This window comes from Ornithorhynchus anatinus, chromosome X5 (assembly GCF_004115215.2).
Source record: "Ornithorhynchus anatinus isolate Pmale09 chromosome X5, mOrnAna1.pri.v4, whole genome shotgun sequence".
NCBI lineage: Eukaryota > Metazoa > Chordata > Mammalia > Monotremata > Ornithorhynchidae > Ornithorhynchus > Ornithorhynchus anatinus.
The window spans coordinates 36,116,875-36,261,053 of record NC_041753.1 but is presented as its reverse complement, the minus strand read 5'-3'; positions in this window follow the sequence as shown (position 1 = coordinate 36,261,053).

The following is a 144,179-nucleotide window of genomic DNA, read 5'->3' as shown; positions in this document are numbered from 1 at the left end:
GGGGAAATTAGTGTTTTGTTTTCATTGCTCCTTATGTGTGTGTCTCCACTCCCCTCTCCCCCATTTTAGTTTTAGATCGTAAGCCCCTGAGGGATAGGGACTGTGTCTAGTTCTGGCATGTTATTCTTTCCCAGGGATTATTATGGTGTTCTGCACACAGTGTTTAATAAATACTATTACTACTACCATTACAACTACAGAGTAAACAAATTAGACAAGGTACCTGTCACACATGGAGTTCACCATCTACAAGGTGAGGGAAAAATGACAATGAAATGCAAAACAATGATACATTACAAAATCAATAATCTAACAATCAGATTTATTCATTCAGTAGTATTTATTGAGCACTTACTATGTGCAGAGCACTGTACTAAGTATAATTCGTATAAAGAATGTATGATTTGGCAACAAATAAAAATAATCCCTGCCCATTGACAGGCTTACAGTCTAATTGACGGGCTTCCGGTCTATTGAGTGCTTACTGTATGCAGAGCACCATGCTAAGCACTGGGTAGAGTACAATATATCGGAGATGGTAGACACATTCCCTGTCGACAAGGATCTTACAGTCTAGAGGGGGAAACAGACATTAGTATAAATAAATAAATAATGAATATGCACCTAAATGGTGTGGAGCTGAAGGTGGGGTGAATAAAGGAAAGAGCATGGGCTCTGGAGCCAGGGCTCATGGGTTCGAATCCCAGCTCGGCCACTTGTCGGCTGTGTGACTGTGGGCAAGTCACTTAACTTCTCTGTGCCTCAGTTCCCTCATCTGTAAAATGGGGATTAAGACTGTGAGCCCCACGTGGGACAACCTAATTCCCCTTTGTCTACCCCAGCGCTTAGAACAGTGCTCGGCACATAGTAAGCGCTTAACAAATACCAACATTAATTAAAAGTTGCAAATCCAAATGCAAAGGTGATGCAGAAGTGAGTGGGAGAAGAGGAAATGAGGGCTTAGTTGAGGAAGGCCTCTTGGAGGAGGTGTGCCATTAAAAAGACTTTGAAGGTGGGGGAGAGTGATCGTCTATCGGATATGAAGAGGGAGGGTGTCCCAGGCTAGAGGCAGGATGTGAGTGAGAGGTCGGTGGTGAGATAGACATGATCGAGGTACAGTGGCATTAGAGGAGTGAAGTGTGTGTGCTGGGTTGTAGTGGGAAATGTGGGACGTAAGGAAGGAGGGGACAAGGTAATTGAATACTTGGGGTGGTGGATGGGCTACCTCTGGAGGTTCTTGAGGAGTAAGGAAACATGGACTGAACAGTTTTTTTAGAAAAATGATACAGGCAGCACAGAAAAGTGTGGACTGAAGTGGGGCAAGACAGGAGGAAGGGAGGTCAGCAACGAGGCTGATACAGTAATCAAGGCAGGATAGAATCAGTGCTTGGATTAATTTGGTAACTCCTTGGATGGAGAGGAAAGGGTGGATTTTAGTCATGTTGTGAAGGTTGAACCAACAGGATTTGGTCACATATTGAGTATTTGTGTTGAATTAGGGAGATGAGTTGAGGGTAACACCAGGGTTACAGGCTTGGAGGACAGGGAGGATGGGGGTGCTCTCTATAGTGATAGGAGTCAGGTGGAGAACAGGGTTTGGTGGGAAGATGAGGAGTTCTATTTTAGGCAGGTTAAGTTTGTTGTGTCAGTGATGATGGTGATGGTATTTGTTAATGGTGATGGTGATGGCTATGTGTCAAGCACTGTTCTAAACACTGGGGTAGATACAAGGTAATCAGGTTGTCCCATGTGGGGCTCACAGTCTTAATCCCCATTTTACAGATGAGGTAACTGAGGCACCGAGAAGTGAACTGACTTGCCCAAGGTCCCAAAGCTGACAAGTGGTGGAGCTGGGATTTGAACCCACAATCTCTGACTCCCAAGCCCAGGCTCTTTCCACTAAGCCACGCTGATATCCTGACACCAGGAGGAAATAAGAGACTATGGAGAAGGAGAAAGATCAAGGATGGAGATACAGATTTGGAAATCATTCATAAAAGATGGTAGTTGAAGCCATGGGAGAGAATGAGTTCTCCAAGGGAGTAGGTGTAGATAGAGAATAGAAGGGGACCCAGAACTGAGCCTCAAGGGATTCCCATAAGTGGGGGGAGGGGTGACAGAGGAGGAGCCTGTGAAAGAGACTGAGAATGAGCAGAGAGATAATAGAACCAGGAGAGGACAGTGTCAGTGAATCCAAGGTTGGATAATGTTTCCAAGAAAAAGGGGTAGTTGACAGTGTCAAAAGCAGATGAGAGGTTGAGGAGGATGAGGATAGAGTAACAACCATTGGATTTGACAAGAAGGTGATCATTTGTGACCTTTGAATGAACAGTTTCGATGGAATGAAGGGAGTGGTGATCAGATTGGAGGGTTTTCAAGGAGAGAATTGGAGGAGAGGAAATGGATGCAGCGGGTGTAGACACCTCACTCAAGGAGTCTGGAGAGGAATGGATGGCAGAAGATGGGATGACCCAGGGTTAAACTAAATAGCTAAACACAGTTCTTACAGGGAGGAGACCTCAATCTGCTTAGGCTTCAGGCAATGTTCTTCCTTTCACAAACCGTTTTAACCTCCCCAGAATTCAAACAAGTCTGGAGGCAGGGGATGTGGCTACTGGCCTATGCTAGTCTGGCTGAAATAAGCAAGTTTGGTCAGGTATCAATCACAGTGCTCACCCCAAATCTGGTAAAACAGTGGGCTTTCATCCTGTGTGGGTCTGGTGGGAGAAAGCAAAGCTGGTCCTGCATCAGAGAGCTGTGAGACTCCAGAGCATGGAGTCAATTTGCTATTCCTGAGAGAACATTGTCCCCAATCTCATTAAATCCAATTTTAAATGAAAAAGACCTCGGAGTGGACTGTGCCAAACTTATTGAAAGAATTCAATATTTTGAGACCAATTGTCATTTGCCTTATTTGCATACTCTATTTAAACCAATCAATCTTATTTGTTGAGTGTTTACTGTGTGCAGAGCACTGTACTAAGGGCTTGGGAGAGTACAATACAAGAGAATTGGTAGATATGTTCTCAGCCCATAGATAGAAGATGGAGGCCTGAAGATTTTTTTTAATATTTGAAAATGACTAACCTTTATGTATTTAATGAGCTCATGTTTTAGTCATCACCTTGATTCATTGGTGTGATATTTAGAAGTGGATATTTTCTAAAAGCTTGACATGGAGCTTTTCCATTCAAATATCACTTCCATGGTCCAGCAAATGAACAAAATTATATGCTTCATATAAAATTGAGATTTTTTTCATAGCCTATGAAGGATGAAATCACATACTTTACACACACATACTTTAGTTGTGCACATACCTTTTCTAAAGGACCGTTCTAATATTTTCCTTCCATTTCCTCGTTGATCCATACTAGGGTGGAGAAGCTCTACAAATGATTTTCTTATCAAAATGGTGCTCTCTCCTTATACTGTAGAGACTGTATTTCAGAGAGAGTAGGGCATTTTGAATAAAAATTTAATCCAGTATGGTGTGCCTCAGTTTCCTTATAAAAAATAAGGATTGTATTACTAACCTGTCACAAATCATGCATGAGGAAAAACTACTATTAAAAAGTCATTTTAAATCACTTTGCAAATGAAGTGCTACATCAGTGCTTAATGATAACTGTAATAAAAATAATAATAATGAGAGAATTATTTTACTAGACAGGTTCATTCTTTTGTAAACTCATGATTCATCCTCTCCATGCTCTCAAATGAGTACATGATGGTAATGTTTTTGTTAATTGGCTATTGTGGTTCACATTTTAGGCCATTGACTTCATTAATTATAAGCCATTGTCGGTGTCAAATTGCTCATCTTGAATTATTTACGTAATTAAATGGCAAACTTTTTGTAAAGGTGTGCTTGCAATTTTCATGATAGTATATGTAGTTTGCTTGATAAATATGGCATTTACCTGTTCAGTGCAGATGATTCTTAATTATCCAGCAGAGGTTTCTAATAAGTGTTTGTGAGGGACTATAAGCAGAGAGCCATGCATTCAGTTAAAGTAACCAAGTTTGCTCTGACAGTTTTACAGAAACCCCATAAAAGTGAAATAAGGAAAAAGCCTCACTTAGATAGCAACAGTAGTCAACAGGATTCTAAGGTTCACTGGTATAAATTTATTTTCATTTTAAGGCTATCCCTGCTGATGACTGATGTCTATGGGATTTTTTTTTCCCCATTCTCATTCCACTACTACTACCACCCACTTCATCTACCCTAAACTGTAAGGCAAATGCTAGAGAGGCTTAAGAGAAGAATGGAGGAATTCTTTGAATAATTCCTGGCAAATGTGTCTGTATTCCTTTTCAATCTGTGTGAACCAGGGAGAAGTACTGGAGAAGGAAAAAGACTTACACTCTTGGAGATCCTGTGTGAGAGGTGTCACATAAATGCAAAGTACTAATTCTGATTAATTATTCACTATAATTATTGTTTATAATGTTAATAATAACATCTTTGCACTGCTGGGCAACATGAATTAAGGGCCAGGACAATGAGAGAATAAAGAAATACTAAATGTGATTAATCATCAGCATCAATACTGAAATACTTATAAAAGAACCTGTGTCATCGAAGAAAGGGAAACAATGAAAAAAGGGGTACAATTAACTCCTTTGATTCTATAAAGGGCATTTATTTCAACAGCAGTTTGCAATGAATCATCCATCCAGAAGAAACCTCATTATACAAGATAATCTGCTCTGCCAAACTGTGTTTTTCTTATGCATTACTTAGTCCAGAATTAAATGTAAAGACTGATGAACAGAAAGCTGAAAGGGAATTTATGAACAGAAGAGGTATTGTATGGCTGTTCTCCATTTCCTGTGAGGTCAGAAAAAGTGTCTCGGGCTTATTACCACTAAGAAGTGCCTGACATATTAAATTTTTTAACAATACTGTAACTAACTACTGTAGCTAAATAAGAAGATTTCCTGATATAATGATTTTGTGAGGCACTAGAATATACCTCTGCCACTTGTCTGCTGGGTGGCCTTGGGCAAATCACTTAACTTCTCTGTTACCTCATCTCTAAAATGGGGATTAAAAGTGTGAGCCCCATGTTGGACAATCTGATTACTCTGTATCTACCCCAGCGTTTAGAACAGTGCTTAGCACACAGTAAGCACTTAACAAATACCATAATTATATTACATTGAGAAGCTGTGAAGCTTCCTTTTCTAGAGATTTTCAAGACTGGGATAGACCATTGTCTTCAAATACATATTTGAAGTATATGTATTTGAGCATATTTCTGAAGCTAATAAATCAATTATATTTTTATTGATCACTTACTGAATGTCAAGCACTGTATTAAGCACTTGGCAGAGTACAATATAACAGATTCGGTAGTCATGTTCCCTGCTCACAATGAGCTCACACTCTAGAGGGGGATAAAGAAATTAGTATAAATAAATTATGGAAATGTACATAAATGCTGTGGGACTGAGGAAAGGGTGAAAAATGGTGCAAATCCAAGTAAAAGGGTGAGACAGAAGGGAGTGGGAGAAGAGGATATGTGGGCTTTGTTGGGGAAGGCCTCTTGGGGGACATGTGCTTTTAATAAGATTTGGAAGGTGGGGAAGGTGATCATCTGTTGGATAGGAAGAGGAAGGGTGTTCCAGGCTGGAAACAGGACGTGGGCGAGTGGTTAATGGCGAGATAGACAAGATCGAGGTACGGTTGGCATTAGAGGGGTGAAGTGTGCTGGTTGGGTTGAAGTAGGAAATCTGGGAGGTAAGGTAGGGAGGAAAAGGTGATTGAGTGCTTTAAAGCCAAAGGTAAGGAGCTTCTCTTTGATGCAGTGGTGGATGGACAACCTCTGGAGGTTCTTGAGGAATAGGGAAACATGGACGGAACAGTTTTGTAGAAATATGATCCAGGAAGCAGAGTGAAGTATAGACTGAAGTGTGGTGAGACACGAGACGGGGAGGTCAGCAAGGAAGCTGATGCAGTAATCAAAGCAGAATAGGATTTGTGCTTGGATTAATGTGGCAGCAGTTTGGATGGAGAGGAAAGGGTGGAGTTTATTGATGCTGTGCAGGTTGAACCTACAGGATGTAGTGATAAATTGAATATGTGAATTGAATGAGAGAGAAGGGTACGGGCTTGAGAGATAGGAAGGATGGTGGTGCTGTCTACAGTGATGGGAAAATCACGAGAAGGGCAAGGATTCATTGGGAAGATGATGATTTCTGTTTTGGACATGTGAAGTTTAAGGTGATAGCAGTACATCCAAGTAGAAATGTCTTGAAGGCAGGAGGAAATGTGAGACTGCAAAGAGGGAGAGAGAGAGATCAGGGCTTGGATCACATCTGACACAGCTATCCATATCCACTGGAAACAAATTTATTTCCCCCAGCACTTATGTACATATTCAACTTTATTTTAATGTCCATCTCCACCTCTAGTCAGTAAGCTCCTTGTGGGCAGGGATCATGTCTACCAACTCCATTGTACTGTACCAGTCAATGGTACTTATTGAGTGCTTATTGGGTGCTCAACCCTGTATTAAACATTTGGGAGAATACAATACAATAAAATCGGTAGACACTGACCTCAAGGAGCTTATTCTGTCATTTATGTGCTTGCTTCTCTGCCTTCTATTCCCCAGAATCATTTAATTCAAAGATCAGTGTCCCAAATCTATCATAGAATGTTTTGAACTTTTGGCAGGGAAGGGGAGAGGAAACCTAGAAGTGACTCAGTGTTTTCTAAATTCCTTGGCACTTACACCCAGCTTAAATGGCTCCCTTTGACTCTGCTGCTTCCTTGGGCCCATTCCAGTCTGGGTCAACCCAGCCTTGAGTTCATGGGTTTTGTCCAGAATCAGTCTGGTCTCAGACCCAGAAGGAAATGTCCAGCCTTTACAACTCGCTCATTTGACAAACTGACATTCCCATAGCATTCAGAGGACACCCAAGGAGGCGGTTCTCATGACACAGCCTCATCAATTATTCAGTAACAGATTAATCAATTATTCAGTGACCGGATCTATACTATAGTTCAGGAATTGGGTAGTTATAGGTGACCCATCTTGGGTCACAAATAAGAATTTGGGCTGGCCTTGATGCTTTTGGTCTTTGTTATCCCTTAGAGAGCTGCAATTGGCTGGGGTAGTGCACTGAAATTTCCTCTGCTACTGCAATAGAAATACGGCCTTTGTTTGAAGCATGTGATTAGAATTTCTGATAATTACTTTATGGTTTCTTGATAATTTCTCTGATTCAAGTAACTCTTCCTGAATAGTGTAAAAATCTCCTAAAAGCTTTAGCTGGTGCTTGGAGTTGGTGACCCAACAAAGTACAGTACACATCGTATACATACATCACAATTGAGGGATGCTAAAATGAACATCACAATTAGCAATGCTTCAGGTTCCAGGGACACCTTCCCCTGCCAAGATGGAAGGCTGTATTCTAAAAAAAAATATTCCAAGGAAAGAAAGGGTTATGTCTGCAGAGGCAGGAGAGATCATAAACAAAGTTTTCTGTGAGCCTTGCCTGAATGCTGGTCAGCTGACTGGGTTCTAGGATGTTGAAGATAACCTTGTCTTGTGATTTAATGTAAAGTATGATTTTTTTTTTAGGTAGAGGTAAGATAGCCTTCCACAGTCTCACTCCCTGTCTCCCTGGGACCAGCAGTACACAATGAGAAATGATTGGTCAGGTTTAAGGGTTCAGTCTGTAGCTGAAGACCAGAATACTTCAGATACGTTTATACAATTCTCTACATGCCTACTTTCTTTGTTTATTGAAGAAAGGAGTTTTTTCTTCACCTAGGAAAGAGACTGTGAAATGTGTCAGTACCATGGCCTTTTTCCCCATGAAAGCAAGTAGTCTGAGTTGAGGAGAGATCAGGAGTCTTCTCACTCTCTCCAACCCTTTCAGACCTCAAGCTCTTACTATTTATTTATTATGTTATTTGTTAAGCACTTACTATGTGTCAAGCACTGTTCTAAGCCCTGGAGTATATAGAAGTTAATCATGTTGAACACAGTCCCTTTAACACACGGGGCTTACAGTCTAAGTAGGAGGGAGAACAGGTATTGAATTCCCTCTTTACAGTTGAGGAAACTGAAGCACAGAGAAGTAAAGTAACTTGCCCAGGGTCACACAGCAGACAACTGGCAGAGCTGGGATTTGAACCCAGGTCCTCTGACACTCAGGCCTGTGCTCTTTCCACTAGATCATGCTGCTGCTTACTGTGTGCAGAACTGTATACTAAGCATGTGGGAGAATACAATGAAGTAGAGTTGGTAGACACAATCCTTGCTCTAAAGGAGCTTTCAGTCTAGTAGGATGAGACAGATGTTAATAATAATACTGATAATAATAATGATAGTATTTGTTAAGCACTTATTATGTGCCAAGCACTGTACTAAGTGCTGGAGTAGATACAAGATAACGATGTCCATCATGGATCTCCCAGTCTAAGTAGGAGGGAGAACAAATATTGAGTCCCGATTTTGCAGATGAAGGAACTGAAGCACCAAGAAGTTAAGTGACCTGCCCAAGGTCACCCATCAGACAAGTGGCAGAGCCAGGGTTAGAACACAGGTCCTCTGACTTCCAGGCCTGTGCTCTTTCCACTAGGCTAAGCTGTTTCTCTAATATAAATGACATTACTAAGAGGGGAAGCAACAGAAAAGGATGTGCACATTAGTGCTTTGGAGCGGGGTGGAGTGACTATCAAATTGCCTAGAGGGTGCAGACTTAAATGCAAAGGTGATGCAGAAGGGAGGGGAAAAGAGGGTGGAGGATGAGAGGTTATTCAGGGAAGGTTTCCTAGAAGAGATAAGATTTTAGGTAAGGCTTTGAAGATGGAGAGTGGTGGTCTAGTAAATATGAAAGAGGAGGCAATTCCAGGCAGGAGGGAGGACTTAAGCAAGGGGTCAATGGAGAGAGATATGAGATGGAATCACAGAAAGTAGTTTGGGATTATGGGAGCAAAGCTATATGCCCAAACCCCATATTTTAAGGCTAGTCTATCTTGAATATTCTTCAGAGCAAGTCATCAACTCCAAACTTGACCCTGAACCATGACACAATTTTGTAGGAAAGCTGGTGCTGGAGTTTTAGCTTTGAAAATTTCGGGAGAGATGAAGATGGGATTTCTTCTGGTGTATTTTTTTTGGAGTTCACAGTGTATAATTTTGTAAGGATTCTGAATATTGTCATCCATCAACAGGCATAAAGTTAAGAGAGATAGATGCTTAAAAACATTGGTAGCATGCTTCCTGCCTTAGGCATATTATAGCTTGTCAGCTGAGGTCACTTTCAGTATTTAGCATTTTAATAGTTCATTTATAGGAATTGCAAGAATGATTTTAAAAAATCCATAATCCAATAAACCATATTTCAGAGTTCAGGGTTGTTGCCAAAATGGCTTCTAAACTGATTTGCTAATTTCCCAACTCAAATGTGATTCATAATTGAGAAAGTGTTATGTATGTTCAACCAGTCAGTCAATTGTATTTATTGAGCACTTACTGTGTGCAGAGCACTGTACTAAGTGCTTGGGTGAGTACATTATAACAAAGTTGATAGACACATTCCCTGCCCACAACGAGCTCACAGTCTAGAGGATACAGATATTAATAATGAATAAATTATGAATATGTACATAAAAGTGCTGTGGGGCTGAAGGAGGGTTTAATTAATCCCCTGAGCAACCAGAAGGGAGTGGAAGAAGAGAAAATATGGGCTTAATCAGGGAAAGCCCAATGGAGAAGATATGCCTTTAATCAGGCTTTGAAGGTGGAGAGAGTAATTTTCTGTCAGATATGAAGAAGGAAGACAATTCAGGCCAGAGGCAGGATGTGCGTGAGACGAAGGCAGCTAGATAGACAAGATTGAAGTACAATGAGTAGGTTAGTATTAGAGGAGTGGATTGTATGTATTGTGTTGTATTAGGAGAACATCAAGGAAAGGTAGAAGGAGGCAAGGTGATTAAGTGCTTTAAAGCAGTTGGTAAGGAGTTTCTGTTTGATGTGGATGTGGATGGGCAACCACTGGAGGTTGTTGAGGAGTGGGGAAACCTGGACAAACATTTATGTAGTAAAATAATTCGGGCAGTAGAGTGAAGTATGGACTGGACTGGGGAGGGACAGGAGGAAGAGAGGTCAGCAAGGAGGCTGAAACAGTTATCTAGGTGCGATAAGCTAAACACTTGGGTTAATATGATTGTGGTTTAGTTGGAGAGGAAAGGGTGGATTTTAGTGATGTTGTGATGGTGGGACTGACAGGATTTAATGATAGATTGAATGTGTGGGTTGAATGAGAAAGAAGAGTCAAGGATCACACCAAGGTTATGAACTTGAGAGACAGGAAGGATGGTGGTGCGATCTAGAGCAATGGGAAAATCAAGGCAGGACAGGAGTTGGGTGGGAGGATAAGGGGTTCTGTTTTGGACATGTTTAGTTTCAGACGTTGGCAGGATAGCCAAGAAAAGATGTCTTGAAGGCAAGAGGAAATGCGAGGCTGCAGAGAGGGAGAGAGAGGAGGGCTGGATAAGTAGATTTGGGAATCATCTGCGTAGATGCCGTAGTTGAAGCCATGGGACCGAATGAGCTCTCCAAGGGAGTGGGTGTAGATGGAGAATAGAAGGGGACTCAGAACTGAGCCCTGAGGGACTCCCACAGTTAGAGTATAGGAGGCAGAGGAGGAGCCCATAAAAGATACAGAGAATGAGCAGCCAGGAAGATAGAAGGAGAATCTGGAGAGGACAGTGTCAGTGCAGTGAAGCTGAGGTAGAATAATGTTTCCAGGAGAAGGGGGTGGTTGACAGTGTCACAGGTAGCTGAGAGGATGAGGAGTTTTAGGATGGAGTAGAGACCTTTGAATTTGGTAAGAAGGAGATCATTTGTCACCTGTGAGGGGTTGGTTTCTGTGGAGTGAAGGGGATGGAAGCCAGATTAGAAGGGATCAAGGAGAGAATTGGAGGACAGGATTTGGAGACATCAGGTGTAAACAACTCAAGGAGTTTGGAGAAGAATGGCAGGAGGGAGATGAGAAGATAACTGGAGGGAGCCGCACAGCTCGCGGAGAGGGCGCAGGGTCGGGGGCTCTGGGGGCCTCAGAGGAGCACACCTCCTCCCAGAGGCCTCCAGGACTGACCACCCTCTGCCCCCACCTTCACCTCTCCTCAGCTAAGCCCTCTCTTCCCCCCTTTCCCTCTGCTCCTCCCCTCTGCTCCTCCCCCTCTCCCATCCCATCCCCTCAGCACTGTACTTGCCCGCTCAACTGTATATATCTGCATCATTCTATTTATTTTGTTAATGAGATGTATATCACCTTGATTCTATTTATTTGCTATTGTTTTAATGAGATGTTCTTCCCCTTGACTCTATTTATTGCAATTGTTCTTGTCTGTCCATCTCCCCCGATTAGACTGTAAGCCCGTCAAAGGGCAGGGACTGTCTCTATCTGTTACCAATCTGTACATTCCAAGCGCTTAGTACAGTGCTCTGCACATAGTAAGCACTCAATAAATACTATTGAATGAATGAATGAGGGAGCCTTAGGGTCCAGGGAAGGTGTTTTTAGGGTAGCGGAGACACAGGCATGTTTGAAAGCAATGGGAAAGAAGCCAATGGAGAGTGAACAGTTGAAGATGATGATCAGGGAGGAAAGAAGGGAGGGAGTAAGTCCTTTGATAGGTGCAAAGGGATAGGGTCAGCTGGGTAGGTGAAGGGGTCAGATTTTGTGAGAAGGGAGGAGATCTCCTCTTGAGATACTGCTGGGAAAGATGGGAGAGTTGAAGAAGGGACAGGAGGGGGCATGGACTGGAGAGGAGCAGGGGAGATTTGAGGGAGATCATGCCTGATAGTTTAAATTTTCTCAATAAAGTAGGTGTCTGTGTCATTAGGGGCAAGAGACTGGGGAGGCGGGAGGACAAGGGGTTTGAGGAGGGAGTTAAACATTTGGAACAGTTGGCAAGGGCAGTGAGCGTGGGTGTCAATAAGCTTGGAGAAATAATATTCAGTTGCTCTTACTTCCTCATTTTAAAAAGTTCATTCATGTAATGGACTAGAGTAAGATCGATTCCTGGATGTCAGATGCATCATGGAAAGAAAGTTAAGAACTGGTTTGAGTTGTGCCCTCATTGTATCTTTAAGAGATGGATGATCTTGGATTCAGAGTTTATTTTTCATATATTCCTATCACCAAGCTTAACGTTCACCTTGCAGTCCCAGTGTGTGTTTTATATAGGTGAAAAATAAACTGTCAAGTACAGTCATTACGACTGAGGTTTCCGAAGGTCTTTTTTCTTTTGCTTTTGTTCTCTGTCTCTCAAATAATGAAAACAAATTTTCCTGCTCTTCCAAATCACACTGTATTGTCACATTTAGCAGACAAGAAACTGTTTTCCCAAGTCTTAAGTGAAATTGAAATCTATGTGGCTATGTGCCTTTAAACAGCCAATCAATTCTCATGTCAAAATACCTTTCTGCATGGAAAATTTTTGCTTTGTTTTAACTTTACCTCTGAGGAACTAGTAATGAAATACACTGGGTAGTCCTCTCCATACAGAGAACTGTTCAATCAGTTAAAGGAGCAGTAGATTGCTGGCAGTTTCTGATACTATTTAGGGAATCAGGAGGATGGTGTCAGAATATGCTTCTAATTCACCTGAAAACTCTTCCAATTTAATAGACAATGAGCATCATCAAAAGTCTTGAAGACAGTAAACCAGGAACTGGCATAAAGCAATAACTGCCGAAACAAAAGGTGACATGCAGCTGATTATAAATTGCTTCATTCAATCAGGGCAGGACTATGGATTGACGAGAAGAATGAGGAAAATCAAAGTTATATACCAACCTGCAAAAGGGATTCCCTACATGCAAACAAATACTTTCAGTTGTTGCTGAAATCTGTTTCCCAGGCAGGACTCTATCCTGTGATACATGAGAGACAAATGAGTAGAAAATGGAATGTAGGTTTTACAGAGCTAAAGTAGTTGGGGAATTAGGACAGTTTGCCCAGTACAGGTATGCTGCTCCAGGGTCAGGGGAGGAAGGAGCAGAATTACTTGTTGTTGCAATAGTTTCACCCTTCTTACCCCACTCCAGCCATTGGTCCCAGGACTTAAGCTGAGTGACTCTGTCAATGGCAAGAAGATGCACCCCCTCCCATCTCCAACACACTCCAGGATGTGGGACCTGGGGCAATTTACCTGATTCATCCTACCCCAGGCTGGGTTCCATCCCAGCAAATCAAAATAATTCATATTTTTTTCAAAATTCTGAAATTATGCCCCAGAATGCTTGCTATTTTCAGAACTTGACAACTCTATTAAAGAATTTCATGCTTTTTATTGCTGTTTTCACTACTTGGTTTCAGACTCTAGTGTTCTTTCACATAGAGAAATTTTTCCTGATGCTTCACAGACTGGTCTCTTATTAGCATTAACGAGCCAATCAATCTTATTTATTGAGCACTTACTGTGTGCAGAGCGCTATACTAAGTCTTTGTGAAAGTACATCAGTCAATGAACTCTTGTTTTTGAATTCATTTTAATCTGCTGTATCTCAAATATCCCTTTGGAATCAATCTCTTTCCTGCCTTTTAGGGCCTGAAAAGCTCTATCTCTGCTTAATCCTCTCATTTTTAAAACCTGAAGGCCAAATCAAGATTAATCTTTTTTTCATAAATTCATATTCATAAATGCTCAAATCCTTTCCATGTTCTTCAGTATTCTTTCTTGGCCTTAGTAGCATCTTTTTATTTGTATGTTTTGTCTAACACAAAATAGGCTCAGTTTAGCCAACTGAATGGTATAAATATATGAGATTAAACTTCATGACATTTTTCATTGCTCTTTGCCCCTTCCAATGTTATATAAAATTGAGAGACTTTGGAAATTTGTTACAAAATTGGTTTGAAATTGAATCAAGAAATAGTAAGGTCCTCTGTAATGTTAGAGAGAAAATTCCTAATAGTTCTTTTATATTGCTCTCTTTCTTTGTGTGTTTGGAAGCTGGGGTAAAGCTATTCCCAAAACCTTTTCTGGAGGTATCCCAGTAGAAGTAGCTTGTTAGCTCTGAGGGTCAGAGAATTAGGGGACTGAAGTGTGAATTTTGCCATACATGGCTTCCTGGAGTTGCAGATCTATAACTAATTTTATTGCTCTTACCCATTTTCCCATTCTGATCCCTAACCAGATTTTCACAGTGGAAGCGTCACACTCAACAACAACATTAAAAAGTGGATGAAGACAAAGCAGTATTTTCTGTTGCAGAGGATACACAGAGATATTTTCTTCCCTAGGCCCAGGCTGCATCATTACCCCCTGAGCAGTCACCACCAAATCATGTTGCTGATTACAAAGAGAATAGAGGAGAAATTATGGATGGCTCAGCACAAACCATTATCACTACTGGAAAATCAAGTCCAGTGCATGGTGTGCTGATGGTAGCCTATCACTTCTTTGCTCTAAGCAAAAATTCTATGCAGGCAGGCAGCCTTGAATATTGACTTTTCAGTTGTTTATGAGACGGCAGTGATTAACTGTGATTATAATAATAATAATAATAATAATGGTTGTATTTGTTAAGTGCTTAATATATGCAAAGCACTGTTCTAAGCACTGGGGGGATACAAGGTGATCAGGTTGTCCCACGTGGGGCTCACAGTCTTAATTCCCATTTTACAGATGAGGTAACTGAGACACAGAGAAGTTAAGTGACTTGCCCAAAGTCACACAGCTGGTAAGTGGCAGAGTCAGGATTCAAACCCATGACCTCTGATTTCCAAGCCCAGGCTCTTTCCACTGAGCCACGCTGCTTCTCCATGAAGTTAATTCAACTTTATGGACAGAGTTCCTTCCAGTTTGTCTAATTCCTCGAAGATTGACCATTGTTGAATGGCTTTACTATCTATCTATGGTATTTATTTAGTGTTTGCTGTGTTCAGAGCACTGTAGTAAGTACTTCGGAGAATAAAATTCAATAGAGCTGGCAGACATGATCCTTGCTTACAAGGAGTTTATAGTCTAGGGGAGGAGGAGGCAGACATTAAAATAAATGAACAGAGAGGAGATATGGGAGAGTATAAGATGTATCTAAGTGCTGTGGGGTTGAGGGTGAAGTGAACATTAAGTGCTTAAGGAGTCCATAATCTGAGTGCATAGGCGTGCAGAAACAAAGGCGAATAGGGTGAGAGGATGAGAGGCTAATCAGGGAAAGCCCCTGGGAATTTTAAGAAGACTTTGAAGGTGTGTGATGTGGCGGCTTGTCGAATTTATGAAAGGGGAGGGAGTTCCAAGCCAGGGAGAGGATGTGGGAAAGGTGTCAGAATGAAATAGAAGAGTTTGAGGTACAGTGAGTACACTGGCATTAGAGACGTGAAATGTAAGGCCTGGCTTGTAGTATGAGATCAGTGAGGTGAGGTAGGTGGGAGAGAGCTGATTGAATGCCTTAAAGCCAATAGTAAGGAGTTCCTGTTTTATGTGGAGGTAGATGGGAAACCATTGGAGGTTCTTGAGGAGTGGGGAGATGAACACTAAATGCTCTTTTTTAGAAAAATTATCCAGGCAGCAGAGTGAAGTATGGACTGAAGAAGGGAGAGACTGGAGAAGGGAGTATAGCGAGGAAGCTAATGCAGTAGTCAAAGTGGAATATAAGTGCCTGTTCAGCATTGTAATAGTTTGCCTGAAGCGGAATGCCTGCATGGATTCTAGCGGAGTTGCAAAGGAAGAACCAACAGGTGTCAGATTGAATATGCGGGATGAATGAAGGAGATGCGTCAAAGATAATGCCATGGTGACTGGCCATGAGGTAAGTTTTCCTTATTCTGAGATTTCTCAAGACTGTAACCCCCCATAATCTAGGAGAACTAAATCAGTATTTCCTCATGAAAAAAAACCAACTAAAAAACCCATCAAATCAGTGGTTTCAAGAAGAAGAAGAGTAAAAGTACATGTATACCTCCTGATACAAAGACCCCTTTTAGTAATTCAGGAAGCATAGGCTTAAACTAACATAAAACATTTTTAACAAGTGAAAAAAATTTGCATATTGAACAAAATGTAGGAAGCATTATAATTTCATTATGAATCCAACACTTGAACATCAAAAGGGATAACAAAACAAATGGTGTTTCTATCTTGGGTCAACTTGTTTTATTCAAATGTAGCTGGAATGAAATTTTTTCTCAAAGCTAATTGGCTCCAAAATAAATATGTATACATGTGTGTGTGTGTGTGCGTGTCCTTCATAATCAAAGACAATGCTACTGATAATGAAGCTCACCTCTGGGTGAGCTAATGGCTGAAAAGGCTGTTGTGGAACCGACAGTTCTTGTCACACTGTGTGCACACAAAGTTCATCCTTTGTTGTGCTGTTGGGCTAATTTTTTGCAGCACTTTGTGCTGCTTTAGCTTTAGTCTTTTTCATTTTGAAACTTCTGCTCAAAAGGAGCTGCTCTTTTCTTGATTGCAGTGTTTTGAATATTCTATCTGTTGCAGCTGTCTGCCAGGTTTCATCTGTGACACCACATTGCCTAAAACTTCACTTTGCTATAGCCCCAAAATGTTCAGCAACAGCTCCCTATACAGAAGCTGTATGGAGTTCGTACCATGATTGATTCTCCTCACAGGTCCCACCTAAGTGACACTTCATTCATTCAATAGTATTTATTGAGCACTTACTATGTGCATTCATTCATTCATTCAATAGTATTTATTGAGCGCTTACTATGTGCAGAGCACTGTACTAAGCGCTTGGGATGAACAGGTCGGCAACAGATAGAGACAGTCCCTGCCGTTTGACGGGCTTACAGTCTAATCGGGGGAGACGGACAGACAAGAACAATGGCACTAAACAGCGTCAAGGGGAAGAACATCTCGTAAAAACAATGGCAACTAAATAGAATCAAGGCGATGTACAATTCATTAACAAAATAAATAGGGTAACGAAAATATATACAGTTGAGCGGACGAGTACAGTGCTGTGGGGATGGGAAGGGAGAGGTGGAGGAGCAGAGGGAAAAGGGGAAAATGAGGCTTTAGCTGCGGAGAGGTAAAGGGGGGATGGCAGAGGGAATAGAGGGGGAAGAGGAGCTCAGTCTGGGAAGGCCTCTTGGAGGAGGTGATTTTTAAGTAAGGTTTTGAAGAGGGAAAGAGAATCAGTTTGGCGGAGGTGAGGAGGGAGGGCGTTCCAGGACCGCGGGAGGACGTGACCCAGGGGTCGACGGCGGGATAGGCGAGACCGAGGGACGGTGAGGAGGTGGGCGGCAGAGGAGCGGAGCATGCGGGGTGGGCGGTAGAAAGAGAGAGGGGAGGAGAGGTAGGAAGGGGCAAGGTGATGGAGAGCCTTGAAGCCTAGAGTGAGGAGTTTTTGTTTGGAGCGGAGGTCGATAGGCAACCACTGGAGTTGTTTAAGAAGGGGAGTGACATGCCCAGATCGTTTCTGCAGGAAGATGAGCCGGGCAGCGGAGTGAAGAATAGACCGGAGCGGGGCGAGAGAGGAGGAAGGGAGGTCAGAGAGAAGGCTGACACAGTAGTCTAGCCGGGATATAACGAGAGCCCGTAATAGTAAGGTAGCCGCTTGGGTGGAGAGGAAAGGGCAGATCTTGGCGATATTGTAGAGGTGAAATCGGCAGGTCTTGGTAACGGATAGGATGTGTGGGGTGAACGAGAGGGACGAGTCAAGGATGACACCGAGATTGCGGGCCTGCGGGACGGGAAGGATGGTCGTGCCATCCACGGTGATGGAGAAGTCTGGGAGCGGACCGGGCTTGGGAGGGAAGATGAGGAGCTCAGTCTTGCTCATGTTGAGTTTTAGGTGGCGGGCCGACATCCAGGTGGAGACGTCCCGGAGGCAGGAGGAGATGCGAGCCTGAAGGGAGGGGGAGAGGACAGGGGCGGAGATGTAGATCTGCGTGTCATCTGCGTAGAGATGGTAGTCAGAGCACTGTACTAAGCGCTTGGAATGTACAAATCAGCAACAGGTAGAGACAGTCCATGCCCATTGACGGGCTTACAGTCCAAGTGGGGGAGACAGACAAAAACAATAGCAATAAAAGAATCAAGGGGATGTACATCTCATTAAAACAATAGCAATAAATAGAATCAAGGGGATGTACATCTCATTAACAAAATAAATAGGGTAATAAAAATAAATACAAATGAGGGGACCAACACAGTGCTAAGGGGAGGGGAAGGGAGAGGGGGAGGAGCAGAGGGAAAAGGGGGGAAAAGGGGGCTTAGCTGAGGGGAGGTGAGGGGTGGTAGAGAGGCAGCAGAGGGAGCAGAGGAAAAAAGGGAAGCTCAGTCTGGGAAGGCCTCTTGGAGGAGGTGAGCTCTCACTTCACTGAGGCAAGACTAGGTTCAGTATTAGAAGGGTGACTTTTTTTCAGATGATCATTGTCAGGGGAAGCAGCATGGCCTAGTGGATAGCAGCAGGGGCCTTGGAGTCCGAAGGACCTGGGTTCTAATCCCAGTTCCACCACTTTTCTACTATGTGACCTTGGGTAAGTCACTTAACTTCTTTGTGCCTCAGTTACCTCACCTGTAAAATAGGGATTAAGACAGTGCACCTCACATGGGACAGGGGGTCTGTCCAACCTGATTAGCTTGTATCTACCCTAGTGCTTAGAACAGTGCTTGACATGTAATAAGTGCTTAACAAATACCATTATCATTATTATTACTATTGTTCATGATCCTGTCTTGCCATGTGATACTGAATATGACCTGTAGGTGATGCTGATGGAACTATCAACCTTCAGCCTATCAACCTTCGTATGAAGGAAAAATTCCTCACTATTGCTTCAGAGCTTTCCATCACCTTGCCCCCTCCTACCTCACTTCCCTTCTGTCCTCCGTCCCAGCCCGCACACTCCACTCCTCTGCCACTAACCTCGTCACTGTGCCTCATTCTCGCCTGTCCTGCCGTTGACCCCTGGCCCATGTCCTACCTCTGGCCTGGAATGCCCTCCCTCCTCACATCTGCCAAATTGGCTCTCTTCCCCCTTCAAGCCCTACTGAGAGCTCACCTCCCCTCCAGGAGGCCTTCCCAGACTGAGCACCCCTTTTTCTCTGCTCCTCATCCCCTCACCATTGCCCCTACTCCCTCCCTCTGCTCTACCACCTTCCCCGCCCCACAGCACTTGTGTATATTTGTACATATTTATTATTCTATTAATTTTATTAATGATATGCATATTTTTAAATTCTATTTATTTTGATGCTATTGAAGCCTGTCTACTTGTTTTGTTGTTTGTCCCCCCCTTCTGGCCTGTGAGCCCACTGTTGGGTAGGGATTGTCTCTATCTGTTGCCAAATTGTACTTTCCAAGCACTTAGTTCTGTGCTTTGCATATGGTAAGTGCTCAATAAATACGATTGAATGAATGAATGAACTGCTCTCAGAGTTGGATGTGGCATCTGTTAGGGGCTCCAGACCTCATAAACCAAGAGAAGATTGGACAGTAATATAAAAGTATAGTATAGTAGGCTTTAGTTTGATGTGAAGCCTGATGCCGAACTATCACCACATTCTGTTCGACAGTCTCCTAAACAATATGCTGGATTTTTTATTCGATTTCCTGCTTCTTTTTCTTTCATTGCATAATCGACCAGTGTATTGCTTAGATAAAGGAATTGTGTGACAGCATGCCTTTTGTGTTGCTGATGAAGATCTTTGATTGTAATTTTGGTGATGACTAATAATTTACCTTGGTTTTCTTCATATTCATCATCATTTCATCATGCTGGGATGACTTTGAAAGGTAATCCACACATAGTAGATCTTGAATGACTGTCTCTAGGACTTTCAGAGATTCTTGCTCGTGGCCTGTTGAATTTAAAGAATTTCTTGGAGGATTGGAAGGATACTCTAATGTCAATTTCCAGGTCTCTCAGGCATCCTACAGTTTGGCTACATAAAATACTTTGAACCAGAACTATTTGCTTGCCACCATGTTTCAGTGCCTCTTCTTACTTTTTTGCAACATCAGGAGGCCTTACATCCTTCTTTTCTCAAAAATAACCTCTGTTTTTTTCAGAATTGGAACTTTTTCTTTACTTTTCACTTCCCTATTTTCCACAATTGCAGGATCTCACAAGAACTTCAACTTCAAGTGCTTAAGCAAGTTTTTTTTATTTTACATTGCCCCTTGGGATGTAACTCCATGGGAAGACTCTCACAGAGTTATCTGGAATGAGAATATAGTCTTTGTGTTTTAGAATGTGAAGGCATTTTGACTTTGGGCAGAATAGCTAAATACTCCCTCTGGGTAATACTAATACTACTACTAATAATAATAATCGTGATGTTTTAAAAGTGCTTGCTATGTGCCAAACACTGTACTAAGCACTGGAGTAGATTCAAGATAATTAGGTTAGGCACAGCCCCTGCTTGACATGGGCTTACAACCTAAGTAAGGAGAGCAGGAAATGAATCCACATTTAACAAATTAGGAACTAAGGCACAGGTAAGTTCAATGACTTGCTCAAAGTCCCAAGTAAACATCTGGCAAAATTGGGATAATAATTGTGGTATTTGTGAAGCGCTTAGTGTATGGCAACCACTGTACTAATCACTGGGGTAGATACAAGATAGACTGGAAGCCCCATGAGGGCCCTGATTAAGTAGTAGGGACAATAGGTATTGAATCCCTATTTTGCAGATGAGGGAACTGAGGTACAGAGAAGTTAGTGACTTGCTCAAGGTCACACAGTAGGTAAATGGTGGAGCTGGGTTAGAGACAAGATCCTCCAACTCCCAGACCTGTGTTCTTTCCATTAGGCCATGCTGCTTAATATTTGGTCAAAGAAGTAGTCTAATGAAGTAATTTCCCTAACTAGGGAATCAAAGTAGGCAAAATATCATATCACTAAAAAGTTCACATTAAACATCTTTGCCTTATAGTTTCTAAAGAAGCTATGTCTCTAGGATTTTCAGTGATGCTTGCCGAGAGCCTGTTGAATTAAAATAATTGCTTGGAGGATTGGAAGAATAATCTATCCACTTCCAGGTCTCTTATGCATCCTAATATTTGGCTACATAAAATACTTTGAACAAAAACTATTTGTCACCATGTTTAAATGCCTTTTCTTAACTTTTCACAACATCAGGAGGCCTTTGCATCCTTGTTTTCTCATGAATAGCCTCTGTCTTTTGCGGAATTGAAAATGATGATAAATATGAAGAAAACCAAAGTGGCATGGTATTAAATAACAAGAATGCTCTCTACCCAGCCTTCCGCTCCCTGCTCTCTAGAATCTTTCATGCCTTTATGCTGAATCAGTTATCATGTTAAACACTTGGAAGAGTAAAACATTAACCACCAGTTTACAATGGCATCCATCCATATAAAAATGCTATGTTTCCTCTCCCGTGGAGTTGAGCACAGCAGGAACTACGACTATTGCAGACAACTGCTGTGACTGGGTGATTTAAATAATAGCCGGCAGGTTAAATACAGTGGAATGGGCATTTCTGACATTTAAAATAGTATGGGCTGATGCCCAAATGGTACAATTAAACTGAATAGTGTTGCAGGGTATCCATGTCACCCTCTGGGGTTGCAACTTGTTACCCTCCTTGGTAACGGCAACCATAACTGTGAAGCTGAAGGTACAAAATTATCTGAGCACATAAAAGCCATGGCTTTGTTTCTTTCACTGAGATGTCACGGAATTGAAATGTCCTAATCAACTTGATTTGACCTTCAAAATCTAAGCAACATGATTCAGATTTAAGAACTTATTCTAGTCAGATGCTACACCCATGGAAGCAAAAATGATTTGCCACCAACACTGTGGAAGGTAGAGGAGATCATGGATCATGCAAAGTGGGCCTGGAGTATATGCCCACTATATATTATATATAATAAATATTATAGTTATTTCTGCTATAACATGGTCATGTTTTTAGGGTATTTGTTAAGTGTTTACTATGCATCAAAGTGTTCTTGAAGAACCTCGTGTTGTTGGAAATTTGTGTTATAGTAAGTATTGATTCAATGGGTATATGTGGGTTGGAGGTAAATGGCTGTAGGATCAACCAGTCAATCAATTAATTATACTTATTGAGCACTGACTGAGTGCAGAGCACTGTACTAATCTCTTGGGAGATTACAATACAACAGATATGGTAGACACATTCCCTGCCAACAAGGAGCTTACCATCCAGACAGGGAGGCAGACATTAAAATAAATAAATGTTGAATGTGTACATAAGTGCTGTGGGGATGAGGGTGGGGTGAATATCAAGGGCAAGGGTGATGCAGAAGGGAGAGGGAGTGGGGACAAATGGCTAAATCAGGGAAGGTCTCTTGGAGGAGATGTGATTTTTAAAATAATAATTATTATGGTATTTGTTAAGTACTTACTATGTGCCAAGCACTGTTCTAAGCACTGAGGTAGATACAAGGTAATCAGGTTGTCCCACGTGGGGCTCACAGTCTTAATTCCCATTTTACAGATGAGGTAACTGAGGCACAGAAAAGTTAAATGGCTTGCCCAAGGTCACACAGTGACAAGTAGCGGAGCTGGGATTAGAACCCATGTCCTCTGACTCCCAAGCCCGTGCTCTTTCCATTAAGCCATGCTGCTTCTCTCAAAAAGACTTTGAAGGTGAGGTGAATGGGGATCTGTTGTATATGAAGGGGAAGGAAGTTCCAGGCCAGAGGAGGATGTGGGAAAGGGGTCAGTGGTGAGATATATGAGATGGAGGCAGAGTAAATTGATGTTATAGGTGCAAAGTGTGTAGACTGGATTGTAGTAGGAAATCAGAGAGGTAAGTTATGAGAGGGCGATCTGATTGAATGCCTTAAAGCCAATGGAAAAGAGTTTTTATTTGATGCAGAGGTGGTTGGGCAACCATTGGAGGCTCTTGAGGAGTGAGGAGATGGGAGCCTAAGTTTTTTTAGAAAAAGAATCCAGGCAGTAGAGTGAGGTATGGACTAGAGTACTTCAGTAAGTGCTTGGGAGAGTACAATAGTTAGTAGACAAGATCCTTGCCATCAAGGAGCTTACAGTCTAATGGAGAAGTATATTAGATGTCTTTATTTGCTTTGAATGCTTTACTTTTTACCTGAATTTTCTGTAATGATAGCTGCTTTAGAAACTATAAGGCAAAAGATATTCAATTTATATGAACTTTCTACTGATATTATATTTTGCTTACTTTGGTTTTCTAGGTAGGGAGATTAGTTCATTAGACTACTTCTTTGTCCAGATACTAATTCTGTTTATTCTCTTGCCTTCTGCAGTACATGGCTAAGAAACTCAAGATTTTTGCTGATTTTTGTACAAAAAATGTTGTATAACAGAATTAGCAGAAATGTCCCCTGCCCATAATGAATTTATATGACAATAAGAATAATGGTGATGGTATTTATTAAGGATTTTCTACATGACAAGCTGTGAGGTAGATATAAATTAACCGGATTGGACACATGAACAGCATTACATACCTGTTCAAGTTTTCCTGTCAGTTGAGGACAAGATGAAATAAGTAGTTCAGCCTGAAAATGTGAAAGAACATTTTTATAAAATTTTGCATATTTAACTGACCAAATATCAGGGTCATTTTGTCCTCCTTGTTTAACATCCCATTGCAGTAGCAAATTGCAGTTGAAACAATTCACTTGACTTATTCCTTTGCAGGCACTCTGGCTTTAAGTCAGTCTAATAATGAATGTTGTATTTCTCACAAGGCAAGGACATTTTCATCCCTTAAAATTCCAGTTATGTAAAAACACTCAAAGCAGCTACCTCAAAAATCTAGAAGCTAAGGTCATTTCTTCTGTTCTGTCTCCTTCTTTCCTCCTATCTTCCTTCTCTTCATAACCAAGTTCCAGATGAGGCAGTGGAGGCTAAGGAAGTGCTGGAGAAAGATCAAGCTTTTCTCTTTGCTTTCCCCCCAAGTATCCAGGCTTCTATCTCAGTCATATCCTGTATGTCTCTCTCTCTTCTCCCTTCTTCTCCCTTTCCCTCCTTCTCTTTTCTCATCTTTAATGTTCTGATGCCTTTGCATATTGTTTTCTTTAGTGCAGATTAAAAAGAAGCAGTTACCATAAGTATTAAATACATTTCCTTTGCTATAAAAAAGTAATTATAATGAATTTTGACAAAGGATCTGCATTATAGAATTTGTGCTCTTTTTCTCAATCAATTTTTCTACACTGACATAATATCCTTACTATTCTAGTAGAATTTGGGGGAGATAGAATGATTATGGATGAATGGGATTTCTGGACAATGAGAATTTGCATTATTTGTAGTTCGCAAACTCCAAGAAAGAATACCAACTATGAGAAGGATGTGTGTGCAATAATCTGAATTTTATGAATAATCCTTTTTAAAAAATGTTTTAATTCCAAGCTCCAAAATTACCCATTTGCCCTGAGTTCTGGACAATATATCTTGCCCTGTGCTGTTCTTCATTAGCAAAACAAACCAACTCTTCCTGAATGATAAAGCAAGGCATTAGTTTCTGCAGTGTGAAGAGACATGAATACCATGTTTCAAAACCTTAGCAGGAGCAATGCCATATTTCCTAGGATCATTAATTCCTTATCTACTGTGTGCAAGCCTGCTAACTACCCCTTTTTGTTTACTTCAAATCCATTAGTTCTACTCTCTGCTATATGCATTTTTTACTGATTAAAAATGGACTATTAATTAAATTAAAGGAAAAATTAATCTTTTTCAAGGGGAGGGATGTATTTTATATTCAGAACTTTGAGCATCATACACTGAATGACAAAGGCAAACTTCAACCAACAGTTTTTCAGGTGAACTGTTGTTTACCCATCAAAAGAAGTGAGGTTTTCAAACACTGTACTTCAGTGCTAAAAAGGAGGAGAGTGGGTGGTATATTCATTAAAACCTTATAAGTACAAAAATTCACCAGCCCACATAAATACTTTACCAGCTTTCCTTCCCCCATGAAAATACACAAGTAGTATTTCTCTCAGCATGAATTGTTATTAGCATTGGAGGATCATGCAAATATATTCCCAAGGCCGATTTATTATGGAACATGTTGTTTTGACTAAAATATATATATATATATATATATATATATATATATATATATATGTATATGCACCAGCACACAGACTCACACAACTGTCCTTTGGGAACAAGATGACATCTGATCAGTGTGCATAAGTGTGGGTGACACGGTCAGTGAGGGACTGACAGTCCCTTCCACATGACATACATGTAAAGCCTAGCCCCTTTCTGCACCACTACATTTGTTTCCACAGTGGCTGGTGCTGTTTTTGTATCTCCCTCTTGGTGGCATGATTGTCCTGGTTGTCAAACGTGGCATCTGCAGTAAGTTCAGATCTCCCAGCCCTAAAGAATATTGAATACTACAGTTGTCCTATAGCCCTTCAGTTTAGGCTGAGTCTTGATACCATCCGATCTGGGAGCTTTGCTATTCTTCATGGTTCTCACTGCAGTGGTGTTTCTTGGCCTAGTAGGGCTGCTTCAGGGTTTTTATGATGTTTCTTGCCTGTGTCTTCTTCCTTCCAAAATTTGACATTCAGCCATCTGGATAGTTTGGAGGATTCCTTGTGATGCATTAGCATTTTCACTGGTGAAAATTGCAATGTTTCAGTCAGTGGTTAGTCTGCAATGTGGAGCCCTACATCCTTCAGATCTTATTTCCAGAAACTATTATAGTCCATAAGGTGCCACTGCTTAGATCATGGGTGCTTCCAAGTTGTCATTCTCTAATTTACAGGCAGAAGGAGTTATAATGGTATTTGACATAGATTAGTAGCCATTTTTACACAGGCCGGGTTTCCCTTCCCTGCTACTCCAGGCAACCTAGATATATGCCTGAATTATGGGAAGACCTATAAGGCATTAAGAAACCAACTCTGAGCAACATATATATGTAGACCTGGAAGAAGGAGAAGATCGACCAGCCTCCAGCTGAGTACATCATCCCCTGATGGGCATGGGGAGCAGGAAAGATTATCCACCCACTTGGGTGGTAGCCTGACCCACTCCACCCCAGGGCTTAGTACGGTGCTTGGCACATAGTAAACGCTTAACAAATGTTATCATCATCATCATCACTCCGATCAAGTTCTCTTTTCAGGCTGCTGAGTCCCCATTTTAAAAAATATTTGTTAAACACTTACTTACCATGGGCCAGGCACTGTACTAAGTGCTGGGGTAGATACAAGATAATCAGGTTGGACACAGCTTATGTCCCACATGGGGCTCACATATTTAATCCCAATTTTACAAATGAGGTAACTGAGGCAAGGAGATGTTAAGTGACTTGCCCAAGGTCACACAGCGGGCTAATGTCAGAGCCAGGATTAGAACCCAGGTCCTCTGATTCCTAGGCCCATGCTCTTTACACTAGGTCACGCTCCTTCTCAAGAGCCACACAGCATGTGAAGAAGAGGCATATGAGGTCCACAAGCCACACATTGGCCATCCTTGGCCAGTGTGAATCTTAAACTCTACTAGAGTTTAAATTATATATTATAAATGATTTATTTATTGATATTAATGTCTGTCTCCACCTCTAGACTGTAAGCTCATTATGGGCAGGGAACGTCTGCTAATTCTGTTGTATTCTCCAAAGTACTTAGTACAGTGCTTTGCTTGTAGTAAGAGCTCAATAAATATGATTGACTTGAAATAGACAAAGATATATCTGGAAAAAAAATCTCCCATTTTTTTCTGGATGAGGTTTTATAATAATAATAATAATGTTGGTATTTGTTAAGCGCTTACTATGTGCCGAGCACTGTTCTAAGCGTTGGGGTAGACATAGGGGAATCAGGTTGTCCCACATGGGGCTCACAGTCTTAATCCCCATTTTACAGATGAGGGAACTGAGGCACAGAGAAGTTAAGTGACTTGCCTACAGTCACACAGCTGACAAGTGGCAGAGCTGGGATTCGAACTCATGAGCCCTGACTCCAAAGCCCATGCTCTTTCCACTAAGCCACGCTGTTTTATATGATTGTTCATCATTCAGTGGCCTTTCTTTTAGCTATTGATGACTAATGCAAGACTAGGTTGATTCTGTCTGCATTAAATGTCAAAGATATAATACTTTACCTGGAGTGGTGACCTTATCATAGATTCTGTGCCTGGATAGAAATTTGAAGGTTTCCTTACTTTTTCTGCTGAATCTTTCTCATTGCAATATAATCTACAATGATCCATTACTCTCCCAAAGTCACAACCTGACACAAAGATATTTGATTTCTAGATGGCACTTCTGGAGTTATTAGTGTAGGCTATTCAGACTTGACTGCTTCTCATTGGCTCATGCAGCTCATTTTGAGTTGTGCTCAGCATCAAGTGACATGATGCTAGCTTGACAATATTGTTTGATTATAAACTTCTTGAGGACAGGGATCATGTCTACTTGCTCTATTGTACTTTCTCAGTGCTTAGTGAAGTACTGTTGACAGAGTAGGTGCTCAATCAATAATATCGATTGACCAGACTTCCATCAATGATGTTGTGGAATGCAGTCAGTCAATCGTATTTACTGAGCACTTACTGTGTGCAGAGCACTGTACTAAATGCTTAGGAGAGTACAATATGACAGTCACATTCCCTGCCCACAATGAGTTTGCAGTCTAGAGGGGAAGAAAAACATTAATATAAGTAAAATAAATTACAGATATGCACATGAGTGCTTCGGGGCTAGAAGCAGGGATGAATTAAGGGAGTGGAAGAAAAAGAAAAGAGGGCTTAGTCAATGAAGAAATCTTGGGGGAGTGGAAGAAAAAGAAAGGAGGGCTTAGTCAGTGAGGATCTCTTGGAGGAATTGTGCCTTCAAAAAGACTTTGAAGGTGGGATGAGTAATTGTCTGTTGGTTATGAAGAAGGAGGACATTCCAGGCCAGAGGCAGGATGTGGGTGAGAGGTCAGCAGTGAGATGACACAGTTAGGTCACCAGCAGTGAGGCAGTGTTTGTCACAACATAGCTTTCCTGGGTGAAAGATATGAGAAGAATAGACATAGCAAGATTCCCAAACAGCTACTTTATGTTGGACTGAAATGTGATAGATAAGCAAGTCGTGAGATAGAATAAATGATTTAAAGTGTTATAAAGACATAATGAAACATAGTCTCAAACAATGTGATAAAATAATGGACTGCTGGGAGACTACTGCAGTACACAGAAGAGGCTGGCATACAGAGAGCATAGCTTTCTAACGCTTTCTGAAAAATTAGAAAACCAAGAGATTGATTTTAAAATGGGATACAATTGGGAAACACAGCCAATTGTGTATTGGTCTTTTCAGCCTAGAGTACAAGTATGTATGAGATCTTATCTTCTGTGTATCATCTTCTAAACAAAGGACATTCACAGAGTATATATGTATGCACACATACTTTTATACATACAGCACACTTCCCCTTGATAACAATTTCAGCAGAATATGTCATTTACATATAATTGTTGTAATTTGAAGAAGATACCACTGATGATGAAATTCACCTGAGTGTGGCCGAAAAAGCAAACTCCTTCAGCCACATCAATTGCAATACGAGATCACAAACAATGAAGTTCTGGAACATAGTCTCATAGCATCAAAGCTATGCTCACCTCCACCCACAGCTTCACTGGCTGGGACCCTTGAGGAGAATGAACTCTAGCAGGATATACAGGGAAACGCTGTAGGGAGAATTAAAATTGGGAAACTGAAAGGAAGGGTAGAGGAAACATTTTAAGGACATAGTAAAACAAAATCTCAGACAATATCGCATGCCAGCAGAAAATTGGGAGTCAATGGCACCATGGTCTACTGTCATCAAGAAAGGAGTGACTCTTTTCAGAGCTATAGCTTTGAAAGGAACAAGAGACAAGGAGGCAAAAGAGGAAACAGCAGTAGGTGCTGCAAATATCAACCATGACAGCGCAACAAAGGACAGCCTTTTTGTAGGCAGAATGTGGCTAGGACTAGAAGTCCCACATTGGCACTTTTGGTCACACATGTACTCAAAGGTGAATTTCACCATCAGTGGTGTCTTCGAACATGAAGGACAACTTTGTGTGCGTGTGTGTGTTAGTGACACAATTCTCTCTTGGTTTTCCCTTTATTTCTCTGCCCAATCCATCTCAGTCTCATTTTCTGGCTCTTTGTGAGCAGTGATCATTTTTGCCAAATCTATTGTACTGTATTGCCCCAAGTGGTTGGTACAGTGCTCTGTACATGTTAAATGCCTAATGAATACCAGTGACTAATTTTACATTCACCCCCTTGGAGAAGTTTATCTACTCCCATGGCTTCAACTACCACCTCTATGTGGCTAACTTCCAAATATACTTGGTAGTCCTGACCTCTCTTTTTATGTGTAATCTCACACACCTCCTGCCTCCAGTTCATCCTGCCAGCACTTCAAACTCAACATGTCCAAAGCTGAACTCCTCCTCTTGCCTCCCAAATCCATTGCTTCACTTCATTTCACCATCACTCTTGACAAGAGATGCAGCTTATCTTATTGGATAGAGCATAGGGAGCTAGAAGGATATGTTCTAATCCTGTCTCTGCCACTTGTCTGCTGTGTGACATAAGGAAGTCACTTATCTTTTCAGTGCTTCAGAAGCCTTATCCTTAAAATGGAGATTAAAATTGTGAGCTCCACGTGGGACAGGGATTGTGTCTAACCTGATTAGCTTGTAGCTACCCCAGCACTTAGGACAGCACCTGACACAAGTAAGCACTTAACAAATACCATAAACACAAAAACACCAACACCATTCTCCCCATCTCTGAAGCCCACAATCTTGGCACTATCTTGTACTCTTTCTTCTCTTTCAACTCCTATATTCACTCTGTCATCAAATCCTGTCAGTTTTTCCTCCATAGAATTTTCAGGCTCGGTCTCTTCCTCTTCATTGATTTCCTGGCTGGTCCTGGATAGGTAGTTGTTGTATTCTGTCTTGAGTACTGCATCAGCCTCCTCAGCTCTTCCAACTCCAGTTCACACTTCCTATGCTGCCCAGGTCATTTTTCCAGAACATCATTCTGTGCCAATCTCCCAGCTCCTCAAAAATCTCTAAAGAAATTGCTGACCATTAACTTTAAGGTATTCCATCAGATCTTTCCTTCCAGTTTGTCCTCTCTTTACTCCCTCTGCACCCCAGCTTACACTCTTCATTCCTATCATTCTCATCTCTCCTTCTCCTAACCTCTTGCTCATACCCTCCCCCTTGCCAGAAGCCTCCTCCCCTTTCAAATTTGACTCACCAAGGCTCTCCCCATCTCCAGAGCCATTCTGAAATCATTTCTGCAGGAGGTTTTCTCACCTGTTTATATCCTCCCCACATCCACTTCTGTACCACCTAAACTGTTAAGTACTCAGAACCTCTCATAGCACATATGTTCATACCTTACATACTTTTTCTATGGCATTTGTTAATCACTTACTATGTCCCAGACACTGTATTAAGTGCTGGAGTAAATACAAGCTAATCATGTTGGACACAATTCCTTGTCTGTGGGCAGGGTTTGCGCCTACCAACTGTATTGTATTGTACTTTCCCAAGGGTTTAGTACGGTGCTCTGTACACAGTAAGTGCTCAATAAATACCATTGAATGATTGACATCAGATGACATGACTATAGTCACATAGCTCTTCAAGGAATGAGCAGAGGTAAAGCTGTTAGCACACAGTCTCTTGGGCCCATTCACATCTGCACCAAACTCTTCACCCTTGATTTTAAGTCAAACCCTCCTACCTTATCTCACTGATCTCCTACTTTCAACACAATCCACACACTTCACTCCTGTATTGCCAGTCTATTCACTGTACCTTGAACTTGTCTCTCTCTGTCACTCCCTTTCCTGCAGTCTTTTAAAATTACTGTGGCATTGGTTGGAGAGGGAAGGGTTTCTTCAGCACAGTGGTAAGCATGAGCTTCATTATCTCTAGGAGGTTAAGAGACTGCCTCTTCTGAGCTTTGTTATCCTGCTCATTCCAGATGTTCTAAATGAAAACTTAGAGCTTCGTTGTAATTTTACTGTCCTAAATGTATTGTTTTAGGGACAGGTTTGCAAGAAAGAAATAACACAAAAATCAGAGGGAACATTTATAGTTAGGAGAAATAACTTGAGTTTTCTCTAGGGACTATGTAGATAAATATCTCACTCCCTGCACTGAGTAACCAGGCATAATATATAAGCTACAGCAAAATTTATGTCAACTTTAGGATATGCAAATTTTCTTTATTACTACACTGTGATCAATGTGTAATTTCAGCTTGACCACTACAGACTTTTAATGTAACAAGAACACCACCAATCCCTTCTATTAAATGGTGGATATCAGATTACAAATTATAAATCGAACATATTGGGATGAATCAGGAAAATGGTAGATGTGAGAATTAACTATATTTATTAGAATATATCTGGCCTTTTAGATCTGATGGATTTCACCTGTACATCCAACAAAATAAAACTGCTTTGGATTATTTTGCTTTTAGTTGATTTATGCATCTATGGGATTAAGGAAATCAAACTGCAAAGAAAACCCATTCAGAATCTGTTTACATTGGATAGAGGCAGAGTACAAAAACTTTGAAATTTACAAAAAGGTTGCATGGAGGGGCTGCCCTGCTTATACACTTGAACATGCTCTTTCTCAAGATATGGAATGCTTAGGAGAGGTTATTTAAATTTGTCTCTCCTGTTATGGTGTAACATGTATAATGCTCCTTGTGGACAGAGAGCATTTCACTTCTTTATTCTCTATTTGCCAAAGGCCTATGCAGAGGGCTCCACCATTCATTCATTCAATCATATTTATTAAGTACTTACTGTGTGCAGAGCATTGTACTAAGCACTTGGAAAGTACAGTACAGCAATAGAGACAATCCCTGCCACAGTGGAATCACAGTTTAGAGAGCCTCCCACTGGTCTCTCAATAAACACTATTCTTCCTACTACTCTTCCTCCTCCTCTTCTTCCTTCTCCTCCTCCTTCACGTCCTCCTCCTCATCTCCATTTCTCTCATATTTGTTCTTCATATTTGAGATGATGCTACTGATGGTAAAGGCCTAGGAAAGCAAACCCATCCTGATGCCTGTCCACCAAGCTTGTCTGTTTGCTGCAGTGATTTGTCTCAACAGCAGTGTGCAAACCAGATGGACTAGAGTGGGCCTGTTGTTATTCCAGTCCTGTAGGCTGCAACCTCTACCCACACCAACCGATTCACAAAATGTATATGCCGGGCAGTATACTAAGCACTGGAGAATATACAAGCTAATCAGGTTGGACACAGTCCATGTCCCACATGGGGCTCACAGTTGTAATTCCTATTTTATAGATGAGGTAACTGAGGCACAGAGCAGTGAAGTGAGTTGCCCAAGGTCATACTACAGACAAGTGGCAGAACCACTACTAGAACCCAGGTCCATCTGGCTCCCGGGACCATGCTATATCCACTAAGCCACACTGTTCCTCTAAGTTCTTGGTTAATTAGAAACGGAGAACTAAATGCAGCCACAGATTCTGTTAGCTAGGCAATGATGTGTCAAAAAACAAGAAAGAACAAAATAGAATTAAGAAGTCCAGCCCCACCTTTAGGAAACTATCAGAAGGTGACGGCAATTTAGCATAAGGCCTCACACCAAACTGTCCTACTGTCACTCACCAGGTGAGGCTGTGCTGTGGTGAGTGTAGCTTCATGGGGCAGTCATCTACATATAGCAACTCTGTGTGAGTGTCTTTAGGACATTCAGTGCTGCTCATAGCCTGATCATCTTGAAGAGTTTCCCAGTGAATCAGAAGCATATTTTAATGTCACTATCTTGTTGCATCTTCCAGCATGGCTGCAAAGAATAAATTGGACAGGATGGATCTCCTACATAGCCCTATTTGACTTCACCATAAGTGATGAGGAATGGATCAAACAGAGGACTCTCAACTCTGGCATGACCAGCCAGCCATGCCATCATAAATTAGGCTCAGAATACTGAAAAACAGTCAACTGCTGAACACTTTTCAGGATCAGTAACATAATCAGTGACTAATTTCACTTTCAAAATGAAAAGGCCTTTTAAGGGTCCACCACCAATGGGAAAATATTTCCTTGAGTCGTTCAGATGCCTTCGATTCTTTCACAGATCGCTATGATCTTTGCACTTTCTGCAATGGAAATCAGTGCCATAAGTAGTAGATTCAACCTTATTAAGAGATAAATAAAAGTTGTTGTCAAATGTTTGCTATATTCAATGATACCTGCTTTCTTATAAAACATGTGTAGTCTACCACATAATGATAATTGTGGCATTTGTTAAGTGACAGGCACTGTATTAAATCCTGGAATATATACAAGATAATCAGGATGGACAAAGTCCCTTTCCCACATAGCGCTTACAGTCTTAATTTCCATTTTACAGATGAGGTAACTGAGGCACAGAAAAGTTAAGTGACTTACCCAAGGTCACACAGCAAGCAAGTAGTGGAGCCAGGATTAAAACCCAGGTCCTCTGACTCCCAGGCCCATGCTCTTTTCATTAGGCCATGCTGCTTACCTTCATTAACATAGATCAGTTGTGCATAAATACTCCTGTTTACGTTACTGATTACTACTATTAATAAATTAATATCTTGAGGAAAGATTTGTTCGAATTTTTCAGAGACCTTGACTTGTATGTTTTATTGTGTAAATCCACAATGAGCTAGAATTTCCCTTGAGAAAGTTCTTCCTGTGTCTACAAGAGAAATGCAGAGCTGTTGGAAAACTATATAAAGATCAGAACACATACTGCTTGCTGTATAATTGCTTATGACATTGTCAGTGTGGGATAACGAACATTGGGAAAGTCTGCCTTAATCTTCAGTTTTAAGGAAATGCTGTGAATATGATGTGCAAAATATGGAATGGGGGAGAGTAAGATTACACAAACTTTTGATTTTAATTTCAGTGCATCTACTATACCTTTCTAGACAGGGCATATGAGGAAAATGGATGAAAACTGGGGTACCCAAACAACTACTCCGAAGTAGTCTGAAATGGGATAACTGTAGGAAAGGTGGACAGAAGGGTAGACGTGATGAGGAAATACCTCAAGTACTCTTACAGAGCAGAGGCTGGGAGAAGAGCATGACACTAAAAGTGAAAAGTGAAAAAAAATCCCCAGCAGACTGAGCAAAAAATGCAACAATGAAGTGAGGAACAATGCAAATATGCACATGATGCAGAAGGGATTGTCAGTTGCTCATTGATTTTATTTGCCACATCCACCCACATTGATCAGATTTCACCAATAGTAGCATCATCTTTGAACCCAAAGAGTAGATAAATATTCCCACAATTTGAGGTAGGGATGTGTCATTCAAAAGATTTTTCAATGAGAAAGAAATTATTTTAGAATTTCTTGATTGGTCACAAATCTGTGTTACTTCAGTGACTGGAGTGCTTTGTTCATTTGGTAATAAAAGAAAAGTGAAGAACACCAATGAAGACATTACCCAGATATTAGTAGTAATGTGTATTTATTGAGTAGAAATGGCATTTATTGATCTCCTGCTTTGTGCCTGAAACACTAATAAGTATTTTCTATGCACTAAGCAATGTGCTAATCCATGGGATAATTACAAGGAAAACAGGTTAGACACAGTCTTGACTCATAATTTCAGTAGACAAAACAGACAAAAATGGTGAAATACAAAGCAACAATAAATTACAAAATAAACAATCCAAGAGAACAATGTTAAAATAGCTAAATATAGTTCTTGGAGCCTTCTCATGCTCCAGTTAACAGTCTTTGTTTACAAACCATTTCAGCTCCCTGGATTTGGACAATTTTGAAGGATCCTACAGGGCCACTGGTAGGTAGGTAACTACCCAACCTCTAGAAACCCTAAAATAAGCTTTTGCCCCCAAAAGAGGCTTGTATACAAACACTCTCCCTGACCTAACCTCGGTAGAAGTCACAGCAAAGTGGTGGGTTGGGTCAGGTAATTACTGATGGAACACAGTAATGAGAAGCAACGTGGCCTAGTGAATAGAGCATGGGTTTGGGAGTCAGTAAGATCTGGGTTCTAATCACGGTTCTGCTGCCTGCCTGGTGTGTGACCTTGGGCAAGTCACTTAACTTCTCTGTGTCTCAGTTACCTCATCTGTAAAATGGGGATTAAGAATGTGAGCCCCACGTGGGACATGGACTGTGTCCAACCTGATTAGCTTGTATCTTCTCCAGTGCTTAGTACAGTGCCTGGCATATAGTAAGTGCTTAACAAAAGCCATTAAAAAAATGTGATCTGAGCTGGCAGTGTAACTGGTTCTTCATTGATTCAATCGTATTTATTGAGCTCTTACTGTGTGCAGAGCACCGTACTAAGCGCTTAGCACTGTACTAAGTGCTTAGTCCTGCATGGAGTGGCTGCAGGAACCCTTGATCTTCCAGTCTCTGCTTATGCTGCACCTCTTGCTCCTGCAGGGAAATTCTGGGCTCAACCCTGAATAAGTATAGTGCCTGGCAGTAATAAGCCCTGAACAAATACCATAAAAGACAAAAATAAAACCAAACAAACCTGCCTCTAAGTAAACATAGGTTGTTTTTCTAAATTGTTTAAGCTCACTGAATAATGCCCAACTATTCATTTGCCTACCTAGACCTACATTAAGTTTTCTTTGCAAAGATAAGACATCTCAAACCAGAAAAAACCCAACTTAAGTAAGTGTGTCAAATAAAATGCTGAATTCTGCTTTGTGCAACTGGATTTGAGAGAGAGACTAATAGAAAGCTGTTCAGAAAAGTACAACAAAAATAATTAGAGTACTGCAGGGACTGACTTAAAGGAAAGATTAAAGGAGTTTAAAGTATAGCTTGAATAAGCAATGAGAAACTGGTTACTTAGTCATCAAGGGGACCATATAATGGTCTACAAATACTTGCAATGTGTAAACAGCCAGGATGAAAAGTAATCATTTAGGGTGACACAAGGGAGGTGTAATTAGAAGCGAAGAAACCAAACTAAAGAAAGGAACATTTAGACTCAATACTAGGAAACCCTTCAGTGAGATCCTTTTAACTGAATAATAACTTGTGGGTAAAAAGGAAAGCCCTATTACTGAAGATGTTTATCTGAAGTGGGGAGAAGCACTGAAACAAGAGCTACAAGGAACTGGTAGTGGACAAATGCCTAATAGTTTCTTTCTCTCTTCAATTCCTCTTTAATCCTGCTAATGGTTGCTCAGTTACTCTATTGATGGGGTTTTCTTAAGGTGTTTCTCTAAATGAGAGAGAGACAGACAGAAAGAAAGAGTGAGCATTGTTTGACCCTTGAGCTTATATTTGAGGGGAAACTTTGGAACCTTTCCTGAGCATATGTAAGTCCAAAATGTTGAAAATAGCATTAATAAATGTTAGAGATAAATGATATACTTCCAATAGAAAAAAATAGTCTTTTTTACAAGAGGGTGACAGAGATGAGATGAATTTTAGGATTTAAGGTCCTCTGCTTCCCCAAACCAAAAAATGCAATGAACATTTCAAGGGCAATGGTAATTTGGTATTTTGTAATTCATGGATTGGAAGAATGGATAATTTGGTTGCTAACTAGGCTCTTTCAGCAAAGCACTTGGTAATAGTTGTAGCCCGCAGTTAGTATTAAGTCTGACTCATCTTCTTTTCATGGCCATCATGAAGTAGAATAGTTCTACGAAAAGGATAACTTTCATCTAAAGTTCTAATAGTCTACCACAACTATATACTACATTTAGTTCTTCATTAGGTGATTTATAATTGTTGGAATAGAGAAATCTAGATTTCTTATTCTACTTATTTTGAAAAAATGTTTTTATAGAGAGCACTTATGGTCTGGAAAGTATTAAATGAACTCTGGAAAAATTAACTCTAAACATTGGGTGATTTTTACCTCATTTGGACAGGGCACTAATGAATTCTCCACAGAGGAATGAAAGAAAAAGTTAGTATTTTAAGAAGCAAGGGGTGTAAAAGTATTATTTCAAGTGAATCTTTGGTTTAATTTGAATTTGTTCCAAAGCAACATAATTAAGTAAAAGAGGATGAAATTAGCCAAAGAAAAAATTAAACAGCACATCAAGAAAAAGTTATCTTGCAAAGTGAAAGCCCCCAAAAAAGAGATTTAGTGGAAGTGGTGCAAAAATAACAGTGGACAATAATGGTTAAATGTTTTTCTTTATTCCTGTATACTGCTATATCATGACAATATACTTAACTCAATACCCACAGACTTCCATCTATTTTCAGTAATCTATTTTGATGTAGGAAATAGTGCTCACAGGGGAATGGTAAAAATTCCATTATTTGACATTTTCTGATTTGCAATGGGAAGGGTAAACCTGAGAAAATGACAATTCACTCTTGATGGACTAAACTAATTGCTTATGGAGCTTTAGGATTCCCTCAAGTATCTTTTAGAGTTCAAATTTTTATGACTCCCTGTTATTATAAACTTCTGACCACCAACCGGGTAACTCTTCCAGCTCAACAAATCTCTGAAACAGCCATCTGGGAGCTTCTATATGATGAAAAATATTGCTCAGAAGAAGAGAAGCAAAAAATTAGAGTCCACTTCACCGAGTTAGCACGTACGTGTATACTAAAATAACCCTAAAAGGTACCTTGGTTGTGTAACATCCAGCACCTGTGAAAACCTGAACAGAATCAAATATTTCCATCATAAACCTAGACTATTGTCCATCAATGCTCAGATAAAAACAGTAATGCAACTTAAATCAAGAAGGTCAGGTTGGCCTTTGGGAAAATGGTAGAGTTTGGTCCATCGGATGTCATAGCTAACTAGAGTTCTACAAACTATAATACTACCTATCCCTTTCCTTCTATCTCTGCCCACCAGCACTGGTGAAAATAGTGGTCCCCACTAGAGTTGCAATTATGCATCCCCTCCTCTCTCCCTACCCATCACCAGAAGTGAGAAGGCCCATTCCTGCTGGAGTATGGGGCTGAGCAAAAACCTTCCTTCTCAATATTTAGAACATTAGGAAATTTATGGTGAAGAGAGATGAGGAACCTGAGGATTAGTTTCTTCCAGCAGTAATGAACTGCTGTTCTTACTGTTGTTGTTGAATTATTAGTTTTTCTGAATTCACCACTATTTCTTTCCAGTGGCCTCTCCATTCCCTCCTGCCTCCTTTGAGATTTTGATTCTTATTGTAGAACAATTTTGCTGCGTGTGATGTTTGGAGAAAATGGATGAAAACATACTAACCAAGCACCAATTAAAGACTAAGTGAAATCAGCCATGCAGAAACAGGAAACGATCAATAAGGTAATCAATGGTATATACTGAGCATTTACTGAATGCTGAACACTGCACTAAGAGTTTGAGATAGAACAATAAAACCTGGGCAGGACTGTGTTCATTTCCCAGTAGAAGCATAAGAGAAGGGTGAGCACATATCTGTTCCAGTTGTTCTGTGTTCCAGCTCATCCCAAATTCCAAAACGGTGCTGAGCACCACAGGGGGAATGCATCCCTGCACTAAAGGGAGGAGAGAAGTATTATCCTCCTCTCCTTCCCTACCTAACCAAGATCGACCTCCATGGAGTCATGTACCTGATTATCACATCAGTGAAGAAGGGGGAATAAGGCTCAGTATGACTAACAGGGTGTGGAAAACCATATATATCTCTGTGTACATTTCTAGAAATTTTTTTAGCCTACATATTAATTTTTTGAGGCATTAAGATGTTAGCTTCTCATGGACTGGGATTGCACCTACCAACTCAATTATATTTTACTTTCCTAAACATTTTGTACAGTGCTCTGCATATAGCACACAATAAATGTATTGATTGATTGATTAGGACATGCCAAAGCCCTAGAGAGCTTATACTTAAGTTCTAAGACTTGTTGGATGATGACTCTTCCTGTTCCCAAAGCAGCACATTTTCAAGACTATAAGGTAACACTTTCTGCAAAGTTTTATTAATCTGGAGACTGAATATCATAGGGAGAGAATGTAAGAGAATGTTGGAAGTTGGACATAAATGCTTAGGTAAAACTTGGATTTAATGGAAACAGGAAAAAAAATGATTTTCCCTCAAAAAGTAGGATTATATCATCCTAAAATTTTGTTGTTTGAAAGGACTTGAAGAAGCTACCTAATCTTAGCTTTTTTACTTTTGACTTAATGAAGGCTATATCTAAACTATATCTAGCCAAGACTTTTATATGTCTATCCTAGTTTTAAAGAGACAAGGGATGGATATTCCATAATTTCCCTGGGTAGCTAGTCCCTGGGGATAATCACCATTAATGCCTGTAAATTCTTGATTGTGGTACACCTAAATGCTGCAACCTCACTAAATTCCTACTGGTTCTTGCCTCTTGGAAAATAACTATTGTCATTTTTACTATCATTTATGAAGTACTTGCATATGCAAAGCAAAAGGCTTCAAAGAAGTATGAGTCAAGCAATTTGGCATAGGTCCTAACCCGCAAGGGATTCGCAGTCTAAGTGCCCAGCAGCAGACATGTAAAATACTGAAACACAGTGAAAGCAAGCTGAATCTCAACAACAAAATTATCTGCAGTAAAAAATGATAGCTAAATAGTACTTGGAGGATTCAGTCCTCAAACTCCTCACCATGTCAGATAAGGAATCAATCAGTAAATCAGTGGGATTTATTGACCACTTTCTATGTGCAGATCTCTGTACTCAGAGCTTGGGAGAGTCCAAAGCAACAGAATTAGCAGACGTGTTCCCTGCCCATAACAAGCTTATGAGCAGTCCTTGACTACAAATATTCTAAGGCTGGGAAGGCAGGCTGCACCACTCTGTGAGGTCAGTGTGGTGCAGGGAGAATGGTTTGGTTACCATGAGACCCCTGTGCGGCTCCTGGAGCCCAGCTGGCATGAGGTCTCTGGAATGAATGGCTCTGGGTTTCTGCCCAACCTCCATCCCTGTGGGGTATGGAGCTTGGCTCACCACCTGCTCTTGATTGGTTTATGTTGTATGATTTGCTTATAGTGTGTCAATCCCAATGGTTAGTACAGTGTTTGGCACTTGATTCATTCATTAAATAGTGTTTATTGAGCGCTTACTATGTGCAGAACACTAAACTAAGCACTTGGAATATACAATTTGGCAACAGATAGAGATAATCCCTGTCCAATGATGGGCTCACAGTCTAAATGGGGGAGACAGACAGCAAAGCAAAACAGAACAAAACAAAAACAAGACAACATCATCAAGATAAATGGAATCAAAGGGATGTACACCTCATTAATAAAATAAATAGGGTAATAAATAATATATACAAATGAGCACAGTGCTGAGGGGAAGGGGGAGAAGCAGAGGGTGGGGGGGCAGAGGGAAAAGGGGGCATTTAACAAATACCGCCCTTATTATTGTTATTATTAATAATTGTGGCATTTGTTAAGCACTATGTGCCAAACACTATACTAAGTCCTGGAGTAGATGATGCAGTATGTGCAGATTGGATAGAATCCCTGCCCCACAGAGGGCTCACAGTCCAAGTAGGAGGGAGAACAGGTATTGAAACCCATTGTGCAAATGTGGAAACTGAGACATCTAGAAGTTAAGTGACTTGCCCAAAGTCACACAGACAGTGGGGGACCTGGGATTAGAAGCAAGTTCCTCTGACTCCCAGGCTCATGCTCTTTCCACTAGACAACACTGCCTCTCCTTATTATCATGATTATTATTATTATACAGTGTCAGATAAGAGAGGGAAGACCGGTCTGGTCTGCATGTCAGACCGGTGGCTCTCAGAGTACAGGCATTCATTCAATATTCATTCAATAGTATTTATTGAGCGCTTACTATACGCAGAGCACTGTACTGCAGAGGCATTCTGTGCCTTTTCAATAATACTATTTCTCCGGGGCTCTACTGAACCATTTACATTTCTGGGCCTCTTCATTTTCTCCTTGCCCCTCTGAAAATGGGGAGATTAAAACTGGATCCAATACTGGGTAAAGACTGATTTAAGCCAAGCATGGCAGAATTGTAAACATGGGAATATGGAGATTTTTCCTTTTGGTTGAACTGGCATATAGCATTGTTACTGGATAGAAGAGCTTTTGGAGTTCTCTCTAGTGGCTCTGCCCTCATTGGGCAGTTCTTCCAAGTCCTGGTTTCAGAACTCCCACTAGCCAAAGCTAAGCACAGGTTCTGGTGATTGTATCATCACAAACCTTTTTCTTCCTATTTCTTCTTCCTCCACTCAGCATGGCAATATGCCTCTTCCAGTCTCATTTTTGAAACAGAGCCAGAGATACTGAGGAAGGGAGACATACATAAAACTGGGGACACATCATTAGAGAAGGACATGAACTTTGGAACCCATCTTCTGCCCCAGGACTCTCTACGTTGCAAAGGCAGTTTGGGCGGGAACTCATTTTAGTCAAAATGAAAATTTTCTTCTCACTCTTCAGTTTATTTGGAGGGCTGGGAAGTGGGGTGTGGAGTGGATTCACAGCTAGGAAGGGAAAGGCTGATTAAATCTGTTTCTTCTCTCAACCAGACTGGACAAAGCTGGATAAATCAAAAAATTCCATTTACAAATGAAATGTATTACAGATGGGAGTCTACTAAGTCCTTTATGTGAACAAAGTTTACTAGCTACATATTGTGTTAATCTAGTCAAGAGAATGGTTTCTAGAAGATGTACACATCACCTTCAATGATATTCTTGGAATATTTGGGAATTCAAAGTTTTCTGAGGTCATCAAGCAATGTGGCTTAGTGGATAGAGCACGGGCCTGGGAGTCAGAAGGACCTGGATTCTAATCCCAGCTCCACCACATGCCTGCTGTGTGACCTTGTGTGACATAAATCTCCCCCTCCCTTCAGGCTCGTATCTCCTCCTGCCTCCAAGACGCCTCTACCTGGATGTGTGCCCGCCACCTAAAACTCAACATGACCAAAACTGAGCTCCTCGTCTTCCCTCCCAAACCCTGTCCTCTCCCTGACTTCCCTATCACTGTGGATGGTACGACCATCCTTCCTGTCTCTCAGGCCCGCAACCTCGGTGTCATCTTTGACTCGGCTCTCTCGTTCCCCCCACCTACATCCAATCCATCACCAAAACCTGCTGGTCTCACCTTTATAATATCACCAAGATCCACCCTTTCCTCTCCACTCAAAAGGCTATCTTACTGTTATAGGGTCTCATAATATCCCAGCTAGATTACTGTGTCAGCCTGCTCTCTGACCTCCCTTCCTCCTCTCTCTCCCCGCTCCAGTCTATTCTCCACTCCGCTGCCCGGCTCATCTTCCTGCAGAAACGCTCTGGCCATGTCACTCCCCTTCTTAAAAACCTCCAGTGGCTGCCTATCAACCTCCGCTCCAAACAAAAACTTCTCACTCTAGGCTTCAAGGCTCTCCATCACCTTGCCCCCTCCTACCTCTCCTCCCTTATCGCTTTCTACTGTCCACCCCGCACACTCCGCTCCTCTTCCACCCACCTCCTCACCATCCTCCGTTCTCGCCTATCCCGCCGTCGACCCCTGGGCCACGTCCTCCCGCGGTCCTGGAATGCTCTCCCTCCTCTCCTCCGCCAAACTAATTCTCTTCCCCTCTTCAAAACCCTACTTAAAGCTCACCTCCTCCAAGAGGCCTTCCCAGACTGAGTTCCCCTTTTCTCTCTGCTCCCTCTACCCACCCTTCACCTCTTGGCAGCTAAACCCTCCTTTCCCCCCTTTCCCTCTGCTCCTCCCCCTCTCCCTTCCCATCCCCTCAGCACTGTACTCATCTGCTCAATTGTATATATTTTCATTACCCTATTTATTTTGTTAATGAGATGTACATCACCTTGATTCTATTTGTTTGCCATTGTTTTAATGAGATGTTCATCCCCTTGATTCTATTTATTGCTATTGTTCTTGTCTGTCTGTCTCCCCCGATAAGACTGTAAGCCCATCAAAGGGCAGGGACTGTCTCTATCTGTTACTGATTTGTACATTCCAAGCGCTTAGTACAGTGCTCTGCACATAGTAAGCGCTCAATAAATACTATTGAATGAATGAATGAACTTCTCTGGGCCTCAGTTACTTCATCTGTAAAATGGGGATTCAGAGTGTGAGCCCCTTGTGGGACAGGGACTGTTGTCCAACCTGATTCTCTTGTATCTACCCCAGCTCTTAGAACATTGCTTGGCACATACTAAGTATTTAACAAGTACAATAATAATAATAATAACAATTGGATGCTTGGGAGATTCTCCAAATGAAATAGAGTAAAAGATGTCTCTTCTGCTTCTGAGAATAAAATGTTTAGATTTTATTCCTAGGGATTTAAATTCTATTCTTAAATGAAAAGATTGTAAAACACTTTGGCTTTTGCTTCTGTTGAAGTTTATCTGAACAATTCAAGATTTCATGAGATGAGACCACTGCAGCTGCATTAGTAATATAGCCATAAAATAAATAAGTGAGCCCAAAAAACACCATCCAAACAAACCTTGTCGCTAGTGTCCCATCTGTCTTATTTTGCCATTTTCATTCTGTCAGCATTCTTTTCTCCACTCACTGGCTTGCATCTACAGTGATTTTTCACACATCTTTCACAGATGTCTTGTTACCTCCCAGTTTAATGTACAGAGATATGAAGAATCCCTTGTACCCCATTTATACACCTTTAGTTTTCAGGCTCTCATTCTGTCACCTAAAAGTCTTGGCTATTCCTTGCCAGTGCTGCTCATCATATAAGGTGCTAATGCATGAAAATAAATGTTCCTTACTGTGATTTTTTTCGTGATTAGTCTTTAATTTCTTAGGACCTTTTCAAAGTGGGTATAGTTCTCTGTTAGTGAATCTGTTAGATAATAAAAGACATAAGTACCTTTACTATGAACTTGAAATAAAAGAAACAATTGTTGAGGATCCCTTTTATAAATTCATATTAGAAGTACATAAATTGGTTCAAGGTTATTTGAAGTCCTTGAATGGATTATAATTTTGCCCACCTTTAATCCAGAAAGGATTTGCCATCATCTACAATAGTAGGTTAAAAAATATATTTGACTGTCAGCTAACCTAATTTTGACTGATATTGAGCTCATCAAGTTAACGCTCACTAAAACTAGATCCATAGATCATTACTATGGTCAATGTGTGTGTACTATGATATGCATTTTATTAAAATAAAGATTAAATTCAAAAGCAGTCACAGTATTCACTGATATTCCTTATTATTGCTTGGATAAGAAATTCTATTTCATGATCAGATTTCATCTTAGTCAATAATAGGAATCGATATGCTGTGAGAAAAAATATGTATTTTGTTTCATACCAAATTTCTAAATACTTTCCCCTTTAAATTTCTTTATTCTTCTTGCAAGTGAGAGGGGGAACTTTGGACAATGTAAGTGAGTTCTAGTTCTAGTTGTTGGACTCATACCAAATGAGGTAAGAATTGGGAAATATTAATGAAAGCACTGTTAGATTCAGTATACATTTTTACATTCAAAATTTCAGTTTGAAATGCGTGTCCTGCATTTGCTGCATGTCCTTTATGACAAAGATCTTATGCTATGACTCCTGCCAAAGTTCAAAAACGTCCATCCTGATAGTGAGATTTTTAGAACTATTCTTGGATGTGATTGTGGCCATGGCTAAGATTAACTGAGCTTTGCTTTCATTCTGGTGTCTGAATATATTCTAGGAATTCATTATTTGTGATCTGTCCTGTTCTTAATACAGAGTACTACTGCCCGCATGTGGTATTAGTGCAGAAGCTCCAGGTGCCATGTGTGACATCAGTGATAAGTCTCAGCAGTAAAGAAAGTTGGAGTGTAGAGCTGTCTTTCAGTTTGGTCTGAATTCGGATGCCATGTTGGTGGCATACTCTCTTTGAGCTTCCCCAAGGATACAATGGCCTCTTTGTTTATCCTTACATTGTTGGACAATGTACTATCATGCTTAGTACAGTGCATGGCACATAGTAAGTGCTTAATAATACCAGAATTATAACAGTTATTACCCAAGTAACAGAGCTCAGTGACAGCATTCAGTGCTGTGCTTCTGACAAAGATCCTTGTATTTTGTGTAAGGTTTGGCAGGCAAATAGTGTCTAAAGTTGATATGGAAAGTGGATCTAAGTTTCTCATAGACCTAATGTTGTAAATATTGTATTGGTTTCTGAACCAAGGTTGACTAGCCTATTTACCAAGACTACCCAGAATTATCAATAAATCCTATTTATTGAGCACTTACTGTGCAGAGTGCTGTACTAAGTGCTTGGGAGAGTACAATACAATAGAATTAGCAGACACGTTCCCTGGTCATAACAAGCTTACACTCTAGAGGGGGAGACAGATATTAATATGAAGATGTTATGTACTTAATCACTTGTAGATGTGAAATATAGTTAGATTAGTATATTTATATTATATCAGATTTTTTCCACAATAGAATTTCCCATTTCTACTTCATCAGAAATTAAATGAGCATATTGAACGTCTCTTGTTGTTTTATGGCTCGTGATCAGGTAGTCCTTTCACCGAGCCCACCCCCTAGCCTTGCCTCCTCTTTCCAAACACTTTAAACTTTCCTTCACCTTCCTTGCAATAGTGGCTTTGAAAATTTGCTCCCCATTTTCCCAAGGCTCCCATACATACCAACATACTTCCTGTTCTTCCAGAGGCTGGGAAACTAATAGGTTGAAAAGTCAAAATGGAGTGCAAGTTTAGGAAGGTTGTAAATGCCATTTGTCTTAAAATGTTATGAACTGATAACTGCTTATACTGGGGAATCTCCCCACTTTCCCTTGCTGGCAAGATTCTAGTCAAAATCCTCTGAGTAGGTTACTGAAGGAACACAACTGAATTGCAATGTTTGCTTCAGTCCCAAATGCAGCACAGACAATTTTATGTTAGAGCATAACTGCTACACAGAAAAATGCAAAGAGACGAGCCAAGACCTCTACACTCTGCTCATTGACTTCAACCAATGGTACTGACTGAGTGATTACTTGTGCAGGACACTGTACTAAGCCTTTAGGAGAGTACAGAATTGGTAAACACAACCCTGCCCAAAGGAGTTCACAGACTACAGGGATTGAAAGGCATTCAAATAAATTGTGGCTATGTACATGTCTGCTGTGTAACCTTGGTCAAGTCACTTAACTTCTCTGTACCTCATTGACCTTATCTGTAAAATGGAGATTAGGACTGTTAGCCCTATGTGACTGGAACACAGGAAGCACTTAATGAATACCAGAAAAAAGTGATGAGTGGCTGAGGGTCAGGTGCTTAAAGAGTACAGCTCCAAGTGCATATGCGATATAGAAAAGCATTCAGTGCCATTTTCAGAAGCATTTGGTAGCATAAATAGTCCAGGGCTCAGAATATTTGCTAAGTAAATTTTGCTGTCATGGGAAATTCACCAAGATTTTTGGGCTACTCCACTTCATGATGGCATTGTTGAAGATATTTGGCCTCACCCTTTTCCCAACCACCATCAGAGTAAAACCAAGCTGTGCAGCAGGTCCAATCCTGATCAGTCTATTCTCTGTTTCATTGGTGGAGAATTTAACAAGAGATCAGGAGGTTAGAGTTAGAACATATATTGAGGACACCAGGAAACTCTTCTAGCTCAAAAGGCTGCAAGCATCATCCAATAGATTTGAGATGGTGATTCAGGATCTGCTATTCTCAGATAATTGTACTCTTCAAGCACATACACAAGATCTGTAAGTGATTATGAATCACTTTGCGGATTCTTATAAGGCATTATGGATTGACAATAAGTCTGAAGAAAATGAGAATTATATACAGCCTACACCTGGGGAACCCTAAACATATCCAAAGATTTTCAGTGGCAACACAGAATTTAAAGCAGTCACTTAGTTGGGATACCGAGGCAGTCCACTATCCAAAGATGCAGGTCATGGGTAGATCAATGCATTGATAGGGGCCAGCATGGCTTTTTAAGACTATGGGCTTCCAGTATACAGTCATCAGCATAAAGTAACTCTAAATGAGTGATTAAAGTACTTTAAAGGAGCTCTCAGCCTGTTGACTTGAAAGACTTTGGGAGTTGGATGGGTGAGTGGCAGCAAAGCTGGTTCAGACATCAGATATTATATTGTTGTTGTTGACATATTGCTCATTTTGCTGCAAATACCTCTTTGATCCAGCACACACTTAATCTGACAGAGCTAATTTAGTTTTCCTTTCCAGTATAAGTATACAAATTAGCAGAGGTAATGGGAGGGAGTGGGAGTTGTGGATTAAAAAGGACATTTCTATATATTATTTTCTGTAATTGTTCATCTTTTCCCCCTTTTATGAACCTATAACATCTTGGTTTCCAGCTGTTTTTATCTAAATCATTTCTTGCATTAGATAAAATGATACCAGCAGGACACTAAGATGTTCTATGGTGATGAGGAAAACAACTGTTTCGACAAGTTGCAAAGCACAGATTTTTGAGTGATGTAGCAAACTAATAAAAACATAAATGCAAAATTGGGGGTAATTTTAATATTAATATGACCAAATAACTGATTAACATTTTAATTGAGAAAATACAATTATTTTTCCACATCTGAGGAGAGCTTGTATAAAATGATGGACTCTTTCAAAAACAATCTAGCCTAAAATTCACATTTAAGAACCCCAATGCTCCAAGTAGCAAAGACTATAAAGAAAGCAAAGACCTATTTAGCATTAGTCTTCATGCCTGAGTTATTAAAACTTTGGTTCATAAAGCAAAACTTTCTTAAAGTTAACTTGCATTTACCTCTTTGACAACCACTTGCATTATAGTGATTGAATTTTATTAAGAGAATTGTTTACCTGAGCTATTTGTCTTCCTTCTGGCAGCTCTGCCATAAATATTTAATTTAATTTATGTTCCAAATTAAAATAAAGTCTCTATAAAAGCTGAACAAAAAGAGGCTTAAATATTGCCGTCTGCCAAGTTATGCGAAACATCTCTATAGGGAAGGAAATTATTGTTCCAAGGCTTAACCCTTTCTAAGGCCTAGGGAGGAATAGACTTAATTCACTCCAAATGCTTTTGTAAATCAGAGGGAAGAGTTGAGTCAAGTAAAACAGTCCTTTAAAAGTAAATATTTGTTTTAAAATGTCTATATTTACTATTCATTCTCTCATCCAATTCTAAGAGCATGGGAAAACTGCACTGAATTTCAGAAATAGTACAAAATCGACATAGATTCCCCCCATAGACCCATATTCTGACTAACACTCTTTGTGGAATCCTTAAAGATAAAGGGTATGCAAGAATAAATAATCTTGTTAAGGAGTTCAAAAAGACCTGAAAGCTTACTAGGTTTGGGTTTTACATAGCCACATTGTGATTTTGCCATGAGTTTGGGGGTGATGTTCCAATCCTATCCTATAAAGAAAATGTCCTCACAGTGTCAGAAGACAAATTTAAAATATATGAGAGAAATGTAAAAGGAGGCACTAGGTATAGAATCTGAAAACCCACAAGAACATGGTTTTTGTCTGAATCCCAAAGAGGAAGGTTTTCCTCAAACAGGACTTCCACTTGGACCTCCAGGTTTTCCACTACTCTACTCTAGATTTCCTCCCATAGTAGAAAATGCTGGATCCTTCTCAGCTATGGATTTTATAATAATAATAATAATAATGATGATGGTATTTGTTAAGCGCTTACTATGTGCAAAGCACTGTTCTAAGTGCTGGGAGGGGACACAAGGTGATCCGGTTGTCCCAAGTGGGGCTCACAGTCTTAATCCCCATTTTAATAGTAAAAATAATAATAATGATGAGATTTGTTAAGCGCTTACTATGTGCAAAGCATTTTACAGATGAGGGAACTGAGGCACAAAGAAGTTAAGTGACTTGCCAAGTCACAGCTGACAAGTGGCTGAGTTGGGATTAGAACCCATGACCTCTGACTCCCAAGCCCATACTCTTTCAACTGAGCTACACTGCTTCTCTGCATAATAATGGCATTTGTTAAGTGCTTACTATGTGCCAAGCACTGTTCTTAGTGCTGGTGGGGGGGTGGCAATATGAGGTTATCAGGTTGTCCCTCTTGGGGCTCACAGTCTTAATCCCCATTGCACAGATGAACAGATGAACTGAGGCAGAGAGAAGTGAAGTGACTTGCCCAAAGTCACACAGCTGACAAGTAGTGGAGCTGGGATCAGAACCCATGACCTCTAGCTCCTAAACCCGGGCTATTTCCATGGAGCCATTCATAAACAGCCTGACTCCTTAAAAAAAACAGAAGAACTTTCTTTTTTTGATTCTATCAGCCACGGTAAAGAAAGGAGCATTCAAATGAAAGCAGTTAGAAATATGGGACTATATATTGATGTCGACCATAAGTAGTCTTTGTTTCTACCTCTTCTGGTTCCTAAGATTTACCCTCACCCTTCAGTGCATGGCATGAAGCAAAACATTTTACCTTTATGTACGTGAGTTGGTTCTGAACAGTTTGGAGCACATACACTCATGCTTAGAGTCAAGTCTTCCCGTTCATTCTTCCTCTATACCTTGAACTACTAAAGTACTCAATCACCTTGCCCCCTCCTCCCTCACCTCACTAATCCCCTACTATGACTAGCTTGCACACTTCGCTGCTCTAATGCCAAAGTACTCATTGTGCCTCAATCTTGCCTATCTCACCTAGACCTAATGCCCACATCCTGCTGCTGGCCTGGCACACCCTCCCTTTTCCTATCTGACATACAATTACTCTCCTGCCTTCAAAGCCTTATTGAAGGCACATCTCCTCCAAGAGGCCTTCTCTGATTAAGCCTTCTTTTCCTTTTCTTCCACGCCCTTCTGCATCTCCCTGACTTGCTCCCTTTATTGATTACCTCCTCCCAGCCCCACAGCACTTATGTACATATCTTTAATTTATTTATTAATATTGATCTCTGTCTCCCCCTCTAGACTGCAAGCTCATTGTGGACAGCGAATATGTCTGTTATACTCTCCCAAGCATTTAGTACAGTGTGCTCTGCACACATTAATGCTCAGTCAATATGATTGATTGATTATAAGAAGACATTATGCTATCCAGGTGAGAAGTGGTATTAATTCCAAGGTTTAAAGTGATATTGTGCCATTGCTAGACATATCTTGCCCTGTTTCCTATCCATTTTCTATTTTAAAGGACCTGACAAATCTATAGGAAGTCTGTTTAGTAGAGGTTTACCTATGTGATATTTGATTCAGTTAGTGCTTAGTCATTTTGGGTTTTGGTGCAGTTTCTATTACACCAGACAAAACTTGGCATGATGAGACCTTCAGGTCAAATATTAATTCCTAAGCAAAACAAGCCTTTCTAAAATCCATCTGAAAAATGGGAGTTAAAACTATGAATATTGACACTGCTTTAATTTTCATTTGACTTTTTTACACGTTAATATTCACTGACCAGTTAATCTAACAGGAGAGACATCAATATCTTCTGTCACACTTTTATATAGTATATAATTCACTTCAAATTACTTTCACAAAACCATTATGAAATAATTATCACATTAGTCAGGAATATATTGTAAAACACTTTTCTAAAAGTATTTAGCCTTCTATTATTCAGATTTTGTTGAAGCATCTGTCAATAAAATTGCATCACGAGACTCCAATTTGCCAAAGAATGCTATAAAATTTGCTCACTTTAGGTAACCTGTGCAATAATTTATGTAAATATGGATTACATAAAATAAGCTTTTAACAATTCAGTCTGTTAGTACTTTGGAGAAAAAAACCTTTAGAAAAATTATTCAGAAAACGGTTCAGTTAATGATAGCGTACCATCAGTATAAAGAAATATTCTCAAATGAATATTTCAATGTGTAAAATGCACATAGGGTAATTCAAAAACAAATTTTAGAATGTTTCAGCCAATAAATTTCCTCATCTAAATCAATGGCTTGGTTGTACACAGTTATTTTCAATTTAAATTGAGTTTAGCTGAAAAAGCCTTTTATAGACCAAAACATCTCAAATTTATTTGAATCACCTTGTGTATATTTTAATAACAACCTAATAACAGGTGGTTTGTTATAAAACTTAGTTTCCATAGTTGAAAAAAGATAATTGCTGTTAGTGCATAAGATGCACACTTTCTCATGATTAAGGATATCTTCTGTTTGTACATTTTGGATATACACTTTTATGACTGGAGTGAATATCAAGGTGTGGTTTGAATTATGTGGCAGAAAATACTGGTCTGTGTCACTTCGGTCTTGATAAATGTCTCTTTATTTCAAATTGTGTGTCTCTATATTTAAAGGACCTAGATGAATAGACATAAAAGAAAAGGTGATTTCAGGGAAAAAAAAGAACAACCAATCACAATACATGTAAATTTTAAAAAGATCTACCCCTAGAAGACTTCATTTTGTATGTGTGTATCATTAAAGTTTCCTTTAAATCTTTGAAGTGATGGACATTTTTGATTCTGTATAATTTAGGTATGAAGGTATGGACAAAACATGGTAAGCGCTCAGACACAGCTGGCTTGATAGCAGTAAAGAAGTCAGGACTTTTTAGCTCCAAAGAAGACATCCGGAACACGTCTAATTCACTGATTCACTTGGAAGCCAATTTTTTTCTGATTGCTGCATTTTACTGGATTCACTCTATTGTTTTTCAGAGCTGCTGTGAATTAGGTAATCAAGATGCCAGATCGCCTGCTTACACTTCTACCATTTATAGATAAAGCCAAAGGAAAAATATAACTTGGCTTTTTTCAAGTGTGGGACATTAAATCCATCTATTATAAATCTGGACTATTCTTTCAGGAACTTTAATGCATACACAAATATGTTGACTGATCTTCGGTATGATGATATATTGCACTCATTTCTCATGATCCATTTGTTTCACATTCCCCCAGAGATAAAACCCAGGGAATATATGAGTGATTTGAGAGTGTGCTAATTGTGGCTGGAGTGGAATTTTTTATGGTGATATGGGAGCTGGATTTGGTAGGAGATCGGGGTGGGGAGTTATGGGGGAGGAAGAAACTGGCATCTCTTGCTTTAGACCAGGCTTTCCCACTTATAACATTTATGCCCAGTGCATCCTGATATTGAGGAAGCTAGTTTTCAGCCCAACGAATGGTTCCTTCTACATCAGTCAGGCATCAACCTTCAGGTGTTGGCATGTAAAACTTGAAGGTCTGTGAAGAAGAGTTGGGGTGTTGGAGGGAAATGAAGTTGCTTAGGTTCTGTTCAGCTGCCAAGGTTTGCTCTATCCTAAAACTGCACAAGGAGCATGGTTAGAGGTCTCAAGAGCCCGGGCTTGGGACTCAGAGGTCATGGGTTCGAATCCTGGCTCTGCCACTTATCCGCTGTGGGACATTGGGCAAGTCACTTAACTTCTCTGTGCCTCAGTTACCTCATCTGGAAAATGGGGATTAGAACTGTGAGCCCCAGGTGGGGCAATCTGATCACCTTGTATCTACCCAGCACTTAGAACAGTGCTCGGCACATAGTAAGCGCTTAACAAATACCAAATTATTATTATGGAGAAGCAGCGTGGCTCAGTGGAAAGAGCACGGGCTTTGGAGTCAGAGGTCATGGGTTCGAATCCCAGCTCTGCCACTTGTCAGCTGTGTGACTGTGGGCAAGTCACTTAACTTCTCTGTGCCTCAGTTACCTCATCTGTAAAATGGGGATTAAGACTGTGAACCCCACGTGGGACAACCTGATTCCCCTGTATCTACCCCAGCGCTTAGAACAGTGCTCTGCACATAGTAAGTGCTTAACAAATACCAACATTATTATTATTATTACTTTTAATACAATTTAATGAATAATGTAGATGGTAAAGTATTTTGCCCACTTCTCTGGTATATCTCTTATTTTAATGTATTTGAGGAGGTTATTTAATATGAACATGTATCATGTATACACTTTTAATTCTAAATCACATGCTGGGAATGATGCATAGGTCAAAGTCAAAATACAAGTAGAGTGTCATGAATCATCTGCCATCTCTTTAAGGAGAGAGAAAAGAGAGGGACATATAAACATTCCACTTTGCCTGATAATGTACAATTAATTGAAATAGATTTTATTTTCGTAATACTTTTCCTGAAGATTGAAGGGTATGCTCTTTGTGACCCGCAGAAGAAATGCTGTCAGATATTTTTTCCAGATTTTCATTTGCAGCTTTTAATTTTTTTCATACTCACACCTCTCCTCTTGGAAAGTTTAAGATTTCTTTTTGGTATCTTCTTCTCTTATTAGGTTTAAAAAGCACTCTTTCCCCCTTTTTTATTGGACTGGCATAGATTCAGTTCCATTTACTTCTTTGCTTATATTCCACAATCCCATGAAGCTCTCCTTGCAATTATTCTCATTTACTGTGAATAGCAAAATGAAATTCTCCATGCTCCAAGATGTGTATATTGAACTCCTTTGGTAGAGAAATCAAATGAAATTCCATGCATTTTGCAGTCCATCTATACAATAGCCATCTCCTGAGCAGAATTATTCTATGACATATTTACATAGCATTGCATTCCTTTTATTTAATGGTTTTTTACTATATCTTTAGAGGATCGCAATCGTATTTTAAAAATGAGACTTATGGAGGGGTAAAAATTTGGTCAAGGTCCCAATGAAGAGTCAACAGCAGAGGTAGGATGAGTAATAGTGGAGTAAAGTTCTGGAGATTTACATGAGAAGCAGCATGGTGTAGTGGATAGAGCACAGGCCTGAGAGTCAGAAGGTCATGGTTTCTAATCCTGGCTCTGCCACTTGTCTATGTTACCTTGGGCAAGTCACTTCACTTCTCTGGGCCTCAGTTACCTCATCTGTAAAATGGGGATGAAAATTGTGAGCCCCATGTGGGACAGGGACTGTGTCTAACCCGATTTGCTTGTATCCACCCCTGTGCTTAGTACAGTGCCTGGCACGCAGTGAGTGCTTAACAAATACCACAATTATTATTATTATTATTTCAGTCAATCAGTCATATTTATTGAATGCTGACTGTGTGCAGAGCACTTTACTAAGCCCCTGGGAGAGTACAGTATAACATAGTTGGTAGACATGTTCTTATTAAGATATGCTCTTTTTCCCAAAGTTGTATCTTTCTCATATCACAATCAATCACTCAGTCAATCCTCTAGACTGTAAGCTCCTGGGGGCAGGGAATGTGTCTACCAACTCTGTTATGCTGTACTCTTCCAAGTGCTTAGTAGAGTGGCCTGCGCACAGTAAGTGCTCAATAAATACGATTGATAGATTGATATACAGTGGCCAGTTTAACACAGTTTCCAGCTTCTAGATGAGCACTGGTTTGCTTAGGATCAGATGAAGAAAAATATTGAAAATAGCCATGTGTAGGAGCTTAAATAATAACAACCCTTAAAATATATTTCTTATTGTAACGATCCACTTGAGAAAGTTTCATCTAGGAGTTTTCACTATATTCAGTTCTGAACTCTGATGAAGGGATGATCTAGATGAATTTGTAAAACAGGGTGGCATAGTAGAAAGAAAAGAGATCTGAGAGTCAACCCACCTGGGTTCTAATGCCTGCTCTCCACTTGCCTGCTGCATGAGCTTGGACAGGCCACTTAACTTCTCTGTGCCTCAGTTTTGTCATTTGTAAAATAGGAATTCAATACTGCAGCATGGTGCAGTGGATAGAGCACAAGCCTGAGAGTCAGAAGGTCATGGGTTCTATTTCCAGTCACCAACTAGGCAGCCATGTTTTGATTTTTCTTAGTGGGCAAAGTGGTATTTAGTCCCTTAACTGTTGTTATCTGGAGTGTTTAGACATAGTTATAGGATTTGCAATTATTTAATTTTTCATGATTTCACCTTGAGGATATATGCCATTTTTTGTTTCTTTCATTTTCCTTGTGTGCATATCCTTTACCTCTCCTTTCAATTTTTCCATGCAGACCTTAGTATTTTTCTCCTTTTTCTCTTAAATTATTTTAGCAATACCTGGTAAATCCCCCCCACCTTCTCAATCATACCATCCTATCAGGCATTTGAGCACTCATCTCCCTCTCTCTCTCTCTCTTTCACTTCTTCCACTTCCTTGTTTATATCTATTTTCTTACCCTTAATATATATGTGTCAACTTATATCTACTGTCTCCCAAATTAGAATGTAATTCCTTGAATGCAGGAATCATATACCTTGCTTCTTTTATATGTTCCCCAAGGGACTGGGACATTGGTCTGCCCATCACAGATGCTCAGCAAATTCTGTTTATACTGATTTAGAATCCTTGAAATATAATTAATTTGTGTGAACATGAAATGTATCATGATAAATATGTAAATATGAAATTCATCATCACGTTCTATGCTTCCATCTCGCTTCTGAGGCACTCCAAATACTTTTAAAAATCTGAGTCATTCCTTTTACAGCATCCATATGCCCTTCCTCAAGAATAATCATTCATATTTATTGAGCACTGTGCACATTGTACTGTACTAAGTGCTTGGGAGAGTATAATGTAACAGAATTAATAGACACATTCCCTGCCCATAAGGAGCTTTCAGTCTTGAACACGATGCTTTTCCAGTTCAAAGCCTTTGGAAAACTTTGGTAGGAGCATTTTCCTCCTGCCTCAGATAGATTGACGTTCACTTAATTTTTCTGTCAAATGCACACTGACCATGGATTTTTATGGAACCACTCTTGTCCACTGATATTTTACTCAGGCTTCAGCACAGCTAATTCTGGCAGTAGTGTAAGATTACAATTCCAGCATTCAGACAAATGTAGATGAGGGGAGTGCTGTATTACTTATATGTTGCTTTGAAGAAATCAGTGCTTGGATGGGGAGAGAAGCAGGAATGGTTGGGAAGGCAGGTACTTGGAGAAGAGGATGAAATGGAAACAAAACAAATATGGGCTAAAGGAAAAAGTGATGGAACAGGGAGAGAGAATGTCCCAATACCTATCCCATCCCCTTTCCCTCCCCATTCCACTCTGAGATCCTGTGATGACTGGACTAGGACTGAGTTGTGAGGACTGAGCTGACCCTTATATAGAGATTATTATTATGGTATTTGTTAAGTGTTTACTATGTATCAAGCACTGTTCTGTGTGCTGGGGCAGATACAAGATCATCAGGCTGGACATGGTTCCTGTACCACATAGGGTTCATAATCTAAGAAGGAGGGAGAACAGAGCTCCACTTGACAGATGAGGAAACTAAGCTATTTAAGTGACTTGCATAATGTCACACAGCAGGTCAATGGTAGGGTTGGGATTAGAACTCAGGTCCTCTGACACCCAGGCCTGTACTCTTACCACTAGGCCATGCCACTTCTTGATAGGAGAATGCAGAGATGTGGGAAAAAGTTCAAAAGGTTTTGGGATAGGGATTGTTTTTGTTACTGAATATTCCCAAAGAAATAGGAACTTGTATATCTGCATAAATACCATACACTTATCTGATGACTCTACCTGGAACACAATCATATGGGAGGATTGGGAAAAAGGAGAAGTGTCTAGATAATTGGGGGAGAAGCTCCATGCCCCATTTTAAGTTAGTGCAGTTAGTTTAATTGGTCAAGAGTTGGACAGCAATGTCCACTTCATTATACAAAAATCCTGAGGAAAGGACTCAGAGGGGGCAAACCTGAAAAATGGGGTTCTGTGAGAGAAGCTGAAGGCAGCCAGATTGGAACATGTCAGATATATTTAGACCAACCCAGGAAAATGAAAGGGTCCCAGGGAAGGGATGCATTTCTCCTGGAATGGATGTGTTAGTTAAGGGAAAGGATGTTTGGAATCTGAAATATACTTACAGCTGCTATCTAATTGAGAACACTATGGTTAAATTCATAAATAATTAAAATAGTTAAGATCATTATCCTCAGAGCCTAGGTTGTGCAAAGAATTAGCGAGATGTGCACCTGGTAGAACTCACAGTCCTTTAAGGCAGAATGGAGAGGAAGGGAAAAAAAGAAAAACTTCTCTGAATCTGAAGAAGGAAAACTACAAGGGCTTTGGGGCTGCAGGATACTTCTGGGTACCAGAGCCTTCTTTCAATCTTGCAAAGGACTTGGGGGAGCACACCAAATTTTCTTAGGTTCCCACTGAAGTTTCCCCTAAAAGTGTCAGGGAAGGAAGACTATGAGCAGGACAAGGGAACTTGGGTGTGTGTGTACTGAGGGTTGGGGGTACGGAGTTGGTTGGGAAGGATAAAAACTCTGGTGACAGTTGCCTTATTTCACGTTCCCTTACCTACATGCAATCTGGGAGCTTCTTAGACAAACTTTTAAATCTGAACTCTTGATTTGTTGGGGGTATGCCTGAATTCTAATTCTATTACAGTCTGAGTAATTCATTTTGGCAGTTTAATGTATTGTGTAAATATTGGAAATTTCATACAGATAAATTTGAAATGTGATTGAAGCAGAAAGGCTTAAAAATCACTCTTTTGATTATTTTTTGGTTATTAAATGGTTTATAAATTGTATAAGGTAAGTCAATTTAAATTAGCTGAATCACTAAAGAAATCAATACCCTAAACCCTTCATAGAAAGTACAGGTTATTTTTTTGTGTGAGATTCCAGACACATTCTCTGCGCCAGAGAAGACCTTTGCTAACATCAGAGAAAATGTTTAAATGGAGAGTAGGTAGTTTTTTAAGTGATCCATATAGAAAACATCTGAAAAGTACATTGTAATGAGAGAGACAGACATAAAAGTCTTTGCAAATAGAACGAATGGAATGAATAACTGAATCTACACAGATACACAAGATCTAAAGATGGTTCTAAATAAATGCGTAGGTCCTAGAAATGGCTTCTCAGAGTATTGGGAATTAATCAGAAAAGGCTTTCTTGGAGGAGGTGGGATTTTAGTTAGGCTTTGAGGTGGGGAAAGTTGAGGTCTGGTGGATTTAGAGATAGTGCATCTGAAAATTTTTATTTCATTGCTTTTGGTAGAGTGGAAATGGAAGCCTGTGTGTCAGGTATGCATATATGCTTCCCGTTTAGTATGTCCAAAAGACATTTGCTGGAATGAGAATTAATGCTAAATATACAGTACATATGAAGATCCTGCTGCTTATGGAAATTAAACCAAGGATGCTGTACACCATTTCTATGATGAAATGCAGAATTATCATTAAAAGGCAAATCCTTCTTTCCAAAGATTGAATAAGATGGTATTTAAAAAAGAAATCCAGCTGGTTAAATTTAGGACACAAGATTAAAGTGCAATCTAAGAATATTCTCTGGCTTTAGACCCATGGCATTTCAATAGTTTGTAAATTATTTCTATATTCCTACTTTATAAGCTCTTGTCTCTCTTTTTTATTCAGATACTAAAGTTTTCCTTTTCAGTTGTATTGCCAGTAAAAATGACCTTGTGTTTGCTGACAGATTTGCTGTGACTGAGTGAGAAATAATGATATTTTCTAAGAGTGTTCTGACTATTCGTGCATCAACTTGGGTTCCTTGTCTTTCTACCTTTCAATCTCATTTCTAATTTTTGAAGTTTCTTTCTGCTTGTCATGAAAAATACACCTAAGTCTCAAATCTGAAACACGAACTCCATCAGCGTTAACTATAATGATCACATACTAGAACTATTCTTTTTCCACTAAAATTTTCCCCCACAGTTTTTATGATAAGGTTTTAAAATTTTATTTTTGATACAGAAGATTGCTTTTTTCATTTACATTCGTTGCATTTAACCTAGGTTGAAAATATCATTTATGTTTAAAACTAGGACATCAGTGCACCCATCCTGTGTTGTGAGCCTTCCCTTCTCTTTTGGGGAAAGATGTGGGAAGGAAATATGAGAGTGAAGTGGTATTATTAGGAGTAGTAGGTATAGTAGTAATCAAGCAGTGGTATATATTGAGCACTCACTATTGGCAGAGCATTGTACTAAGTGCTTGGGAAAGTACAATGCAATAGATACAGTCTCTGCCTACAAGGGCTTTCAAGTAGTAATGGTATTTATTGAACTCCTTCTCAGTGCATTGTTCTGTACTAAGCACTTCAGAAAATGTTATACAAGCACAGATCACATTCCCTGCCCACAAGGAGCTTACACTTAGCCTTTTGGATCATCTTTATTACAATGTGGAGGGTACAAGTTCCCAAAATATGGTACTTACTGCTTTGAGGATCATCATCCTGAAATATCGCTTGGCACACATCTCTCTGCTGCTGAAGTCCACCAGTGACTTTTCATTTCCTTTCACATCAAGCAAAAACTGTCACAGTTGGCTACACGACTCTCTACATATTCTCTCTCCACTTTACATTTGTTGTGAGCAGGGAACGAGTCTACCAACTTCGTTGTACTGTACTCTCATAAGGACTTAGAACAGTGCTCTGTACATAGTATGTGCTTGATAAATACCACTGAATGATTGATTACAATGGCTATCTTTACTCTCCAATTCATATCATTGTTCCCCCCATCCTCACAATCTAACTGAATCTTGCTCTTGGCTCTCCTCAATCAATCAATCAATCTGTCGTATTTATTGAGTGCTTACTGTGTACAGAGCACCGCACTAAGTGCTTGGGAAAATAAAATATAGTGGAGTTGGAAGACATATTCCATGCTGGCAACAAGTCAAGTGGGAGAACAGACATTACTGTAAATAAATAATTTACTTGCATGTAGAAGCAGCATGGCTTAGTGGATAGAGTGTGGGCCTGGGAGTCGGAAGGACTTGGGTTCTAATCCCAGCTCCACCACAAGTCTTCTGGGTGACCTTGGACAAGTCACTTTACTTCTCTGGGCCTCAGTTACCTTGTCTGTAAAATGGGGCTTAAGAGTGTGAACCTTAGGTGGGACAAGGACTGTGTCCAACGTGATTGACTGATTTCTACCCCAGTGCTTAGAACAGTGCTTGGCACATAGTAAGCACTTAACAAGTACCATCATTATTACAAGTCCTGTGGGGATGAGGGAGGGGTCACTCATGCCATTCTCCTATCCTGCCACTTCCTTAGCTCCCCAAATCTACCAGACCCTAGCCTCCCTACCTACAAAGTCCTCCTAAAAGTTCCATCTCCTTCAGGAGATTTGTACTGAATAATTCATAACATCCTATTGGAGTCAACCCAAGAACCACCCTGACCATTTTTGTATTTTATTTTACAGGCGGATTTCTGCTTCTGAACGACCACAGCATGTATCATCTGGAGATACTGCATGCATGAATGACGGATGTAGTCCAAGATCCGTAAGCTCCACCTGATGTTACAACCACTTACTGCAGAGAATTGAATTCCCACCCATCCCCAAGTATAAACTGAAAGCTGGCTCCTCTGCTCTTTCAAAAAGCAGCAGTTCATAATACTTCAGTGATTTTGAGGAACACATTATAACTGTATCATGAGGGTATGCCTGTATTTCTACCCTCAGCACATATCAATCAGTCTTATTTATGAAGTGCTTATTATGTGCAGAGCACTGTACTAAGTGCTTAGGAAAACACAAAATAACAGAGTTGGTAGACACATCCCCTGCCCAACCTGAGGTCATATGTTGAAATGAATGTTTTCGTGTGGATTTTCATTTGAATATTCAATAAATTATTTAGCTATTTCTTCCTGATATACACCCAACTACTTCCCATTATAAACTCCTACCTCCTCTCTCTCTCCAAGTAATGTGAGCTCCTTGAGAGTAGGGAACCTGTGTCTTGCATGTATTGTACTTTCTCAAATGCCTAGAACAGAAGAGTAGGTGCACGATAAATTCCACAAATTGATTGATTGATTGATTGATTGACCTAAATTGAATAACTACTAAGCAGCCCAGAGAGGAAGACCAAATATTTGAAGTGAGCAAGAGCATCTGGGGAGTTAATAATGGTACTCTTTGAGTGCTTAGGTCAGTGTGAGGTTGCCTGACCAGTTTAACCAGTACAGTCCCAATTATGGAATATTTGTATATTTTTCTAAAACTGATCAGAACAATCCTCAGAAATCCAGGACTATCCTAGAAAACCAGGACTTAAGGTCAGCCTACTCAAACAAATTTGTTGCACATTAGATATATACAAATATTAACATTTGCTCTCTTCCATACAGATGTCATCCACAGAGTTATTTTTCTCAGCCATCATTCTAAATCAAATTCACATTGTCTAATATCCCTTGAGCTTTCTTCACTGTCTCATCAATGCAGCCATTTCCCTTGCTCCATCATATCACCCTCCACATATCCATTGATAAAAACTATTACTTTATGTTTTTCATGGTTTACATCCCTATTCTATGGTTCCTCTTGTATTATCTCAGTGTACTTAAAAATCTGTAGAGATGCTGTTAAACCCAATTTCCCTGGTAGGTTATTCTATTCCATCATCCTTATTGCTTTTATAGTATGAAGAGGAAGGCCTGAAAATAGCAATAGGCCAAATAGTTCGGTGCAGCAAGGAACAGCCTTTAGAAGCTCAAATTGTGGAATGGCTTATCTGTTTCACATTTGTCTTTTCAGCCATACCTATATTTATGGATAATTCTCATAGGAAAGGTCAGTTGCATCATCATCCTCCACAATGAAAGACAGTTATTTTTATTGATCATATCATCATCAGATGACCCAGTCTGTGAGGTCCTGGGACACATTCATCCCATCAGCATCCCCAAAATGCTCATTGCATCCAGAGTATGGCACATGTGGAATGGATGGATGAAAGTAGGACAGACAAGCAGCTGCTGTAGGTTGTTGGAATGAGATAATTGATGCTCTTGTTGCCTGTTTACTTGTTTTAATGTCTGTCTCCCCACTTCTAGACTGTGAGCCTGCTGTTGGGTAGGGATTGTCTCTGTTGCAGAATTGTACTTTCCAAGCACTTACTACAGTGCTCTGCATGCCGTAAGCACTCAATAAATACAATTGAATGAATGAATGAATGAATGCTATTTATTAAGTGTTTGGGAGCGCACAGTACAAAAGAGTTGATAGACATGATCCCTTGCCCTTAAAGGGCTTACAATCTAGTGGGAGAGACAAATGTTTAAATTACTGATAGGGGAAGCAGTAAAGTATAAAGATATAAGTTCTATGGGGGTGGGATTTAAGGCAGTAAGCAGGGAAATGGGAGGTGGAGGAGGAAAATGGGAAGTCAGTCATGTCTCATTGTTGATGACTGAGATGGGTATTCTAACAGCATACACAGAAGAAAGTAGTCACCAATTTACTCCTGAGTTTTCCTCGCTAAGGTAAATTCATTCACCTGAGGGCACCACTGGAACAACTCCAATCATGGGAGGGAATTAAAGAAAAAGAGGAAGGGGTTACCTGGTTGGAGAAAAAGCACAGCCATCTTAGGTGAGTTGGGGCTAAGGGAACTTGGGAGCAAGAACCCTTTTGTCATTTTGGACCCAGAAGTGCGGACCCTAGGAAGTAGAGCTTCCCTAGAAGAGTCAGTTGGGCTATTCCCAAAGGGGTTGTGCCCAACAGGGTGGGGTAAAACCAGGCCATTGGCCACTGGGACTGCTTGCAAGGAAGTAAAATATTGGGGGAAGGGAAAAGTAGCCTGTTTTTTAAAGGGGATAAAACTGGGGACTTGCTCCTTTTAATTACTGTTGCTCAAACACAAATGTTTTCGTAACTTCTATCTAAGGGTGCTAAAGAGCTATCCACGTTGTATTTAAATGTTTTCTTGAAGCTAAAGCATCCTTCTTAGTAACCTATTGTTAAGTAATAGCTCATTGAAACTGGTTAAGATCAGGAACCACTGGAGTCTAGGTGAGCAGAGGGTGTAAGACACTTGCAGCCTTGAGGAATGTTGCAAGGCAGAGCTGGGGAGGGAAAGAGAAACTTCAGGAAGATCCCAGCAATATGCCCTTTGGAAATAGTATGAATCAATGGTATTTATTGTGCTTACTGTGTTCAGAGCACTGTACTAAGCACTTGGGTAAGCACATTGCAATAGAGTTGGGAAACATGATCCCTGCCCACAAGGAGCTGACAGTCTACAGGGGTAGACTGACTAGCTGGTCCACAGATGATTTCCATACTTCCAAAGAGCAAATCTGAAAGTCATGGAATGGTGGCTGCAATTTAAGAAGTGAAATTTTTTTGTGGGGGTGGGGGAGGATGCTATAAGGAGCTCTTAAAAATAATGCCTTAATAATGATGGTATTTGTTAAGTATTTACTATATGTTCTTAAGCACTGGCATAGATTCAAGTTAATCACATTGGACACAGTCTCTGTCCCTCATGTTACTCACAGTCTAAGTAGGAGGGAGGACATGTATTGAATCCCCATTTTACAGGAGAGGAAATTGAGGCACAGAGAATCAAAGAATCAATGATATTTATTGAGTGCTTACCGTGTGCAGAGCACTGAACTAAACACTTGGGAGAGTACAGTATAACAGAATTGGTAGGCACATTCCCTGCCCACACTGACTTTATAGTCTAGAGGGGTAGATGGAAGTTAATATAAATAAATGAAATTACAGATATGTACATAAGTTCCATGGGGCTGAGGGAGGGGTGAATAAAGGGTATAAATCCAAATGCAAGGGCAATGCAGAAATGGGAGAAGGAGAAATGAGGGCTTTGTTAAGGAAAACGTTTTGGAGGAGGTGAATCTTTGATAAGGCTTTGAAGGTGAGGAGAGTGAATGTCTGTTGGATATGAAGAGGGAGGGACTTCCAGGATGTGGGTGAGGGATGGGTGGCGAGATAGATATGATCAAGGTACAGTGAGTAGGTTGGCATTAGAGGAGTGAAGTGTGTGGGCTCGGGTGTAAGGGATGTAAAGTAGGAAGGGGCAAGGTGATTGAGTGTTTTAAAACCAATGATAAGGAGTTTCTCTTTTATGTGGAGGTGGATGGGCAACCACTGAAGATTCTTGAGAAGTGGGGAAACATGCAGCATGGTGTAGTGGGTAGAGCACAAGCCTGGAAGTCAGAAGGGCCTGGGTTTTAGTACAGGCTCTGCCACTCATCTGCTGTGTGACCTTGGGTGAGTCACTTCAATTCTCTGTGCCTGTTACCTCATCTGTAAAATAGAGAATAAGACTGTGAGCCCATTTTGAGACATGGACTGTCAAACCTGATATCTAGTTTCTACTCCAGAGTTTAGAACAGTGCCTGGCACAGAGCAAGCACTTAACAAATACCATAATAAAACCAAAGTTTTGCAAAATTGTTCTAGGTAGCCTAGTGAAATTTGGATAGAAGTGGGGAGAGACAGGAAACAGGGAATTCATCAAGGAGGCTGATGCAGTAATCAAGGCAGGATGGGATAGGTGCTTGGAATAGCATGATAGCAGTTTGTATGGAAAGGCCAGAGTGATTTGCCCAAGGTCATAGCAGGTAATTGGAAAAGGTGGGATTAGAACTCAGGTTCTCTGACACCCAGGCTCATGCTTTTTTCACTGGGCCATACTGCTTCTCTTCTTATCTCAGAAAGCAAAGAATTTAGGGCCTTGGGACTTGGAGAAGCAATGTTGCCTAGTGGAAAGAGCATGGGCCTGGGAGTCAGAGGACCTGAGTTCTAATCCCAGCTCCACCACTTGTCTGCTCTATGACCTTGGCCAAGTCACATAACTTCTCTAGACCTCAGTTCCCTCATCTTTAAAATGTGGATTCAGTATCTGTTCTCCCTCCTACTTCTAATGAGAGCACCATGTGGGACCTGATGATCTTGGCTCAACCCTAGTGCTTAGTACAGTGCTTGGCACATAGTAAGTTCTTAAATACCACAATTATTATTATTATTAGGGACACCTGCAGGTGTTTGAGCTCACTTTCAAATGGTTTTGTCTTTTTTTTTTTTTGACAGGAGAGTTCTGGAAGGACTCCCAAACTACCACAATAACATTACCTAAACTTTTCCTTTCTTGGAGTGAAGTTCATAAACTTAAGGTTCTAACCTTTGTCATCTGCCTAGCTGAGTTATGGGTTTTGTCTAATAGCACCTGCTTTATATGTGGACAGGAAAGATCAGGTCTTTGTTTTATGTCACATAACATCTGTGCGCACAGACACAGTTATGCACACACATATACATTCTCCTACATTACTACATGTGGATATTATTCATTCCCTTCTCTGAAAGATATGGAGTTTGGTTGCTTCGGTGAGAGACTATGCTTTGAAATGCAGATTTCATGGATTAGTTGTGGAGCATTGCATTTTAACAGAATCCTTTTCAATGATTTTTGCTCTGCTTGGGTTTTTGATTTTATCGAACATATGATAGCTTCAGAATCCATCAATATTTTAGATATGGGAAAAAAAAGGAAAAGCCATACAGCAAAATGCCATTTATATTTTAAGGTTTGAGGGCTTTTTTATACTTTATATTAAAAAAATCCACATTTGACAGATGCTTGAAAGTTTTTCATTTCCTTTAATGGTCTTTACATTTACAGCTGTGCTTCTATGATGGAATAAAATTAAACTATCAGGAGGAAATTATTTTATCAGAAATAACTTGGAAAGCACTAAAAAGAGCCAAACATATAGCTAGAAGCCAGCCACTTGGGAGTTGGCTCAAGAGAAAAAGTGGTGGGTGGAATTCCTGAGTTTCTTGGTTTTTCAAACCGCTTGCCTTCCCACACTTGTCTGTGTTACATAAGCATTTTTCTTTTAAGAATGCATACAGCAGAGCTAGGAAAGGCAGACAGAAAGACCAGTAAAATCTAAATATTCTGGGAAGGAGATAAAAATAAAATTTTGCACCTGAGTTAAAGCTCTTGACAGGATTAAAACTTTGAGCTGCTACGCAAAACGGCTTCCAGTGGTATCTCTTCTCACTTCACCTTTCCGTATGAAATTGCATACTGTAGCTTGCCTGGGAATGAACTGCTTTAAATTTTTTAAGGGCAGAAATACCAAAGATATCAAATCATAATTTTTGCCTGAAGTATTTAATGTGAAACTTATATATGGAGGGTGCTTGAGCCTTAAGGGAATGCATTTCCCACAAATTACTTATCAAATCAGGTATCTTGGGTATCTGATGCCTGTCTACTTGTTTTGTTTGGGTTATGGTGTGTGTGTGTGTGTGCGTGTGTGTTTGTGTGTGTGTGTGTGTGTGTTCAGGAGAGGGTTCTGTTGTCCCCCAAATCCCAGGTTGAGGACCAGTACTCCCAAACTAGGAAGGAGGTTACAAGGGAAGGAAGCCTGCAGCTGCTCCCACTATTTGCCCCACTTCTCTAAGACTGGGTTTGTTTTCGCAGTTTGAGTATGGGAAGGAAGTTTCTGGGTGCAATTCTTAAAATTTCAACCTCCCAATTTTCTCAGTTCGCCATTATTGCCTGCACTTCATCTTGCATTAGACAGAAATCCATACAACATCAATTGCAGTTTTTATGGCAGAACTGAGTTCAGAGGTGATGGGGATAGGGCCAGATACAGCAACTTCAAATGTAATATGAATGATCAGTCCATTGCAAAATACCTTAAGAATCTTGATTAGTTTCTCAATACAGCCACATTGATGGTGGAAATGCTTTTGTAAGGTTAATGGACATAGCAGAGAGGACTTGGTGTTCTTTAACTCTGTGTTGCCAGTATGTATTTGGGGTTGTGTGTATGGCTTCCCTGGTGCAGGCTAATAGGTCACCTCGGTTTTCTGGAAACCTATCCTTACCCCATACCACTCGGCTGATTTGGTGAAGTAGTTTCTCCCTAACTGCATATCTTCCTGGGGTAAGCTTCTAGGGTGCAATCATCTTCATAGAATAACTCTTGAATGACTCTTTCCAGGACTTTGGATAGTGCTTTAAGTCTGTTGAGATGGAATGACTTTCCAAGTGGTATGAAAGTGTATTCGAACACCAGCATCGAGGTTTCTCATTGCATCCCCCAGCATGTCTGCTTAGAATAAGTTGAACGGGACCAGGTCCACTACACATCTCTGCCTTACTCCATTGGCAGTGGGGAATGGCTCGGATGGGGAACTCTTGGCTCTGACCCTGCCAGCCATACCATCATGAGTAATCGCAGAATCTTGATGAGTTTTTCAGGCCAGCGAAATTTTCTTAGTAAGGGCCAGAGACTAGATCTGCTGTGATCATTTAAAATGCTTTGCTAATATTTTATGAAAATTGTGTATTGGTCCTGGTGCTGTTCCCTGATCTTCTCCTGTATCTGATGTGTACCAAAGATCATGCCTGCTGTGTCATGCTGTGGTCCGAAGACACATAGTGACTCTGGGAGCATCCACTCAGTGATAATTTCTTGCAACCAATCCAGGAGGATCTTGTTGGCAATGGATAGCAATGACAGACCTTGATAATTACTGTAATCTGATCTCTTGCCTTTCTTCTCGAAGGTGGTGATGATGATGACACCTTTCAGATCCTGTGGCATTTCCTCAGTGGTCCATATGTTGAGGAGGAATTTGTACAAGTGCTTAAGCAGGGCATCATCTCCACATAACAGCTTTATGAGTGGGTAGGGCAGAAGTTCAGGAAAAGGAAGGAGAGGCAAATTTCCTCACACTATCGGCTTGTTTTCCATTTGCTGAAGCCTCTGCTGCTAGGAACAGAGAAATACTCCAAGAATAGAGTTTCCAGAAAAATGACAGGAACAGTGGCAGTCCTCTTATCAGGCCTGGATTAATATTACAAAAGGAAGAGTTTGCAACTTTTAAAAATTAATTGTTTACTACAAACTGATTTTAAGAAGTACAGTTTTGTTTCCATGAGATACTAATAGTACCAGAAAAATGCAAGTTAAATGCCAGAGAATGTCAGAGAAATAAATGAAAACAATTGCTTACAACTTTTTTTCCACTTATAAAGGTTTTTTGGTTTTCTGCAACCTTCTAGAATTTCACCTTCTTGAGAAACAGCATGGCCTAGTGGGACAGAGCTAGGTCTGGTCATCAAAGGACCTGGGCTCTAATCCCAACCAATCCCAACACTTGCCTTGCGTGTGACCTTGGACAAGTCACTTAAATTATCTATTCCTCAATTATTTCACCTGCAAAATGGGGATTAAATACTTGTTCTCCTTCTTTCAGAAATTGTGAGTTCTTTGTGTATTTTTCCAACCAGATTCTAAACCCACGAGATTATTATATATCCACACCAGCGTGAAGTATAGTGCATGACATATAGTTAATTGCCATATATGCAATATAAAGTTAATACAGTTGATTGATTAATGAGGCAATAGTGTGAATGTCAGATGAAATAATTGAATTATTAACTGAGTGTAGAAAATTATTCAAGCACTTACAAAGTGCTCTGCACAAAGTGCATGCTCAATAAATACCACTAATTATCTTGTACCCACCCCTGTGCTTATTATTATGATTATTATTAATCTTACATGATAGGAGCTGTGTTATATTGCAATTATTTTTGAACTAGCTTCACCCTAACCCCTCACTTGCCATCAAAACAATTGTTGACACAACTTGATTTATTATTAACATAGGGATTTACAGTAATGGAAGTTCCAAATAATATGAGAAGTCCCTCTGTTTCTCAGTTTATCTTCACATCATCTTGCATTTCCCCCATTTTACAGTGAATTTTGGTGCCACAGTATGGGACTCTAGTCTTTTTTGTTAAGAAGAAAATTTACTATTCATTGACAAAGCTCCAAAGGTAAATATCTATAACTTTTTTCTCTCCATGTTCATTTATTCCTCTATTTTACTTTTAAGATTGACAACCACAGAGTCATGATTTTTCTTATCACCCTGAATATTTGGAACCAAATATCCATTATGATATGATGGGGGCTTCATTTTTAGTTTTCAAAGCTGTTTTTCAAAATAAAAAATTTAGAAGACTAATGCAAATCTAACAACTTTATCTGATTGTGAAAAAAATACAGGTGTTTCTAGTTTTCAAACTTGGACTGTTGATCTACTTGTTGCAAACTTTCATTTTAAATACTCTTTTTTTGTCTGCATATAGTAAAGCTGACTACTTCTCCTTCATCTATTGACATACATCAGTGGAACTACTTATCACCAATGTGTTAAATCTACTTTATTTTTTTTGTGGGTCTTTTTGTTTGTTTGATTTTAGGCACAGTCCTCAGATTTGATGGATCTCTTTTCATTGGGTTGTAACTGATATTACCTCAAGCACTGCCAGTATTGATGTTCAACAACTTCTGACATTTCTTTGTTTTTCTATTTTTTGCAAAAAAAAAAAATTGTACTCCCCATTTCATGTAGGTGTCTCTTTCCTCTGTTTTTTCCTTCCTCTTGCTTTTTTCTGGGTTTTTATGTAGGTGTATTTTGCTAACACCCTTATGCACAGTAACAGATAGAATGTCACATACAGCCCCAACACATTGGCTGTGATGTCAAGAGCCAGAGTGTTTGGCAGTTACCTAGGATTGAAGAGAAAGGTTTTTTGATGTCTCTAAAGATTTGAGGAACAGTTTAAAAACCAAACGCTTTGTATTTCTTTCCTAAATAGATGTTTTGGTTACTGCCTGACATATGAATCATCTGTTAGTGTATAATCACTACCAGCTTCTATCTCATTTTCAAACAAGTTTTTGAATAGAAATTTCATGGTCTGGACAAGTAAATTAAGAACTAGGTTGAAAAAATTGAGAACCCATATTTCAGCATATCATAGTTAGATCCTGCTCCGTCAGTTCCAGAGCACTACTCTGGGAAGCAGGAGGCCTGGGTTCCAGTTCCAGTGAAGACCATGTATACTCAGTGTGTTGCATCTCTGGCCTCCTAATCATTTATTGCATTCCGTGCCCCATTGGGAATATAACTGGTATGGACAGAAGAGCGTGAGTGGCACTGTGCAAGCCACTGGTCTTGTGCAGATTCTGAACCAATTACTCAGTCAACTAATGGTATTTATTGAGCACTTACTGTGTGCAGAGCACTGTACTAAGCACTTGGGAGGAAACAGTATAACAGAGTTAGCAGGCATGTGCCCTGCCCACAAGGAGCTTGCAATCTAGAGGGAAATCTCAGAGCTCCTAGTTCCCTTATTTGTAATTTATTTTAATGCCTGTCCCCTTTGTGGATTATAAGCTCCTTGTGGGCAGGGATCGTGTGTCCCAACTCAATTGCATTGTACTCTCCTGAGTGCTTAGTACAATGCTCTGTACACAGTAAGCACTCAATAAATATCATTGACTGATTGATTGATGTACCTGAGAGCAGGTTAATTCTCCTAGAATGGAAGATCCTTGCGGGCAGAAATCATGTTTACTAAATACATGGTACTCTCCCAAGTGTTTATTACAGTGCCCTGCTTGCAGTGGACACACACTAAATACTATTGATTGATTTGTCCTAGGGAATCAGGATAAAGGAGAGTAAAGGAAAAAAGAGGTTAGGATAGTGTGATGTATCTTTAAGAGATAGGAAATTTCTGGCAGTAAACAGGAAATTCTGATGCATGGAGACCAACAGACATTAACCTGTCATTAAAACATATTGATAAATCAGTTGTTTGTTATATAAAACTGAACATAAGGAAATAAGAAATGCCATGATTCAGGCCCATGATTCTGTACCTGACTGTGGAAACAGGTTGCTTGAAGGAACCATGCGATGGTGGGTCTCCCTGAGATTCATCCTCATGGTTGGGTATGAATCCTCTAACACCCTTAAATTTCCCTCTAGTATGTCATTATGATATGAATTCATCCTAATCCCTTTTGAACATATTGCTATTTTCTGCCCACACAATTTCCTGCTTTACATTTCTTGGCATAGTAATCAGGGAAGTGATAGCTCCAGCCTCTTCCCCCTTCCCCCTGCCACACAGATTATTTTTTGGTAGCAGCTCTCGGCACATCTCCCTCCCTTCATCAAACCCTACATTAGTTACCATTTCCCTCCACCTCCAGCCAATTCCCCTCATGATCAGTTTCCAAGTTCCTCACCAACTCTCCACACCTTGCAATATCTACTCTCTTTACCCTCTACTCGCCAGTTCATTCTCTTCTCTTCCCTGCCTCCTGTCTCTACCACTTCACTCCTTTCTTTACTCTGATGCCTGGATCATTTTTCTACAAAACTGTTCAGTCCATGTATGCACAGATTTACGAGCCTCCATCTTACAAAATGGAGCTAGAGATAGCTTGAATGGATATATATATGTGGCCGGAGACTAAAAGTATAAAGTTGTCTTACAAGCCTGGGGAAACACACGTGAAAATTTCTGGTTTGGGGAATTGCAACACATTTCTACAGGTAAAGACTGATTTTTTGAGGTGATTTTGATATGAGCAAGCTTTTTATTAAACCCAGATTCCATTAAATGATCCCATATAAGATCTCCATTTTGGTGAAGAAAAAAAAATTCAGTTGGAAAATTAAGCTATGATTAATGTTTCCAGTCAGCTTAAAAGTGCAATATTTCAGTTGTAAAAATTCAGACACACCACATTTTGACAAAATTGCGCATGAAAGAACCACAAAATTGATCCATTAATTTAATACAACACAATGACACTAAATTAAATCTTTGATATTAATAGCCATCAACCAGACTTTTCTTGGACTGCTTGAAGACTACTGTGCCTCAATATTTGGAGGGTTTTTGTTTAATTGACCTGAGTATTAATAGGGTCAGTGGATGCTTCAAGATGAAGGTGGAACAGATTATTGGGCTGAATTGAATAGTCCACAGGAAATGTATTCGAATAAAGGAAAAGAAAAAGATTCCATTATCTACTTCCTGCTCCAGTGGATTTTGTAATCTCATCAAGGTCAGAGACCATGTCTTTTACTTCTTTTGTGCATTTCTTTGGGTTGTATGCCTCCAAGTGCCAAGGACTATGTTTTCTGCAGACAATAGGGGCTCATTAAATACTGATGATGAAGATGAAGATGGTAATTTCATTTTGATGCTTTCTCTTGACTACTGGAAAACATCTTAAATTCCAAGGGGAGAAAAGATCTTTGCCATTAAGTTGGTCAGACATTTCAGAGTTACAAGCATCTCACTCATGCTCAAAAGCATGAGTGAGGTATGATCAGAAGCCTGCCTCTAAGGCACAAAGGCTTGGCTACTACTGTGATTGCATATACCTTAACATTAATGAATGCCACCCATTCCACTAAGCAGAGGGGACTGGGCAAGATATTATGGATGTCTCATTTTTGCTACTGCAAAGACAAGTCAAGCACATGTCCTGCTTGTGGTAGGACATACATGTCTCTCTAAATCTTAGGTGCCTGAGTGACACTCATCCAAATGGCAAAGGACCACACAAAGGTCTATTTTCATAGCCCATGTGTTCAAGTGTGCAAGAAAGTCTTTCTCTAAGACATTCACTCATGGATGCAGTCACCATCATCAGTCAACTATCGACTGAAGATCAGCACTACCAACTAAAGAAGAGAACATTTCTATAAGGATCTGGCTAGACTCATGGTCTGAGTACCAAAATCTGGCACACAGATCATCCTGTGGGATTCCAGCATATGAATAGGTTGTGATGTGAAAATGTGGGGAGAAAAATAATCAGATCAACAGGGGGCTAGAATAGTAAATTGCAATGATCTACTCCTACTCAGTAAATGTGCCAAGAACTTAATAACCTATATCAGCACTTCCCTACCAAATGAGAGAAAGACATCATGGATGCATCATATATTTAACTAAAGACATCTCATTGATTATATCACTGTCTGGCAGTAGAGCTTGGAAGATTTATGAATCATTTCCATGTATGTTGTTGATACTACCCTGACCATCGTCTGTTATGCTCCAAACACACACCAACAGGACCATCAATTTGCTGAAAAGCTGCATCTAATCTATCAAGATGGCTCAATAAAGAATTGAAAGCAGCTGCAAGGAGTTCTGAGAAAAAAAAATCCAGCAGCACTGTTAGAGCGAAGAACTCTAGATTAATAATAAATGCCCCCCCACAAAAAAAACAAATGTAGCTTGTGAATGGGTACTCTTTTGAAGCAGTCTACCAAGCAACCATGAAATCCATGGCTATGGAAAAGCAACACCATCAATACCTATTTACTCTGATGAGGATGAACAGCACATCAGAGCCAATTATGATTCAGTGGCTATACCGTTTCAGGGAATAGCCTCACAAGCCTGGTGAAATATTGGAATTGAATATAAATCTTGAGGTCCTTGGCTTTCCACATTCCTCAGGAGAATCATTTCCCAGCTAAAGCAGACTGTAAGCTCCTCTCTAGAATGTAAGCTCCTTGTGGGCAGGGATTGTGTCTTCCAATTCTGTTGCACTGTATTTTCCCAAGCACCTAATACAGTGCTCTGCACACAGTAAGCACTCAATGAATACTATTGCTTGATTCAGATTAATAACCACCATCACCACCCTATGAATTAAGGTTATAGTTCCCAGAATGGAGGCTATGGGGTTTTCTGAATCCTAGCCCTCCTTAGGGTGGTCATCTGTACAGCTTTCACCTGGTTTATCCCAGGCCTGGTACTGATATGACATTGGTCAATTTTATGTCCTGCATTTTTATTTTAAACACCCGGCCTCCCACTGCCCCAGCTTGTTCTACCAAGTCCTGAGGTTTGTAGGCAGCATCCCTGTTTACAGAGACCTAGGATAGGAATGTCTAGTGGAAAGAGTATTGACTTAAGAGGCAGAGGAGCTGGGATCTATTCACAGCCTTGCCACTTGCCTGCTGTGTGATCCTGGGCAGGTTACATAATTTCTCTCCCTCAGTTTCCACATCTGCAGAATGGGGGTTCAGTAGCTGTTCTCCCTCCTACTTAAACTATGAGCCTCATGTAAGACAGGGACTGTGTCTGACCTGATTATCTTGTACAGTGCTTGGCTTATAGTAATCACAATAATTATCATTATTTTTGTCATATGCAGTGGAGCTGGAGGAAGGAAGACCCTCAGAGACATGAGGAAGAGTTGGATAGATATAACCAAGATGATCAAATTGATTATTGACTAGTATATCTTGCACATGTATTGCCTTTCAAGTGGGAAGGTTACATACTATTCAAATTAATCAGTGATATTTACTGAGTACTTATTATGTGCAAAGCACTGTACTAAGCACTTGGGAGAGTACAATACAACAGAATTAGCAGACATGTTTCCTGCCCATAGCACACTTTCCAATCCTTTATTCTTCATTACCAGTGAGATAGGAAAGAGCTACTGCCATGAGAACATAAGCAGTGGCATTCTGGCTCTGACCAATAATTCCTCAGAGACAGAAAGTGGCACTAAAGAATACTTGAAGAAAAAGCTACCTGAACATCGAACCACATGGTCAGGCATGTAACTTTTGTCATCCCTAATTTTCCCTCCTTAACTATCACCCGTGAATGCATCTAATCCATTTTTGAACATATAAGTATTTTCTGCCTGCAAAAATACTGTGTTAATGAAGTACATAGGTTCCCCCTCCCCTGTGGGTTTTCAATCAATCACTTCAAATTTTATTGAGGGGTCTCTCTTATTGCAGTGTCATGGGACTTGGTGAATAACCAGGTTTACCCAGTTCACCACCTTTCTGATTTTGTAAACTTCAATCAACTTTCACCTTTCTGATTAATGAGCCTTAGTTGTTTCAATCTACTATGATATGGAAACATCAACCATGTCAATCAGTGTTATTTATTGAGCACTTACTGGGAGCAGAGCACTGTGTGCCCTCACCCCTTGTCCTTCTCTGTACCATCTTCTGGTCGAATCTGCCCTTACTAAAGAAGGGTTACCTGAACTACAGGCAATAAACATATATGTGTGAAGCAGCATGGCTTAGTGGATAGAACATGGTTGTAGGAGTCAGAAGGACCTGGGTTCTAATCCTGACTCTGCCACATGTCTGTTGTGTGGCCTTGGGCAAATCACTTAACTTCTCTGGGCCTCAGTTACCTCATCTGTAAAATGGAGATTAAGACTGTGAGCTCCATGTGGGACAGGAACTGTGTCCAACCTCATTGACTTGTATCTTCTGCAGTGCTTAGAAAAGTGCTTGGCACGTAATGAGCACTTAAGTGCATTATTATCATGATTTTATACAATGGCAACTGTTGTTATATTGTACTCTCCCAAGTGCTTAGTACGGTGCTTTGCACATATTAAGAACTCAATACGCCCACGTCTCCCCCATCCTAAAAAAACCCGCTCTTGACCCCACTTCCCCCTCCAGTTATCGTCCTATCTCCCTACTACCCTTCCTTTCCAAAATCTTAGAACGAGTCGTCTACAATCGATGCCTAGAATTCCTTAACTCCCATTCTCTCCTAGACCCCCTCCAATCTGGCTTCCGTCCCCTCCACTCTACCGAGACTGCTCTCTCTAAGGTCACCCATGACCTCCTTCTTGCCAAATCCAATGGCTCCTACTCCATTCTGATCCTCCTTGACCTCTCTGCTGCCTTTGACACTGTCGACCATCCCCTCCTCCTCCATACCTTATCTCACCTTGGCTTCACGGACTCTGTCCTCTCCTGGTTCTCCTCTTACCTCTCTGGCCGATCATTCTCGGTCTCCTACGCTGGAGCCTCCTCCCCCTCCCATCCTTTAACTGTTGGAGTTCCTCAAGGGTCAGTTCTTGGCCCTCTTCTGTTCTCCATTTACACTCACTCCCTCGGTGAACTCATCCGCTCTCACGGCTTTGACTACCATCTCTACGCAGATGACACGCAGATCTACATCTCCGCCCCTGTCCTCTCCCCCTCCCTTCAGGCTCGCATCTCCTCCTGCCTCCGGGACGTCTCCACCTGGATGTCGGCCCGCCACCTAAAACTCAACATGAGCAAGACTGAGCTCCTCATCTTCCCTCCCAAGCCCGGTCCGCTCCCAGACTTCTCCATCACCGTGGATGGCACGACCATCCTTCCCGTCTCTCAGGCCCGCAATCTCGGTGTCATCCTTGACTCGTCCCTCTCGTTCACCCCACACATCCTATCCGTTACCAAGACCTGCCGGTTTCACCTCTACAATATCGCCAAGATCCGCCCTTTCCTCTCCACCCAAACGGCTACCTTACTATTACGGGCTCTCGTTATATCCCGGCTAGACTACTGTGTCAGCCTTCTCTCTGACCTCCCTTCCTCCTCTCTCGCCCCGCTCCGGTCTATTCTTCACTCCGCTGCCCGGCTCATCTTCCTGCAGAAACGATCTGGGCATGTCACTCCCCTTCTTAAACAACTCGAGTGGTTGCCTATCGACCTCCGCTCCAAACAAAAACTCCTCACTCTAGGCTTCAAGGCTCTCCATCACCTTGCCCCTTCCTACCTCTCCTCCCTTCTCTCTTTCTACCGCCCACCCCGCACGCTCCGCTCCTCTGCCGCCCACCTCCTCGCCGTCCCTCGGTCTCGCCTATCCCGCCGTCGACCCCTGGGTCACGTCCTCCCGCGGTCCTGGAACGCCCTCCCTCCTCACCTCCGCCAAACTGATTCTCTTTCCCTCTTCAAAACCTTACTTAAAAATCACCTCCTCCAAGAGGCGTTCCCAGACTGAGCTCCTCTTCCCCCTCTACTCCCTCTGCCATCCCCCCTTTACCTCTCCGCAGCTAAAGCCTCATTTTCCCCTTTTCCCTCTGCTCCTCCACCTCTCCCTTCCCATCCCCACAGCACTGTACCCGTCCGCTCAACTATATATATTTTCGTTACTCTATTTATTTTGTTAATGAATTGTACATCGCCTTGATTCTATTTAGTTGCCATTGTTTTTACGAGATGTTCTTCCCCTTGACGCTGTTTAGTGCCATTGTTCTTGTCTGTCCGTCTCCCCCGATTAGACTGTAAGCCCGTCAAACGGCAGGGACTGTCTCTATCTGTTGCCGACTTGTTCATCCCAAGCGCTTAGTACAGTGCTCTGCACATAGTAAGCGCTCAATAAATACTATTGAATGAATGAATGAATGAACTCAATAAATACCACTGATTGATTGATGGCAGAACTCTGATTGCTTTCCTTCCTCCTTCTTGCAGATGGCCAGAGAGAGAACTAAGGATCTGATGGAAAGAAATGAATTGCCCCATGTCAGTCATCAGGTAAAGGCAGGGTTTGTATTCCAATGTGAGAGCAAGGCTTTGGGATTTAACAATACTAGGTTTCACTATGAATTGCAATTCTCCTTCTCTTGCTTGGATAAATGAGAGACAGATTGCTAAATGGGATTTGCTGACTCACTGAATCCTCCTGGGTCTTTCAGGTTTTTCGGTTATCCTGCCAGTTTACAGATCTCTAATAAATAATAGTGAGGAGGAGTTCATTCCTCTTTACTCCAACCAACTAAGAATTGTTCAGTGAAAAAATCATTCGCCTTTGGATAGCCTAGATTTGTATGAAGAGTTTGCTATGCATTCTTTTTCAAAGTCACCAGGTAAAATGTAGTAATTTCCTTTGTTAGTAAAATCTTCTTTAAATTTGAAACTATGTTTTTCCATGCAAAAAATAATGATTAGCACAAGGGATGTGTTTACCCACATTTTTATTTAAAATACCATCTTAATCCATTGAAGGCCCCTTCTCCTGATGAAGATACGATTCAAACAAATTACCTCTGTTTCAAAAATCTCAGAACCTGCCTCTTTGTTCAAGAAATCCCTATCCAATTACCTCTGGACATTATACATAATTTAAATACAAGAGCTTCCCTTTAGAAAGACTTTCATCTATTTGTCCACTATTTCTTTGTTGCTTTCCAACTTCAAGTTCATAGTTTGCATAACGGTGAAATGGGAAAATGTAAACACCTTGAGAATAAAAAAAATACTGGCAAAGGGTATAAGAAATGATTAATCAACTCAAGTCTATATATCCACAGCCAGCCAAAAAAGATTAGAGGGCTTTTTAATAAAAAAAAAAAACCAAAAGCAATCTTACTGTTAGTCCTCCTCAGGTGGAGAGTGCAGTTGAAATTGCAACAGGTGTTGAAGCAGCTTAAGCAAATCAAGGAGATGAGCGTGTGTGTGCCTGATTGTAACTAGTGGTGGTAGCAATAACCACCTACCTGAACCAGTTCCAGCTGTACCATCAGCCTGATTGTGGGTGGTAGGAGGAACGGCAGTGATGGTGACTATAGAGCTGGAGTGGGGTCAAGGAGGAGGAGGAGACATGGGGAGGTGGTCTCAGTCATGGCAGTAGTTCCAGCTCACCTGGGGTCTGAGGAGATGGGTAGGAACAGAGAGATGCACTCACTGTTCTAAGCGTTAGGCTATCTCCACCATTTGGCTTATGTTCCCTATTCCCCCCCACATCACTGGAGCTCATCCCTGAAGTGATGGCAACTTTGGCTTTGCCCCACCTACCCGCAGTCATATCCCCTAACAGTTTGCAGAGCTCAAGTCTCCACCACATCACAAACCTCATCTTGCCACCAGCATTTTGTCTTCACCCAACCACTGAACACCTCAAGCCTCAGAGCTGAGCACCATGGAAACAGCACTCCAAGGTGATTGATTCCAACCATTCACAGGAGAAGGAGGAGGTTGAGGACCTGTGGACCTGGACTTTGAAAGTCAAAGGTGAGAGGGAAATATTTTGGGCCAGCAATAACTTTTGGAGCTTAGTGTTGTGAGCCTGTGGGCTTATCTCTAAGATCTCCTGGGAGTTGTAATAAAATGGAGCCTTGGGAATGTCATCACTTGATCCAAGTCATTTTGCTCTGCTATACCCCATTGAGAGTTGTAGCAGTAAGATCCTATTCACATGTCAGGTGGCTGAAAAGACTGACTTGTGCTTCTTTGTTGCACTGCAAGTTTAAAATTCACCAAGTCTGGTCCTCTGTTCTTAGAGTTTTGAGTTTGCTGAGGTAGATAATATTTAGGGCACCCTTTGATAGTCTCTCTTCTTATTCAGCACCACAGTGTGTTCCTAAATATGGTTGTTTTGACATCCAGGGTTCATTCAATAGTATTTATTGAGCGCTTACTATGTGCAGAGCACTGTACTAAGCGCTTGGGATGAACAAGTCGGCAACAGATAGAGACAGTCCCTGCCGTTTGACAGGCTTACAGTCTAATCGGGGGAGACGGACAGACAAGAACAATGGCAATAAACAGCGTCAGGGTGTCACCAACCACAGCTGCTGCCTCATTTGCAATCGAATGAGAAATATTCTGAGCCACCTACTTGCATGAAATTGTCCTTTAAGGGTATGGGAATAGGAGTAAACAGCAGGGCAGGTGCTTCAGTCATTTTTTCCAGTAGTGGTGATGGTTCACACAGAGGCATCCACACTCTTTTGCATGGCCCCCTGTTCAAGTTCAGAGGTTAGTCTGTGACCATGAGATAAAGTATCTCTGTCTGCACAGTCATTGCAGAAGCATATACTGGCGTGCTCTTATCTGTGTTTTTTTTTTCCACCATTGTAGGAGGAAACATGACTACTTAATCTGTACTGTACTCTACTAACCACTTAGTATATCATTCTGTATACAGTAGATGCTTGATAAATACAATTGATTGGTTTAATGTGTCATGCAAAACATTGGGGACTTGTTCATTTCTTTATTTGCAATGTATACATTATTTCTTTAGTTACTAGAGAGCCACATTAATATAGACTATTAGGAAAGCCTGGCAATTTACAAACATAGTTGGGTGGATGAAGGGTTGCTGGGTTCCTGGAATAGGGAAGTGGAAAGGGGCAACCCCCAAAAAATGGAAGTTCAGGGAATGGGCCTCCCCTAAACCCTAGAGAAAACTCCTTGCAGAAGTGGAGGATATGGGGGTTTCATTTCTCTTTCTGCACAGAACTGAAAAATAGAACTTTTCATCGATCCAACCCCCCCCCCCACCGTCCAAATCCTCCAAACTTAGACTCCAGTAAGCTTCCCCTCCACGTTTAATTTCTAGGCCCTTTGTGAGTGAAGGCTATGCCTGAAGATGTGCTTTTAAAATTAACATTTCAATTCCATCCCTGGATTCCAGAGAGAATCTCATCCCTATAGGAGTAGTAGGTGTGGGAGTGTGATCTCCGGATCTCCCTAGCCCAAGCCCAACCCTAGCCCTACCTTACCCAAGCCTACCCTCCCAAGGGTAGGGCTATTCAACCAGTACCCATTCTTCTTCTCCAAATGATCTTATGGTTCATATCCTGATGGGGTGTGCCTTCCCAGTATCAAGGACTACTGCATTTTATTTCAAGATTTCCTGCATTCTGGTTCCATCCCACAGAATCTAGAATGCGATACACATGGCATTTTGTGAAAGAAGGTCAACCACTAATAAATGGCTGAGTGGTCATGGAATATGTCAGAGTTGGCCCAAGCATTTTTCAAAAAACATAGAATAGTCGTAGGCACAGGAAACCTAATTTAAAATATAGAAGGAGAAGGAAAAGCTCAATTGACATTTCTATAATTCCTTAATTAAATACATTTTCCTTGGTTTGAGAAAAATGTGCTTGGGCCTGGATACTGTCAGTCATGTGGAGGCTGCAAAGTGGCATCTTAGAGGAAAAAGGGAAAGGAAGGGAAGAAAGAACATATTTCTTTTTTCTCTTGGATTCTTAACCTCTGTCTCTTACAATGGAACTGATCCATAAAGTATCATATACATGATACATCTTAAAAACTATGCCATTTGGACAGTTTAAAATCAACTGTTTAGTGCACTGTGACTTTTTAGGTGTGGTCTCTTTAAAATGTAGTCACTTCTTGCCTAAGAAGGGAGATTAATCTTGTCCTCTTCAAGACTGTCAGGTGATTGATTATGGAGAATCTGTCAGTTCACAACATTTAAGGAGTCCCCACTGTGTACCTAGGTTTCCAGTAGAACAGGAGGAGCCAAGACTAGGGAGAGTAAGGACTCCTTGCATTTTTACTTCTCTTATATGGCCTGTTCTCCAAAGGGAGCAAGAGAGAGGATACTTGAAGTGGGGATATTTCCACTGAGTGGTTACTCCTTGAACCTAATTCATTTCTAAGGAAGAGGTTTTGTGGATATCAGGTCCTCTTCCACAGAGCTAACTAAAGCCAATTTGGTCAAGATAAACCCATTAGAAACTGATGTTTTGAGTTTGGTGGGGAATTCAGAAACCTGGGTAGTTTTTCAAAAAATGTTATTTCCCAGTCTTAAAACAGGGAGCAACATTTTCATCTCTGATTTTAAGTGTGTTTCTCTCTCATTCTGTGTAACACAAGTCCTTATGCTGGCATATGAAGAAATAATTTGGACCTTTTTAGACATTTTAAACATTGAAGTGGAATAACCTCAAAGAATGCACAATTTCCTGGAAGGACGACTCTGTAGCCAGACCACATACTTGCTCATCAGCTATACTGGAGGATAAGAAAATGATCAGATAAGTTTCATTTTTTCACTATTTCACTTTTAGAGACATAATGTTAGGAGAAATACCCAGAACCCATTACACTCATGAAAGAATATGTTGTTTTGCAAGAAGAAATAAAATTGCTAAATGCTAAGACCTTCTCTATCCAAATAAAATTCATGTAGTTTTATAGTTGAGATAAAAGTTGAAAACAGCTCAAAATAATTGTCTGCTGTTGAGACAGAGTAAAGCTATATATTTAATGATTTCACATTTTTGCTTAATAAATGACAAGTTCTCAGCTCTCATATTAGTCTCAGCTTCCTATCAAGAAAATAGAGATTAAGAAAATGGGGTTCCTAAACCATCTGTGAAGCTTCTACATTTCCATTATAATTCTCCAAGGGATAGTGCAGGTAAACAATTTCCTTCAGGATTTTCAAGATACTACCCTTGGGATGGGAAAGGAGAGGGATCATATAAATTGTCGTGATCCTTCTGAATTACTTAGTATCTGATACATAATTCCAAAGTTGTCATATTATGTGATGGGGCATGCTTCCCAGAACGATGTCATAAGATTTTCTGCTGATTATAGTTGATCTGTTGCATGTAGTTCATGAGATTTGTAGAAGGTGAATATTAGAGATAATTTACTACATAGTGCTCAATATATTTTTGTATCTTTACAAATAATAACTGGGTTAGCTGCTTTGGTGTCTTAAAAAAAAATTCAAGAAGGTATGATGAAGATAAACAGGACACAAGCCTTCCTAATTTTGAAAGTAGCTGCACAGGTAAGGATGTGATAAGAACCCCCAGTATACCACTACCAAGTGTGCATGTCATGTCTTTTCCTTTCAGAGTAAAGGAAAAGTTAAATTGCCTTGATAGGAGATCCTGATTTCAACAGTTGCCACACACCCTTAACTAGGTCATCTCAGAAGTTATATTTAACTAGGGGTAGTCATTTCTGAGAGGTCTTATTTAGAAAGAAATGTAAGAAGTAACAAACTGATAGGTATGATGCTTCTGGTGAGAAGGGAGTAAAATTGTTTCATGTTTCACTAACTCTTTCAGGGCAAAATAGAGCTGTTATTCTATCCTTATTCATTGGATCCAGTTTAGAAATTAGGAGGTGGGCTATAAAAGTTTACATCATATGAAACTGAATATATATTTTTCTGGAGCTCCAAAGAAATCCAAATTTGGACTCAACTTGATTTTTTTCTGTTATATGATTTAAGCACTTAATTTATTGCCTTACCCTTAAATTGAATTATGGATATTTAAAATCTTTCATTTCAAATGATCAGATGCTTGATCACCTGACCTATATTTATGATCATTAAAGGCAAAAGGTACAGACACAACTTTTCAGATTAAAACATGAGAATGGAAAAAATATCACTACGGAATCAGCCTATTCACCCAGTCCAGTTACAACAAAGTGCTTGGAGGTTTAAGGTGATATTTGCTCCCCTTAACACTTAGTCTAATGGTCACTACCCAATATCCCTCATTGCCAGATTGATGGAACTGAGGGTTGGAAGCACCATCTTCATCATCACCCAAGATGTCTAGTTTTTCCTTCCTGACAGCCACAAATATCCTTCTACTAACTCATTTTAGACTGGAAAATACTTTTTTTTCCCTCTTCTGTTTTTTATTTTAGTTAGTGTTGGGATCCCTGGCATTGGTAACTCAGCTTAACACATTTTTTTCATCTCCTGCAATAAAGGTTGGGGTGTAAATGAGATGAGTAAGAATAGTATTCTGAACTCTTCAGAAGAAACATTTGAAATGAAAGGAGTACAATTGTTAAATCAGTGTGAATGGAATCATGACTCTAATTTTCCCCATACGTACTTTATATTTGTAAAGTTATTTCTGAGGAACAGTAATTATATGTGAAACCACTCAGTAATCAGTGGAGCTAATGATCTTGTTTTCTAGTTTTGCTTGTGGAAAGGACTATAACAGAAATAAGGCTCAAAAATGAGAAGGTAAAAAGAGAGACAATCATCCAGATTTTTAAAAAATGCTGCACCTTTCTATGTTAATGACTGAGTTACAATACCTCTCTGTTTAGGTAGCCAATACAAAATTAAAAACACTGAAAATTTTAAAATAATGGGGATCATTTTACTATACTGATGACAGCAATGAGTTAAAGGGAAAAAAAGAACATTCTGGCTCAATAGAAAATCCAGTAGCAATTCTCCACAGGCAGCAAATAATTTGTTTGAGTGCATAATTAATAGATTTGTCAGAAAGTACTTAGATTGTGAAATATTGCAAGTAGACCTTTTTCCAGATGGATTAAGATGAATGGGTCCTCCAGCAGAGTATGAAACCTCATTGCTCAGTGGCTGGAGAATTACTGCATCTAGATGTGTTTGAGACTGTCTCTTACTCTCTTCTTTCCCTTTTCCCTTTGGCTGCAGGGCGAGAAATGAATAGAATCCTTCTAATTCTGATATTGAATGCTGTCCTTTACCAAAAGGGCATCCAGGCAGACAAAATTAAATCAGATACTCAATAGGGAAACTTTCCACTAAGCAGGATTTTTTTTTTCCAAGAAAATATATTGACATGTTGAAAACAGGTAGATTAAACAGTGGCTCAAATCAGAGGTGTTTTGGGTTTTTTTTGCCTCGATTCACAGATTCATATTAATCAATCAATGGTATTTATTGAGCACTTACTGGATGTAGAGCACTCTACTAAACACTTCATAGAGTAACAGAGTTGGTAGACATGTTCCCTGCTCATAGGGAAAGCAGCATAACCTAGTGGAAAGAGCATGGGCCTGAGAGTCAAAGGACTTGGGTTCTAATACCACCACCACCATGTCCCTGTTGTGTGACCTTGGGCAAGTCACTTAACTTCTCTGGGCCTCAGTTCTGTGATCTGCAAAATGGGGATTCAAAACCTTTCCTCCCTCCTATTTGGACTGTGGGACCTGATTATCTTCTATTTGCCCAAGTGTTTAATATATACTAAACTTAACAGATATCACAATTACTATTATTATTATTATGAGAAGTGATGTGGCCTAGTGGAAAGATCATGGGCCTGGGAGTCAGAGGACTTGGGTTCTGATCCCAGTTCCCCCACTAACTTGTTGAGTGACCTTGGGCAAGTCATTTAACTTCTCTGTGCCTCAGTTACCTCATCTGTACAGTGGGGATTAAGACTTCGAGCACTATGTGGAACAGGGACTGCCTCCAACCCATTTATCATGTATGTATCTCACTGCTTAGTACCATGTCTAGCACATAGTAAGCACTTAACAAATACCCTAAGAAAGGAGCTTACGGTTTAGATGTGTGTTTAATATGCTATTATTCTTTCAATGAAGTAATTATATGTGCTTTCTTTTTTAACTTTGGAAATTTCCACATGACTTGATAAAATCTGCATAAATATTTTCTTCTGAACCATGAAATCATATTCTAAACTACACTCTTATGGTGGATGGTATTGAATGACAGAAATTACCAGTACCTTAGCTTCATAAATTGCTCATAGAGAAGTGTGTCATTATTACTGCAGAATGAGGAGGAGTGCCAGATACAGCATCCTGTAATGTCTCTTGATGCCTAGGAGAGAGGTGATAGCAATCTTTGAAATGATTTGGTTTCCCTTTTTCTCTTAAATGCTGTTTTAGAGGGTTGGAAGTATTAAGGTATAAAGTGCTTTTGTGATGAGAGAGTGGGGTTGGGGGTTTGAGGGTCAACTATTGGACAGTTTGCTTAATTTCTGTCTTTTTGTCTTAGGTAGATGCATTACCATGCCATATAGGCCCCAGTAATTGATACTTAGGTATATTAAAGTAATCACCAACCAATATTGACTGAATAACTATAGGGTACCCATTGCTCTAGGCAATATTAGTGGAGGAGCAGAGAAAAGAGGTGAAGAGGTGAAGAGGTGCTCTTGGGACTCTGAAAGTAGCATTAATAGAAGTAGATTGAGGTTCTTTTGTTTTTTCTTCACAACTCTGGTCTCGGTTCATTGCCTAATTATTTGGTGAGCAAACAACAAACAACTCATCCAGCACACAACACATTGAAGAACATTTCAGGACAGGGACTGTGTCTAACCCATTTTGCTTGTATCCGGCCCAGTGTTTAGTACAGTACCTGGCATGTAGTAAATGCTTAACAAAAACCACAATTTTTATTATTCTCATTGTTGTATGAGATAAGGAGAGTGTTGTTGGGGGTGGAACAAAAATGGCATAGTGAGTCCTCCTTCTGAGTCCAGTAGCAATTACTCTTCACAGGAGAAAGCAGAACCCTAGTGGAAAGGGCACGGAACTGGGAGTTGGGATTCCTGGTTTCTAATCCCAGCTCTGACACTGACCTGCTGTGAGACCTTGGGTAAGTCATTTAAATGTCTCTGTACCTCAGGTTGCTCATCTGTTAAAAAAAAAAAAAAGGGGGGGGGGATAAGATACCTACCTGTCCCCCATGCCTCTTAGATTGTGAACCCTTTGTGAGGAAGAGTCTGTATCTGATCAGCCAATCAATCAATGGTATTTGTTGAGCACTTACTGTGTGCCAAACACTGTACTAAGTGCTTGGGAGAGTACAATGCAACAAAGGTGGTAAACCCATTCCCTGCTCACAAGAAGTTTACAGTCTAATGATTTAGTCTGATCTGATTCCCTTCTACCTACCCCAGCACTTGACACATAGGTAAGCACTTTAAAAATATCTCTCCTCTTCTGTGACTTCATTAAGAAACATACAACACATAGTGCTTTAGGACCAAACATCAGTAGATAACTTCTCCGCTCTGAGTCTTCATAGCCCTGAATCCTTAGGCATTCTGGAAGAATAACTAATTGATGACCTTACAAGATCTATATCCTTCTTTGAGAAAACCAGAGAGGAGCAATCCTTTTCTTGCTCTGAGGGGGAATAGGACTATCTAAAATCCACAGAAATTTCCCTCCACAGATTCAAGGAGAGATGTGAGAAATGTGTTGCCACATGAGAGTTTAGGTCAGGGTTAACATGTGCTGCTACATAATAGTGGCTGAATGTGCCTCAGAGCACCTCTGGAAAAATTCCAGTCAGAGAGATGCATGTGCTCAGGCCTGGGAGTCAGAGGACATGGGTTTTAATCCTGGCTCCACCATGTGTCTGCCATGTGACCTTGGGGAAGTCACTTCATCTCTCTGAGCCTCAGTTACCTTATGTCTAAAATGGGGATGAAGGCTGAGCCCCATGTGGGACAAGGACAGTGTCTAACCCAATTACCTTGTATCCAACCCAGCACTTAGTATATAGTGGCACATAGTGAGCACTTAACCAACACAGCAATTATTATTATTATTATTATTGTTATTTTTAGGAGGCTAGAACACCCAGGTCTCTTTGGGGCTTAGGGTTTTTGGATATCCTAGGATTTTGAGAGGTTCAAGTTGACCTCAAACCCCAGGACAATTTGGCTAGGACCAAAATTCCTCAAAGCAGCTCCTGGGGCATGTTGCTGCACCCCTAATAGTGGGCTTTGGAGTCAGGGCTCATGAGTTCGAATCCCAGCTCTGCCACTTGTCAGCTGTGTGACTGTGGGCAAGTCACTTAACTTCTCTGTGCCTCAGTTCCCTCATCTGTAAAATGGGGATTAAGACTGTGAGCCCCACGTGGGACAACCTGATTCCCCTGTGTTTACCCCAGCGCTTAGAACAGTGCTCTGCACATAGTAAGCGCTTAACAAATACCAACATTATTATTAATAGTGGTAGAGAAGCAGCCTGGCCTAGTGGAAAGAGCTTCGGCCTGGGAGTTGGGATCTGAGTTCTAAACCCGGCTCTGCCACTTGTCTGCTGGGTGACCTTGGGCAAGTCCTTTTACTTCTTTGGGCCTCAATTTCCTCATCTGTGAAATGGAGATTTAATCCTACTCATTTCTACCCAGACTGTAAGCTCCACATGTTCGAACTGATAACTTCATATCTGCTCTAGACTGTAACCTCATTGTGGGTGGGGAATGTGTGTACCAACTCTGTTTTTTGTTATATTGTACTCTCCTAAGAACTTAGTACGGTGTTCTGCATATGGTAAGCTCTCAGTGAATATGATTGACTGACACACAATAAGCACTTAAATCTCATCACTAATATTAACTGTGGCTGAAAGAGGGTTAATAATTCCACTTCTCCAAGCTACTTCAAGTTAAAAAAAAAATACAGTGATCATACCAGATATCCTATGAGAGTGATGATGAGCATTACTTTTCCCAAGCAGCTGATCCTGGAATACGACCTATTGATTAGCCCACTTTGCATTTGTTTTAAGCTTGGAGTTATTCATGGGGAGAGAGACGAATGCAAAGTGTGCATATTTTCCATTTTCCTGGGGCTAAAGCAACCACACTGAAATGTCGCAGGAAAAAAAGAATAAGGAAATTTGAAAGCCCTGGAATAAACTCTCTTCTGAGATTTTTGTTTTGGGCCAGTGATGCCTGGATGAGTTGGAACAAGCTTTGAGAAACCACTTAATATTCAAGACAACTGAACAGTTATTCAATATTTCGAGGTCTGCCTAGCACAAAATAAAATAAGGCAGCCCAATGCACCATAATTCAGGTTCTTTAAAGATTACCTTTATGGAACTGTTGACAGTATTTTCAGTGCCTTTATTATTTGATACATAGGGAAATGCTATGTTTCCCTTGCCAGCCCAGATTTTTCCGACCGTGATTTTGAATGTCCATACCCAAATGTGTGTCTCATTTTGTCTACCACAGTTTTGAGTAACTATGGATTTCTGTGCCTGAGATACCAATACCTGACATTTCAAGGGAGGTGAACTCTCACTTGCTATCTCTAGCAATAGGATTGCAGTATATTACTCCATCACCATATCACTACTTGATGAGGATTCTATTGAACCATCAGATTAAAATTTACCAGGCATGATATTCTGGTGAGTCAATTTGTAGTAAGATAAGGCAGACAATTAGGGTTCCTTTTCTAGCCCTGTTCCCTTTCAGGATGAACAGTGTGTAACTAAATAGGGTTCCTCAAATATCCAGGGCATCACTGAATTCAACTTCTGCCTTCCCTGAGCAATCAGTATCCTGGACCACTTATTTTGGGAGCCTTTGTTTATGGAAGGGAAGGAGATGTTCTTTTATCAAGAGACCTTGATTAAGCTCTCTTTGTTCCAGTTCCCTCTCCCTTCTGCATTGTCTATGTACTTGGATTTGTACCTTCTGGGCATTTGGTATTCATTCACCTCAACCCCACAGCACTTATGCACATATATATATAAATTATATTAATGCATGTTTCCCACTCTGAACTGGAAGGTCATTGTGGTCAGGGAATGTGTCTATCAACTCTGCTGTACTGTACTCTCCCAAGCACTTAGTATGCTGCTCTGCAGAAAGTAAGCACTCAGTAAATTTCATTGATTGATTAGGAGCGTATGCACTTGAATTCTACAGACTGGCTGTAGAACAGAACAACAGGCAGAGCTATATCCTCAATTGCTAAGAAAATACCATTGCATTAGGAAACATCAGGACAACAGTTGTCTTATGAGAAAAATTACATTCAGTGCTCATGAATTGTCCAGATATGGAATGGACCTTAGGACACTGAGCAAAAGACTACTTTATGAAGACCAGATAATGGTTACAGGTGCTAAAGTCATCTTCTTCTAAAGGGGGCTCCCCTCTGAGTGGTGTAATTAATAATAATAATGGTTTTTGATTAGTGCTTACTATGTGCAGGCACTGTACTATGAGCTGGGGTTGGATACAAGCAAATCGGGATGGACCCAGTCCCTGTCCCACATGGGGCTCGGTCTTGATCCCCATTTTACAGATGAGGCAACTGAGGCACAGAGAAGTGAAGTGACTCTCCCAAGATCACACAGCAGACAAGTGGTAGAGTCAGGGTAAGAACCCAATCAAATTGTCTGTAATTTCTGATCAACTGAATCTGCCCAGAGGCATGAGTACCCAACTGATTGTAAGGCCTGCCTCTAAAGCAAAAGTGCTTAGCTAATATTCTCAGCATCTATGACCCAAAGACAAATGACATCAAAAATAGCAAAACTCTAATCAACCCCTTAGAACACTCACCTCCACGGTACTCAGGTACAAATCTTTAAACTCTGTTGCTTCCCCTATTATTTTTATTGTCCATCCCCATCCTTGTTCTTCACCACCATTTTATTCCAGAAGGTTTTCATTTTACCAACTTTACTTTTTTTTGTCAATCATTGATCATTTAAGGCACCTAACCTCAATTGGCAAGGTAAACCTACATTTGTAAGGAAAACAGGAGAAAATTGCATTTCTGAGGTGATGAGCTTCTGTTAAATCAAAACCATAAAATAAAATGAATTCTCACTAGTGAAAGAACAACTCCCTTGAATTAGAAAAGGGTGTAGACATTTGAAAAGTCAGATGACCTTTTGGAATCATGTTGGAGAATCACATGGCAAATTAATTTTAATTCCTGTCTGTTTTAATATATCTCACAGAACTCCAATGAAATCTATTCCTGTGGGAAGCTTGAGGGGATGACAGTGTTTTAAAATATCAGGCTTACAGTGGCTATATACAATGGAATTCTGGGATTAAATCCCAACTGGTATGATGAAGGAAACTTGAAATTTGGGAGAAATAGTGTGATCTGGTGGAAAGAGCATGGGCTCGGGAGTTGGAGGACCTGGGTTTGAGTCATGGCTCTACCACTTACCTGCTATGTGATCTTGGGCAAGTTACTTCTCTGTGCCTCAGTTGCCTCATCTGTAAAGTGGGCATTCAATGGCCAATCTCTTTTCAATTTGGATTGTGAAGCCCCATGATGGACAGGGACTCTAATCTGCATGGACTGTATCTAATCCAGTGTTTAGCACAGTGCTTGGTGCTTAGTAAGCAATTAAATATTACTCTCTGCTCTATGACATGAGTGAAAACATGTATTGTCTTTTAAATGGGGCTTTGGAAGACATTCAAATGAATTATGGTTATGTATGTAAGTTCTGTGGGGCTGAAGGTGGGGTGAATTAAGAATACAAATCCAAGTGCAAGGGTGACACAGAGGGAAGAGGGAGTAGGGGAAATGAGGGCTTAGTCAGGGAAGACTTCTTGGTTGAGAGATGATTTTAATAATAATAATGAAGGTATTTGTTAAGTGCTTATTATATGCCAAGACTTTGATGGGAAGAGTGACTGTCAGGTGGATATGAAGGGTGTGGGAGTTCCAGGCCAGAGGTAGGATGTGGGCAAGGGATAAGTGGTGAGATAAATGAGACGGACATATATCGAGTTTGCTGGCAATAGAAAAGCAAAGTGAGCATGCTGGGTTGTAGAAGCAAATCAATGAGGTAAGCTTGGAGGGGGCAAAATGATTATACGCTTTAAAGCCGATGGTAAGGAGTTTCTGTTTGATGTGGAGGAGGGAGGGCAACCACTGGAGGTTCTTGAGGAGTGGGGAAAAGTGGACTGAATAGTTTGTTAGAAAAATGATCTGGGCAGCAGAGTGAAGTATGGACTGGAGTGGGGAGAGGCAGAAGGCAAGAAGGCTAATGCAATAGTGAAGGAGGGATAGGATAAGTGCTTAGTTCAAATGTGGTAAAAGTTTGGAAGAAGAGGAAAGGGCAGGTTTTAGCATTGTTTAACACAGGGTGTATGACTGGAGTCTCCCATTGTAAATGACAGATAAACCCCAGCCCAGTTGCAGAAACATAACCTTTTTATCTTTTCCTTCCATGTCATTTATTGAGCACTTACTCTGTACAGAGCACTGTACTAAACAGTTGGGAAAATATAATGAATGAATGAATCAATCAATCAATAGACTGAATCTTGCAACAGTGAAGCAAATTTGACTGGTTAGAGAAGTTACATCACGATTGCAAGGCCATTCTTGAACAGCTCAGTCAGGCAGGTCAGTGTTGAAATTTCTCCAAGTCACATACCCAAATCAATCTGCAGATGTTTAAAACCGCTTCCGAATGGGTATAGTGGTCCAGATTCACATTCCAGTTATGCAGAATTATCTGTTATATAAAGCTACAGATCATGTAGCACAAGTTTTTGTTTTTGTCAGTAAATTCATCGACCCTTAGGAATATGTGAGCTATCTAAAGAGTTTGCCTAGTGGCAGAAACTGAGCCAATTGCCCAAGATATAATGACATTCTGGAAGTCTGTGGATGGAGGAACTGAGAGAGAGGTCACTTAGAAAAACTTTAAGAATTTGACAGACCTTGGGAAAAATCAATAACTGCCCGATGATATATTCAGTCCCTGCAGAGCAAGTGTAAAATTTGAGTCTGACAATTGCAGAAAATGATAAAGAAGTAACTAATTTAGATGTAAATGTGTCCCAAAAAAGGGGTCAGAGGAGTTATGGAAGACACACATGTTGAATGTGTTATATTACCCAAAATGAAAATCCTGCCAAACCTTTTTCTAATCAGAGTCAATCAATCTAACGGGTCAACATCATGACTCTAATTTATGAAATCTCCAACTCTGGGCAAAAAAAGTAACTATCAATCACATCATGATGGATTGATTTAAGAAAAGCCAAAAGGAATCTTTCCTTACTGATTTCAGCTTTTAGAAATGAAAAGAGAGTGAGACCAGACAGGATGCTAAATATGAGGAGCTCTCTTCTATTCATGACATCCCTGTGAATCAAGGAAGGGACAGTAAAATTACATCCCTCATTCTCTTATTTTCCATTGAAACCAGGCATAACACCTGCTTCAAGCAGAGAATCAATCTCTTCACAAGAGCCCAGTGATACAGAGGTACATTGAGTGCTCACTGTGTGCAGAAAACTGTGCTAAGTGTTTAATACAAACTGGACACCATCCTGAACCCAGTGAGAAAAGGAATCTTTCACAAGTAGTACTAACCAATCTATCAATAGTCTTTCTTAAGTGCTTACTGATTGCAGATTACTGTACTAAGTTCTTGGTAGAGTGCCACAGAGTAAATGCACTATTCCTGCCCCCGATGAGTTTATAGTCCAGTAGGGAAGACAGCCATTAAAAGAGATTACAGGTAGGGGAAGCAGCTGAGTCTTAGGGTATGTTTGTAAATGCTATGGATGTGGGGTTCATTCATTCATTCAATCATATTGAGTGCTTACTGTGTACAGAACACTGTACCAAGTGCTTGTAAAGTACAATTCAGCAATAAAGAGAGACAATTCCTGCCCACACCGGGCTTACAGTCTAGAAGGGGGGAGACAGACATCAAAAGAAGTAAACAGGCATCCATTTAAATAAAATTATAGATATATATATCCATATATATATATATATATATATATATATATATATAAGTGCTGTGGAGATGGGGGGAAGGGCAAAGGGAGCAAATTGAGGTGACACGGAAGGGAGGGGGAGCTGAGGAAAAGAGCGTCTTAGTTGGGGAAGGCCTCTTGGAGGAGGTGAGCCTTCAAGTAGGGCTTTGAAGGGGAGAAGAGTGATTGGCGGATTTGAGGAGGGAGTATGTTCCAGGTCAGAGGTAAGACATGGGCCGAGGTCGATGGTGGGTTCAGGCAAGATCAAGGCAAAGTGAGAAGGTTAGAGCCTGAGGAGCAGACTGTGCGGGCTTGGATGTAGAAGGAGAGAAGGAGATGAGGTGAGAAGAAGCAAGGTGATGGAGAACTATGAAGTCAATAATGAATAGTTTTTGTCTGATATGGAGGTTGATAGGCAATCACTGGAGATTTTTAAAGATGGGGGTGACATGCCCAGAATGTTTCCATAGAAAGATAATTTGAGCAGCAGAGTGAAGTATGGACTGAAATGGGTAGAGACAGGAGGTTGGGAAGTCAGAGATGAGGCTGATGCAGTAATCCAGTTGGGATAGGATGAGTGATTATACTAATATGGTAGCAGTATGGATGGAGAAGAAAGGGCAGATCTTGGTGGTGATGTGAAGGTGAGACCGGCAGGATTTGGTGACAGATTGGAAATGTGGGGTGAATGAGAATTGTTGGGTTAATACTGTAAGAGAGTATTGGAGTTGATACCCAAGTGCTTAGTGGGTATGGACTCAAGTGCAATGATGATGCAGAAGGGAAGGAAAATGGTGTGGAGGACTTAGTGAACATTCTGGAAGGACTTCCAAGAAGAGATTTGATTTAGTAGGGTTTGGGGGATGGGGAGGGTAGAGGGCTATTGGATGTGAAAGAGAGGACATTCCAGTTACTGCTGAGGGCATGAGCAAGTTGTCGGTGGAGAGAGAGAGAGACAAGAGCGATTACTAGTACTGCTGCTAGCATGAAATAATCAGTCAGTGGTATTTATTCCTGCCCTTAAGGTGTGCAGAGCACCGTGCTAAACACTTGGAGTACAGTACAATAGAGTTGGTTGACTCTATTTCTTTCCAGAAAGAGCTTTTACAGACTAGAGGGGGACACAGACATGAAAATAAATTACAGGTAGGGGAAAGAGCAGAGTATAAGGATATGTACTTAAGTGCTGTGCGACTGGGGTGAGTATCAAGTTGCTTAAGGGGTAATAATAATAATGTTGGTATTTGTTAAGCGCTTACTATGTGCAGAGCACTGTTCTAGCGCTGGGGTAGACACAGGGGAATCAGGTTGTCCCACGTGGGGCTTACAGTCTTAATCCCCATTTTACAGATGTAACTGAGGCACAGAAAAGTTGTGACTTGCCCACAGTCACAGCTGACAAGTGGCAGAGCGAGGATTCAAACTCATGACCTCTGACTCCAAAGCCCGTGCTCTTTCTTTCCACTGAGCCACGCTGCTTCTCACAGCCAAGTGCACAAGGGAGGGTGATTGGGGAAATGACGGGTTAGTCAGGGAAGACCTCTTGGAGGGGATGTGACTTCAGGGGCCTTTAGAAGGTTAGGGAGAGTGGTAGACTGTTGGATAAGAGGGATGAGGGTGTTCCAGGACAGAGGGAGCTGCTTATTCATTCATTCATTAAATACTATTTATTGAGCACTTACTATGTGCAGAGCACTGTACTAAGTGCTTGGAATGTACAATTCGGCAACAGATAGAGACAATCCTTGCCCATTGACGGGCTTACAGTCTAATCGGGGGAGACAGATGGACAAAAACAAGACAACTTAATTGCAATAAATAGAATGAAGGGGATGTACACCTCATTAACAAAATAAATAGGGTAATAAAAGTATATACAAATGAGCACAGTGCTGAGGAGAAGGGAGAGGGGGAGGAGCAGAGGGAAAGGGAGGAAAGGGTGCTTAGCTGAGGGGAGGTGAAGGGGGGCAGAGAAGGAGCAGAAGGAAAAGGGGAAGCTCAGTCTGGGAAGGCCTCTTGGAGGAGGTGAGCTCTCAGTAGGGCTTTGAAAAGGGGAAGAGAGTTAGTTTGGCGGAGGTGAGGAGGGAGGGCATTCCAGGACAGTGGGAGGATGTGGGCCAGGGGTCGACGGCGGGATAGGCGTGAAAGGGGGATGGTGAGGAGGTGAGCGGCAGAGGAGTGGAGCGTGCGGGGTGGGCAGTAGAAAGAGAGAAGGGAGGAGAGGTAGGAAGAGGTAAGGTGATGGAGAGCCTTGAAGCCCAGAGTGAGAATTTTTTGTTTAGTGCGGAGGTTGCTAGGCAACCACTGGAGGTTTTTAAGGAGGGGAGTGACATGCCCAGAGCATTTCTGCAGGAAGATGATCCGGGCAGCTTAGGGAGGCAGCATGGCTTAGTAGATAGAGCACAGGCCTAGGAGTCTGCTGTGTGACCTTGGGCAAGTCACTTCACTTCTCTGTGCCACAGTCACCTCATCTGTAAAAAGGAGATTAAGACTGTGTCCTTCATGTGGGACATGGACTATGTCTAACCTGATTACCTTGTATCTACTCCAGCATCCAGAACACTTAAACACATAGTAAGAGCTTAACAAATACCATAAAAAGGGGGAGGATGTGGGCAAAGGGTCAGCGGTGAGAAAGACGAGACTGAGGTATAGTGAACATGGTGTTAGAGGAGTGGAATGTGTGAACCATATTTACTTAGTGTTCCCAGGATGCAATGCATTGTGACATCTGCCTTGCTCCCACTCAGTTCATCAGCTAACAAGCCATTTTAAGGAGCTATCACAGGGTGAGTGAAGCAGCCGCTAGTGTTGCTCTCTGTGTTATCAAATGGCTCTTTGTACATCCGGGAACACTCCCGGTGCTAGAACATTGCTTAATGTCCTTACTCTGTGTAATAGGGGAAAAGGTGTAAGGTGGTACACATTCTCCCCCCCTCGGTTAAAGATCATGTCGCTAGAGCTATGTAGATTTAAAACATCTCATTCTACTACATGCAGGAGGCAGAATCAGGCTCAATGTGCATTTTAATAATTCAGTCCATTTTAATACTTAATAGTCAAGTTCTTGTGCAAAGTTTAATTTCTAATGGAAGTGATTCACATTACTCAAAACTCCCTGTTTATTGATAACAGTGAGCATCTATTTCAAAGTTCATGCACTGGGACTCCCAGTAGAATAGAAGTGAATCCTAAATGAATCCTAAATTGAATTCTGAGTGCTGCCCAGAGAATGATCCTTTAGCTCCATTGATTCTCACACTTTTTCATACTGTTTCTCATCGCCCTTTCACATAAGGCCACATCTCATCACATTGTTGCCTGTGCAGTGTGACTTAAAGACAGGGGGAAGAGCAGGTGGAGAGCCCTGCTGGGAAGAAGAGGTGAAAGAGGTTGTCTCTCCCTGTGCATATAGCTGGCAGTTCATCCCTGCTTCTACCAAAGGAAATTCAGAATTCTGCAGTTCTGAACTCTGGGACATCCTACCTGACACCAGTCTGGATATTATTGTGCTAGCACCATCACTGTTATTCAATGAACAGGCAGAGATGTTCTGAAATTTTTGAAAAGCACTCAGTGTCAATCCTATTTCCCAGGATGTCCCACTGAAAGTAGGTTTCAGTTCATGCAGTGTGCTGTATCTTTAGACCATGCTTATGATCACCAAGACAGGCAGTCTGGTATATGAGCAGGGATGGTTGCATGAAAGATGAGATTATTCCTAAATCATCTTTTGTCAGAAGATGGTTATTATACCTACTGGCAATATTTATACCCCCTCTCATGTCAGATTCTGAGGATTTATTGTTCTAATACTAGTTGAACTGACTTTGGTGATATTTAACCTAAATTACCCTAGGTTTTCATTTTCACTACAAATATATATCTTGGTCTTTTATCCATGTGCTTAGTAGTTGTCCACTAATTCGTAGCTAGTTAGGAAAACATGGTTCATAAGTTATTCTGTGTTCAACTTTTAATGAATTAACCACTTCAAAGAAGAAAATATGAAAGCAATAAGTAGTAAACCAGCAAATTAAGCTGCAAAACTCTACTCAGAAACCTGTGTTAGAGTTGATTTTTAAGACATATTCAAAATTAGAAATTAAATATATTGATGACTATCTATTGGCAGAATACTTGGTGGTGATCCCAAAATACTGAGACTTCAGCCTTCAGAATTCTGGGCCAGATCTCCACCAGCTCCAATAGCCTAGGTAGAATAAACTGCTTCAATTCATTTTAGGTGAAAAGGAGTTCTTGAAATGATATGGAGCCTCCTTCTGAGAACAGTAGATAAGCATTGGATTTGAGACTTTGGAACTTACCTGAAGGGATTGAATATAGTGATAGACACTATCAAGTGTCTTCAGAACCCAATATTAAAAACACATAAAAATGAACTGCTTAATCCCCAAATCTCCTTCTAGAACAGAGATAAGCCATGTTGGTGAGGCTGTGAAATGTTGCCTCTACTATTTCTGTGAGTAAAGAGAATATTTCATGCTTCATATCAGTCTTTCAGAAGAAACCTTACAATCCCTGTGACTGCTGCCCCTCCCTGACAGGTTACCAGTCAGTCCATCAGTAGTATTCATTGAGCTCTTATTTTATGTAGAACATTGTACTAAGCACTTGGGAGAGAGTACAATAGAGTTAGTAGACACAATCCCTGCCCTCAAAGGGTTTACAGTCTAGCAGGGGAGACAGATACTTAAATTACAGGTCAAGGAAAGAGTTAGCATATAAAGATATATACCCATATATGTGTGTGTGTGTGTGTGTGTGTGTGTGTGAGAGAGAGATCCACTGTGGTGGTGATGCTATGAGTCTCTGAGTACTTAAGTGATACAGTGGCAGTAGGGGAGAAATATGGTGGGGAGAGGAGAAATTAATCAGGAAGGCCTTATGGAGAAGATGGGAATTCAGAAGAACCTTGGAGATTAGGAAAATTTCTTTATGTGCCTGTTGGGCTAGGAGAAAATGGGAGATTGGATGTGGATGTTGCAATTCAAACTACCATCTTTGGACTGCCAGCCCTATGTGGGTTAGGAACTGTGGCCAACCAGATTGTATTGTACCTACCTCAGAATTTAACATAATGATCTATACTTAGTAAGAGCCAAATAAATATCACAATTATTACTATTGAGTCGAAACTCCTGAAGATTTGAAAGTTCAGCAGAGAAAGTAACTTCAGGAGGGATATATTTGACTATATAGAACCACCATAATCTGAATTCTGGCAAAATTCCCACTAATTTGTAATGCCTTTATTGCTTCAGAGTTGAACCCATATTGTCTGTGATGCTTCATGGCCCATGAGGTTTAGCTCCTCACCTTCCTAAAATATTGCATATATTCCTTGGATTTGTGTAAAATGGTGGTTTAGATCTCAAAATCTGATTCATACATTTTTAACATTCTGGGCAAGTTGCCAGCTTTTAAATTGAACTTCAGGTGTAAGTAAACTAGAATCGAGAAAATATTTTCAGTTCTTTGGGTGTGATTTTAAACTTTGTGGCTTTTCATGTCAATTATGGTGACTTTTAAAATTTGTCTCTTTATGATCAGGATTCACAAGGAGAAGCAGGAAATATCAAAATTGCTGCCAAAACAGTTCTTTGAATGGCTACTAATATCAGTCATTGCAACCTGGTAAATCTAGGGACAGAAAAAAATTACTTTTCATAAATACATTTAAGACCAACCTTGTCTGATATGGCTGAGCTACTTTTTAAAATGCTTAGAATAAATATATGGTTTAGAATTACCAATCTGCCAAATTGGCCTATTTTTATCCTCCTTGCTGAATTCTTCTTTCAGAAGAAACCTTACAATCCCTGTGACTGCTGCCCTTCCCTGACAGGTTACCAATCAATCCATCAGTAGTAACTTTATTAACATCCTAACTTTATTCTTACCCCTAGACTGAGGCTAGATGAGCTGAAGGTCATTTAATCTTTACACATCTCAAATTTCATAATAATTGTGGTATTTGTTCAGCACTTACCCTGTGCAAGGTACAATACTAAGCACTGGGGTAGATACAAGCAAATTGGGTTGAACACAGTCCCTGTCCCATTTTACAGGTTAGGAAATTGAGGCACAGAGCCATCAACTGACTTGCCCAAGATCACACAGCAGACAAGTGGTGGAGTTGGGATTAGAACCCTAGTCCTTCTGATTCCCAGGCATGTGCTCTATCCACTAAGCCATGCTGTTTTAATGTGAACAACTTTTGTTATATTGGGTATATACAGTTTGAAGTACTAAAATATAGGTAGTTGGGTTCCCAGGCAGCTGGTGATTGGTGAACTGAAAGAGTGTGTACCCCTTAAGCACTTTGATTTCCACCATTTCCCTACAACGCTTATGTTTATATCCATTGGTATCATTTTAATATCTTGTCTCCTTGTCTAGTCTAAGCTCCAGGAAGGTAGGGATCATATCTACCAACTCTCTTATATTGTACTCTCCCAAGATCCTAATCCAGTTCTCTGCACATCATAAGCACTCAATGAATACCCTTGCTTGCTTGCTTGCTTGCATATCTAAGTGGGGAGGGCATAACCAAGTAGTAAAGACACAGTACAGAGCTAGTCAAACTCCACAAACTGAAGAACTGCAACCAGAAATCATAATAAGGCAAGAGCTGCTGATCCAATAAAATACCTTTAACTGGTGAGTAGGTGTTCTGGGTTGGAGGTTCTGGGGGTGAGGGTGAGGATAGCAATTTGTGGCCAAGATAGTGGATTGCAGACAGACAGCTGGGCAGAGGCTGGTAGTATGATTGATTCTCACCCTTCACTGGCTTGGTCCCTCATGGGAGGGGCTCTGCTGCTAAAAGTGCTAGGACACTGGCGAAACACTAACACACTGCAGCCTGCTGTTGCTACCACCACTAGGGTGAAATAATACATAATAAAAGAGATAATAAATGCTGAGTACAGTGCTCTGCCCACAGGAAGCACTCGATAAGTACATTAACTGGATATGTGTGTGAACCAATCCTGATTTAGCGAATCAAAATTTCAAACGATGTGGCTTAGTGGACTTTAGGAAATGATCCCCTCCTCCTCCACACCTTATCTCACCTTGGCTTCACGGACTCCATCCTCTCCTGATTCTCCTCTTATCTCTCTGGCCAGTCATTCTCGGTCTCCTTCGCAGGCGCCTCCTCCCCCTCCCATCCTTTAACTGTTGGAGTTCCTCAGGGGTCAGTTCTTGGCCCTCTTCTGTTCTCCATTTACACTCACTCCCTTGGGGAACTCATTTGCTCTCACGGCTTTGACTACCATCTCTACGCAGATGACACGCAGATCTACATCTCCGCCCCTGTCCTCTCCCCCTCCCTTCAGGCTCGCATCTCCTCCTGCCTCCAGGATGTCTCCACCTGGATGTTGGCCCACCACCTAAAACTCAACATGAGCAAGACTGAGCTCCTCATCTTCCATCCCAAGCCCGGTCCTCTCCCAGACTTCCCTATCACCGTGGATGGTACGACCATCCTTCCCGTCTCTCAGGCCTACAATCTCGGTGTCATCTTTGACTCGTCTCTCTCGTTCACCCCGCACATCCTATCCGTTACCGAGACCTGCCGGTTTCACCTTTACAATATCGCCAAGATCCACCCTTTCCTCTCCACCCAAACGGCTACCTTACTGCTACGGGCTCTTGTTATATCCCGGCTAGACTACTGTGTCAGCCTTCTCTCTGATCTCCCTTCCTCCTCTCTCGCCCCGCTCCAGTCTATTCTTCACTCTGCTGCCCAGCTCATCTTCCTGCAGAAACGATCTGGGCATGTCACTCCCCTTCTTAAACACCTCCAGTGGTTGCCTATCAACCTCCCTCCAAACAAAAACTCCTCACTCTAGGCTTCAAGGCTCTCCATCACCTTGCCCCTTCCTACCTCTCCTCCCTTCTCTCTTTCTACCGCCCACCCCACACGTTCCGCTCCTCTGCCGCCCACCTCCTCACCGTCCCTCGGTCTCGCCTATCCCACCGCTGACCCCTGGGCCACGTCCTCCCGCAGTCCTGGAATGCCCTCCCTCCTCACCTCAGACAATCTAATTCTCTTCCCCTCTTCAAATCCCTACTTAAAACTCACCTCCTCCAAGAGGCCTTCCAGACTGAGCTTCCCCCTTTTTTCCCTCTGCTCCCCCTACCTCCCCCTTCACCTCTCCGCAGCTAAACCCTCTTCTCCCCCCTTTCCCTCTCCTCCTCCCCCTCTCCCATCCCACCCCCCTCAGCCCTGTACTCGTCTGCTCGACTGTATATATCTTTATCACCCTATTTATTTTGTTTATTTTGTTTAATGAGATGTACATCACCCTGATTCTATTTAGTTGCCATTGTTTTTACGAGATGTTCTTCCCCTTGACTCTATTTATTGCCATTGTTCTTGTCTGCCTGTCTCCCCCGATTAGACTGTAAGCCCGTCAAACGGCAGGGACTGTCTCTATCTGTTGCCGACTTGTTCATTCCAAGCGCTTAGTACAGTGCTCTGCACATAGTAAGCGCTCAATAAATACTATTGAATGAATGAATAATAATCACAATGATAGTGGTATTTGTTTAGGGCTTACTCTGTGCTGATCACTTTAGTAAGTGCTGACATAGATCTAAATTTAATCATGTTGGACGTAGTCCCTGTCCCACAAGGAGTTCACAGTCTAAGTAAGAGGGAGAACAGATATTGAATCCCCCTTTTACAGATCAGGAAACCGAGGCCCAGAAAAATGAGGTGACTTGCCCAAGATGACACAGTAGGTAAGTGCCAGAATGTCAGAGGACTCCCAGGCCCATAGTCTTTCCACTAAGTCAACCTACAATTTGATACTGAGCATGACTCATAGATAAAACTGTAGATGAAACTGCGATATGTCTCTTTTAGCACATCCAGGTCTCATAGCCATATAGACATTTGGACATTACAGTAACCTTGTAAGACCTACAACTTGGCATGGAGTTTGACGTCTTTTTGTCACCACCTTGTGTGTTACATTTTGCTGAAGTTCTTGTTGGTCTTTTCAAGTCTACTTTAGGTCTCTCTTAACCATGTTTCATTGAACAGCAGGCTTACTTCAGTCGAAAAGTCATATTTACTTGTGTCCTCTTCAGAATTGGGAGGATCATAGTACCACTTGCTCCCAGGTTTGAAGAAAAGAACCTGCCATTTGCTGCTAAATTCTGTCAGGAGAATCATTTGAGGCCAACATAATTTGTTTCAGATGGTGTAGTGCCTGAGCAAATAATTTTCTATGGCTAAAATTTATTCTTACTTCTCCTTCTCTGCCCCAGGCGTGGAAGTCCCTTCAAATAGGACTTCACAGCTCTAGGAGGCGAAAAGCCTGTTCCTGTGGTGGCAATGGCAAGTTGCAGTCAGTGGCCATCTGATTGATAATGGCTTTTGAAAGAGGAAGGTGACACTTCTTCTAGTAGAATATCCACTTAAAATTAAAAAGTATCCAAATGAAAAGCAAGAAAAATACATCTCTGATGCTTGATCATTTCCCATTTTTCAATTCTAAGGCCAAGTCACATAAATTCAACTCAGGGAAAGAAAGAAAATATCCTCTTCTCTCCATTTTCAGCCTTTACAATTTTAATGAAGCTTTTGATTAAAAATAAATAATAAGCAAAGTAAATATTATTATTTTTCCTGAGTGGATTGTTTCCAACACTGGAACTGAGTAAAGCCTGAATATTTTTTGGCCAGACATTTGCTCTTAACCCTCAAGAGTCTTTAGTTCATTTGAATTTGGCTCATCAAAGGACAAATCCTGTAAGTTGATACTGAGCATAACTCAATATCCTCTAGGTTTAGACAAGGGGATAAAAAAGTGCTGCATTTCTGGCAAAATGCTTTCTTGCCTACTTAAAGGCCACAAGTTCCTGTGATTGTTTAGTTTTTCTCTTTTGGAATGAATCAGCATTACAATCAGTCATCAGTAATCACTGGTATTTATTGAGCAGTTACCATGTACAGAACATTGTACTAAGCTCTTGGGAGAGAATACAATAGAGTTGGTAGATGAGATCTTTATGATCAAAGAGCTTACAGTCTAGTGGGGGAGACAGGCATTAAAATAAATTTCAGCTATGGGAAGAAGATTATAAAGATTGCATAATGGTGTTTATTGAGTGTTTACAATGTGCAAATCACTGTACTAAGCACTTGAGAATACAACAGAGTGACAACTGGTATGGTAATGAGGTTAGAGTGAATAGGATACGTGCCTAGGAATTCTGTTGTATTATATTCTTCCACGCACTTAGTACAGTGCTCTGCACACAGTAAGCACTCAAATATAATTGATGGTGATGATACTTAAGGGGTACCCAAGAACCTAGGCAACAAAGAAGGGAGGGCTTACAGGGTTGGGAAATGAGAGGTTAATCAGAGAAGGCTTTCTTGGAGAATATATGATTTTAGTAGGGCTTTGAAAATGAGATTAATGGTGGCCTGTGGGATATGAAGGGCAAAGGAGTTCCAGGCAGGAGGGAGGATATGAGCAAGGGGTCAATGATGAGAGAAGAAATTGAGGCACAGTAAGCAGGTCAGTGTTAGAGGAGTGAAGTGTGCGAGATGGGTTGTAGTGGAAGAGGAGCGAAATTAGGTAGGAAGGGGAGAGTTAATTGAGTGCCTTAAAGCTGATGGCAAGGAGTTTCTGTTTGACACAGTCATTGGAAGTCTTTTAGCAGTGGGAAGATGTGCACAGAACAAATTTTCAAAAAAATCCAGTCAGCAAAGAAGTGCAGACTGGGGAGAGAAGAGACTTGCTAAAGGGATATTAGCAAGGATGCTAATGCAGTCATTGAAGAGGGATATGGCTAATGCTTGGACCATGTGGTAGCAGTTTAGAGAGGAATCAATAGTATTTAATGAATGTTTACTATATGCAGAGCACTAAACTAAGCACTTGGGAAAGTACAGTATGATAGAGTTGGTAGTCAAAATCCCTGCCCGCAAGGAGCTAAGAATTTGGGATTAATTCTAGAGATGCTGTGAAGGTAGAACTGACAGGATGTGGTGAAGGACTGAGTATGCTAATAATTGTCATTTAAGTGCTTACTATGTGCCAAGCACTCTTAAGTGCTATGGTCAATATCAGATAATCAAGTCCTATATGGGGCTCACAGTCTCAGGAGAAAAAAAAAGAACAGGTAATAAATCCCCATTTTACATTTGAGGGAACTGAGGCACAGAGAAGTTAAGTGACTTGCCCCAGGTCACACGGCAGACAAATGGCAGAGCTGGGATTAGAACCCAGGTCCTCTGATTTCCAGGCCTGTAGCCTTTCCACTAGGCCATGCTGCTTAACGTGGGTTGAATGAGAGAGATGAGTGGAGGATAATGCCGGAGTTAGGATCTTGTGGGGCAGGGAAAATGGTGGAGTTGTTTACAGTAAAACTTTTGGAAAGGAAGCTGGGTGAATATGTGGCCTCCTTCTAGTAAATACTTTAGCAGTCATGAAGAGGGTTTATTTTTCATTTGGGCGTATTACCAACAACATTCTAAAGAACATGCAATTGGTCATTTGTGCTTACTGCTAAAGGACATTCTGCAATCTCCCTGCACATGGACTTAAGAAGGATAGCCACTGCCCCTTCCTCTCCTCCCCAGACCTCTGCTAAATACTTCTTGGGTTCAGACCCCCGCTCTGCCCCAATATCTCTCTTGCAACTGCACACTTCCTCTGTCTTAACTTCTCTCACCTCTAACCATTCCCAGGCAACCCTAAATGTTTTTAAACACACACTATTAGTCTTGTTTTGTGGGACGGGGAGATGCTGCCTAACTACCTAGAATGAAAAGCTCTGGGAGTCCTTCACCAATACAGCAATTCAAAAGGAATGCAGAAAGTATGAAATCTAACCAGAATCTGAAAAAAAACTCTGCCTTGAGTCCTCTGAAGAGTTGTAAAACTCTGATTGCTAACAAATAATACTTCAGTGAAAGATACAATTAAGAAGTATGCAAGGAGGGAAAGTCAATTATTTTAAAACCATAAACTAAACCATCAAATCCTAAATTATTTCACCAACCTCATTACTCTGAACTACCTTCCCATTAGGTTTACCACAAGACTATTTCTAAGAGCTAGAGTAACAAAGTCCCTCATTCCACCAGCACCAGGAGGAAAGAGAAAAATTACATTTCCACTGAGAGAACTCTGGGGCTTAGCTAGGTCCAGGACCACCCATACTGAGAAAACACAGTCTTGTTGGGGGTGGGGTGAAGTTGAAGGTCATGTGACTAGAATGTGTCATGCTGTCACTTAAATATGTATTTATCATGAGCTACAAGCAGGGAGGACAAACATATTGTAGCAGTCTCGAACAGTGCAACAGTCCATTGCATAAAGTAAATGCTTAATACTTAATACTAATATAATAATAACAATAATAATGATAATAATCAGTGGATTATTGGGAAACCACCACAGTCAACAGAACAGTCTGGAGGGCATTCACAGGGTTACGGGATGTTCTTCATAAGGGGAGGTTTCATGAAGATTAGACTACTAATAGACAGGCTCAAAAATAGAAACACCTTGCATAAGGCCAATGGATCAGTAGTAATAATACTAAGTCGTATTTATTATGAACTTGTCATGTGCAGAGCACTGTACTAAGCACTGAGAGAATACAGAGAAGCAGCAGTGGCCTGGGAGTCAGAAGGACCTGGGTTCTAATCCTGACTCTGTCACTTGTCTGCTGTGTGACCTTGGTCAAGTCACTTCACTTCCTCTGTGCCTCAGTTACCTCATCTTTAAAATGGGAATTAAGACTGTGAGCCCCAAGTGGGACAGGGACTGTGTCCAACCTGATTTGCTTGTATTCAACTCAGCGCTTAGTACAGTGCCTAGCACATAGTAAGTGCTTAACAAGTACTACAATTATTATTATTTATTACACACTTGGGAATTAAACATGGTCCCTGTACCATGTAGGGCTCACACAATAAGGAACTAATTATATTTACACACAGTGTGGAACAGAGTACCAATCCTGCCTTGGTCTTTTTAGCCACAGCTATACACTATGTATTCATGTGAGGTGAGTTGAGGCAAAAGTTCACAACTCCTCCTTTTGAGCTGCAAAATCAGATTCAAAGAGAGGTTAAATGACTTAGGTTTTTGGAACATCAAAATAGGATCAAGGAACTGTATTCATCATTCATCTTGTAACCACCACATAGCTCTAAAATCATCACGATGGAGGTACCGAAATGTATGGCTCACTTCCCAGCTCCTGGAGACCAGCTCTATTTCCAGGACAGGGAAGGAGCATCAAGGTCCCGTGTTTTCTGGTATGCCTCCAAGAGACAGATAAGAGCAGTCTATCTGGATGAATATGGCATTGTTTCATCTTTTAGTGTAGTAGAGTTATCCTGTGATCAAGCCATAATCAAGATATCTAGAATGTAGACTTTAAGCTCCCCTATAGACTGTAAGCTCCTTGTGGGCAAGGCATGTGTATATCAACTCTGTTATGTTGTACTCTCCCAAGCACTTTATACAGTGCTCTGCACAAAATCAGTCAGTTGATTGAATATAAGACATTAGTACCTTGGAGATATGATGAAGATTGCAGAATTTCAGTTACAATTAGTTATTGTAACTCCATGCTCCACAGTAAAGATTAACATAAAACTAATTTTCTGTGTCTTTTCACAACAGGAATCAATAATTTGGCTATGAAGTTCCATTCATTTTATTCATATTGTCTGTCTCCCTCTAGACTAGAAACTCATTATGGGCAGGGAATGGGTCTGCTAATTCTTTTGTATTGTACTCTCCCAAGCACTTAGTACTGTGCTCCACACATAGTAAGCACTCAGTAAGTGTGAATTGATTGATAAATATAAGTATGTAACTGAAAAAAATCCCAATTCTTGCAATTATCTGACAGTGATATGCAGTAAATCCTCAAAAATTATGCATTAAACTCAGAATAGAAATTCACTGCAGTTTCGCAGGTTGTTTTTATCATGCCTAAATTCCTTGTAATTATTGTCAGCATACAGTGTACATTCGATTGGATTTGTAAAACCATATGCATTTAAAATGTCACATAAATATGTAATGAATAAAAGCAAATGTTCTGAATAATTAATATATTCACCCAAAGAGTAAATAAAACAGCTCCTAGGAAGCTGTTCCAATTACTCAGGTAAACACTACTTTCTATTCCTGACTTTCTTTCATTGCTTAGAGACATGTGAATTAAACAAAAACATCCAAACCCTTCTATGAAATTAGAGGACACTGCATGAAAGCACAAAGAAATTCTCAATCAAAATAATGCCTTTCAAAATCTTACCCTTAACCTGGTCAGCAAGGGTTTCCTCAAGGAAGAAGGAGGGGGATAAATCTGGATCACAGGATTCACCACTAGAGAAGTAACATGACCTAGTGGAAAGTCTCAAGACAGAGAGTTGGGGGACCTGGGTGCTAAACCCAAATCCATCACTTGCCCGCTGTGTGGCCTAGCGCTAGTCACTTAACTTCTCTGTGTCTGCATTTCCTCATCTATAAAATGGGGATTAAATATCTGTTTTCCTTCTCCTTTAGCCTATGAACTCCTTATAGGACTGGGGCTGTGTTATATCTGATTATCTTGCACCTATCCCAGTGGTTATCACAGTGCTTAGTACATAGCAAGCACTTAACAAATACCATAATTATTATTCCCATTATCACTCTCGATCCCCACCCCCCCTCCTCCAGTCATAGTCAGATTTCCTAAGCACTAACAAGAGACAACTTCAAACATTCCATCACTTCAGTGGAGTGGGGTCAGAAGGGTTGCCTGCCCCATTCCACATAAAGCCATCATATCATACCACCCACGATTGCAACAGTCATGACTGCTTATGTGATATTACCCATAATAGCTTTTCTCTGCTGCCATCCCCAACCACCTCATCACCTCTGCAGCCTCCCCTCTCCTGTAGCACCAGAGAGATGAGCAATGAGGTCCTGAATTATGCTTCACCGATGGGTCACATCTGACCCACCACCACATTTGAGAAAGGCAAGTAATTCTGCCATTTTTTTAATGGTAATTATTGAGCACTTACTATGAAAAAAGCATTGCTCTAAATTCTGGAATAGATACAAGTCAATCAGGTGTGACACAGTCTCTGTCCCAAATAAGACTCACAGTCCAAGTAGGAGGGAGAACAGGTATTTTACAGACACAGAGACATCGAGAAGTTAAGTGACTTGCCCGTGTTCACATGGCAGACAAATGGCGGAGCCAGGATAAGAACCCAGGTCCTCTGACAACATCTTTAACTGTCGCTTAGAAATTGCTGCTCCAGCCTAAACCTGTGAACTCCAGGATTTCTAGAGGGCTGTAGTTAGTGGAGCCTTAGACCAGCCCCCCAAGTTTTACTTGGCCAGAGCTGGATATCCCAGATCCACAGATTTGGGTCTGCAGGATAGCTGCAGCTACAGGAATCCCAGAACCACAGACACTGCCCTAGGATCCCTGAGCCCACAGAGTCAGGAACTGTGGGGTTGCCTTGACACCACCTCCCTCCCCATCTCCCAGGGAGGGACATGGTATTCTATTATACTCTCCCAAGCTTTTACTACAGTGCTCTGCTCACAATAAGTGCTCAGGAAATGTCAATAAGTGAGTGATTGTGGGAACTTCCTCCCAACACATCTTTTCCAAATGCGTAAGCATCTCAGCCAGCAAGGTTTTTTCTGAATATAAAGAGCTTTGACTATGGAGAGAGTTGGGGTCTGAAGCTGGAACTGGTTCTAAATTCAGGATGTGGGAAAATTGAAGAGGTTTTTTTTTTTTAATTCTAAGAGAAGCTTTTTGGAGCTTCAAGTATGGGAATGTGAATGCATGATTGGAGCTAGAAACCCTGTGGTATCCTATTGTAACATGACCCTGCTTGTAATTCAATAACTCCACATGGCCTCCAATGCCTAAATTATAATGGGCTCCTTATGTGGTTCCTTTTTTTACTGTTGTTGTTGCAATTCAGAAGAGATATTCTGAAAAATATGAAACTATAGAAAGGTTTGTCTGTCAGTCAGTTGGAAGTGCTGATGTTCAGAGTTCCCAGAGAGAAGTTTTGGGAGGGATTGATAGTAAACATTAGTATTTTTTGCTCTATTTTAGTTTGCATAGTTCATTTGGTTCATGAAGATTTCCCATTGGTAAATAATGCACTTCACATAGTAAGTGCCAATAAATATGATTGAAATAATAATAATCATAGTAGTTTTTAAGTACTTACTATGTGTCAAGCCCTGTGATCAATAAAAGATGATCAGGTAAGGCACAGTCCCTGCCCCTCATCAGGCTCACAGTCTTAGAGGGAGAATGGGTATTGAAACCCATTTTACAGATGAGGTAATTGAGGCATAAAAGTGGTTTGAGTTACCCAAGTTCACTGAGCAGGGAAGCAACATGGTCTAGTGGCAAGAGCATGGGGCTGGGAATCAGAGGACCTGGGTTCTAATCTAACTCTGCCACGTGTCTGATTTGTGACTTTGGGCAAGTCACTTAACTTCTCTGTGTCTGTTACCTCATCTGTAAAATGGGGATTAAGATTGCGAGCCCTATGTGTGATGTGGATTGTATCAAACCTGATTACTAGGTATCTACCCTAGCACTTAGAACAGTGCCTGGCATATAGTAAGCACTTAAGAAATACCATTAAAAAAATTTGGCAGAGACTGGATCAGAATCTAGTTCCTCTGATTCCCAAGTCTGTACTCTTTCCAACAGGCCAAATTGTTTCTCTGTATGTAGAAAATGTACATATAAAAACACATCTGTCCCTATAGAGACATAGCCAGTGTGTTTAATGACAAACTGACTCATTCATTCTTTTCTCTGAGGAGAAATCAGATAAATACAGGATTTAGAAAAGCCACTGTCCAGTTTAATATAAAAAGTATACACTTGCATTCACTCAATCTAAATCAAATATCTCTCAAGGAAAGACTTCTAACAACATAAATGATAGGAAAGGGACTTCTCAAAGGGGGGAAAAAAAGAACCCTGTACTTTCTAGAGTTGTAAAAAGAGCAATTATTAATTCATTCTTGAAAGCTTTAAACTTTCAGAATCCTAGAGACCTAATTTGTAACAATGAAGCTAACTTTCCTGGAGAATTTGATAATTGAGAATGCATGTCACCTTTGAGCAAGCAATAGATATGAGGGACACTAACAATGTGTTAGAACCAATTGCTGCATCAAAATAACCCCACAGAATGGCTACTTGGAGGGATGAGAGACTATCTAAAATGTCGCTGCTAGGGTAACAATGCCATGCTTCCCTCTCTGCACTGCAACTCTAGTGTATTAGACTTTCCCAAGCATTTAGTATAGTTCTCTGCATATAGTAAATGCTTAATAAATACCATTGATTCATTGCTTGATTGATCATACAGTTCTCAATAATACAGTGGTTAAATATGGTTAATATATTTTTTTAACTTCAGTTTATGATGCAAAGTGTTTAGCTATTATTGCATATTTAGAGAACCTAACTTGACCTTACCAAACTACTGTGGAGTAGTTACTCCACCTTGGATTTCTGAATTTGATTAGAACATGAATATGGAGAGCATGAACATAGAGAACCAGCGTGGCCTAGTGGATAAAGGATGTGGGTTCTAATCCTGGCTCGCCAAATGTCTGCTGTGTGACCTTGGGCAAGTCCATCATTGGGCAGGGATTGTCTTTATCTGTTGCCGAATTGTACCTTCCAAGTGCTTAGTACAGTGCTCTGCACATAGTAAGCGCTCAATAAATACTATTAAATGAAATAAATGAATGAACCTAACTTCTCTGTGCCTCAGTTCCCTCATCTATAAAATGAGGATTAAAGACTTTGAGCCCCACGTGGGACAATCTGATTGCTTTGTATCTACCCCAGCACTTAGAACAGTGCTTGGCACATAGTAAGCACTTAACAAATACCATCATTATTATTCTTATTATAGAGCACGGGCTTGGGAGTCAGAAGTACCTGAGTCCTAATTCCACCTCTGCCACGTGTCTGCTGTGTGATCTTAGGCAAGTCACTTCTCTTTGCCACAGTTATCTCAGTTGTAAAATGGGGATTATGACCATAAGCCTCACTTGTCATGGGCACTGTGTCCAACCTGATTATCTTGTATCTAATCCAGCACTTAATACAGTGCCTGACACATAGTAAATGCTAAAGAAATACCATAAAAAAAGAATACACTGCCTTGGTTCTTTGACAGTCTTGACAATCCACCAGATTCAGGTCAGGTAAATACACTTGTCTACTTAATCAGTTTCCTTTCTCACTCTTTGCTTTTCACTCTCTCATATCTTTGGGGACAGTTATGTTCTCTCTCTCTCTCTTGTCCCTTCACCATGGGGTAAGTGGGAGGACACTGAATGCTTCCCATACACACTCTCTGGGATTCCCCTTTTCTCTCCCTCTCTCATCTCTGTCTCCCCTCCTTTCTCTCTTCCTCTCTTCACCCACCTCTCCATCACCTTTCCCTAACCTCTCCTTCTCCCTTTATCCCCAACTCCCTCCTTCCTCACTGTGGGGAGAAGAGGGACTTTTCCCCTTCCTCTTTAATCATGTCCTGGGGGAAAAGGAAAAGAAAGGAAGAAGTGAGAAACTGAAGTCTGAGAAGCAGCATTGTCTACTGGAAAGGGCATGGGCCTGGGAATCAGGGCACATGGGTTTTCCTCCCAGCCCTGCCACTTTCCTGCTTGGCAAGCCAGTTAACTTCTGTGTCCCAGTCTGCTCATCTGAAAAAAGGGATTAATTGCCCATTTGCCCTCTCACTTAGACTGTGAGCTCTGTGTGGAATGGGATATGTGTCCTGATTATCCGGTATCTATCCCAGCACATAGTACAGTGCCTGGCACATAGTAACTCAAATTTTGCAATTATTATTATTTTTGTTGTGGTGTGGAAACATCTGCATCTTGAGAGACTTGCTACAGGAGATGAAAGAAGAGGGGAGGTGGGAAGGAATAGGAGCTAAAGAAAGCAAACTGGCTTGCTTCACTGCTGCCAGTACTGGAAAGCCATGGGAACAAGGCAGGGGATCAAGGAAGCCATGCTTTTGGAATGGGGGACTTGTGTACCACCCCCAGCATCCTGGGCATTGTAAATTTCTTCTGGATACTATCATGACTGCCATATCTAATGCTTTTGATTATACATTCCAATAAAAGTCAACAACTGCCACTCCTGTCAAGTCAACCTGGGATCTGGAAGTCTAGCTGTCTTCTGACTTTCTCATTATTATGAGTTATAAAGATTTGGAAATTAGAACAGAGATTTGAAACACTAATAAAAGAGCTATTTTTACTGGTAGGCACTGTGAGAGAAATGCAATCCTGGCATTGTTTAATTTAGATATTGCATAACCTCTCATTTGAGGTTTTGTTGCTTTTACTCAGTTTCTTAAATTGTGTTGAGAGAATTAGTTGCATAGTTCTTAAAAACTAATAAAAGTTAAAAAAAGAAATAATCCAGCAATTGTTCTAACATCTCATGAGCCAAACTAGAAACCAGTTCACTTGGCTGCAGTTGTTTGGGAGAGTCAATGTTTTTAATATGTAACTCTTTTTGCTATTAAACTTATAGCTGAATGCTTAAATGTATTCATCTTGCATCCACTACTTATCCATTATTGATGTAATTAATATAAAATATTTTCTTGTGGCTTCTACTATTTAATTCAGTTAAAGCTGTCTGAGAGGCCATTTACTATAATACTACAAAAATGGGCACATTCCATTTCAATTTTTGTTCTGTTTTGTCTTTCTGTGAAAGAAGGAAAATTTACCTAAATTTTAAAAGATCAACTTCTGAGACTTTTAAGCTTCCATGCTCTTTTTGTTTCTTGCATTTTGCCTATTTGTTTCCACCTTATTTTAAATTTCTTCTCTCACTCAAATGTGCCCATGGCAATAGAGATTTAGGAGTAGTCATGACATTTGTTAAGCACTTACTATGTGATGATGATGTTGATGATGATGGTATTTAAGCACTTACTATGTGCCAAGCAGAAGACACTGTACTGAGTGCTGGGGTTGAATACAAACAAATCCAGATGGACACAGTCCCTGTATCATGTGGGGCTCACAGTCTCAATCCCCATTTTACAGATGAGTAACTGAGGGACAGAGAAGTTAAGTGACTTGCCTAAGGTCACACGGCAGACAAGGGCCAGAGCCAGGATTAGAACCCATGACCTTCTGACTCCCAGGGCCATGCTCTATCCACTAGGCCATGCTTCTTCAAACTTGGCAAGGAATGTATTATTCTGATTAATACCTGGTCTGATCCAAACTTGCACTAGGAATAAAACCGATATGCATAAAGTGTCATCCCAAACTATCCAGATGGTTCAAATTCAGGAAAAATGATAACACCTGCAGTGGCTTTCTTGTAACATTAAAACGGGAACTTTTGCTGCACATTAGATGCAGGAGGTGTACTGTTTGTTAGACCTCCAAAAGCCTTTTACACCATCAATACGATCTGTATTTGCATCTCTCCCCCATTAGATTCAATCAATCAATCATATTTATTGAGCACTTATTGCGTGCAGAGTACTGTACTAAGCACCGGGGATAATAAAAATATAACAATATAGCAGACACATTCCTTGCCCACAGTGAGCCCAGTTCAGAGGGAGTCTTACAGTCGAGAGGGGAAGCTCAACTATTCCCTCTTGTATTATACTCCCAATCACCCACCACTATGTTAAGCATATATCAAGGTCTCCGAATATTGGTACATATAGCTGTCTTGTATTTTTGAAAGTGATGCTATTGTTGGTGAGAGCCTATCCACGCATGTGAGTTTGTCTAAAAAGACACATGTGTGATTGGAGTCCTTCTACATTTTGGGGATTTAAAGATAGCTCCTTGATAAAATTATGTTGTTTATTCCAAACCAGAGCATGGTTTTATTTTCAGTCTTCTCTGTTTCAGGAATCTTTTCCTCAAAGAGAGCAAACCCTCTCTTAAGTGTAGTCACTATGTTTTGAAACCATTTTCCTCCTTTCTTGGCTTGAGTTTATCCCCCTTTTAGTTCACCATACAGCAGCAGCAGAAGTATCCTGCTTATCATCCACTGGTCTTCTGTAGGAGGCCCAGATTTCACAACCATATAAAAGGTTGGACACCACAACAGCCTTATAGGCCACCAATCTGATATGGAGTGCCTCAATCAATCAGTCAGTGCAATCAATGAATGCCACTGACTGATAGAGTTGGATGCCTCACTGTCACCACACTCTGTCAATCTGCATAAAGCCATGCTGTTATTTTTTTTTAATTCAGTTTTCTACTTCTTAGTATAGCCACGCATTGTTGGATACAGTAATGCCTATGTAACAGAATTCTGTGACATTATTAAACCTTTGTTGCTTATGAAAATTTTGGTTTTTGTATAATTTTCTGGGCATAGGAGCAGGTTGACCATCTAGAAAGAGCATTGACCTGGGGGTAAGAGTCAGAAGGCCCAGAATTTGAATCTGGCTCCACCATTTGTCTGCTCTGTGACATTGATCAAGTTACTTAACTTCTCTGTGTCTGTTTCCTCATCTGTAAACCAGGGATTCAATGCCTGTTCTCCCTCCTACTTAGATTGTGAGCCCCATGTAGGACAGGGACTGTTCCCAGTCTGATTTCCCAGAGCTTAGAACATTTCTTAACACAGAGTAAGCACTTAACAAATACCATAATAATATAATAATATAGAATGGTTCATAATTTGGGTTTCTTTCAGATCACCTGTGAGTCCATATCACCATCCTGAATCTGCAAAGCACTGTGTAGTTATTTGAATGGCTTCTTGTACTTGTGCCTTGTGAACAGTCAGTTGTGTATAGCAGTTCTGGAATCAATCCTTCAGTGGACCTTTGATACTTGTATTTGTAAAGCAGTAACATGGCCTACTGGCTAGAGCATGGGCCTGGGAGTCAGAAGGTCTGGGTTCTAATCCTGGCTCTGCCACTTGTCTGCTGTGTGACTTTGAGCAAGTCACTTCACTTCTCTATGCTTCATTTCCCTCCTCTGTAAAATGGGGCTCAAGACTGAGAGCCCCTTGTCGAACAGGGACTGTGTTCAACTGGATTTGCTTATATCTACCCCAGCGCTTAGCACAGTGCCTGGCCACAGTAAGCACCTAACGAATACCACCACAGTTAAGCTGGGACAATTTCCTGGTGGATATAGGTTTTCAATTTCTTGTTGTAACCTCAGAACTGACATCAAATGAAGGTTGCAGATGCCTGGACCTATCTCAAAGCTTTACTACACTCTGACAGAAGTAGGGGAAAGGATTTTACAGGATACCTTCAACTCTGATTCTGCCAACTAACCTGGGAAGGAGTTGCCTCAGGATCTTGGTGTATTTCTCACTAGAGTCCAATTTGTTTCACAATTGCTAAAGCTATGGTCTGAAGATGGGGTCAAATGCTTTTCTTTTATAAGATTAATGAAGACAGTATAGAGATCTTAGTGCCCTTGGGCTTGTGCCCTTTATTCACCTCTCAGCCCCACAGCACTTATGTGCATAGCCATAATATATTCATTGCTATTAATGTCTGTATTACCCTCTAGACTCTAAGCTCATTGTGGGCAGGGAATGTCTGCCCACTTGGTTATATTGTACTCTCCCGAGTGCTTAGTACAAGGCTCTGTACACAATGAGTGCTCAAAAAATATGACTAATAGTGTTCCTCTAAGCTCTTTTGCTACATCATTTGCATTTCAAAGTCCATCCATGCTGTGTTTTGTTTTAGTATGAAGCCACACTGTGACTAGGTGGCACCCAGGTGAATATGGTCTTCTGTAGTGTAGTATGATATTTAATGAGTTCCTATTGAATGCAACATACTGTACTAGCACTTGGAAAAGTATAACAAGCAAAACACACATTGCTTAGAAACATACAAGATTATTTTCAAATAGTGGGAGCTGTAGAAAGAACAAGGATGGGTGCTGTATTATACCCTTTTCGGTAATCTGTCCAGAAGGATTCTGGCGGAAATGGAAAACAGTGAGTCAGCTCTCCCGCCTTCCTTTTTGAAGATGCTAATTATGTGGCATCTTTCAATTTTATGGCATTTCCTTAGTGTTTCATTAATTGAGAAAGACCTTATGCAAATGTATGAAGATTAACATTACCTTCTACACTGACAGATTTCTGCAGGAATGGCATCAGAACTGGGTATTTTTTGATTATTTTTTTTTTGTCCCTTAGACTGTCTAGGTTCTGTCTTTTAAAGCAGGAATTAGGGTCATGCCTTCCTATTTTATCCAGTCTTTAATGACAAATGAGTCATTTGGTGGCAATAAGCATATCCTTTGATGTCTTCTGCTTTCTCATCCTATCACTGGTCACACATGTTTCATAAATTGATCTGAATATCCAATATCTTTTATACATAGCCACCAAAACTGTGGGTATGATGAAGAGATCACATACTAGTTTGATTAAAACTGTTCAAATATTAAAAAAAAACCCTCAAAGCCAAGAAATAACTGCAGCAACAACACCTTTCATCTCTTTATGATCATGACCATACAGGAATACTTGCTCTCCCTCTCTTTTGGATTGTGGGCTCTGTATGGGACAGAGAAAAGTCCCACTAGATTATCCTGTATCTGCCCCAGTGCTTGGCCCAATGTTTGGCCCATGGTAATTGCTTAATAATTATCATAACTTATTATGAGGCTCAATCGTGGCCCAAACCTTTAAAATGGGTTTTACTTATACATTTTAATGACTACAATCAGTATTATTTAATAGGATCAAAAGTATCACACAACAGTATGAGAAGTAGCATGGCCTAGTGGAAAGAGCATGGGCCTGGGAGTCAGAGGACCTGGATTCTAATCCCTGATCTGCCACTTGCCTGCATTGTGACCTTGGGCAAGTCATTTTTTTATGGTATTTCTTAAGCTCTTCCTCTGTGTCACGCCCTGTGCTATGTGCTGGGGTAGATACAAGGTCATCAGGTTTGACACAGTCCATGTCCTATATAGATAGGACTCCACTTTATACTTGAGGTAACTGAGGTAGAGAGGAGTTAAGTAACTTCTCCAAGGTCACACAGCAGACAAGTGATAGAACTGGGATTAGAACCCACTCAGTTCTTTATGTCCCAGTTTCCTCAACTGTAAAATGGGGATTAAATTCTTCTTCTTCTGACATCAACAGTGAGCACCATGTGGGACAGAGACTGTGTCCAGCCTAATTATCTTACATCTACTCCAGCACTTAGTACAGTGCCTGGCACATAGTAAGCGTTTAACAAGTACCATCAAAAAATAGTATTTATTGAGCACCTTCTATGGGCAAAGCACCACACTAACTGCTTGGGAGAGTACAACAGAAGCCAGACACACATTCCTTGCCCCCCAAGGAGTTCACAGTCTAATGGAGAGTGGGGCAGATGTATACAGAAATAGTAGGAGCAGGAATCAGAACAAGAATCAGATAGGTAGTAGAGTGAATATATCAGCTGAATAAATTAGAATGAACAATGGAAGGTGCAACTGAAAATAATAATATTGGTATTTGTTGTTATATTTGTAAAGACCTCACTGTATGCAAAGCATTGTCCTAAGCACTAAGGTAGACACAGGTTAATTAGATCCCTCAAGGGGCTCACAGTAGGAGGAAGAACTGGTATTAAATCCCCATTTTACAGATGAGGGAACTAAGGCATAGAAAAGTTAAATGATTTGCCCAAGGTTACACAGCAGGTAAATGCCAGAGCCAGTATAGAACCCAGGTCATCTTATTCCCAGCCCCATGCTTTTTCCACTAGATCACATTGCTTCTAATTTATATTTTGTCCTTTTTCCATATGAGGCCATGACCTTTCTCCCATCTTCCATTGGTAATGTTGATTTTTAAGGTGACAAGGCTGGCAATATCACAAGGGTTGGATAGCGATGTCACTGGAAGCAACATCACAGCAAGCTTTTCTCCCAATAAGTGTCAAATTGGGTTGAGAGAGCTAATCAGAGTTAGTTAGAACCAAGCCTGGGTAGCAGCAATAAACACCCTGGGAACAGAACCCCAAGAAGACCTAAATGAACTAAGGCTGTTGCCGTGAGGCAGATATTCAAGCAGGCATCATGCAAATGCAAAGTGAAAGCAAAAAAAAACAGAGAAAAAAAGGTTGATGACAGGTAAGCTTTTGTGCCAGTTAACCTCCTTTCTTCAAAAAACTTGTCTAGATATTCTGAAGGGAGAGAAGGAAGTGAGAGAGATGCCTATTTTAATGTCTGTCTCTCCTGGCTAGATTGTAAATCCCTTGAGGGCAGGAGTCATGTTTATTTACACTATTGTGTTCTTCCAAGTGCTTAGTACAGTGCTCTGCAGATAGAAAATCTTCACTAAATTCAATTGATTGACAGACTGATTGACAAAACAGAGGCTTAGAAACCCAGAACAAGGCATTCAGGTGTGCATATATATATATATATATATATATATATATGCCAGATAGACATTAAAAATACCTTGTGAATTGACACAATACAACTGATTTGATGAAAGCAACTCTGAAATCAATCAATAGTACTTATTTAGCACTTTTTGTGTGCAGAGCACTGTACAGAGAACTTGGGAAAGTACAGTACAACAGAGTTGGTTGACATGATCCCTGCCCACAAGGAGTTTACTGTCTATATGGGGGGAGAGGGGAACAAACATTAAAATACATTAGGGATAGGGAAAATAGAGTATAAAAATATTTACATAAGTATTGTGGAACTAGGTCTACAGCTGGGTGCTTAAAGGGTACACAGCCAAGTGAAGATAAGGGAGAAACCAGAAACACTTGCTGCAAAGCTATCATCAACCCCTTCTGGTTTCTCTCACAGAGCTGATACAAATGTTGTCTATAGAAGCTTGCACAAGACCTTGCATGCTAAGTTAGGGAGATGCCTGGCTTATATGAAAAAAGTCTTTCCATCACACTGTGACATGTATGTAAAGATCAGAAACATATTTGACCAGGTGTGAAGAACCAGAGTTGGAGATCCAAGACTACACTGACCACCATCAAACCCAAGACTTCTGGAGAAAACTTCAATATATTCTGTCTCTTTCCATAAAAATATGCAACATCAGTAGGAGTTGATTTGCCACATCCCTCAACCTTCTCTACATTAGTTTCTCCCTTTTTTTCTTTAGTATATCTTAGGAATCCTTTCTGCAATGGCAGCGCTGCTACTGACTCTGGATTGCTGAGTAGTGCCTTCAAATCCTTCTTGACATCTATCAGATTAATCCCTTAATTTGTGAGTTACACAACAATTACCTACTCTAGATCACTTTCTTTAGAATTTTAAGCCTGGATATGTTCCAAGAGGTCACCTAGGTAAGTCTGGACTTAAACTGTCTCAGAAGTGCACTACAATAGATGTTGTGGGAAGAGTGATGAGGGAGTAAGGGCATTTGTATATCTGCTGGGAATGTCCAGTTAACCTGATCTCTGATTATTGATGCATTTCAAGTCTAGGAATCCAAAACATGGAATGAATAAGTAAATCCCTCAGAAAAGGAATATCCGATCTACATTGCTCAATTGATGTTGCACCTCCCTTTGAAAAAAATCTCTCCACAGAATGAGAGACTACAGAATGTTCTAAGATGCAGCTATTGCCACCAGTGTTCTGTGATGGTTGGGGGTAATAGCAAAAGTTTTTCCATGATGACAAAAGTTTTTCGGCTCCCCTTAGTTCAGGTCCTAGGTACAGTGACAGGAAGGGAAAGGGTATTTATTTTTGTCAAATTTCACAGATATTTGAGTATTTTAATAGCTGGAATCTGTTTTCCTTAAGGGTAAAAATCTTCAAATATCGCTGAAATTTGATAAGTGCCCTGAAATCCGTTGTGGCGTCTAAAACTGGATAAATTTCAGGATAGCATTTCCCCATCTTGCCTTTCACAAACCCAACAGTCACGAAGGTCTTACATCTAGCCCACATCTAGTTCTCATTTATCAGGAACTAATTATCCAGTTTGTAGCTTCTCCAGACCTCTTATTTCACCTGCATTTTTACTTTCCACTCCCTTTCTTTCTGCTTTTTGCCATTTCACTGTTCCTTACCACTCCCATTAAAAGTGGGAAATGGCCATAAAGAGAAGATAAATGAGTTTCAAATCAGCCAATTTTGCAGTTCTGCTACTAGTGAGCAGTTCTGCTGAAGATTTGGCAGAGGAGTTAGAAACTAATGGATAAAGTGAAAGATTTTGATTATTGATGGATTTCTAATATCCTTTTATCCCTTTCCTCATTTCCATGGATACCCTTCCTCTTGCAACTTAAACTCATTCCTTCTTTTCTATCTCCAGAGAATATGGAGAAGCAGTTCTCCTATGAAGGCTTACATTTTATTTTTCTTTATTTGAAATGGAGTCCTTTCTAATTTATAGTAGAATAAACTTGATAATGTAACACATAAAAGCAAAAATTAGCCCCACCATCAATCTAGTGAAACTGTTTCTGAAACTGGGCACAGATGATACTTTAAGCCCAGCCTTACATCCCCTTTTTTAAGTGAGTCATAATTCTTCCTTTTTTACATAGCTCCATTTTTTTTCCTAATTATCTCTGTTACTTCTCCAAGGTGTCATGACACCCTTCTATGGGAAATATTTTTATCCCTGTTATTTCACTTTGTAAAACTGAAATAGGCACAAATAAGAAGAATACAATGAGGAGCTTGGAAATACTTGTGATTCTCTTGACATCCAACTCCAAAATAGTAATTTAGATATATTTAACTGTTTTGAAGGATCACCAATGACATTGCTGACAGAGAGATTTTTATCAGTGTGCAGGTGTAGCTGAGAGAGTGATGCATGACTGACAGTCCTTGCCACTTTGAATGTAGAGATTGCAACTTGCTTCACTGTCATATTTGCTACCTATTGTTTATGTTTTTCCTTCTCCGTGTCACAGTATTCTCTGTACCTCGATTTTAAGACAGCCACAAAAAGACAAACCATTCAAAGGGTACAGCTATTCTCAACCTATAGATTAGAACATGGTCTTGAAATTCAGGGGAGTCTACGTCAGACCAATTTTGAAAATTTCAAAATCGAATTTCCTTACAGTAATCTGCTCACCACAAACTCAGAGAGCCATTTATATTATCTATTCCCATTCAGAGAACTTAGCTGGGTTACCCCCTCAGGCTCAAAGTAGCATTTAGCAGGTGCAGTATTAGTTCTGAGTCCAAAACAAGGCACTCTGTCTTTTTAGAGATGTTATTTTCCTTATGACTTTCCTGTAACCTCATCCACCATTTGTCGCTATGCATTTGACATCATTCATATTTCACTGAGACAAGCTCTCCAAATTTCAACACAAAACACTTTGAAGATGTCTTTTTTTAAATGGCTATTGAACTTAGGAATCAACATTAAGTTACTGTAGATTAATGAATAAAAATGAATATATGATCCGTACATTTTTCCTATAAATGACAATGAAATATGTTGCCTCTTTTTTTCCATAGATAAGTATTATTTCTAGAACAAATAGACATTTTTACATAACTCACCTTTTATTATTATTTAGTTTCTTTAGAAGTCATCTCCACTCAAAATATTAGCCTTCAGGAACTGAATACACATTCAGGTGTTTTACAGAAAACACAATTATTGCTAATTCTATATTGGAAGATAAATTCAGTGATGCAAAGTGAATTTCTTCCAGGCAGATCAATCAGCTGGGCACTTGGTAGTTCTTGAATGAAGAAGTGGAGTTTCTACTGGGAACATGATAAGGATGTGAAACCAACAATAAGCAACCAACTATCCAGCTTGTTCATTTTGCAACTCAAGGAGCAAGGGGACGCAGAGGGAATTCCATTGCTGTCAGGAGTGGATGTGCTATTGTGTTGCCCTTGGCTTTGTGCTTCTCATAGACACAAATCTGATTGCTGTCCCGTTGTTTAAAATTTAAACTTGTCTATTATGTGACCTTAGGCAAGTCCATTATCTTTCTTTGCCCTGAACTGCGAAATGGGGATTCAATACCTTCCTACTTAGACTGTGAGCTTTATATGAGACCGGGACTATATTCGGCCTGATTAACTTGTATCTACCCCAGCACTTAGAACAGTACTTGACACAGAGTAAGTGCTTAACAAATAACATAAAAAATCTCCAAACTGTTCTTTTTCATGTACTGTTCATATCACTCATGAAGCAAACTCATTTCTTAATTGCCATAGTTTTATAGGGAATTCCTCTGCATTGCATTCTACCAGCTCACATTGCTCAGATGATTTGTAAGATGTAAACTGCAATGGAAAACAAGATGTAAAGAGATGAAACTTTTAATTTTTTTTCCTGAAAAATTGCTGCTCTCAAACAAAATCTGTCACTCTAGTCTGGGGCCTTATGGGAAATCCAGCATTGATTACATTCTACTCTGACTGAAACACTGATTGAAACATTCACCAAGGATTGAAACATTCTACTTTCACAATACTTGGTGCGGGTCAGTCCCTATAGGATGGAAATGATAATGGTCCACAGGGGAGAACAGTTTGGAAAATGTGGTGGCTTTTGACATTGACCGAGTCAGTCAGGAGCAAAGTCAACTCTCAACACACACACACACACACACACACACACACACACACCTTTTTTTAAAAGCACACTTTATTTCCAGCTTCATTTTAAGTCCTGCCAAAGTAGAAGGGGAAAACAGTTAATTTTGTTATGTTTCAGGATTAACTACGGGCTGTTTTTTATAGCCCGTTTGGTAGACAGGGATATTTGGCCTAGTAATTGGGTTCTACAGTGTACCTTAGAATTAACCCACAAGTCTACCCAAAAGATTCTTGCTGCCCAGAAGTGATGGTAGGTCTGTTTTGCTTATCTCCCACATTGCCAGCTCTCTGGGATTTTGAACCCTTTCAGGAGGCTGCCCCACAGTGACAATAAGGCTGTGCTTGAGAGAGCCTGAAATGCTACTGGTCAGTCAGGTGGATGTTTTGACATTAAGGTTCCCAGGGTCAGTTCTAGACTGGAACTAGAAGTATGTAGCTGGACAAAAATATCTCTGTCTCCCAGGTTTCTCTCTTGAAAGAGTGATGTGCCACTGAGCGTTGTTGCTATTAGTAGTAGTAATATAGTAATTACTAATCAATCTCGTTTCCTCCCCCTTCACTCCACAAAGACAACCCTCTGTAAGGTAACCAGTGACCTTCTTCTTGCCAAATTTGACATCCTCTATTCCATCCTAATCCACCTAGACCTCTCAGCTGCCTTAAACACTGTGGACCACCCATTTCTCCTTAAAACTTGGTCCAGTTTAAATTTCACTGATATCACACTCTCTTGCTTCTCCTCCTATCTCTGACAGCTTATTCTCAGTCTGCTTTGGAGGCTCCTCCTTAGCCTTCCATCCTCTGACAATGGGTATCCCTCAAGGCTCACTTCTGGGTCCCCTTCTATTTTCCATCTACATCCACCCCCTTGTAGAACTCAATCACTCCCATAGTTTCAATTACTACCTCTATGCAGATGATTTCCAAATCTACATCTCTAGCCCTGACCTCTCCTTCTCTGCAATCTTACATTTCCTCCTTCCTTCATTACATCTCTACCTGGATGTCCCACCTACACCTCAAACTAAACATGTCCAAAACAGAACTCTTTTTCTTCTCATCCATGTCCTTTTCTTCCCTTTTTTCCCCATTTCTGTAGACAATACCATTGTCCTCTCTATTTCACAAGATCCTTGGCATTGTCCTCAACTCATCCCTCTCATTCAACTCACATGTTCGATCTGTCACCAAATCCTGTTGGTTCTACCTTGGCATTGTCCTCAACTCATCCCTCTCATTGAACTCACATGTTCCATCTGTCACCAAATCCTGTTGGTTCTACCTTCACAATATTACTAAAATCCACCCTTTCTCTTCATCCAAACTACTATGGTATTAATCCAAGCATTTATCCCACTTTGTCCACTGTCAGCCTTCTTGCTGACCTTTCTGGCTCCTCTATCTCCCCATTCCAGGCCTAACTTCATTCTGCTTCCCAGATTATTATTCCTAAGAATCATTCCGTTCAGATATCCCCAATCTTCAAAAATCTCCAGTGGTGGCCCGTCCACCCCCACATCAAATTGAAACTCCTTACCACTGACTTTAAAGCAATCAGTCAGCTAGTCCCCTCCTACCTTACCTCACTAATCTCCTAAAACTACCTAGTTGGAACACTTCACTCCTAGCTAGCTCCAGATTGATCAGTGTGCCCTGATCTCATCTGTCTTGCTGCCAACCCCTTGCCCACATCCTCACTCTGACCTGGATCATCCCCACCCTAAACACACACACACCTTGATATATGCCAGATCAACACTCTCCCCACATTGAAAGCACTATTAAAGTCACTTTTAATCCAAGAGGCCTTTCCTGATTAATCCTTCTTTTCCCCAGCTCCCTCTCCCTTTGGTGTCATTTATGCACTTGCATTTGTGTCCCTTGGGCACAGATATTCTTCCCACCTTTGTCATCTCCACAACATTTATGCACATTTCTATAAATTATATACTGTAAATTATATTAATTTCTGCCTCCCTCTGCCCCTCATTGTGGGCAAGGGACATGTCTACCCACTGTTTTGTATTATACTCTCTGAAGCATTTAGAACAGTGCTCAGCACACAGTAAGTGGTCAGTAATACCATTGATTGAAGAGTCTTTTGAATGGGAGAGATCTGACAGTCAATTTAAGGGCTCAAAGAATGAAGGTAAAGAACAAAGAAATCAGAGATATCAAGAGAAGTAGAGATAAGGTTGGGTGTGAGTTCTTTCATGTGTTTAGAAATGAGGGAGGCCAGATGGAGGAGTTAGCTTTCAAAGGTAGGAGTTTCAAATTATAGAGGCAAGATGGAAACTCTATTGATGCTTACTTTATGAACTATGACCAATTTCTTTCCTTTCCTGGTAAACGTCACAGTTGTTCATAAAACTGCACCTGCATCCATTCTCAAAATCAATAGTTCTTTGATGCAAGAGATCTGTTTTTCGAAGGTTACCCTCCTTTTTCCCTATTATCAGTTTTCTCTATCTTTATCTTGCAATCTTCCAAATTAGAAAGTTGTCACTCTAGTTCAGTGCTTCTTGCTGAAAAATTGTGCAAAGAAATTTAATTGCAGCAATCTTCTCTGACATTTTGTTCAGGGCTTGTAAGATTATTATTATTATTTATTATTTATAGAACCTTTAAAGTGTAAGTAATGTTTTCCAAAGAATATAAGAAGAAAGATCCCCGCTCTACAGAACATAAAAAAAAAAGTCAGACAATTCTGATTCATAGGCTCTAAGTCGAGGCTAGTCTAAACTACAGAAACTGAGGGCACATCAATCATTTCCCCTCAGTTACAAGAACAATGGTTAATGATTCTTTTTAAAGGAACAAATGATTGGCTTGTATAAGTGACCTGATTTTTAACAATGCATTTGCTTTCCTTGATTGAATGCTGTTTGTTTGCTTCCTGCATGCCTCCTTGCTTGTCCTGTAAAATTAGTCTAGTCTTTTCACTGTGCATTTCCAATAGTCCCTCTTTTTTCAGTTCATAGCTTCTTTCGATTTCCCAATTGCCTGCTTATTTTTCATGTACCCTTACATTATTGTTTTGGGAGTTTTTTCTAAATAGAAAAATAAAGAAGAAAATTTCAAAAACACAGCTATTCATTCATTTAATCATATTCATTGAGCATTTACTGTGTGCAGAGCACTGTACTGAGTGCTTGGAAAGTACAATTCAGCAACAATTAGAAACAATCCCTACCCAACAGTGGGCTCACAGTCTAGAAGGGGGGAGACAGGCAACTAAACAAAACAAAGCAAACTATGATAGAGGTATGGATTCATAAATGAGCTCTTCATAACTGCTTGCCGAGCACTGTACTAAGCACTTATGAGTCTAACAGGCTGAAAATCTGGAAGAAATAGGTTTTCTCCTGGAGCTTCTGGTTATTTTGCTTTGTTTTGGAACTATGTCAGAAACCATGACAAGCTTTCAGAAACTCTAATTCTGATTCACGTCAGAAACCCAATATGTTAAAAAAAATACTTGTGAATGATTTGAATATTTTAAAAAGGTGATTTTTGCATTCAGAAATTCTTGGTAGTGGAATGTCTTCTGTTTTGTTGTTATTGTTGTTATCATTATTAGTGTCATAGTTATTAGGAGTAATAGTAGTAATATTTTATCTACACCAAATCCCCAGTGTGGAAAAGGGATTGTGTTTGATCTGATGATCGTTTTTTAATGGTATTTGCCAAGTGCTTATTATGTGCCTGGCACTGTTCTAAGCACTGGAGTACATACAGATTACCACGTTGCTCACAGTCCATGCCCCACATGGGGCTCACAGCATTAATCCATATTTTAGAGATGAGGGAACCAAGGCACAGAGAAGTTAAGTGACTTGCCCGAAGTCACACAGCAGATAAGTGGCAGAGCTGAGATTAGAGCCCAAGTACTTCTGACTTCCAGGCCCATGTTCTATCCACTAGGTCATGCTGCTTCTCTATCACACTGCTGTATCTATCCCAGTGTTTTGCCTAGTGCTTGTCACATAGTGAGCATATAATAAATGCTATTAATAATCACAAAACAATAACAGCAAACCACCTGCATTTTCTAATGCATCTTTTCAATGTCTTATGAGATATCTATGGAAAAAGAGCTGTGTTCTAAAAATTCTCTGCTGCTTTGTGCTGTTCTTTCTATAATAAGTGCATGGCAGTTTTTACATTAGATTGAAAGCTGATCTGTAAAAATTCGTATTTATAAATAATGAGAATGAAAACATAGCCACGGTATGTTTTCATTCTCATTATTATGTAGAACATGGTAATACCAAAGTACCACATTAAACCTCTGATTACTGGAAGTATTCTAAGGCCCTGTAACTCTGTCTTGTCTGGAGAAGACAAGGCTAGTAAATAATTTTCTTTGGACGTATGAAAGACTTATAAAGAGAATGTTGTTTGGCTAGCCTTCAGCAAAAGGAATTGGGTTTAAATACAGTAAGGTAAACTTTGTTTATCCACGAGGAGGACCCTAGTAGTAATGAGAAAGTGTTAGGAAGTTCTGAGCTAGACTAATGAAGGAGTTTGTAGAATCTCCTTTCTTGGAGATCTTTAAGCCCAAAGTAGATTCTTTTGGAAGGTTTATATGCAGTTCTGTCTGGACTAGATTGATTAAACACCCTTCCATCTCCCATAGTCCTTGCTAAAGGTTGCAGTAACATAGGGCAGAGTCAGAAAATTAGTTTCAAGAGATAAAGATACTAGCTTAATCTCCACTACTGGATTGATTGGTTATTTGCTCACTACTCTGTTTAAATGTAGTTCAAAATAGAAAACTTAGCATCCATTTGCAGTTGCATAAATAATTTTACTAATTCCAAGAACTGTTACCAGAATTGAAACTGAAAATCATTCATTCATTAATACTTTCAGTACTGTTGTTGAGTGACCACTCTGTACAAAACACTGTACTAAGTTCTGGGGAAGAATACAATAAAAGATAAATTAGTCATGGTTACTGGCCCACCAGCTGTAATCTAAAAGGAGGGCTTTGGAGGTTAGCAACAGACACTTGAGAAAATATGGAAATGATAAAGACAAAGCAACCTAAGAACACAAAGACAACAGCACGTGCAAAAAACTGCAGAGCATCGTGTCTAAAGGAGTAATTTTCAGGCTGCTCGCCTCCCAGACAGGGCTGTTCTGAATCCAGTAGTCACAACAGCCTCAGCCTTCCAGCATTCTAATTGATGGGAAGGCAGGCTGCTACTGCTTCTTCAAAGATTACTGGAAACATAAAGGGCCACTGAATTACAGTGTTTTCTTCTTAAACATAAAATGTTCCAACCAATTAAGACAAGAGGTAACACCATTTACAATTCAGTGGAACAAAAGGTGTTGGTTGATAGAAACATGTTCATCTCCATCATGTATTTTAATCAATGATCACTGAGAGAAGTGCTAAAGAACAAATATGCTAAACAGCTCATAAATGCAAATCGGAGACGACCTTTCTTACTTCATTAGCCTACCCAGCATTGTATTCCATTATTGATTAAAAATTAAGCTAGCTACTTTTACTGGAACCTCATCTCTGAAAGCTCAATAAAAAGCATCACTCCAGCAATCAATAGTCCTGAAGGACTAAAGAACTGAGTTCAGATGCTACCGTTTACATTTCTCAAGATAGCTAATGCTATAACAGGCTAATAGCTTTACTGCGCAGATGTGATTTACAATAAAGCTGTTTATAAAAAATATATATTTTAGAACACTGAAATAACCTTGCAAAAGTTAACTGAGAAATGAGTAAGGAAGCTGCTTGCAGAATGTTTCTGCTGTTGAAAGATGATGAAAAACAAGTTAAGAAAAAGGAAGTCTCTTCCACTTTGAAGAAATTTTGTTTGGCACAAGGATGGACATATTTGTAATATTCTATGGTTTTATAGCATCATTTGAAAAGCTCATCAAATTTCATGACGAGTTTAATTCATTTAGCTTTTTTAAGCCAACCCAAAACCTCACTCAAACAATGAGCATCCATTCAGTAGTCTGGCCAGCTGAGAACCGACACAGCTTTCAGAAATTAAAGCTTCAATTTGACTCTGCTAAAATAACTCTGTTCACTTTGGACCCCAGCAATTTAGAGGAGATAGGATGGGATGATCTGCCCCTTTAGGCCCCTGAGGCCAATATAACAGTGGGGATGACCTGAGAAAAACCACCTAAACACTCAATTCATGAAGCTTCCAAGTTTGAACCCCAAATTCCCTACAAAATATACATTTAACTGGAAAGAGTAGAGTAGAAAAGAAACACCAAGCTAGTCTCATAAGGATGAAACATTTAAACATGCCTAGTGCTGTATTTTATTCAGTTACTGAAGTCTGGAAACTAGGAAAACTAAGAGTCATTGATTTACTGCTTAGACAGGAGGAAAGAACTTGAGGTCATCTCCTCAAGGCACTGGCCTTGGTGTTGAAATACTTTACACTTAAGCAGTTTTTGCCTTCATAGCATCAGCAAATAAAACATTAATAATGGTATATATCTTGGATCCAGGGACCCAGAGGGTCATCTCATAAATCTCACAAATGAATAAAATTGATTTTGCTAAACAAAAGATGAAAATAGTCTTCTTCCCCAATGCCACTAACCCAGAAGTTGTTCACGTTGAATCAACATTTCTTTAAACAGAACCTGTCCATTCCTCTCCTCATCTCCCCACTTGCTCTTCTGGGGTCTTGCCTAAATAACTGCCTTTGTATGATAAAGGTAAATGTTGAAGACAAATTTGCAATGGGATTTCATTCATATTCTGTTCAGTATGGTCCAACTACTGACTTTGTTCTTCTCAATCAGTTTGATTGCCATTAACATTAAGGTATCAAGTTAATGCATTTAATGAAATGACATTTTGTGGCCTATTGTTGAAGGTATTTTAGTGCCAAATGTATTAGAAGAAAAGTATTCAACTGTAGCTCTACCATCAGGGGGACTATGATATCTAAAATCATGGGAAAGTTCCTTTCCTAATAGGTTAACAAAAACAACTATACTTAAATTTGACAACTGATTCTCAACATTTGAGGATATTTTTGATGAGTCTTTGTTAGAAATTACAGGATTCCCTGAGTGATTAGATACTCTCTTCCATCCTTGAAATGGTTAAGAATGCTTTATATTTGGTATTTGGAAACCTTTGGGATCTTGATTCACTATCTTCCTGTGTATATATTTTCATATTACTTATTTTCTACTGCATTAGTACATAGGGGCTTTGACAATCATGCCATTCCAGTAGAGTATAGGAAGATAGAGGAGGATATGAAATGTTCCTTTTTAAATGGAATATTCTGACAATTTTCTTTCCATGTGCTTACCTTTGCCCTTGGTATAGAGTACAGGTACACTTGATAGTGAGAATAAAATGGAGTTGATCACTTCATATATGTGATACCGTTTTATGCTCTTTGATATAGAAACAGCATTTTATTTTGGTTTCAGTACAAAAATAGTAAACTGTAAATATGATTTTTTCTGTACTTCCCAAGCAGTTTACTAAATTTATTTCCAACATCAAGCAAGGAATGCAGAATTTTTTTCAACAGATATAGTCTTGAAAAAATATGATTAACAGAAAATCTAAGAGAAACATATACTATTCTGTCAAGGCATAAATGGCGTGTCTGTCTAAAAAGTAAATTCTGGGCTGGTCTTAGAGGTTGAATATGGTTTTTGGAGATAAAGATTCAACAGAAAGTATATGTTTTGGTCCAAACTTGTATGGTACAAGCTTAATTCTCTATACTTTTCATTCATTCAATAGTATTTATTGAGTGCTTACTATGTGCAGAGCACTGTACTAAGCGCTTGGAATGAACAAGTCATATATATATATACCTATACCTAACATCATTCATTCAGTCATATTGATTGAGCACTTACTGTGTGCAGATCCCTGTACTAAGCGCTTGGAAAGTACAATTTGGCAACAGATAGAGACCATCCCTACCCAACAAAGGGCTCAGTCTAGAAGGGGGAGACAGACAACAAAACAAGTAGACAGGTATCAAAAGCATTGAAATAGATAAATAGAATTATAGATATGTACACATCAATAATAAAATAGAGTAATAAATATGTACAAATATACACAAGTGCTGTGGGGCAGGAAAGGGGGTAGAGAAGAGGGAGTGGTGTTGAGTCATGCAGATAAAACAGGAATTAGAGAACCATGTACCACCTCAGGAATTCTGATTTTAGGTGTTTATTGGAGAGCTTTTAAGGCATTTCTAAAACCCCATCCCTGTAATTCTTGTCTGGGATATTTCTCACGTAAATGAATCCCAACCTTTCCCATAAACACTTCCTAATCCAACAATTAATGGTATTTCTTGAGCACTTACTGTGTGCAGAGCACTGTCCTAAGCCCTTGGGAAAGTACAATGACATACTTAGTAGCCATGATTCCTACCCTCAAGGATTTTACAATCCAGTGAGGAGTTTACAATTTGTAATCTAGCTCCTTCTTTTACTAGTCCCTTTATCCATGCAATATGAAAACATACTCATCTGTTTGAACATCTCAGGAAGTTTGCTCTGGTTTTCTGCACTTCCTTTTCGAATGTTACTGTTTTTTGCAAGCATTATAAGTATTTTATGAGATATATTTACTATGTACATTGTCTTCCCCCACATTCAGCATGGCATAATGGATAGAGCACGGGCTTGGGAGTCAGAAGGTCATGAATTCTAATCCCAGCCCCGCCTCTTTGCTATGTGACCTTGGACAAGTCACTTTACTTCTCTATGCCTCAGTTACCTCATCTGAAAAATGGAGATTGAAACTGTGAGCCCCAAATGGGACAGGGACTGCATAATTATTCTACTGTGAGTGTCTTGGGGCAGGGACCATATCTACTAATTTTCATTTCAGGCTTTCCTCAGCATGTAATATAGTTCTTGGCATATCATAATGTACTTAAATAATTGAGAGGGAGAGAAGGAGGAGAGCGAAGAAGCTGTGGAAGGGGGAGGAGGAGAAGGAGAGAACACAAGGAAGTAAAAGATGAGGAAAAAGGGGAATAGAAAGAAAAAGCAGTGGTTTTTTTTTTGGAACATTCCTAGTTGTTTGAGTTTCTGGGCATATGGGCCAGTACACTTGAAAATTTGCTGACAATAATATTTCCTAGTCACACATCTCTAAATCCATTAGTCTATACTCCTTTTCGATGTGTATGAGATCAAATCATTCATACATCCAGTCAGTCAGTCATATTTTTTGAGTGCTTACTGTGTGAAGAGCACCGTACTAAGCACTTGGAAGAGTGCAATATAACAAACACATTCCTTGCGCACAGTGCCCTCTTGGCAGACCCAATTCAAGTCCTGATATACAATTATTCAATATACTAGTATATCACTGTGCTAAAGTTTAGGCAGTAGAGGTTTTTCCACTTTTGCCATACAGACTTCTCAGTAATCCATTTGTCTATGGTGATCCTTTATCATTTTTAATGTAAAATTCTCAATCAAAGTGGAAATTGTCATTTAATTTTCCTTACAAGATGGGGAGGTTATTAAGCATAATGGCTCTGAAATGTCTTAGAACCTCACACCTACGCAATTGACAAGAGGTTAGTTTCACTGTCTGCAAATTCCAAAAGAGGCTTTGCAATAAATGTATGGTCTGTAATTGCTTGTGGCAAATTAACCTGCCAGTAGAGATGTGTAGTCCCAAATTGTACAATATATTGTTCCTTTGAACATCAGTAATGATTAAAAGCAATGTCTTCAAAGTAATCTTGTTGAATGATTTATCCATGTCTTTACAAGGAAAGTTTAGTATATAGCATTGTTTTCAAGTGTTAAAAAGTGAACAAGATCAAAGTGTCTGGACATTTGAAAAGTTGGTTTTCAAATTCCACCTGTTAGGAATCATCTAGAGTTGATGAGAGTTTCTTTCTTCGTTTCTTAAACACAAAGGAGTTTCAGAGAATGCTCTCTTCCTAAGGGATGATTCATGACAGTCTGTACCTATTTTCTTTGTTTCTGGCTCTTACTAAAAATTCCATTCCTAATCTTAATCTAGCAATTTTAGGAGCCCAATCCCTATGAATAGATCTCCTTGGAGCTTTAAAAACTTAACTAGTACACTAAAAGATTTGTATTTCACTCATCAGAGCATGCTAAATCAATTAGAGGAGGAGGTTTAAAGCAAACATCATAGTTAAAGAATATATCACCTCTTCATAGTATTTGAATCACCTTGATGGTAGGCTGGGATGAAAAAACAAATATTTGTTCTATTTTGACAGAATGTGTGAGGGAGTGGGATAGGGGAAGGATCATCGGGATTCATAATTGAATCCCTACAGTGTAGAGAGAATTTGTATGTTTCAAAAGACATTTTTAAAAGTCTATCACAACCAACCCTTGAAGCATCTCTTCAAAGTCCAGTTCCTGACAACAATGAACTATATACAATATAGCATTAATTCATCTAATCTACTCAGTTTCTCCCCACGGATCATTCATGTTACAATCAGCTGTTCAAAGCACTATGCCTGTTTACTGACCTACTGGTCCTAATGTTGGCAGCAAGGATTCCCATCTATTTTTCAGGACAGGGATTATTTTAAAACAGTCCAATGATATATGGATGCAACCTTTTCATTGGAGAGAGAGCTGTATCAAGTAAAGAGAATGATCACTCACATCTCTGGAACCAGCATTCAGAAGAATACTTCTTATATAATTTTAGGTTGTTGCGTGATACACCACAGTCCTCTGGTAAGGTGCTAAATATGAAAATTTCTTTCTCCCCTTCCATCCTCTACCTGCCAATCAATCATGTATTTTTGGTACCGGATTGTCATTAATAATTCTGTGTGGTTTCTTGTGGTAACAGCCTGAAGGTTCACAGTTGCTGGGCATTCTGTTTTCACAACCTGAATGCACTTTACTTATTTTGTTTGTTTAGTTGACATAGCATCTCTGAAGAGCCCAAGTCACTGAAAAGAGCATCTTAGAATGGCTCATAATGCTTTCTCCCTACAAACTAAATCACAGTAAGTAGCAGGAGAAGGCAGCAGAGAAGCATGGAAGCTTTGAGGGATGGTAAGCCTTTCTCAGATATCATCATGGGAAACAGCAACAGGCAAGCAAGCCATCAGCATATTGTAGTCCAAATGCCAGCACTCTCAATGCTTTCCCCACCATACTCCACTGAGTTTCAATTTCTTCTTCCAGAAGAACAGTGATGTTACCACAAGGAGTAACAAAATACTGAAGGATAGTAGATTTCTTCCCTCAGTGGTTTATCCTGGCAGTGTTACCCTTCTCATCTCAAGTCCACTGGATTTGTTTCCTTCAGCACTGTCCACTATCAGTCAGTCAATCGCATTTATTGAGTGCTTATGTGTTCAGAGCATGGTATTAAGCGCTTTGGAGAATACAATATAACAATAAACAGACACATTCCCTGCCCACAAAGAGCTTACAGTCTAGAGGACTGCTCTAGTGCAATTGATTTTGGAATCTCCTGTTTTGCTACTCTTTATGTGTTTCCGTGATGTGACATAATATGGCAACCAGTAAAATCCGGCACCCTCATCCAAATGTCAAGCCTTTAGTTTAACCATGAAATTCACCTCATTAAGGGGCTGAAATTTCCAAAAGACATAAAACATTTGTATCTCTACATTAATGACTAGTATGACAGATAAAGGAACAGTATCTAGACCTATACACCGTATTCACTGACTTTACAAAAGCATTTGACACCATCAACAATCAGGGCTCTGGAAAGTGCTAAACAAGTTTGTCGTGAGAAATTTCTCAAGTTTGTCATGAGACATTTCTCAAGATCCCAAGAAATTTCCCAAGTACTGCACCCAATGGTATGGCCCACTGAATCAGAACTGAGGTTACCCCTGTCTAACCCCTTCCCTCATTGCTGTCAAAAATGGAGCAGGGATGTTAGGTAGGTCCCAACCTGTTCAACCTATTCTGTTCTGCAAGACATGAGGATGCAATGAGAGTACTGGAAGTTGGAGTCAGTATATGCTTCCAAGCAACCGGGAAAATTTTCCAGTTCACTAAATTGCTAGCATCATCAAAAGTCTTCCAGATAGTGGCTTAAGAGGAACTGCTATATAGCGATGATTGTGCTCTTGGCATACTTAAACGAACAAGACATGCTAATGATTAGGAATCACTTTGCAGATTGAGCACAGTCCTTTGCCCTGACAATACAGTTGAAGAAAATTAAAGTTATGATCCATTCAACCCCCATGAATCCCTACAAGTAATCAAGGACTTTTGTTAGCAACACACAGTTTTATGCTGTTACCGATTTTTGCTAGACAGACAATGCACTATATCCAACAATGACAATGCATGGATGGACATAGAAGTAAACAGTGTAATAGAAATACAGGATGGGTTTTGGCATATTGTAAAACAGAGTAGGGCAACAATAAGGCAGCGAGTTCAATGCCAGTTTGAAGACCTATATCTGTGTCTAAACCTCTTTTTGACCGTGAGACTCAGACTTAGTAGTAGTGGAGTTGTGTTTAAATTGACCATTGAGATTATATCCATGAGTATGAATGTCCTTGAGAGAGAATCTCTTGCACACTTATACACTTTATCCATGAAAATACAGTAGTATATTTTGACCCCTTGCTATTCAGGCAAGGTTTGCTTGGCCACTCAGAATCAAGAGGGGAGAAGTGTGATTTAACACCAGCGGTTTGTGATCATAGAGCAGGATATTTTACACATCAGTTGGAGCAGAACAGGGTTCTAATCCTGGTTCCTCCACTTGTCTGCTGTGTGACCTTGGGCAAGTCACTTAACTTCTCTGTGCCTCAGTTACCTCAGCTGTAAAAATGGGGATTAGAAAAAATGTGAGCCCCATGTGGGACAATCTGATTATCTTGTATCTACCCCAGTGCTTAGAACAGTGCTCTGCACATAGTAAGAGCTTCACAAATACCATTATTATTATTATTATTTCGCCTTTTCCTATTTGGTCAGCAATCATTGCATATGATACTCAGATTGGTTTAGTAAGGATTGTAATGCTCCTAGCAACATCCCTTTGTTGGGTGAACAGGTGAGAAGAATAGAGAGAATAGATCAAAACAGGAGAAACAAACAGTTTCCTTACGGCGAACTACATTTTAGTATCCACAAGCCAATAGAATAAACAATTTAATGACATTTGAAGCAATGTCTGAATCGATAATAATAATGTTGGTATTTGTTATGCACTTACTATGTGCAGAGCACTGTTCTAAGCGCTGGGGTAGATACAGGGTAATCAGGTTGTCCCATGTGAAGCTCACAGTTAATCCCCATTTTACAGATGAGGTAACTGAGGCACAGAGAAGTTAAGTGACTTGCCCACAGTCACACAGCTGACAAGAGAAGCAGCGTGGCTCAGTGGAAAGAGCACGGGCCCTGGAATCAGGACTCATGAGTTCGAATCCCAGCTCTGCCACTTGTCGGCTGTGTGACTGTGGGCAAGTCACTTAACTTCTCTGTGCCTCAGTTCCCTCATCTGTAAAATGGGGATTAAGACTGTGAGCCCCACGTGGGACAACCTGATTCCCCTATGTCTACCCCAGCGCTTAGAACAGTGCTCGGCACATAGTAAGCGCTTAACAAATACCAACATTATTAAGTGGCAGAGCCAGGAGTCGAACCCATGACCTCTGACTCCGAAGCCCAGGCTCTTTCCACTGAGCCACGCTGCTTCCTTACCAGGTCAGATCAGGTCACCAAGATCTGACCTGCTTGGTGACCACTCTGTCTACAGGGCAGCCTGGAGGGCAGAAATCAGGAGAGGGATTGCCCACACTGTGCAAAACCTATGGGAAGGTCAAAGTACAAAGAAGCGGGCTTGAAATTGAGACAGGACCTATATAATCAAATTCCAATGACATAGCAAAGAACCACCTTAATGTGCTCACCATTTAGAAGACAATGTCAATAAAGGCATTGTTTTTTAAAGTCATATGGCCAAATGGACAGAAAGCAGCAAAACCTAATGGAAGAAGCATGGGCCTGGGAGTTGAGACTTGAGTTCTCATCCTGGCCCTGCCACTTGCCCGCTGGGTGACCTTGGACAAACTACCTAACTTCTCTATCTGAAGATTGGGGATTAAATATATGTTCTCCTTCCCCATTAGACTGTGAGCTTCATAAGGAACAGGATCTGTGTCTGATTAGATTGCCTTGTATCTACCTCAGTACTTAACACAGTGCTTGACGCATAGTAAGTACCTAACAAATGAGAAGCAGCATGTCCTGGTGGATTGATCAGAGGCCTGGGAGTCAGAAAGTACTTAGTTCTAATCATTCAATCTTATGTATTGAGCGCTTACTGAGTGCAGAGCACTGTACTAAGCACTTGGAAAGTACAATTCGGCAACAGAGACAACCTACCTAACAACGGGCTCACAGTCTACCAAATTCTTCCAATTGTCTGCTTTGTGACCTTGGGCAAGTTGCTTAACTTCTCTGGGCCTCGGTTTCCTCATCTGTGAAATGGGGACTAAGCCTGAGGTACAGGCACATGTGGGACATGGACTGCGTCTAACCTGATTAGCTGGTATCTACTCCAACACTTAATACAGTGCCAGGTGCAGAGTAAGTGCTTAACAAATACCATAAAATATTTATTATTATTATAGATTAAGCATCAGTACTGTCATTCTCATAAATAAGGACACCTCTCATCTTCCTCTCTTTTCTCTTTCTCTCTCTCCTCTCTCTCTATATAATCATATATTTAGACATACATATTTAATAGTATTAATAATACTATCATAACAGCCCCATTGCTTTGCGCTTTTGTCAGGAAGCATACATAAAAATTTGTGAATATTTCTCCATTTTGGCCCTAGTTAATGTTCCATTGTATCTAATGTTATAGATGCTGTTGGAAATTGCCCTTAAATTAAGGATTGTACTCTCTCAATACCACGATCAAGTCAGTAAACTGAATTTCAGATAAAAGACCATGGCTCCTAATGCTGAAGCAAATACTATCTGAATGCATATACTGATATAACTTCAAATTTCCATTAGCAAAGTGGAATTATTAGTACTTGGGTAACCAGAGACCTTCAAACATCAGTGCTCAATTGCTTTTTTATGATTATTACAATGGTGATTCATTTTCTTTAACTCCTAACTATTCTCTTTGGAGACCATTCTCTTCTAATGGCTTTAGAGAAGCCATTATGACAGTGATATTTACAACTCTCAATATTAGGATATTTGTCTGTTTTGTGCCCATTTACAGGATTCATGAAACATCTGCCAAAATGCTGAAATCAGCTTTGAGCAAGTAAACTAATGTTGCCCTCTGAAATGAGGATGTCTGAGAGACTTTGATTTGGAAAGCTATAAATATTTTCAGTTTTAACACTGTAATCTGTGTTTTCAGTATTGTGATACATGGTGACTTGGAAATAAAACATTGATTCATACATGCAATTATCTGCTGTAATTGAAGCTACAGTACTTGTTATTGGCCTGGCCCAAATAGTAAAATGCAAAGTGGAGATGACCCAAAGAGGATCATAATGTTAACCTGCCTCTCACCTTCTTCCTCAGAGGCATCCTTTTTACATGTTCTTGATGCTTTTATTTCAGTTTCTCTAAATAATTTAGCAATGAGTTTTATTTGTCTTGGTTTAAGAATTGGACAGTGTGAGGTATAGAGAGGGTAGCTTACTTGCCCCAGGTCATAGAGATCTACTTTCAGAGCCATCTAAGATGCTTGCTTCTCTGAATGTCACAAAGTCCATTATTACAATTGAGTAATTGATCTGAAAAGCAGAAAATGTAATGTAGCAAGGAATAGGCCAACTGGGATGAGCAAACTCCCTAAGGTTTAATTAGATTTAGATGCACTGGAGTTCTATGGTTGTTAATCTGGTTTTCAACCAAACACATATGTGAATTGCCCAAACCTGCAAGTTTTGGGTTTGGACCCAAAGACTGGCTTTGCCCATTCTTCTCATTCTACCATACTAGGCTAGTTTTGGCTCCCTTTCTGTGTGTTTTATGTAAACTGGGAGAGGGTGACACTTCCCCAAAGAGCATTCTAAAATTTGCCTGCTGGACTGATGAATGGTTTTCATGTTACTGGGGGATGGGAGAAGAGGAATAGCAGAAGAAATGGATTCCCCCTTACACCATGTGGGCTATAATTAATCTGCGGAAGCCCTGCCCAGTGGCCTGAAGTCATGAGAATTTGATTGATTCCCTGGGAAGATAGACTCTAAACCCACAGGAGGACCACTGCAGAGGCGGTCAGTGAAGCCAATAATTTTTCCATGATTTATTCCAAACCAATCCAACTGAAGAATGGGATAAAGAATGGTTACAGCTACCATTAATTTTATTCTGTTTATTTTCACTACATTGGTTTTTCTAATCTTATAACCATCAATGTCACCACCATAGCATTGTTTTGCTTATAGAGAACTTCATCATGTCTTATTGGATTAAACTTCTTCCAACTACCAACTGTAAGTCTTGATACTATGACCACTGAATTTTTTTCTTATGTAGAGATGAATATCTGTTTTAAGTTGCTGCAGTGTTAAAGAAAAATTCTTGTCATCTAGAATAAGAGAAAATGTCTTTATAAATCATTTCACTATAGACAGGCAGCCAAAGAGCATAGTTTCTCTATGTATAGAAGAGACACCAGCAACATTAGATTGAATGCCTTGGGAAACACACCAGTTCTATAAATATAAATATATATTGTTTAATCTTGAAAGCTCAGATTCTCCCTCAGTTATTCATGCATACTTTTTGTTGATTTTAAAGCAGAATATAGTGCTGCTAATTCTGACCCAACCAAATTTAATCTATAATGTGTGGTCTATATCACTATAAGGTGTTAATTAAAAATAAAAATAACAAAGTAACAAGTAGGAAAACATGCAGTGTGGCCCTTTGCTTACATGTTGATGACCCCAGAATTGTACAGAGTAATTTTGTCTTGGTTCCCCAAACAATGGGGTCATGAGATTTTATTGTTTGGGAAGTAGCATCTTGTACTCAGTCATCCCTAAGTATCAGCAAGTACTTGGGGGCATTTCCTGGGATGGTGGCTCTCTGGGGGAAACCCCTGAGAAGCAACTTGAACTTTAAAACACTTTAACATTAACTCAGGGCTGTGCTCCTCTTCCTTCCTTTCCTTTCTCCCTCTCTGGCTAAGATCAGTCTGTGAATGATAATCAACATATGTATATAAAGATTGCTCCTTATTGCACTGCTATATTTTTTAACCACAAGTGACTGCTAAGCTAAGATTACTCCATGATGATATAGCGAACCATGTCATAATTGGAAGAGCATTGTCAGATATTTTCCTCCATCATTTCATAATCAAATGAGTAAAACAAGGGCCATGTCCTGTTCAACCTAGCCTATGCAGTCATGCTTAGCAAGAAACCATACACACACATTAGAACAAAACAGCTGAACGAACAGGCGAAGGTACAGTTAAACATAAAAATGAAATATATAACTAAGTATTAGAATATGAGTGTCTAAGTACATCAGAGCGAAGGAAAGGAATAAAATGCACAGGTGCTAAAGGTGGGTGTTGCGCTGATATGACTGGAGTGCTATTAATCAAATGGGGAAAGCTTCCTGGAGGAGGTGGGACTTTAGGAAGGAATCGAAAATGAGAAGAGCTATGGTTTGTTGGATCTGTAATGACAGCAAGTTCCAGACTGGGGGAAAAGCATGAGCAAGGGGTTGGTGGGCCGGCAGGGGGGATGGGGGGGGGGGGGACTTGAGCTGAGTTTCCACTTCTTGAGTGCAGAGTGCGGCTGATTACCATCAGATTTGGGAACTTGGCCATGGCCATTCTTCCTGTCTTGGTCCACAGTGGAAAATTTCATCAACTGTGGCAACATGGGTATCTTAGCATGTTAGTTGTTTGTAAAGCATCAGCCTTAATGGTGATAGAATGGTTAAGGAGATCTCTTTCTACCGACCCTGGACAGATTAGAAAGGCTTCAGACAAATGATTGACTGAGTGAGTTCCTTGTGAGCAGGGAATGTCTACCAACTCTATTGTATCACACTCTCCCAAGCACTTAGTACAGTGCTCTGCAAACAATAAGATTGTGACGCCTACGTGTACAAGTCTCCTTTCTAATGAGAAAAAAGCCCTGAGGTCTACAGGTAATGGGTGTGAGTGTGGGGTACCTTTTGTCCCCCAAATCCCCAAGTTGAGGGTTAGGCTTCCTAGGACTTGATTAGGAGGGCTTGGAGCATATAAGATTCTGAATGATCATCCTTTCAGTAGTCAGTGTACCTTTTTGACAAATGTTGCCAAATTGTGTGACTTTTTTCTGTGTCAAGACAGTCTATGTGTCCTGGTCTTGAATTATAGGGGAAGAAATTTCTTCTTCTGTCTATAAGCGTACAGTAATAGCAAAAATGCCAGTCTAAAGTCAATTAAGGAGCCTGATTCTATATAGAGCCTGATTCATCCCCTGAAAGAGATTGAAAAATCTCCACCCATCTTTCATGAAATGATGGCTTATCCCTCCTGCTTTGCACTAGTCACGTAGCCTCTAACACAAAGAGATTCACTGAACAGACTTTTTTCATCAATTGTGGGACAACAAAACAATGTTCTATCTTGTCAGGTTTCACTGATTTCTCAAGTCTGATTTCTTCCCCTTCTGCCATCCCATGCTGAAATACAAATCAGTACAACCCCACTGTCAAGATGCTAGTAATATACATGAAGTTATTCAGATCCCTGTGCCTGCTTGGTTAAAAGTGGAAAAAACAACTTTATGCTATATTGCACTTAATTCTAAGACGAATTACCATTTTCATTTAAATGTTTTCATATTCATGGTTAACCTAGGTGTGGGAAATGAGTTACTAGTATCAGCAAAGCACCAGAGACTATGATACTGGCTTGGATGAAATCCAATTCTATGATTCCTGTACTGATACCTGCTACAGCTTCTGCTGAATCTGTGACAATATCTCTCCTTTGGTGCTGAGAATGGAGATGAACAGCAACGCTTAAATGTTCCATTTGTCACCTGAAAACAAATTTAGCCAGCATAAACTCCTTATTCTTAACTTGAGATAAAAGCAGCAAAATGCTTTGGGTTTTACTAGTCTGGAACAAGTTCTCTTTTCTTTTTCAACTTCCTACATTAAGTGCAGCTATTTCTATGATGCATCTCTGACTCATTCAGATTGATTTATCCAACTCTCTTAGAAATATAGCTCACTTCCAAAGGATTCTTCAGCTCGAATGCTATAGGAGATACTGATCTCTGGCCTAAGGCTCCAAAAGTGGTTAGGGATCAAGTATACATGAGCCAGTAGGATACTGAGGGCTGGGAATATTGTCCGACTTTGCTTCTATTTTTTCTGCTGCTTTGATACCTTTTTGAAAACAGATTTTGTAAAGGTCCAAGAGTCTTTATGCTTTGAGTTTACTTAGTAAGCATATGGCACATAGTAAGCACTTAAGGAATATGACAATATCATTATACTAAAAGAATGGTTGATCTGTAGACTTGTCCTATACCTGCTTTTACTCTCAAGAACATCACTTCTGACTTAGTACATAACAGAAGCTCTGCTGGTGCTGAGGACAGTTTTCATATTCCATACTTAATCTAACTCTGTAATGGTGACCAAATAGGCCATTGGATCATTTTCTGAGATGAAGACAAAATTGTCCATGATTCAACTGAGATACCACCTTGCCATGTTTAGCATGAATGCAAACTTTGGTGAGGCTTTGGGGAGACTGTGGTTTTGAGGGGGTAGTATCACATCTCTGGCATCCAGCTGATCCCAGGGCCTGGTGGCAGAGAGGAAAACCCTCTTCCAAGGCCTGAAGCCCTGAAGGTAGGAAAGCCCAAAAAGGATCTGGACCTGCTAAACACAAGGGAAGTAGGGGAGATGTGAAGGAGACAAAGGAGAAAAGAGATACAGGGGAGAGGGGGAAGAAGGAAAAGAAGAGAGACAGGAAGGGAATGGGGGGAAAAGTGAAATGATAGAGATTGGGAGAAGGTAATGGTGGGGGTGAAAGAAAAGGAAAAAGTGGAAGAGGGTAAATACCTACAACTATCCTGCCTCCACAGTTTTCTCCCATTGCCACCACCACCAGCTAAGCAGCAGAAGCTATCCATGTCATAGGCCCAGGATGGGACAAAAGAATTGGGATCCCTGCTGACCGGACTGCAGTGACAGAAAAAAAATGTTCTCTAAGGTCTCTCAACCTTGGAAATGGCACAGTGGCTTGAAACACAGCTCTCTGGAATTTTCAGAGCCACCTCAGCAGTTTCTAAGCCGTCAAGCTCACCTTTGCCTATTCGACCTGCCAGAATGTCTGAGTGGACCAGCGGGAAGATGGGGTGCCGTCTTTCCTCTGGTGGGATCTGGGGTCTCCAACCAGGACTTGGCAGTGAAGAAAGAAATTCCACTAGTTGCCAGGGTCAGGACAGGGAATTAAGACCTGCCAGCAGGAGGTCAGAAATGCATCAAACCATCCTGTTTCCTTTTCCAGCCCACTTCCAACTCCAAGAGGATGGAGACGGGTAGGCTACTTAGAGTTGCCTGCTCTGCCCAAAATACTGAGGGGGCATAGCTAATAGCTTTACCCTTTAAGAGTTGATTCCATGAGGGTAATGGCCCCTTTGTCCCACAGAGATGGCATTCTTGTGGTCCAGGGCTCTGAGTATGAAGGTTTAAGGAGTATACTAATCATATTTTCAAGAAACTCTTCTTTCTTGCTAGTGACTTTTTGGCAGGGGCCATTTGTTCACCTTCCCTTCTTGCTCATACTTTCCAGGACATCTAACTATTGTTAAGCTACATTCCTAGATACTCCAGCTGAAAATTAAGATCCAACCATAGTTGAGACATTCTGAATCATCATTTTCCCCCTTCATTAGCATAAAACTCAAGGTTTAGAGTTTGAGTTATGGCTTTTGGCACCTAGGGACTAGACAGAATTAATTTCCAAATTCCATAACCATATTGTTTTGTAAACCATTGGACCAGTGAACATTGGAGGATTCTGGAAGTCGGTTATAAGATTGAATTTTGGTTTTCTTTGTAGTTAACTGAATGTTCCGGACATTAGTGGTTCAAAAGAGCAAGGGGAATCAGCCAAGCGACTGTGTCAGATTACTTGCCTTATAAGAGGAAATTCCTTAGAGTAATGTAGCTGAATATAGTACCTATCTCCCACCTGCCCCATCTTCCTCTGCAACCTTGTCCTAGAGATGGACATGGATTCTTAGACTGTATTAAAACAGTATTTTCTTAGGTTAATGTCCTAAAAAGAATGAATATTTGCACTGGGACATTGTTTCTCAAATATATATTTGATTAAACCCCACCATGATTCTTAAAACAATTAAATCAGGCATTTGGGTAATTATTATTATTATGATTATATTAAGGGCTTACTATGTGTCAAGCACTGATCTAATCACTGGAGATAAAAGCTAATCAAATCAGACACATCCCTCATGGGACTCAGTCTAAGTAGGAATAAGTAGAATTTCATCAAGAAAAGCCTTACCTGAATAAAAATCAAATATCCTCAGAACAGTTGCAAATGGGGGCCCTTTTGTATAATATCTGTCCCTTCCATGGTGCCTCCAGGTTTTGTTTCTGTTCTGGAAGGGACAGACTACATTTTGAGCAGTAAACTCCTTAAGGGTACAGGACATGTCCACCAACTTTATTCTATGGTATGTTCCCAAGCACTCAGTTCAGTTCTCTGCCCTTAATGCTCAGTAAATACCACTGGTTGCTGGATTGATTGACAGAAATGAATCCAATTTTCATCAGAGTTCATGACCATTCTCAACCTTCAGTATCTTCCTCTTTGTTGCTTTAGCCTACAGCTTAATGAAGAGGAAGACAAGAACCCTGACCCATTGCTGCTCCAGCTGACTGTTTTACAGCCTGCCAGAGTGTTGTAAAAAGGTTGGTTGGGGAGATAATACTCTACACTGCCTCTTTGCAGGTTCTCAAGACTCAGCCCTGACCATCCCCTATGGAAATATAGAGTGACAAACAGCTAGGGTCCCAGACTGTTTACTGCTACTGACTGCTTCTCTTCTTCATTGGTAATGATTGAATTGTGATGATTGAGTATTTGGTATTCATTTTTATTTATTCTTTTACTGAATCTCTGGGAAC